This window comes from Canis lupus, chromosome 1 (assembly GCF_048164855.1).
Source record: "Canis lupus baileyi chromosome 1, mCanLup2.hap1, whole genome shotgun sequence".
NCBI lineage: Eukaryota > Metazoa > Chordata > Mammalia > Carnivora > Canidae > Canis > Canis lupus.
This window is the reverse complement of record NC_132838.1, coordinates 66,003,466-66,147,644: the sequence shown is the minus strand read 5'-3', so window position 1 is coordinate 66,147,644 and position 144,179 is coordinate 66,003,466. Positions and strand designations below refer to the sequence as shown.

The following is a 144,179-nucleotide window of genomic DNA, read 5'->3' as shown; positions in this document are numbered from 1 at the left end:
CCAGCCAAAAGCCTATCGGCTACTGCTCTTCAGTAAGATAAGGATTTGTTGTATCAATAAACTGATGACTTCAGGATTAAGCTCATTTCAGCTCTTGGGTCTTCTCAGGAAAGAGAAAGACAGAGAAAAGAAAGGAAAAGAGAAAACGGAGAAAGAGAACTTTGGAAAATTTAACTGTAGAAGGGAAAAAAATTATGTCTGGATTGGAATCCAAAAAATGTCACCCCTGAAGAGGAATTTGGACTGTTCTCTTCTGTCCCATACCTCTCATTTTTATTCACTATGGAAGACTCCAAGAATGAGGAGAATCCCACATGCGATTAGAATTGCAGGACACCTATACAATATTTATAAGTCATAAAACCTTTTGCCCAAGTTGTTCATGAAGTCGAACAAGCAGTAATTCAAAATACAGCCCTGTTAAATGTAATACTGATGACTCAAGGGTCAACATATATTGTCATATCCCTACAAATCTCTCTGGGATCTTTAATATAACTAAACAGACCCAGGAAATAAATAAAGAAAATATTAAATTAAGCATTTTTTTCCATTCCCCTATATCAAGTGCTGTGTGGTCCATAGGGATTGGGAATGAGATGTGTTCTCTTCATGTAATCAGAGTTCTAGGATCCTGGCTTAAAAGAGGCCTACAACCCTAATGATCTTTCTCTAAGTATTTGCTTTTGTTACAGAGTTCAAATAAACTTTAGAGTCATAAATATTGCTGTATAGCCACCATCCAGTCAAGTGATTCAACAAAATAATAGGAAAATGACTCCTCCAAAATGCAATACATAAGCCAACACCTCAAACAGTATTACAGATCTGGATCAGCCATGTCTCCAGATGGCAGTGGTCTATATCTTCCAGCTCAAGTTGAAAAATTACCACAAAGTGAGGAACTAAGAATTGAGTCTACCTGTGTGGTCTTAGTTCCCATCCCACAAATTATTTATGTTCTCATAGGTACAGACACTCACGTGTCCTAGTAAATCCTTCAAACATGTTTTGGGATTGTAGGAAAGGATCCAATACTTGTTCTATGAAGCTCTAAGTACCTAGGTCAAGAGGGAAAAAATGAGAGGTAATCTGGTATACTATACTAGCTAAATAAAAAGTCTAAGTCGTCCAAAACATTATATAGACTTTTAGAGCCACATATTCAAACATGTCATGATTGACTCAGCCCCTTGCTCTTCAAAAATTATTAATTAAATGAAACTCAATTTATCTCTGTGAGGTCCTCAAGATGAATCTCACAAAATAGAGTATTTTGAAAGGACATCAGACGTTGGAGAATATTTTTCATAGCCTTTCACTGAAAGTTTTTGAGACTGAATAGATGTTGGTAGACTAACAATCTAGGTTCTGCATATTATTCACCATGCTATAAAAAGTTTAAAAAAACATAAAGTCCAAAGGAATTTTCTCACTATGTAATTTCTTCCAAAAGTTAAACAAAAACTTTGATGTAATCTTTTATAGAACCTAATTTATTAGTTATTCAAGGTTAACAACTTTTAAATACATTTTAATAATATTTCTTCAAGGCCATAAAAAATACATTTGTCTTTTACTGATACCAACATTTTATCAGTATTCGCCATGTTTCATTACTTGGAAATTGCTATATTCCTAAAAGATAATATTTCACGTTACACAACACCACCACCCACCACTCATCCATCCTCCACCATTATAGACATTTTCCTATTGTTTACCTTTTATTTCAAGCAAAAACTATGTAAAACAAAGATGACTTTGATATGGTTTTCTTATTAAAATTATCTAGAACACATGGACGTGGATCTTAGTGTCTTACCTGAACGTCGTTCTACAGGACATTTAACAACACTTTTGTGTCTAGCTGCTCATTTCTGCACTCAAGAAGGATTCTATGAAGTGTCACCATGGGCACCAGCATGGCGCTTTTGATCAGGAATCAATTTTTTCCATATACTTTCCATTTCTGTAGAGAATGGAATAAAAGTAGAAGGGTGGGAGAATCAGTTTCAAAAACAAAAAAGATTGTTAAGACAACAACTACATTACAATGACTCATTTTCCATTATTTTCAGCTTAGAATTTCCAGCCTAGAAAGATCTTTATATACTTAAAAATGTACTTAGAGATGAAAGAAATTTCTATAGCCACTAGATGTCATTGTGATGTCATTCAAATATTGATAGACAACATACTCTGATAAACTTAAAAAGAAAGATTCATATTTTTTTCTGAAGAAAACATGAAATGTTGTCATTATCTTGAAAATAGTGACAAAACCATCAGGGAAAAGCTAAAGGTCCTATTATCTGCTGAAAAGAATTCTCCAAACCTTGGGAAAACAATTAATGGTTTATTTGACATCATTCTTGTTTTATTACTTCAGGAGATGCTGTTCATTCTACATGTATGTTTTAATTCTGAAATTTTCAGCTGCTACTGCTATTACTTTCCTGACTTTAAATGGAAGGAAAAATGGATGTGTGAAAGTTGAAGGTAAATTCAAGTGAAGAAGAAAAGGGAGAAAGATAAAGAGGTTCTTATCTCATAGTCTCTATGAGTTACAGTGAAGACAGGGTACATTTTTTAAAAGTGAAGGAAGAAATGGTGTATAACTGATTAACAAAGAGAGGTGAAGGTTTGATGTATCTTCTGTAGGTAATAGAAGAGGATTATGGACTATGTTACATGTAATACGCTTCCTAAAATTCATATGCTGAAGCCCTAACCCCTAGTGTGACTGTATTTGGAGATGGGGTCTTTGGAGAGGTAAATAAGGATAAATGAGGTTATATGGGTGGGGCCCTAACCCATTAGGACTAGTGTCCTTACAAGAAGATGGAGAAACAACCAAGGACATGTGTGCACAGAGAAAAGAGCATATAAGGACACAGTGAGGAGGTGGCCATCAGCAAACCAAGGAGAGAGATCTCAAGAGAAACCAAATTTGCCAACACCTTGATCTTGGATTTCTAGTCTTCAGACTGTGAGAAAACAAATTTCTATTGTTTAAGCCGCCCAGTTTGGTATTTTGGTACAGTAGCCCCAGAAGACTAATACAAAGAGGTATATAATTAGGTGAAAATAGAATGATTACCTGTGGAGTTAACATTAGAAAACATAATTTTCAATAATACTATGGCAGATAATGAAGTGACCTCAATATGTATTCTCCTCTTCCTCACTAGGAAATGTGATTTCATTCAGAGCAGCAGTGTGCTGGTTAAAGCATATGCTGGATACATATTGTTGGATTCATACATACATAGGTACAGACACTTTTTTCTGGTACTTCCTTTCTTTTCTCCTGCCTGTTCTTTGGATGTGAGGCTGAAGATGACACACTGCTTTTGGCCTTGAAGAAATCATGAGATTACTATGGGAATTAAAACCAAATGATAAGGAGAGCAGGACAGAAAGGAGTTCAGAATACTAATGGCATAGCAGAACTATTGTATCAGCCCTGGACTGTCAACCTCTGGATTTATTACTCTTATTAAAAGAATAATTGTCTTATTTGGTTAAGCCATTGTACTTGAGTTTCTGTGCCATGCACTCAACTGCAATCTTTGACTGACAGTGATGCCAACTTTGATGCCAACAGATTTACCCAAGACTGAAATTTTAGTAGGCATTATATTGTAGGAAGACTAAGAATAAATATGTTGAATTAATTGACCAGAGACAAGTAGAAGTTCAATCTAAATTATGTAGTATACAGAAATAGAAGGGAAAGTGTATAAGGAAGGCCTAGTTTAATTGGGAAAATTTAAAGGAAAAAGGAGGTCTTTAAAAAGATGGGGAATGGATGTGGAGCAAATAAGTAAATGAAATGACCAGAAAAACAAAAGTGTGATCAGAATGATATATTGGAGTTTAAGATTTTATAATGGATTTTACTCATACTATAATGGAAATCACTCATATGTGTAATTTAAGAAACAAAACAAATGAACAATGGAGGAAAAGGGAGCGATAAATAAAAAAAACAGACTCATAAATACAGAGAGCAAACTGGTGGTTGCCAGTTTGTGGGAAAGGATCCAAATAGAAGGGAAAGTGTATAAGGAAGGCCTAGTTTAATTGGGAAAATTAAAAAGAAATATGGGTGAAATAGAAACTAATATAAAACACTGTACATTAATTATAATTGAACTTGAAAAAAAAATATTTCACAATGAAATAGTTCCAGAGAGCAACAATTTTCATGATATGGCCATTAGTAAGAGTGGTCAAAGTGAAGAAATTAAAGATAGCATTGAGATCAAGGAGAGTGTCATCCACATAGACAATGATGATAGGCAGGAAATATGGCAGGATATGAGATAAAAAGGAAGATTACAAGCTTTATGCTGAAAGGTTTAATGAAATCTGTAAATGTTATCAATAGATGACAATGTGGAAAGTAGAGAGCAGTATAGCTAGATTATATAAATTTCAAGAACATAAACTTTTATGGGATGACAGAGCAACAAGCAGCTAAGAATACATATTTTCTTCCCAATCTCTCAGTATTTGGAAGTAGATTCCACTTCCCTCCCCAATTCTCTTTTAAACATATATCCACTAAATGTTTATTATATAAATAAAGAATGATTACTATCTCAATCCTAATTGCATTCAATCCCCTGCCAAGAAGCCCTCTGGATACTTGGAAGCAGCTAATGATAAATTCCTAATTTCCCATTTTCTTAAGAAACAGAGCAGTCGGCCATTTTAGAAAGGTTTAAGACTGGAAAAAAAAAAATGCACCTGGGCTTCAGCGATGGTGATGTGTCCCTACTGTAATGGAATTTTCATCAATTAAACATATTTACCATTTTAGGACCTATTTGACTGGATGTTCTTTCCTTCAAGTGGAAATAATCATACTTCCCAGTTAGGCCTTGAAGTGAAACCTTCCTTCAATGCTTCTTCCTAATGAGGAACTAGATTTCCAGTGTCACTATTTCTAACGTCAATCTCTTTCTTCTCAACTGACTCTTCAATGAATCTTTGTAAATGATTTGGTCTTGCTTTTGCAACTCTACCACAATCAACAGTTTTTATTTTCATTCGCTAATGCTATATTGTTTACCTAACACATCCTTTTAACTCTAATTATATAAAGCTTATTTTCAGTAACTATCATTTCTCCCTTGAAATGTGGTGAAAGTACCAGACGTAAAGGCACATATCTCTTTGCTTACCCTACTTTATGGAACCCTACATAATCTGCTTTTACCTACCTCTCCCATGTCTACTCATAGCACTTTCCGAGTAGGTAACTACAGCTCAGCACACTGACCTTTAGTTTCCTTAGCAGCCACACTTGTTTCTAATTTATTTTACCTGGAGTGCTCTACCCACCTTATCCTCCCAGGTTTGGTTCCTCCTTATTATGAGGACCTTAATGGAAATATCCCTGTTCAGAGACTTTCCTGACCACCTAAACAAGCAAGTCACCACTCTTTATAGTACCATGTAGCTCTTTGCATCTCATTTATCACCACCTGTGGTAGGTGGAATAATGGCCCTTCAAAGAAGTCAACATCCTCATCCCCATATCTGTGAACATGTTACCTTACAAGGCAAGTGAGTCTTTACATGTGATTAAGTGAAGAATCTTGAGATGGGGAGACTAGCCTGGACTAAACAGTTGGGCCCAATAAAATCACAAGGATCCTACCAGAAAGAAGCAGAAGGTTTAGGGTCAGAGAAAGGAGACATTATGATAAGAGTAGAAGTTTACATTGTGAAGATGGAGAAGGTGTCACAGGTCAAAGAATGAAGATAGGTAGGAGCTGGGTACTCTCCTAGTTACCCCAGAGGAAACAAAACTCAGCTGATACCGTGATCTCAGCCCAATGAAATCCGTTTCAGATTTCAATGAAATCCATTTCAGATTTCTGACTTACACAACTACAAGACAGTAAGTTTGTGCTATTTTAAGTCACTAGGTTTAAGGTAATTTCTTATACTGGCACTAGAAAAACTAATACCCTATATGACATTTTTCTTGTTTTATTCATTTATTTTTTAACACCTGTCTTCCTTTAAAACTCTATAACAAGAGCCTTGGTTTTTCTTTTGTTTTGTTGTTTTTTTTTTTCCAAGATTTTATTTATTGAATTGAGACAGAGAGAGAGAAAGCACACCAGGGTGATGGGCAGAGGGAGATGGAGAAGCAGATTCCCCCCTAAGCAGGGAGCCAGATGCTGGAATTAATCCTAGGACACTGAGATCATGACCTGAGCCAGGGGCAGACACTTAACCCACCGAGCCATCCAGGTGCCCCAAGAGCTTTGTTTTTTATATTTATTCCACATCTGAGAGCAGTGCCTAGAACGTAGGAAGCACTCATTAAAATTGAATTGAGTGAATAATTGCTTTTTGGTACATGAAATTTGTATTTTGTCTACCAAAAACTTTTATTCTTTCTCTAGACACAAAAATTTTATGCTTTCTAACTGTGAAAGGGAAAAAAATGTTTGGCAGAGATAAAAATCCATTAGCCATTCTAATCTGAATATTGGAGGACTGATACCTAAGAGTTTCCTATGTTAAGAATATGTTCCTTTTCATTCTGACTCACCTTCCTTATAAAAAGAATGTCATCTTGCCTTGGTATTTGTAACCCTTTGCCATGCATGTGCTGTTGGTTTTTAATCCGAGTCTCCAGATCTCCATGTAATCTATTAACCAAAGAATTGACATAATTACTTTTAGAGCTATGGAGTGTGGTGGAACTGCCATCAATTTATCCAGGGTTTATTTAGGATTGAAAAGTTCTTTTGCTACAGATGATTATTATAAGGATGTATCTGTATGTGAAAACTTCTGGAAATACTGATTTTAAAAGATTTTAACATTTGTAAGTTTCAGCATCTATGTAAAGGGATAATTTCGCTTCTACGTTTAGACTAAGAGACTTATAGACTAATGTACCATTTATGAACTTTCATGAGAGGGATTCATTAGACCATGTCAAAAACATTTCCAAGTTTTCTTACCCATTTACATAATTTCCCCTGGATCATATGTATCCAGAGCTTGGGCTGATGGGTTAGAGTTAAGAGGCTGATTTGGAGTGGACTCCAACTTTAAAGGTTATCTTTTTCCAACTAGATTTTTACCAGTTCTGTTCTCATAGATTCCTCTTATTTCTAATCAAAATCTTATTGTCAGTAACTGACCTCAGTCTTGTCTATATGCAATGTTTATAACCTTCAAAATCCTGGTCAAGGAAGGATTACAAAGAAACAAAAAAACTAGCCTTAATTAGACTGTGAATGAGATATTAAAATGGAACATAAAAAACGCTTTTCAGGAACTTATCAACCTTAAATATTATTAGAAACTTTATTCTGTTCCAAAAGCCTCAGTATAATCAATTCCTTTGGAAGTCTTTGGACTTAACCATAGGATCAATAGCAACAACATACTTGGAGGACATAATCATAAGTTATAACTGTATTTAAAAAGAAATAAGATTGTGAAACACAAATTTCAATCAATGACTATCAATACTAATTCTGATTTATCATCTCTATTATTTCAAATTTTGTAAACTCATCTATGGCCAGGATCCAGTTATTTTTCCTTTTTTTCCTACTTCTTATAGTTCAACTAAATACAAATCATAAATAAAAAACAAAGAGAAGATATTTTGCACCAGATTTTCCCAAAATCTGTTCAAATTCATTAACTCCAATAACTCCTGTAAGCCCAGGGCATAGTCATCCTGTATCAGTCCCATGTAGCACCTCTTTTGGTTCCTATTGACTCAGATAAGTACTTCAAACAGCATCTGCCACCCACCCTCTCCTAACCTTTTACTCTCATGATTCCTCCAATCTTCATCACTCTGGCTTCATATAAGGATGTTTTCCCTCTTTCATACTCACTGAACCTATGAACTAAGCCTGGCTCCTCTCTCTCTCTCTCTCTCTCTCTCTGTCTCTCGTTAATACTAGCTATATCTCAATAAAGCATTTACCAAAACAAACAAAAACACAGTACTAGTGTATAGATCATTGTTTTCTTCTCAGGTTGCAAATTTCAAGAACTCAGCAGGCTAATGCTACAGCTGATTTGTCTGGATAATCCCAAGAGATGTTCCCCTTCAAATCTCCCCGCAATCAATTTTCACTGTGAAGTTGATTCATTTATTTCAAAGAATGGTCAACTAATGACTTAAACTATCACAGTCATTCTCTTATGATTGAGAAACTTCCTGGCACATTATTTGATAACTTTTACATTCAAAATGCTTTCAAATCATACAGAGGGATTTTTCACTTGCAAGTGGATGTGATAAATTGGATTGGTTTTAAAAGAAAGTAAAGTGGGAAAGAGTGGAGTATACATAGGTTTTGCTGGAATTTATTCTGGATTTCCAGATAGTGGTAAGAACTAAAAGTGTCTGAAAGAAATCTTTAGCTTTTTTGGATACAATACAGACAAAAAAAAAAAAAATACTGCAGGCAGTTAACTACTTACCTTCTGTTACATTTTTTAATGGATTTATTGAGATATAATTCATATACCATAAAATTTAACCATTTAAAGTGTAACAATGTGTCTTATTTTTTAGTACATACAGAATTGTACAATCATCACCACAATCAATTTTAGAACATTTTCATCACTCCAAAAAGAAACCCTATGCTCATTAACAATCACTTCCTATTTCCTCCCAGCCACTCACCCCTCCTCCAAGCCGTGGCAAGCACCAATCTCGTTTCTGGCCCTCTACATTTGCCTATTCTGGAAATTTCATACAAGTGATATCCATTCAATATGCAAGGACCTTCATGACCAGCTACTTTAACTAAGAATAATGTTTTCAAGTCTCATTCGTGTTATAGCATGTATCATTACTTCATTCCTTTTCTTAGAAGTAAAAAAACTTTACATTTTTATAGGGATTTTAGTCTCATAAAAAAACTGAGTGGAAAGTACAGTGAGTTCTCATATAGTGTCTCTCATTCCCAGCACACAATTTTCCCTATTATTAACAACTTGTGTTAGTGTGGCACATTTGTTAAAATTGATAAATCATTTTAATACATTTTTATTAACTAAAGTTCATAAATTACACTAGGGTTCACATTTTGTATTGTACATTCTATGGGTCTTGACAGATGTATAATGACATATATCCACCATTCCATTATAATATAGAATAGTTTCATTGCCCTAAAAATTCCACACTATACTAGTTCATTCTTTCTTCTCACAAGCCTCTGACAAACACTGATATTTTTATTTTTATTTATTTTTATTAGATTTATCTTTTACTGGAAAAGATAAAACTATTTAGCTGAAAATACTCCATGGTATAAGGATATTTTCTTTTAGTATGACATACTGCATTTTATTAATTCATCAGTTGTTGTATGGACATTTATGTTTCCAATTTTGGCTATTATAAATAATACCACTATGAACAGTCATGTATAAGTATTGTTTGAACATATACTTCTATTTATCTTGACCAAAATGATGGTCACATGACAACTCTTTAATATTTCCAAAAACTAGTAATTTTTCAAAGTAAATGTACCATTTTACATTCCCATCAACAATATATGAGAGCATTACTTTCCTCACATCCTCCCCAATTCTTGACATTATCTTTTTTATTTTAGTCATCTTAATGGGTATAAAGTGTTATTCCATTTACTCTTCATTTGCATTTCCCCAGGGGCTAACATGTTGAGCATCTTTTCATAGCTTCTAGGTCATTTTTGTATCTTCTTTACAGAAATGTCAATTCAGATCCTTTGCCCACTGTTTACTTGGGCTATTCATCTTTATATTATTAAATTGTAGGTGTTCTTTATACATTCTTGATAAAAGCCCATTTCAGATATATGATTTGCAAATATTTTTTTCCCATTCTGAAGGTTGTCCTTTCACTTTCTTGATGGTGTCTCTTGAGGCATAAATATTTTTATTTTGATGATGTCCAGTTCATCTATTTTTTAAAGATTTATTTATTTATTTATTTATTTATTTATTTATTTATTTATTTTAGAGAGAAAGAGAGAGAGCACAAGTGGGAGAGGGAGAATCTCAAGCCGACTCCTCACTGAGCATGGAGCCTGAAGCGGGACTTGATCCCAAAACCCTGAGATCATGACCTGAGCTACAATCAGGAATGAGATGTTTAACTGGCCGTGCCACTCAGGTGCCCTTCATTCTTTTTTTTTTTAATTGGTTGTGCTTTTGGTAGTTAAAAGCCCAAAGTTTGGAGATAGACAAACCAATTTTTCAACCTAGGAACTTCACTTATGAAGTCTGTGAATGTGGGCATTTTGCTTAACTTCCACAAGCCTCATTATAATCCCCATCAAAATCCTAGCTGGTTATTTGGGGAAATAATTTGTCAGTACGAGAGACAATCTTTATGATTAATATGTATGCTTAGTACTTTTTGTTTTTGCTATTCAAAATTAAATGCACTTTTCTTTATTCATTGTTACATTGTAGAAGAACAACTTTGTTGATCTACATTTAGCACTAATAGAAGAATGTAGATATCATACAGATAGAACAAGATGGAAGGAGGAGAGAGCACAAAAAGGATAAATTAAGCAAAGGCCCTCAGATATAATTACTGTCATCCCATTTTTTTACCCTATAAAGTACTGGAAAATGTTTTTTAGGCTAGTTTATGGCACTCTCCTTCAGATCATAAATTGGAGATAATTATATAGTTGTAGAAGAAGTGAGTTTATTGTGTAATAGATTAAAATATTTTTATTTTTGGAGCAAAGAGAATTACTAAAGACCTGTTAGGAACCTTTAGAGTATCCTGGATGACTGTTTTCATATAGTAAACAAAGGATGATAACCAGTATGTTTCATCTCCATCAGGAAAAAATAGCACAATAAGAAAAGTATATTTTAAGAAAAAAAAGTTATTTTACATATTAAAAATAAATATGGACTACAAAATGATTAGAAATTAGAAAAAAGATAATATAAACGTTTTTAAGTATTTTCTAGTAAGGACTAGGATAAATAGAATCAGCTGTCTGTGGGTGACTTAGGTAGGGTGATAAGGCTCTGGCATCTTTTTCCATTGCTATGGTTCCTCAATCCATTCACATTGAAACCTTATCACAAGAAAAAAAAAAAAACCTTATCACTTTGGAAGCCAACTTTCAAATAGTGGTTATATTTTTGAAGTGCAATAGCAACCCCCAATTCAGTTACCAAGTTGTTATTACTAAATTTTAAAAAAAGCAATTACACACACAAAAGCCTATATATATGTCATTTTATTTTCCACATTCTGTAATCCATCTACATATAAAAAATATCCCTTATTGGGAAGTAGGTAAGAATAATTTTTTCATAATATATTTGTTAGCATTCCAAAATATTTTTAATATAGCAATTACTCCTGTGTCTAATGTGTTTAGTAATAGTAGCCATGGAAAAACCTCAAAAAGTCTTAGATTTTGCAAATTCAGCACATTTTAATTTTAGAATCAAAAAAGACAGCCAAGATCCTAATTTTTAACCATAGAATTTGGATCTGAACATAGCCTTTGGAGTTAAACAGCAGAAAAATCACTTCTCTAGAGTATGACTTCATAGCATTATGGTTTCATCCAGAAGAAAATAAACAATCTGTGTTATCTGATACTAATTGAATAGATGGTTATCTTAGCTGCATAATTATCCAAAGGAAAAATACAAGTTGATAGCCACTGAATCTTTATTGAGCTATTAAGCAATTTTAGTGCACATGACTATTAAGATGGTCATTATTGGGCCAAGCCATAATCTATCTTCATTTGCATAATGTTGAGAAGAATTAATTAAATTAAAATTTCAAACACAAAGTATTTTACCTGAAACATTAAGATAATTGATGAATGACCTTTTTTTTTTTCTCTTTAGATGAATTATCAGGATGTCCTCACACATATTTCATCTCAATAACATTAATGTCATTTCTGCTTGGATTTCAACATCCTTTTTAAAAAAATGGTAACACCTTTCATTTATAGTTACTTTTTCCCAATAATACTATATCATACTCAGAACCAGTGGGTTATAACTTGTAGTGCACTGTCTTTCTTTTCATTCTACACTATCTCCCTGGGAAAGGTAGGCCACCTACATTTTTCAATCTCCAACTTCCATGTTGCAGAGACTAACTGCCAAGCAGATGCAGCTGAAAAGACAAGAACTCCTGTTTTCCACCCAACTCCAATTCATAGGGTGGGGATTCCACTCCACACATGGCAGACTAATAATAGGTTTCAATAGCTTTCATCCAGATCGAGGTTCCATGCCAGCAGGGGCAAGACCAGAAAATCAGAAGCTACCACTCTTTCCCAGCACTCTGCTCTTAAAGCATGTTGGTGCGAGTATCTCCTCCCCTAGCTCCGAGTATTGTACAGAAATTTTGCCTGGCAAAATTATGGAGGCAGTCCATAAGAACAGAGAGCTCTAAAGATCTACCCAAAGAACTAACTTTATTCGAAACTGCGTAAAGAAGTTCAAGCTTAATGGCACTCTCAAAACAATGGTGACTTTGGTGATGAGCAATTTTTAGAAAGCTGGTAACTTCATGAAACTGGTAGCTTCATGAAGCTGGTAGCGTCATGAAAACAAGCTAAACTATAAGCGAAATACTTTACTCACACTGACACATTATAATCAAACTGTCAAAAATGAAAAAAAAACAGAATATTTTGAAATTGGCTAGAGAGAAGCAATATATCACATATAAGGAATCCTCAATAAGATTATCAACATATTTCTCATCAAAAACCTTAGAGGCTAGCCAGCAGTGGGTTGATATATTCAATGTATTGAAAGAAAATCAACTCTGAAGCAAAACTGTTCTTGCAAATGCAGGAGAAATTAAGGCATTCTCAGATCAACAAAAGCTGAGGGAGTTTGTTACCACTAGACCTAACCCCAAAGAAAATGTTAAAGAAATGACATCACATTGAAATGAAAGGAAAGTAGTCAATAACTCAAAACTGTGTAAAGAAATAAAGACTTTCAGTTAGGATAAATACATGGGCAATCATAAAAGCTAATGTTATTGAGATACTATTTTGTAACTCTAGTTTTAATTTTTGACATGTATTAAAAGACAAATTCATGAGTAAAGAAGTTATGAGTCAATGTTTTGGGGCACAAAATATATAAGGATGAATTCTGTGACATCAAAAATTTTTTAAAAAGGGAAAACATGGAACTATATAGAAACAGAGTTTTTATATGCCCTTGAAGTTAAGTTGGTATGAATTCAAAGGACATTGTTATAACTTTAGGATATTAAATGTAATCTTCATGATAACTAAAAAGAAAATATTTTTAAAATATACACAAAGGAAAGGGAATCAAAATATTTTGGCACAAAAAAATCAAACACAAAAGAAATCAGTAACAGAGGAAATGATGGACAAAAAAGCTATATGGCATATAGAAAACAACTAGCAAAATGGCAGAAGTAAGTCCCTTTTATTAGTAATTACTTTAAATGTAATTGATTAAACTCTGCATTCAAAAGACATATTGGCAGAATGGATTTAAAAAATATGATTCACCTTAAATGCTATCTATAAGAAACTTGTTTTAGATCCAAAGGCACAATATAAAAGAATGGAAAATATTCAATACAAATAGTAAAGAGTGTTGAGATGGCTATGCTAATATCAGACAAATTAGACTTTAAATTTTAAAAAGTTACAAAACAAAAAGAACATTATATATTAATGAAATTTTTAACACAAGATATAAACAATTACTTAATAAACATCAGAATACACAAAGCAAAGATTGACAGAGTTAAAGGGAGTAATACTTGTATAATAATAGTTAAAGACTTTAATATTCCACTTTCAATAGTGGATAGATCAACCAGACAGAAAATAAGTAAGGAAATAGGGGCTTTGAAAACCACAATAAGGGGGCAGTTGGGTGGGTCAGTTACTTAAGTACCTGCCTTTCGCTCAGGTATGACCCTGGAGTCTGGGATCTGGTCCCACAACGGGCTCCCTGCTCAGTGGGGAATTTGCTTCTCCCTCTGCCCCTCACCCTGCTCACGCTCTCTCTGTCTCGTTCTCTTTCTCAAATAAATAATTTTTTAATGTGTTTTTCTTTAAAAAAAAAAGAAAAAAGAAAACCGCAATAAGCCAACTAGACCAAACATACCTATACAGAACACCCGGCCCAACAACAACAGAATACACATACTTCTCAAGGACATATGTGTATATTCTCCTGAATAAACTATATTTAGACCCCCCAAAAAAAAAACCGAAACCAAAAACAACAACAAGAAAACAGTCTTAATAGATTTTAAAAGATACATGTTATACAAAGTATTTTCTCTGCCCACAAAGGGATGAAGTCAGAAATCAATAACAGAAGGAAAACTGAAAAATTCACAAAAATGTGGAAATTAAGGAACACATACTTAAACAATCAAAGAAGAAATTAGAAATACTTAGAGATGAATAAAAACAAAAACACATGCACTAAAACTTATGGGATATAGTGAAAGCAGTGCTCAGGGTATAATTTCTAGCTGTAAATGCCTATGTTATAAAACAAAGAAGGTATTAAAACAACAACCTAACTTTACAACTTAAGGAACTAGGAAAAAAATTAAAAAGAGCAAACTGAGCCCAAAGATAGCACAAGGAAGGAAACAAAACAGTACAAAAGGAGAGAGAGAGAGAGAGAGAATCAATTAAAACAAGAAGTTGGTTCTTCAGAGAGATCAACAAAATTGACAACCTTTAACTAGATAGACTATGAAAAGAAGATTCAAATTACAAAAATCAGAAATAAAAGTGAGGGCATTGTTATGAACTGTGTATAAATAAAAAGATTGTAAGAGAGTACTATGAATAATTGAATACAAAAAAATTGGAAAACCCAGATGAAATGGAGAAATTCCTAGACACATAAAAACTGCCAGGACTAAATCACAAAAATTAAAAAATCCAAATGGACTTACAACTAGTAAGAGGGTTGACTCAGTAAACTCTCCCAACAAATCAAAACCCTGGACCTAACGGTTTCACTGGTGAACTCTATACAACATTTAAGGAAGTACTAATGCCAATTATTACCAAACTTTTTCAAAATCTTAGAGGAGGAGGAGGAAATACTTTCTAACTCATCCTATGCGACCAACATTGCCCTGACACCAAAATCAAAGACACCACGAAAAAACTATGGATCAATATCCCTTATAAATATTGATGCAAAAATCCTTAACAACATATTACCAAACCAAATTCAGCAAAATATCTAAAGCGTTATTCACTATAGCCAAGTGGGATTTATTGCTGGAATCCAAGGATGATTCCACATATGAAAATCAATGCAATTCACTACATTAACAGAATGACAGGGGGAAAAGGATATTCTCAACTGATGATGAAAACACCTTTGATACAATTCAACAACCTTACATGACAAAACACTCAACAAACTGGAATAGAAGGAAAATACCTCAACATAATAAAAGCCATAAATGAAAAACCCATAATGAACATCATATAAGACAAGGATGGAAAAAAAGTTACAAGGATGCCTGCTTTTGCCATTCTATTCAACATAGTACTAGAAGTTCTAGCCAAAGAAATAAGGCAAGAAGAAGAAATAAAAAGCACACATACTGAAAAAGAAGTAAAATTGTCTTTACAGGTATGATCTTATATCCAGAAAATCCTAAAGATTTCACTCAAAACCTGTTAGAACTAGTAAATGAATTTAGAAAAATAGCAGAATACAGAGTCACACACAAAAATCAGTGACAATTCCTTACACTATCAATGAACAATCTGAAAAGAAAATTATAAAAACAATTTATAATTGCATTACAAGGCATAAAATGCTGACAGCTGAACTTGACCAAACAACTTGTGCAGTGAAAACTATAAAGCATTGCTGAAGGAAATTAAAATATAAATAAATGGAAACACATCTCACGTTTATAGATTGAAAGATCTAAAATTGATAAGATATCAATACTACACAATACAATTTACAGATTCAGTACAATCTCTATCAAAATCCCAGGGATGTTTTTTGCAGTAATAGGAAAACCCATCCTAAAATTCATACAGAATCTCAAGTGGCACCAAGTAGCCAAAAGGATATTGAAAAAGAACAAAGCTGGAAAGCTCACTCTTCCTAATTTCAAAACTTAACCCAAAGCTGAGAGAATCAAAACAGTGTGGTACTGATGTAAAGACAGACATATACACGGATAACATAGAATAGAGCCCAGAAATAAACTTTCTAATATGTGGTCAAATGATTTTTTTATGTTTAGTCTTTTTACTAGTATTTTCCTGTTTTCAATTCCAGTATAATTAACAGTGTTATATGACTTTCAGGTGTGAAATATCATGATTTGACAATTCCATAAATTATTCAGTGCTTATCATGATAAGTGTATTCTTAATCCCCTTCACCTATGCCACACATTCCCTCCACCCATCTCCTCTCTAGTAACCATCAGCTTGTTCTTTATAGTTAAGAGTCCATTTTTTGGTGTGTCTCATGGTCTTATGTCACTTACTATTAGATCCTTAGCTCCATCCTCCATCTTGCCATATTGTTGCAAATGGCAAGATTGTGCTCTTTTTATGGCTGAATAATGTTCCATTTTATATATATCACTTCTTTATCTATCAATGAACACTTGTGTTGCTTCCACAATTTGGCTATTGTTAATAACGCTACAATAAGGTGCATACAACTTTTAGAATGAGTATTTCTATATTTTTAGGGTAAATGGCAAGAAGCAGAATTACTGGATCATATGGATATTCTGTTTTTAAATTTTTGAGGAACTTCCACACCATTTTCCACAGTGGCTGCATCATTTTGATTCCTACCAACAGTGCACAAGGGTTCCTTTTGTCCCACATCCTCACCACACTTGTTTCTTGTGTGTGTGTGTGTTTTTTTTTTTTTATTTCTGACAGGTGTGAGGTGTGAGGTGATATGTCACTGTGGTTTTGATTTGCATTTTCCTGATGTTGAGCATCCTTTCATGTCTTCTTTAGAGAAATGTCTGTTCATGTCATCTGCTCATTTTTATATTGGATTATTTGGGGTTTTGTTTTTGTTTTGCTTTGAGTTATATAAGTACTTTACATATTTTGGATTCTAACCCTTTATCAGATATATCCAAATAAATTCTCCCATCCCATTCAGTAGGTTGTCTTTTAGTTTTGTTGATTGCTTCCTGTGCTATGCAGAAAGTTTTTATTTTGAAGTCATCACAATAGCTTATCTTTGCTTTTATTTCCCTTGCATCAGGAGACGTCTAGAAAAATGTTGTTACGGACAATGTCAGAAACATTATTGCTTGTGCTCTCATCTAGGATTTTTATGGTTAGGTCTCACATTTAGGTATTTTATCCAATTCAAGTTTATTTTTGTGTATGGTGTAAGAAAGTGGTCCAGTTTCATTCTTTTGCATGTACCCATCTAGTTTTCCCAATACCTGAAGAGATTGTCTTTTTCCCATTGCATATTCTTGACTCCTTCATCATAGATTAATTGACCACATAATCATGGGTCCATTTCTGGGCTCTCTATTCTGTTCCATTGATCTATGTATCTATTTTACAGATGGGTAAATAGGGTAGTTTGGGTAGTACAGACAGTTTAACAGTATTTGTTCTCCCAATTCCATGAGCATGGAATATCTTTCCATTTGTTTATGTCATCTTCAATTTCTTTCATCAATGCTTTATATTTTCCAGATTACAGGCCTTTCACTTCTGTGGTTAAGTTTATTCTTAGGTATTTTATTCTTTTTGGTACAATAAGTGGGATGAATTTTCTTAATTTTATTTATCACAATATATGTAGATCTATGCAGAGTATTGCTTTCTGCTATTTCTTTATTAATGTATAGAAATGCAATGGATTTCTGTATATTGATTTTGTATCCCATAACCTTAGTGAATTTATAAGTTCTAATAGTGTTTCGGTGGAATCTTTAGGATTTTCTATATATAGTATCCCGTCATCTGCCCATAGTAAAAGCTTTACTTCTTCCTTACTAATCTAGATGTCTTTTATTTCTTTTTCTTGTCTGATTGCTATGGCTAGGACTTCCAGTACTATGTTGAATAAAAATAGTAAGAGTGGATATCCTTGTCTTATTCTTGATCTTAGGAGAAAAGCTCTTGGGGGCACCTGAGTGGTACAGTTGGTTAAGCATCCAATTCTTGGTTTCAGCTCAGGTCATAATCTAAGGGTCGTGAGATTGAGCCTTGTGTCAGACTTCATGCTTAGTGTATTCTGCTTAAGATTTCTCTCCTTCTCCCTCTGCCCCTCCCCATCTCTCTCTCTCTCCCCACCCCCCCTTTCTCTAAAATAAATAAATCTTAAAAAAAAAAAAACCTCTCAGTTTTTCAAAATGGATGATGATATTACCTGTGGGTTTTTCATATATGGCCTTTATTATGTTGAAGTATGTTCCCTCTAAACTGACTTCATTCTTACCATGAATGGATGTTGCAGTTTGTCCAATGCTTTTTATGCATCTGTTGAAATGATCATATGGCTTTTATCCTTTCTCTAATTGATGTGATGTAGGATTTGATTGATTTGCAAATCTTGAACCACACTTGCACCTCAGGAATAAATTCCACTTGATCATGGTGAATGATTTTCTTTTTAGTTTTAAAACTAAAAAATTTTTAGTTTTAAAACTAAAAATTAAACTTTTATTTTAGTTTTAAACTAAAAATTAAACTTTTTAAACTAAAAAAGTTTTAGTTTTTGAATTCAATTGGTTAATATTCTCTTGAGGATTTTAGCATCTACGTTCATCAGAGAGGTTGGCCTGTAGTTCTCTTTTTTGTAGTGTCTTCATCTAGTTTTGGTATCAGGGTAACGCTGGCTTCATAAAATGATTTTGGAAGCTTTTCCTCCTCTTTTATTTTTTGGAATAGTTTGACAAGAATTAATATTAACTCTTCCTTAATTGTGTGGTAAAATTCATCTGTGAAGTCATCTGGTCCTGGACTTTTGTTGTTGGGAGACTTTTTTTTTATTATGGATTCAATTTTATTGCTGCTAAACAATCTGTTCAAATTTTCTAATTCTTCCTGTTTCAGTTTTGGGAGATGACATATCTAGGAACTTAACCAGTTCTTTTACGTTGTTTATTTGCACTTAGTTTCTCATAACATTCCTTTGTGATCCTTTGTATTTCTGTGGTGTCACTTGTTATTTCTCCTCTTTTATTTCAGATTTTGAGCTCTCCTTTTCTCTCTCTTTCTCTCCTCTCTGGGTCTGTCTAAAGGTTTATCAATTTTGTTCATCTTTCCTAAAGACAAGCTCCTGGTTTCATTGATCTGTTTCATTGTGGGGTTTTCTTTGTTGTTGTTGTTGTTGTTGTTGCTGCTGCTGTTTAGTTTCTATTCCATTTGTTTCTGATATAATTTTTATTTTTTTCTTCCTCCTACTGGTTTGGGGTTTTGTTTGTTCTTTTTCTAATTCCTTTATGTGTAAGTTTTGGTTTTTTGAGATTTTTCTTGCTTCTTGAGGCAGGACTATATTACTGTAAACTTTCCTTTTAGAACAGCTTTTGCTGCACCCCAAAGATTTTGGACTGTTGTGTTTTCATTTTCATTTGGTGTCTTTAGGTGTGAAATATGTCTCTTGTAGGAAGCAAAAAGATGGGTCTTGCTTTTCTATCCATTCCATCACCTTGTCTCTTGATTGGAGCATATAGTGCATTTACATTCAAAGTAATTATTGGTAGGTATGTACTTGTTGCCATTTTGTTACTTATTTTGTGGTTTTCATAGTTCTGTTTCTTTCTTCTTTTGTTCCTTTCTCTCACAGTTTGCTGCTTTCTTTAATGTTATACTTGGATTCCTTTCTCTTTATTTTTGCATATTTATTATTGGTTTTTTATTTGTGGTTACCATTAGGTTTATGTATAAATGTTATGTATATAGCAGTCTATATTAAATTGATGGTCACTACAGTTTGAACTCATTCTTTTCTCCACCACCCCTCATGTTTTAGGTATATGGTATCATACTTTACATCTTTTTATTTTGTGAATCAACTGACTGACTTTCATAGATATCCTTCAGTTTATTACTTTTGTGGTTCCTACTTTTCTTACTCCTACCTGTGGCCCTTTCTTTCCACTGAAAATGTCCCCTTTAACATTTCTTATAGTGCTGGCTTAATAGTCATGAATTCTTTTACCTTTTGTTTTTGTGGGAAGTTCTTTGCTCCTCTATTCTGAACAATAGCATTACTAAATAGAATATTCTTGGCTGCAGGTTTTTTTTTCCTTCAGCTCTTTGAATTCATCATATGACTGCCTTCTGGCCTCCAAAATTTCTGCTGAAAAATTAGCTGATAGTCTTATGAGGTTTCCCTTGTATGTAACTGTTTTTTTTTTTCTCTTCCTGCTTTTAAAATTCTCTATCACTGTTTTTTCCTCTTAATTACTATGTGCCTTGTTGTGGACTACTTGGGCTGATTTTGTTGGAGGCTATATGTGTCTCCTGGATCGGGATTTCTGTTTCCTTTCTCAGATTCAGGAAGTTTTCAGATACTCTTTCTTCAAATAAAATTTCTGCTCCCCTTTCTCTCTATTCTTCTCTTGGGATCCCTATAGTGTAAATGTTGTTACTCTTTAGAGTGTCACTGAATTCCCTGTGTTCATTTCTTATTTTTTTAATCTGTTCAGCTTGCGTGCTTTCTATTACTCTGTCCTCCATTGAGGAGGTCACTGAGCCATTCTTCTGCTTCCTCTAGTTGACTATTCTCTCCAGTGTATTTTTAATACACTAGTTGAGTTCTTCATGTCTAATTGGTTTATTTTTGTGATATCTCTTTGTTAAGGGTCTCACTGAGGTCCTGCACTCCTTAAGTCCAGTATCTTTATGATCATTACTATAAATTCTCTATGAATTATATAACTTATTCTTGTTTTCCTCAGCTCTCTTCTGTATGTCCTGTCCTTTCATTTGGTACATATTCCTCTGTCTCCTCATTTTGTCTAACTTTCTGTGTCCATTTCCATGTATTTGGAAAGTCAGTTATGTCTCCTACTCTTGAAAGTAGTAGCTTTATGAAGAAGAGGTCCTGTAGTGCCCTGAAGTGCAGTGTCCCCTCTTCACCAGAAACTGGCACTTCAGGAGTATCTCCTATGTGTGTTGCATGCACCCTTGTGTTGTGGCTGGAGCACATTTCTCTTTAGTCCAGTCATCTGAAATGGCTCTTTGCCTGTTGTAGGCAGGATTTGGTCCCTGTGTTGTTAGTAGGCCAGTCTGGGGCCACATTGGGCTTAAGTTGAGTCAGACAACATTTGCCAGAAATGCAATAGCACTAAACCACATGGCACTTTCTCTGCGTTGTCCCCTGAGAAGCTTGTGTTGGTGGGTGGGGGCTGCAGTCAGATCAGATGAATGCCCCCAGCCCACTATTGGGGCCACTGTAATGTGTGGTTATATTCCCCTCTTCCTGGGGCAGGAGTTACTTTGGAGTGGTGCTGGTCCATATTGGGCTGCTTGCACACTACCAGGCTTGTGGCATTTTGGATGGGCTCTAGCCAACAGGGTATTGGAAGGAGCAAGTCTGTAGGGGAACATGGAGATAGGGTGTGCAATACAGCAAGATCAGAGCTGGTTCTATGCAGGAGAGAACCAGTAGCTGGCTGGTAAAAGGGTCAAGGTGACTGGGTTGGAGGGAGTGGATCTACAGAAGCATGCCAGGTTGGGGCATAATGTTAGCAAGGTAGGTGGAGAGTGTGGGTGCTGTGCTGGTTCCTGCAGGTGTCCATATAACTAAGCCAGGCAAGGTAGGGGAGGAGGCTGGGGAGGGAAATATCTCCTGCCAGCTCTTTTTTTCTTAGCAAAGTCTCTCAAGACTTCCTGCCACTCCAGCACAAGCTCTGAGATTAGTAAATAGATCTTCCTATATACTCCAGGCATTTTTCAAACTGCTGAGTCTATGCTGTATATTAGTGGAGCTGTTGTGTTGTCTCTTTAAGGGCAAGGACTCCACCTTCTCAGATCTCCCAGAACCAAGCCTACTGATTTTTAAAGCTGCAGGTGTTAAGCCCCACTGATTGTTAGGCCTCTAAGGTTTTCAAAGTCAAATGTTATGGAGATTCATCTTCCTCATGTAGGTGCCTTATGTTTAGAGTACCTAGTGTGGGAGTCTGGTCCTCCCCCCTCTCTGCACCTGCCACGTACCTCCCTACTATGGACAATCCTGTGGGCCCATTTGGCTCCCAACAGCAACTCTGCCCCTTCTACCCTCTTTAATATGGCCTCTTTTCTACATGTAGCTGTGGAGAATCTGTTCTGCCAGTCTTTGGGTCATTTTCTGGGCTATTTAACTATGTGGGTATTATCTGGTTGTATTCATGGGATGAGGTAAGATTGGGATCCTCCTACTCTGCTATCTTCTCCTGGTTAAGTAATTTTTACAATGGTGCCAAGAGCATTCAATGGAAAAAAGACAGTCTTCTCAACCAATGGTGCTGAGAAAACTGGATCTCTACATGTAAAAAAATGAACTTGAACCCTTATTAACACTATATACAAAAATTAGTTTAAAATGGATCAAAGACTTAAATGTAAGACCTAAACTATAAAACTCAAAAGAAAACATAAGGCAAAACTTCACAACATTGAATTTGGATATAGTTTCTTGGATATGACACCAAAGGCCCAGTCAACAAGAGAAAAAAAAGCCAAATTAAACTTTATATATTTTTTAATCTGCATATCAAAAAACACTGTCAACAGAGTATAAGGACAACCCACAGAATTGGAGAAGATATTTGCAAATCACATCTCTGATAAGGCATTCATATCCAGAAAACTAAAACCCAACAACAATCCTATTTTTAAAATGAGCAAAAGATTTAAACATTTCTCTTAAGAAGATACACAAATGGTCAATAAGCACATTAAAGATGATCAACATCACTAATCATTAGGGAAGTGCAAATCAAAACTACAATGAGATACCATCTCACACCACGATGGCTACTACCAAAAAATCAGAAAATAACAAACATTCCAAGGATGTGGAGAAATTTAAACCCTGTATACTCTTGAAGGGATTGTAAAATGATATAGAAAAAAAGTATAGCAGTTCTCAAAAAATTAAAAAAAATAGGATAGCCATATGATCAAGCTTTGAGGCATATGCTCAAAAGAATTGAAAGCAAGGTCTCAAAGAGATGGCACAGCAGCATCATTCACAACTCAAGTATCTATCAATAGATGAATAAATAAGCAAAATGTGGAAAGTATATACACTGGAACACTATTCAACCTTAAAAAATAAGGAAATTCTGACATATGCTACAACATGGATGAAATTCAAGGACACTGCTAAGAGAAATAAGCCAGACAGAAAAAGGCAAATACTGTATAATATTACTTATGTGTGTGTGTGTGTGTGTGTGTGTGTGTGTGTGTTGTGGGGGGCAGGAAGACACATACTACACTTATAGAGTATGATTACACTTGTATAAGTACTTAGAATAGTCAAAATCATAAAGACAGAAAGTAGAATAGTGTTTCCTAGGGCTGGAAAGAGGGGGAATGGAGACATTGTTTAATGGTATAGAGTTTCAGTTTTACAATATGAAATAGTTATGAAGACGGATTGTGGTGTTGGTTGTAGAACATTATGAATGTGTTTAATACCACTGAACTATACATTTAAAAATTAAGGTGGTAAATTTTGTGTAATGTGTCTTTTATGATAAAGATAAATTGAAAAAAATAAGTGCTTAAAATGTTTTTAAAGAACAACTACCTACATTATAGACAGTGGCTCATAAGAATTCAAGAACATATGTGAGAAACCAGTTTTTATTTGCTAGAGTGGGGTGTTATGGAACTCAAAAAGCAGAGCCATGAAGATGACTGTCATAAGTGTGTGTGTGTGTGTGTGTGTGTATGTAATAATTATATATATAATTTTCATTGCCCTGACAATGTAAACTAGTTTGAGTATGTTGGATGAGGCTGAGTTTCAGAGAGGAAAAAGAAATGTACTCTCCTTTCTGGGGACTTAACTGGAGAGAGTAGCGGCAGACAAGAGAATTCCTAAAAGTGGTTTGGGGAAATCTGTGCCTGTTTCCTAAATGAAGCCTAAGATAAGTAAAAACCTCATGGTAAAGTCCCTCAATTTAAAAAGAGGGAAAAAAAGAATAAGAAAGAAACTACGGCTTCAGTAACATTTTAAAACTTAACCAGCCCCACCTGCATGGATAGATAGCAATTGTCTCCCATACAGTCCCATATCACTGTATCATGGCAGCAGTAGAGATGCCTGGAAATTACCCTGTGTTGGAAGGGAGATGGAGTCAGTATTGGCATCCATCAGTTAAGGAGTGATAGGTAAAATGTGGCCAATGCACACATGAAGAAACAGATCATTTTGAACAAAGAACAACAACTATGGATCTTAAAACAACAGAGCTTAGAGAAAAATTAGGAAACAGAATGAGATCTACAAACTGTTTGTGTTTTAGTTATCCTCTCCTCCCATAATTATCAAATCTACAGAAACTCTTTGAATGTTTGTTCTTCCATCTATTCATTCAACAAATATTTAAGTCTCTAATGTGTACCAGCCCCTGGGCTACATGCAGGCTATTAAGTGTTGAACAAGACATATTTTATACCTTCAAGAAGCTTAAAATCTAGTAGGAAAGACAGGAAAACATATAGGCAATCATAATTAAATTGAATAATTATTAGCATTATTTATTCTTACCCTTTTCATCTTTCTTCTAGGTGATATGTCAGCTTGGTAATTGATACAAAGACACACTTGGGAGGAACCACATTAGAGCCTAAGAACCCAAATGACTATAATGGCCTCAAGTATGTCAACCAAGTGAGCAATGTCTTATATACATTATCTCTTGGACAGCTGAAACTCATTAAATTTCTTGGGCAGTCCCATGAAATACGTCCTCCACCCAAACATGAACAACAGTAGGTCCTGACCCTAGTCAGAAAACAGACAACCAAATGTCCTGTGTGCTATCCATCTGTGGTATTCACTAGGACAACAAGAACCACTTCAAAAAAACAATATGCAGCATTTGATAAAATAGAAGGTGCTGGAGGGAAGAGGCCATCAGTGCGGTGAAATTAGATCCAGCTGTGAGCCACTCAGGCCAGGACTATCTGTAAATCGTTTTGTTTTTTGTTTTTTTTTTTTTCCTGCCCTGTACATTACATAGCAATCTACTACAGATCACAAGAGCACAGCCAAAAGCCATATGTCTGGCATCATGTGAACAGCATCTGGTATTTTTTAAGATACAACTAAAAATGTTGAAAATACAATAAAACAACTGTCATTCACTTAATGCTTATGCTTATATCTTAGCTCATGGATGGTTTTATGACAAATAAACAGTTGTATGGAGTCTCAGTTTAGTCACCTTCCTTTATACATTTCTTTCCTTGGTGAATTACATCTTCATCTCTCCTTTTGGCTTGGTCTGAGTGTAATTTGTATATGTGCATGTGTGCTACTGTAGATGGTGAAACATTGCTGTATAAGCCGAATGAAACTGTCTTTTAAGGTGGATTCAGCCAAGTAGTCTACAGTCATAAATATTATTTACACTCAATTCTGTTTACTAAAAGTCAGTAGGGGGTCTGGCTAACATGTTTCATAACGTCTAGAATTCAGGCTTATATTAAAGTAGTGAGGGGAAAATACATGTGGTTGGCACGTAGGAAAATGGACTCGGGAAGTTTTGCTGGCCCTTCTGAATTATATATGAACCATCATTCCAGATCAAATCTACTCATCTAGGCCTTTCGACAAGTCTATCTATTAATAACTGATAGCCCCAAAGCAGTTTATGTAAACCTTAGAGTAGTTGTAAATCTCTTAATTATTGGTTTAGGAAGATTCTTAACCCCTTGCTAAAACAAATTAATGATACTGACTTATTCACATCTTCTTTGCAGCTGTCCATACAATAGTGCGGTTAGCCTTAAAATTCTCAGGTAGGGAGATGTTTGCTTTTTCGATACTTATTTAGAGAAGGATAAGTACATTAATTGTCTTTAAAAACACGTATTATTTTATCTGGAGATAAAAAAATTATGATAGGTTTTTTAGGTAGAAAACCAAGGTAAAAAAAAATAGTAACACTCTTTTGTAGAACTTACATATAATTTCCAAAACCCAAGTACACTGGATATAAAATGCCAAATTTATATTTATATGATTCCTGCAATAACTTTTTCATACTTCAGAGTTCACTTTTTTTTTTCACTGTGATTTATTTGGAGTGGCTAGGATATGGTCTGGTCTGGGGATACAGAGATTTCATGTCTAAAAAAGACTGTAGTACAGTTCACTGGGAGCTAGTACAAAAAGAATAGATAGGTTCTCAATGGAAAGTAAAAAGAATTTATTTGTAAAGGAGAAAACCTAGAAAATCATTTTCTTAGTTATCTAACTCATAACTAAGATTAAGAATTCATAGTCTGGACTTACTCTTTCACCGGATACTAAATTCCTTAACTTAGTTCATTTCTAAATAAATCACTTAGTCATTTAAAAGGTTATAATTTATCTGTAAATTGTAATTATTTTAAAATAATGATTACATTTAATACTATTACTAAATAGACTAAATCCCAAAAAGTCTGCTCCATTCAATTGGAGAATGTAATTTTTAATCTTACTGCTTCCCACTTTTGTGCTCCCACAATTTATTTATATACAACCATAATACTTATCAATATAAAAGACAATTATTTCTGGGCTATGAGTTCTTCTAGTATCAAGGCCATCTTCTAGTATCAAGGCCATGTTTTATTCATCTTTGTACCCCTAGTGTCTACTTAGAAGTAGCTAAGTGGGAAAAAGAAATGTGTTGAATAAAAAGAAAAAAAATATTTTAAAACAAAAGGAAAAGCCAATTTGGAGACTTTTCTCTAATGTACACTAACTATTCAAGCAATTTAAAAACATAAACACTAATCTTTTTAAAGATCTTGCCTATCTGTGACTCACAGGCCCAGGAGTGTGCATACACTGATACAGCATTTTTACAATGTGCAGGAATGGATCCAAAAAACAGTGGAAATTGACTAATGGAATTGATGACATTATGTTCTGAAGACAGAGTCAAAATGGTCAAATAGTAAGGGCCTATGCTGCGTTAGCTCAAACAGCCACTGATAGTTTGAGGAGAGGATGGGGCACTGCAGTAGATTGACAACACTGACATCATTCACTTCATGGGGATTTTCTCCCTCCGATGGTATGCATGGGATGTTTATTTTATACCTGGGAGACAGTGAAACAGTGATTAAAGAAGATACCACAAGTAGGAAAGAAGAAAACCTTTGTTTCCTTTCTGACCACACAGACTGGATTTGAGCTCTTATTAGTAAAGGGTGTAATTAAGACCAAACAAAAATTAATTGAACTTAATGTAATCATGTATGTAGGAAAAAAAATCAAATTGTACAGAATGGTTTAAAATGATAAATTCTAACACTGAATCACACTCCCCAGGTACAATCACTTTTATATCTAATAAAACCCGATATTTCAAAAAACATGCACTTACAATGCAATTCCTTGACTTATGGATTTTAGGCATTACCAACTGAATTTTGGTTATAGGAAAGGTTAGCTTATCTACAAAACTATCTATTCTCCTCAATATGGAAAATAGGTGGAAGGGTCATTGGGGAGCTAGGAAGAATGGACTGGGAAGTTGTATGAGTGGAGGATATGAGGGAGATGGTAGCAAATGCAACGTTTTGAGGTGATGCCAAATTAAAAACTTGGCCAACGGCCTAAAGACAGCATAGATACAAAGGGTAAATCAGAGGAAAACCTCTTGGAGCAAAATCAACAGAATAGAGGCAGTCAAGAGAAAAGTTTAGACGCAGTGGTGGAGGAGGGGCAGAGAAGGACACAGTTTCTGCACTAGTGGTAACCCCGGGGCAACTCTTACAGAGCTCCTGCCACACAAATAGCCTGCAGAGACAGTCCCCTAAGTGGTGGCCATCAGAATTGGCAATTATGAAGCCAGCTAAAAAACTAAAGTAAGCCCTTAAAAGAGATTTGTTTAAATCATTTCAGTTTTGCAATAATTTGTAAAAAATAAAGTGTGGGAACATTGAAGTTCTATGATGAAGTCTATACCCATTAACAAGCCATCCTGGTAACCCCTAACATTTGAGAATCTGGAGACAAGAATACAAATAGAGGCCAACATACTATATTCTATATACTCAAAAGCTATAAATCAAGGCAACTTTTAAATAAAATATATTTTATCCTCCTACTCTGACAAATAATAGCTTCATTACAGAAAGATAAATGTATAAATCTATGCTTTTTTCATATAACAGAATCAAATTCAATAAGTATTATTGTTGTATAAGTGGTTTGTGAGTGGACTGAGTAATAAAATGATGTAACGCATAAACTTTTCTAGAAATTGTTTTTCTTACCTTCATTTCAGCAAAATACATTACTCTAAGATTTTTACAATCTGTGCTATTTTGAAAGTAATAACTTCATTAAGAACAAAATACAATCATAGGGACTCCTGGGTGGCTCAGAGGTTGAGCATCTGCCGTTGGCTCAGGGCCTGACCCCAGGGTCCTGGGATCGAGTCCCACGTCAGGCTCCCTGCAGAGAGGCTGCTTCTCCCTCTGCCTATGTCTCTGCCTCTCTCTCTCTCTGTGTCTCTCATGAATAAATAAATAAAATCTTTAAAAAAATACAGTCATAAAAGTACACAAAATATGGATTTTATAAAGATGTTAAGGTAATTGTAAACATCAAAACATTATCTTGCATGTATATTTTCAAAAAATATTCCTCTAGAGTATTCAACATCTACTGAAAATGAAGGACAAAGTACAAATTATAATTCATATCAAATTTTTAAATATATTTAAAGAGTGCCAAAAATTCATTGTTTGGAATAATTAAATGTACTCAATATTTTTATTAAATATTTTAACAAAAATGAAATGATTAGCAATTCTAACACTCAGCATCAATCTAATTCTATCTGATATCATGCTTTAGGCATATTACACATATACATATATGGAAATTTAAGTGTAATATAAATCATAAAATATTGCATAACATTCTTCAGCTGCCTCATGCACATGTTGTAAATACCATGCTAATAAGTGAGTATGCCCGGATTCAAAGTGGAACCCAAAAGCAGCCAAAACAATGGGTATGTTTTATACTCCTGGTAAATCTATGTATGTTATGTACTACTTACTGGTTAACAATAGCTGATTTCATCCATGCTAAGAAAGATTTAACAAGGGATCCCTGGGTGGCTCAGTGGTTGAGTGCCTGCCTTTGACCTAGGGCATGATCCTAGAGTCCCAGGATCAAGTTCCACATCGGACTCCCTGTATGGAGCCTGCTTTTTCCTCTGCCTGTGTCTCTGCCTCTCTCTGTCTCTCATGAATAAATAAATAAAATGTTTTAAAAAAGAAAGATTTAACAAGTTCACTTATCTAATTGCCTAAGTGCTTCTTCCACTTGAATGTGTGACAGAGGTATTATTACCTGACACTACAGTGATAACCCTAAGGGATAATCCTAATGCAATACTTAAGTTCGCCAAATCAATATGGTGTATACCTTGTACAATGTTATGTGTCAACTATATCTCAATAAAGTTGGGGAGAAAAAAAAATCTTTCCCACACACTGAAGCTTTATCCATCTCCAAAGGACAGCAATTCAATCCCCAAACCCACCACAAGTAGGTACAGTCACCTTTTGTTTCAAGAAGGGGGGTGGTGCGGGGAATAAGTAGGAAGGCATTTCCCTGGGCCCTGAAAGATGTTACTCTTGATTGTGGATGTTCAGGACGTTTAAGTGTCCTAAGGTTTCAGGTTCAGGGAAGTTTAAGCTCTATCGGGGCTGGACACTGGATCATGAGCGACGGAGAGGCTCACATGTGCTTTAGTAAACTGCACCGTGTGTTTGGGATGTCGTCAACTAGATCTCTACAGTGTGAGACCCCTCTGAAGGGTGGTTCTGCTAGCAATAGAAGTGACTTGGATGCCACTGAAACATTCTAAGATAATAGAGAGTTAATATCTCTACAAACAGTGACTCTTCAAGGTTTCCATGCTATTGATATCGTTATGTCAAAACAAACTAAAAAAAAAAAAATAGGTTTAGGAAATTAATAAATACAGCAAGCCCACACTTGAAATTCATGATACAGGTAGCACATCTGTGGAGGCTGCTATGATACACACCCGGTATTCCAGGTACACCAGTCTTGGTGTCTAACAGGAGCTTAATACTTATTAATGACATATTTGGTGCCTACTATGCATTATGTGAACAGGTAGGTTGAGGACCCGCCAAGGTCCTCAAGGAGACACCTGAGAAAAGAGTCACATGTCACAGGAGAATTTACCACCTTTTGCATCAGTTCTCTCCACGACTTTTGTGACAGTTGAGCCTAAAACAGAGGGAGTCCCTTCTGCCACCATTAGAGACAAACACAGTGGGGCCATTGCTCATCACCACGCTCACAGGTATGTTTCAGAATTAAATCAGCACCAGACCTGAGGTCTCATTACCTTCAATCCAATACACAACGTGAAAAAAGCCTAGTGAATTGGGGAGGATGTGTTTCAATCCTATGACAGCCTTATTCCAGCTTCAGCTTGGACGTGGGCTCCTTCTCTGCCTCTGTTCCCAAGCTTAAATCAACTGCCAGTCTCTTTTTCCAGATTGGACTAGTGCCACAAGCATTTCCCCTGGCAAATGAGTCACTACACCCATGACTTTAGGGGTTGGTGGCATAACCCATGAACTCAGCCTAAAGGGTGGATCATTTGGAAATGGTAATAAAACGAGGTTCAGTTCATCAGCTGCCAAGCTTTGATTGAAATATTTAAATACATCCATCCAAACTTTGGACAATTTATAGAGACTTTATAAAAAGAAACTGAAAAAAATTTAAAAGCTATAATAAAATGAAACACATTTTTGAAAAAGTCTGCTTTTATAACTGTCAAAGATTATAGTTTCACGGAATTATACTTTAATTCTTTTGATTTTTCTTTCTCCAGAATAATCACACTTAACCATATTTCCAGCCTAGGTAATTACATGAATATGTCGACCCATTTAATGACAGCATAGAGTTTTTACCAGTTATGAGTAAATAATGTATTTGTACAACTGGAAGTGATTTGCAACAAATTTGACTTATCAAGCAATACTGAGTTTAGCACTGATAAATATTAACAAAATGTTGGATGGAATTCAGACCACATTGGTTGGAATAAACCAGTGTAGGTTTCAGGGGAAGCAGAGCAGCATAATAAAAATCAAGAGCACTAAATTCACCTAACAGGCTAACCTGACAGCACTGGAGGCCAGTATCTTTATTTCCAAGACATGTATTATGTAGACCTCAGGTTCAAGTATTAGTAAAATCTCCTCAAGCATTATTCCAATAAACTTACCCATTTCTATGAAGGACCACCTTTATAAGAGAAAGGTAAAGTCTCCATCTTATAGTTTAAGATTTAATCTTAAAAATTTCCAACAAAAAACGGTCTCCTGGAATTATGGGAACCTGCACTGTTTCATGTACTTGGGGCTCCTTGGAGATGGGACAGACTGTCTCTTACTTGGATAATCCATGTTCTGCACAGAGGGGACTGGGTACAAAGCTGGTGCTCCATCTATGTTTGTTGAGGGAATTAATTACTGTAACTGATTCATTTTTCAGCATTAACTTTTATTTTTCAATCTCAATAAGAGGTTTTGTAAAAAATATTTCATATATTTATTCATGAGAGACCCAGAGAGAGGCAGAGATACAGGCAGAGGGAGAAGCAGGCTCCCTCCAGGAAGCCTGATGCGGGACTTGATCCCAGGACCCCGGGGTCACGCTCTGAACTGAAGGCAGACACTCAACTGCTGAGCCCCCCAGGCGTCCCTCAATAAGAATTAACACAGGATGTATAACCAGCATAAAAGAGTCAAGCACTAAAATGTCCATTATTTACCAAAAAAAAAAAAAAATCACTGATATAACAAAGTAATGCAAAATATTTCTTTCTTCTATATTTAATACAAAGTCAATTCTTTAAGTTTCTATATACAATGTATTTCCATTTACAGTGCTAGTAGCTAACCTTGCCTGCTTCTTTATTCAGACATATACCTGACCTTTTTCCATCAAGAATATGAAATGGCTTTCCTTGTCCTCTGAGTAACTGAGAATCAGGAATAATACTTCCTTTTTTTTTTTTTTTTTTTTTTTTTTTTTTTTTTTTGGGTGTCATTTCTTTATTCATTTAATGATCTTAGAAATGATTATTCAGCAATTAAATCATATGGCACATTGGTTTCCAAGTTAATAATAAGTCATGTTCTCTGAACTCAAAATTCTTGCAGTGGTAAAATACAGTCACTTGTCTTTTAACAGAAAAAGTACCATAATTTTAAACTATTTCTTAATGAAATATAAGGGTAGTAAGTATAGTATAGTGGGGTTCTCCTTCTTTTTTTTTTTTTTTTTTTTTTTTTTTGTATTTTCACGTGTTTATTGGACATTTACTTTTTCTGTGATTTGCCTGAATCTATTTTTTTTTTTTTATTTATTTTTTTTTTATTGGTGTTCAATTTACTAACATACAGAATAACACCCAGTGCCCGTCACCCATTCACTCCCACCCCCCGCCCTCCTCCCCTTCCACCACCCCCAGTTCGTTTCCCAGAGTTAGCAGTCTTTACATTCTGTCTCCCTTTCTGATATTTCCCACACATTTCTTCTCCCTTCCCTTATTTTCCCTTTCACTATTATTTATATTCCCCAAATGAATGAGAACATATAATGTTTGTCCTTCTCCGACTGACTTACTTCACTCAGCATAATACCCTCCAGTTCCATCCACGTTGAAGCAAATGGTGGGTATTTGTCATTTCTAATAGCTGAGTAATATTCCATTGTATACATAAACCACATCTTCTTTATCCATTCATCTTTCGTTGGACACCGAGGCTCCTTCCACAGTTTGGCTATCGTGGCCATTGCTGCTAGAAACATCGGGGTGCAGGTGTCCCGGCGTTTCATTGCATTTGTATCTTTGGGGTAAATCCCCAACAGTGCAATTGCTGGGTCGTAGGGCAGGTATATTTTTAACTGTTTGAGGAACCTCCACACAGTTTTCCAGAGTGGCTGCACCAGTTCACATTCCCACCAACAGTGTAGGAGGGTTCCCTTTTCTCCGCATCCTCTCCAACATTTGTTGTTTCCTGCCTTGTTAATTTTCCCCATTCTCACTGGTGTGAGGTGGTATCTCATTGTAGTTTTGATTTGTATTTCCCTGATGGCAAGTGATGCAGAGCATTTTCTCATATGCATGTTGGCCATGTCTATGTCTTCCTCTGTGAGATTTCTGTTCATGTCTTTTGCCCATTTCATGATTGGATTGTTTGTTTCTTTGGTGTTGAGTTTAATAAGTTCTTTATAGATCTTGGAAACTAGCCCTTTATCTGATATGTCATTTGCAAATATCTTCTCCCATTCTGTAGGTTGTCTTTGAGTTTTGTTGACTGTATCCTTTGCTGTGCAAAAGCTTCTTATCTTGATGAAGTCCCAATAGTTCATTTTTGCTTTTGTTTCTTTTGCCTTTGTGGATGTATCTTGCAAGAAGTTACTATGGCCGAGTTCAAAAAGGGTGTTGCCTGTGTTCTTCTCTAGGATTTTGATGGAATCTTGTCTCACATTTAGATCTTTCATCCATTTTGAGTTTATCTTTGTGTCTGGTGCAAGAGAGTGGTCTAGTTTCATTCTTCTGCATGTGGATGTCCAATTTTCCCAGCACCATTTATTGAAGAGACTGTCTTTCTTCCAATGGATAGTCTTTCCTCCTTTATCGAATATTAGTTGCCCATAAAGTTCAGGGTCCACTTCTGGATTCTCTATTCTGTTCCACTGATCTATGTGTCTGTTTTTGTGCCAGTACCACACTGTCTTGATGACCACAGCTTTGTAGTACAACCTGAAATCTGGCATTGTGATGCCCCCAGATATGGTTTTCTTTTTTAAAATTCCCCTGGCTATTCGGGGTCTTTTCTGATTCCACACAAATCTTAAAATAATTTGTTCTAACTCTCTGAAGAAAGTCCATGGTATTTTGATAGGGATTGCATTAAACGTGTATATTGCCCTGGGTAACATTGACATTTTCACAATATTAATTCTGCCAATCCATGAGCATGGAATATTTTTCCATCTCTTTGTGTCTTCCTCAATTTCTTTCAGAAGTGTTCTATAGTTTTGAGGGTATAGATCCTTTACATCTTTGGTGAGGTTTATTCCTAGGTATCTTATGCTTTTGGGTGCAATTGTAAATGGGATTGACTCCTTAATTTCTCTTTCTTCAGTCTCATTGTTAGTGTATAGAAATGCCACTGACTTCTGGGCATTGATTTTGTATCCTGCCACGCTACCGAATTGCTGTATGAGTTCTAGCAATCTTGGGGTGGAGACTTTTGGGTTTTCTATGTAGAGTATCATGTCATCGGCGAAGAGAGAGAGTTTGACTTCTTCTTTGCCAATTTGAATGCCTTTAATGTCTTTTTGTTGTCTGATTGCTGAGGCTAGGACTTCCAGTACTATGTTGAACAGCAGTGGTGAGAGTGGACATCCCTGTCTTGTTCCTGATCTTAGGGGAAAGGCTCCCAGTGCTTCCCCATTGAGAATGATATTTGCTGTGGGCTTTTCATAGATGGCTTTTAAGATGTCGAGGAATGTTCCCTCTATCCCTACACTCTGAAGAGTTTTAATCAGGAATGGATGCTGTATTTTGTCAAATGCTTTCTCTGCATCCAATGAGAGGATCATATGGTTCTTGGTTTTTCTCTTGCTGATATGATGAATCACATTGATTGTTTTACGGGTGTTGAACCAGCCTTGTGTCCCAGGGATAAATCCTACTTGGTCATGGTGAATAATTTTCTTAATGTACTGTTGGATCCTATTGGCCAGTATCTTGTTGAGAATTTTTGCATCCATGTTCATCAGGGATATTGGTCTGTAATTCTCCTTTTTGGCGGGGTCTTTGTCTGGCTTTGGAATTAAGGTGATGCTGGCTTCATAGAACGAATTTGGAAGTACTCCATCTCTTTCTATCTTTCCAAACAGCTTTAGGAGAATAGGTATGATTTCTTCTTTAAACGTTTGATAAAATTCTCCTGGGAAGCCATCTGGCCCTGGACTCTTGTGTCTTGGGAGGTTTTTGATGACTGCTTCAATTTCCTCCCTGGTTATTGGCCTGTTCAGGTTTTCTATTTCTTCCTGTTCCAGTTTTGGTAGTTTGTGGCTTTCCAGGAATGCATCCATTTCTTCTAGATTGCCTAATTTATTGGCGTATAGCTGTTCATAATATGTTTTTAAAATCGTTTGTATTTCCTTGGTGTTGGTAGTGATCTCTCCTTTCTCATTCATGATTTTATTAATTTGAGTCTTCTCTCTCTTCTTTTTAATAAGGCTGGCTAATGGTTTATCTATCTTATTAATTCTTTCAAAGAACCAACTCCTGGTTCTGTTGATCTGTTCCACAGTTCTTCTGGTCTCGATTTCGTTGAGTTCTGCTCGAATCTTTATTAACTCCCTTCTTCTCTTGGGTGTAGGATCTATTTGCTGTTTTTTCTCTAGCTCCTTTATGTGTAAGGTTAGCTTTTGTATTTGAGTTCTTTCCAGTTTTTGAATGGATGCTTGTATTGCGATGTATTTCCCCCTTAGGACTGCTTTTGCTGCATCCCAAAGATTTTGAACGGTTGTATCTTCATTCTCATTAGTTTCCATGAATCTTTTTAATTCTTCCTTAATTTCCTGGTTGACCCTTTTATCTTTTAGCAGGATGGTCCTTAACCTCCATGTGTTTGAGGTCCTTCCAAACTTCTTGTTGTGATTTAGTTCTAATTTCAGGGCATTATGGTCCGAGAATATGCAGGGGACAATCCCAGTCTTTTGGTATCGGTTCAGACCCGATTTGTGACCCAATATGTGGTCTATTCTGGAGAAAGTTCCATGTGCGCTTGAGAAGAATGTGTATTCAGTTGAGTTTGGATGTAAAGTTCTGTAGATATCTGTGAAATCCATCTGGTCCAGTGTATCATTTAAAGCTCTCGTTTCTTTGGAGATGTTTTGCTTAGAAGACCTATCGAGTATAGAAAGAGCTAGATTGAAGTCACCAAGTATAAGTGTATTATTATCTAAGTATTTCTTCACTTTGGTTAATAATTGATTTATATATTTGGCAGCTCCCACATTCGGAGCATATATATTGAGGATTGTTAAGTCCTCTTGTTGAATAGATCCTTTAAGTATGATATAGTGTCCCTCTTCATCTCTCACTACAGTCTTTGGGGTAAATTTTAGTTTATCTGATATAAGGATGGCTACCCCTGCTTTCTTTTGAGGACCATTCGAATGGTAAATGGTTCTCCAACCTTTTATTTTCAGGCTGTAGGTGTCCTTCTGTCTAAAATGAGTCTCTTGTAGACAGCAAATAGATGGGTCCTGCTTTTTTATCCAGTCTGAAACCCTGCGCCTTTTGATGGGGTCATTAAGCCCGTTCACATTCAGAGTTACTATTGAGAGATATGAGTTTAGTGTCATCATGATATCTATTCAGTCTTTGTTTTTGTGGACTGTTCCACTGAACTTCTTCTTAAAGGGGAATTTTAAGAGGCCCCCTTAAAATTTCTTGCAGAGCTGGTTTGGAGGTCACATATTCTTTTAGTTGCTGCCTGTCTTGGAAGCTCTTTATCTCTCCTTCCATTTTGAATGAGAGCCTTGCTGGATAAAGTATTCTTGGTTGCATGTTCTTCTCATTTAGGACCCTGAATATATCCTGCCAGCCCTTTCTGGCCTGCCAGGTCTCTGTGGAGAGGTCTGCTGTTACCCTAATACTCCTCCCCATAAAAGTCAGGGATTTCTTGTCTCTTGCTGCTTTAAGGATCTTCTCCTTATCTTTGGAATTTGCAAGCTTCACAATTAAATGTCGAGGTGTTGAACGGTTTTTATTGATTTTAGGGGGGGATCTCTCTATTTCCTGGATCTGAATGCCTGTTTCCCTTCCCAGATTAGGAAAGTTTTCAGCTAGAATTTGTTCAAATACATATTCTGGCCCTCTGTCCCTTTCGGCGCCCTCGGGAACCCCAATTAAACGTAGGTTTTTCTTCCTCAGGCTGTCGTTTATTTCCCTTAATCTATCTTCATGGTCTTTTAATTGTTTGTCTCTTTTTTCCTCAGTTTCCCTCTTTGCTATCAACTTGTCTTCTAGGTCACTCACTCGTTCTTCCACCTCGTTAACCCTCGTCGTTAGGACTTCTAGTTTGGATTGCATCTCATTCAATTGATTTTTAATTTCTGCCTGATTAGCTCTAAATTCTGCAGTCATGAAGTCTCTTGAGTCCTTTATACTTTTTTCTAGAGCCACCAGTAGCTGTATAATAGTGCTTCTGAATTGGCTTTCTGACATTGAATTGTAATCCAGATTTTGTAACTCTGTGGGAGAGAGGACTGTTTCTGATTCTTTCTTTTGAGGTGAGGTTTTCCTTCTAGTCATTTTGCTCAGTGCAGAGTGGCCAAAAGCAAGTTGTATTGGGAAAAAGAGAAAAAGAGAGGAGAGAAAGAAGGAAAGAAAAGAGAAAGAGAAAAAAAAAGGGAAGAAAAAGAAAAAAAAAAACGAAAAAAAGAAAAAAAAAAAAAAAAGAAGAAGAAAAAGAGAAAGAAAAAGAAAGGAGAAAAAAAGGGGGTGGGGGAAGGAAACAAATCAAAAAGCAAAACAAAACAAAAACAAAAACAAAAACAAACAAACAAAAAAAGAACCACCGGGGAGTATCTTCTGATTCTGTGTACTTTAAGTCCCTTGGCTTCTCCTGGAACTTGTCCGTCTAGCTGGTGTTCTGGGGGAGGGGCCTGCTGTGCTGATTTTCAGGTGTTAGCAGTTGGGGGAGCTGCTGTGCCCCTGCCTGGTGCAGGGCTCAGTGGGGGTTGTTTACCCCGTGAGGCCGCAGGAGGAACAGCCCCAGTGGCGGGGCAGCTCTGGAGCCCTGGATTCAGCTCCGGCAGGAACTCCGTCTGCAGGGCCTGGAGGCTCCGGGGCGGGGCCGCTGATCTGCTCAGCTGGGGCAGGAGCGTCCTCGCTGTCCTGGGCCCTCCCGGCCTCTGCCTGTCCCGGGGGAGGCGGGATCCTGGGCTGTGTCCCGGCGCCCTGTGCTCCGGGGCCTGCGCTGTTGGATTCGCGCTCCCGGGCCGCGCAACCCCCTCCGCGGAGCCGCCGCCCGAGCCCCTCCGAGCTGCTCCTGGAACCGCGCAGCCCCCTCCGCACGGAGCCTCTTCCTCTGCCCGAGCCCCTCCGAGCTGCTCCCGGGGCCGCGCAGCCCCCTCCGCGGAGCCGCCGCCCGAGCCCCTTCAGCTGCTCCGGGTCCCGCCGGGTCCCGCCGTGCAGCTGCAGCCCTTAGGGAGCTCGGCGCACTCTCCTGGGTGCGCAGTTGCTGTTACTGTCCCGGGGAGCCCGAGGGCATCCCCTTCCTTCTGGGTCCTGCTCCAACTCCCTGCGAGCCCCTTTCCGCCCGGGAAGGTCGGTGCAGCCCCTGCGTCTCCGGGACGGGGCTCTCCTGTCCTGGGGACACTCGCCCCGGCCTCAGCCCGGCTCCTCGCGGGGCCCCTCCCCCTCGGAGGCCTTTGTTCCTTTATTTCTTTTTCCCCGTCTTCCTACCTTGATAGAAGCGCGAACTCTTCTCACTGTCGCATTCCAGCTGGTCTCTCTTTAAATCTCAGGCCGAATTCATAGATTTTCAGGATAATTTGAAGGTTTTCTAGGTAGTTTGGTGGAGACCGGTGATTTGGACACCCTACTCTTCCGCCATCTTGCTCCTCCCCCCGGAATAATACTTCCAAATTGTCACATACATACATCTCACATTCCACGTTTTATGGATCTTGTGTACACACGGCTCTGATCTTCTCCTGGATTTTAGGTTCATATTTTCAATAATTGAGATTAATTACTATTCCCTGTTTTATGCATCCAATGTGCACTGGGCAATATATCGCAGCAAGAAGGAGTCCATAAACATTAAGATAAAATAGTTCATCATTATAGTTTTACTTTTTCCAGGCATAGTGTTGAAGACCAGTATGTCTTTTTGTTTTGTTTCCATCTGTAGTGACTGAAATAAACTTAATGTTAGAAAGAAACTCAAGGGACATTTCAACTTTAATGACCCTTGTATGTGGGATAATAGCTAAGTGTAAAATTACTAAAACGAAGTCAGTGTACCATGATTTTATGGCACTATAATGATGACTGTGAATCGCATCCATGCTAGAACGCTCCACAAGTGACTGATCATTGTGTGCTCTTCGGCAGGAAAGTACTAAAGAAATATATAAATAGTTGTATGTAGGCATGGAGTCACCAGCAGCCAGAGGACAAATGCTTACAAACCAAGCACAAAAGAAGCAGAAACACCACCACCTATCATCATTGCATACCTGTTCCAACCTTCATTCCAGTAGGTTAACGGTTAGATGCATTTTGGTGGAAAAGTTAAGTTTCTGTTTTCTTTGAACCAGAAGATGATATAATTCACAGTGCTCAGACCCTAAGGGTGCTGGGTACAGCCAACACTGTCGTTAATTTGGGGTTTCAAAGATGGGAGAGCGTCCCCTGGTTTCCATACCACTTCCCCTTTGAAAGGTTCTTAAGCAAATGTTTACCTTGTCATCATGTATAACTTGGGCAATATGTTCTGAGTATTATGGGGTTGTGTGCTCCCCGCTGTGGGCTATTCACAAAATTTCCTGAAGTGATTGTACAAAGCATGTTACTGTGAAGGTTCTCCAAGGTTCTGGTTGACTTATGTTTGGAATAAGTCTTTTGTTGTTATTTGCTTTCTGACAGAGGGACTGGAAATTGTCTAGACTTTGGAACTGACTTTGTGATGTTTGGATAGTGCTCTTAAAGTGAGTGGTGTGTTAGCATGTGGTTTGCTTATGCAAAAACAATTCAAAACTTAAAATACATCTCTTAAAAGTATAAGTGTTTTTGAGCAAAGTTCCTAGCAGTCCCAATTTTGTGGTACAACAGACTCACACAGGCTAAAGTATCTGGCAAGGTCCTTACCTGTCATCTTCAACCTGAATTTGGCAATGCTGCAGAAGCTATTACCAGGTCTGTTTCCTCTACCTTCCCCATCTCCACATGTTATGAAAGAATAGTTTATTAAGAGCCACATCTTAAAAATTAAGTAGACAGTGATAACACGTGCCCACCACTATGTTTTACCAAGGTTTAAAACAAGTTTTTTTTTGTTTTTTTTTTTTTTTTTTTAAGCAGCAATTCATAACTAGCTCAATACTGTAGGAACTAATGCTGGACTTTCTCCTTTACGATAGGAGGATAGGGATAAGATTAACTGATGAATATGTAAAGTAGTAAACAATTCATTGGGAATACATGGTCCCATAAAAGAACACCTGCTTTTCCTTAAATTGTATCTCTGTAACCATCTATAAAATTTTAGTTGAAAAGTAGCAGTATAGGGATCCCTGGGTGGCTTAGTGGTTTAGCACCTGCCTTTGGCCCAGGGCGCAATCCTGGAGACCGGGATTGAGTCCCACATGGGGCTCCCTGCATGGAGCCTGCTTCTCCCTCTGCCTGTGTCTCTGCCTCTCTCTCTCTCTCTCTCTCTATGTGTCTCTCATGAATAAATAAATAAAATCTTAAAAAAAAAAAGAAACGTAGCAGTATAAATGTGTAACTCTTTATGAACAGAAGTCTGGGTCAAAGGCTCTCCTACTCTCCCCAATTCACATAACCCCCTTTCTGCACATCCCTGGGGAAAAGACCCTGCGGCTTTTTTTCTTTTTTTTTTTCGGCTTTTATCTTAGTTCTCTCTTCAAATCCTAGAATCTAATGAGAAAATAAAATTTAAATAATTTAAATTTAAATGCAGAGTTCCTTCACCAACAAACATAGATCAGCCTCACCTTACCTATGTGTACACATAGGCTGAACTGTAAATATAGAATAATCAATTTAATGTGGGCTTTGTCAAGAGGAGAATGAGTGCACCAACCTGCAGCCCCATCCTAGACACAGAGGCACCAGGGTGCTCCCCTCAGGACAAGGCACTCTGTACTCCTCTCTTTTTCTCTGGCAGTGGCACTTCACTCACCATGTAAACACTCCCTGCTGCCAACTCCTATGATTAAGCAAAAGTATTACATGTCTTTCAGTTTGCCTTGAAAAATATTTAAGTATTTTAATAAAGCTAAAAAACATGATGTGTGTGATAGAATCAGCCACAGAAATTCTAACAGTAGACATTCCTAAGAAATGCCCAGTTCCAGGACTTGAGCTGCAGTATCTGCTGGTCTGCTTTCTTAGCTCTCACCAACCCCTGTGGTCAGCTCTAATATTATTAGTGGGAGTTCTGACTGGCTCCTGAGTCGCTACCTCTGAACATCGATGACAGGAACAAGAGGGGCCTACGATTACCAACATAGAAATAATACAAACATATAGATAATTGGAATCCCAAGTCCAGAATATGCTGACACTGAAAGAGGCTCATTTTGTCTCAGGAGCAAGGTGGGCTGCCTAGCACACTTGTCCGCCTAGGATGTAAAAGCCACTAAAAAGGTATAAATTTTTGTAGCTGTTATGTAGGGATAGATGGTTATCAGCTTGTATGAACCAGTAAAACTTTTCCTCTTCTGCACCAAGTTTTTATTTCCATTCATTCATTCATTCACTAATTTACTCACTCATTCCCTCTGCTGAGCCAGACAATTAAGCACAGACAAATCAAAACTAAGATCTCATCCAGTTCCAGGACATACATGTGTTTGTAGCTTCCTTTGATGAGTTACTACAGTGAGACCTTTCCAGTGCCAGTCAAGGATACAATGAGACCGGGTTCTACAGGCTCCTGTATAAGAAAGATAGACCAGATCAGAATATTTTAAATTTCCTACGCTGAGTAAATTAGGAAAAACAGGCCCCTACATATGTCTCCTCAAAGGAGTAGAGGATTAATTTATCAATGAATGGGACTAAGATGGCCTTTAAAAAGCCCATATATAGCAAAATGAAGAGTGAGAGAGAAAAGGGAAAAATCAGAAAGGAATGGTATGGGGGAAAAAAACAACTAGAGGAAAATAGCAAGAAACAAAAGAGGAAGTAAAGTAGGAAAGAAAAGAGAGCTTGAGGCAGAAGTGAAGAGCTGTGAGGCCCCAGAGAGGCACTCACCACCTGTTACACTGAAATGAGAAGAGAGGAGCAATATGTGGAGAACAAAGACGGGATGGACAAAACAGGTTTTGAGGTACAGAGAGGCACTCGACTTCTCGGCAATTTCACCCCTTTACCTAGTCCAGATCACCATCATCATCATGGGCTATTTCAATAGCTCTCTGGCCTCTTCCTGACACTTGTTCCTGTTTCTTCTCTACCCAGAATCAGAAATGATCCTCATAAAAGGTAAATTGTGGTCACATCACTTTCCTACTCAGAATGTTCCAATGTCCTCCCTTCCCACTCAGAATAAGTTTCAAAATCCTTACTATAGCTTCCAAGACTGCACATTATGTGACCTAACTCACATCTTCTTCAGCAATGTTCTAAGGCTGACTTACTTTTCTTTTCCTTGAATGCATTAGGTTTATTTCCTCTACAAGGCCTTTGTGCTTTATGCTGAAACTCTTACCAGATCTCCTCTAGGTTGACTCCTTTTCATATTATAGTTCAAAAGTCATTTTGGCTATGTCTAACTCATAGATAAAACTCAATAAATATCTGCTAAATGAATTAATGAAAGAATGAATTAAGATAATGAAAACTTCAGTGAAACATTAATAATCAAAGAATCTGGGGAGCAAAAAGATGTGGTCAGTGGGAATGCTTGTAGGATGCATGTAGGGGATGCTTGTGGGGATGATGTAGGAATATATTTTTTAAAATTTTTTTTTATTTATTTATGAGAGACACAGAGAGAGAGGGGGAGAGAGAATGAGAGAGAGGCAGAAACACAGGCAGAGGGAGAAGCAGGCTCCATGCTGGAAGCCCAACGTGGGACTCGATCGCAGGACTCCGAGATCACGCCCTGAGCCAAAGGCAGATGCTCAACCACTGAGCCACCAAGACGTCCCTGGATGATGTAGGAATATCTTACAGAAGACATTAGTATATATATTCATTTAGAACACAGAAATAGTGCCAATGCATGGGAGTAACAGGGATATAGGTTCCAGACTAATAAAAAACTTTCTAGAAATTAGGACACCGTTGAATTAAGCTAGTCACACAGCAGTGAATCCACAAAAGTGTTAAAGAAATGAATGATTATATACGTGGAGTTGATTTTTGTTATTTAAATTTCCAAGTGGGGTCAGCTGCAATGATTTGCTTTATTAAGAATTTATGCTCTCTTATTTCACAACATAACTATCTTAAGGTCAAGACTTATTTGTTCTCAGGAGATTCATACTATTTGCTCCCTGAGCTATCAGCTTTCACCTCAATGCTGATGGATATGATGAGCTCAGTTGCTATGAACCTGCATTCTATCAATCCGGATCATCCAGAAGCAAAACTCCCAAGCCATGTCCATATCTGCCTTTTCTTAGTTATCCTGTATTCAGGTAGCAATGCTTTATTAGTCTGGCATTGTCCAGCTACCTGAATAAAATCTCACATATGATGGAAACCAATGAAAAATTCTTCTAAATCAAATTTTACCATCTTATTTTTAAGCCCATTACTGGCTCAATTTTAAAGTCACTGGCCTTGCTGTTGTTCAGTGATATGCTCCCTATTTAGAATTGCATCAGCCTTTTAAAAACATCTACTTTCCATGCATTTTTACCAGTCCTTTCTACATTAATTGAAAGAGGCAAAGCTAGCTCTGATGACTATTACTTTGGGTCATATTCTTTTTGATTTACCTCTTATTAACCTAATCTCTTTGTTTTCCCACCAGTGTACTTTTGCATATGCTATTCTTCCTAGAGGATCCCATAATCTACTCCACTGCTTGCCATCCTACCCCAACCATCTCCTCTGTGCTCAGCCTTTTTGACTCAGGGAAAAGCTTTAGTAAATCTTTGAAAATGCTTCAGTCACCCAAACCCAGAGAGTCCTCTATTTCTTATAACTCCCACAGCAGTTATGGCCTAGACCACTAATCAGCCAATAAGGTAGCTTACCTCCAAAGATGACCTCCAAAAATGCCTCCACTACCTATCTGCTCTTCCTCACATCAAGCTTATTCTTCTGACTCTATCCTACCAGCACAAGCCAGTCTTGTGGCTGCCTTGACCAATAGAAAGGGTGAAAATGTATATTATGGTACTTCTGGTCACAGGACATAAAAGTACTAGACATGTCTACTTCCTGACTCTTGGAGACCTAATGCATGATATAAGGAAACAACACTGGAAAAAGATACCACATGAAGATGTTCTGGAGGATGAGACATTATGGGAACATCCCGGCCCAGCTATCATCTGACTGTAAGAGTTTGAGAGACTTCAAATGAAACCAAAAGAACTGCCCAGCTGAGCCCCAGCCAATCCATAGAATCATGAAAAATAATCAAATTAATGGCTGCTGTCTTAAGCCATTAAGTTTTAGAATGATTTGTTATGCAGCAGTAACCAAAATAGCCAGTCGTGTTAGCAGCATAGATTTTTATGACTAGACTGGCTTTAAATATTAATAAACTATCCTGTGTCATGAGTATTTCTGTTATTTGCTCAAATGATAATCTTCTTAAGGGCAAGAAATGTGTGTTTAATGGTTTTTATGTCCCTCACTCTCTAGCACAGTGTCCCAAAAATTATAGGTACTGATTATTATCTTGTCCACAGTCTAAGTACTTTAGAGGCCGATCTAATTTCTTTTGGCTCTTGGAAGTTTTAGAATAAAGTTAATTGTATTTCAAAATCATTTCCTTATATGTAAAAAACCTTTGAGAACTGTCTTAACAAGTTTTCAGAATCTAAAACATTATTTTGATATTATTTGTATCTTATACTTCTATCATTTTTCATATGTGAAGAAGCATTTTTACATAATTGTTCAACTATAAGAAGGAGGAAATATATATTGAGGCCTCCCTTAGAAACCGAAAAAAAAATTACTCAGCTGCATCTAGAAATAGAGTAATGTTTAAAATTCTAAATAACTAAGAGTAACGTTTTACTTTATTACCCAAGGGCATAGAATCTATATTACCCATGATGTCCCAAAGCACTTTAGAAGACTTTTGTGAGTAACAATGAAATGATTGCATTTCCAGAAAAGACATGTAACAAGCTTGTTGCTGGTTCTTTCTGTACTTCACTGATTCAATCTTTTGGCTATATGTTTGAACTTCTTTTGCATCTCTGGAGTCTTGTCCAAAATATATTTTAAACAACCATGTAGCTTCAGAACCGCATTCTTAAAACGTTCAAGAATATTTGGCCAAATCAGTGATCTCATTGGCTAAATATCTTTAGTTATACAATTTGCACATAAGTCATATATTATTTGGGGAACAAGTACTATGTATACCTAATAATCTGGCTACATTTATTTCATATTATAAAACTGTTATAAGTATACTGGTCACTTAACTTAAAGGCTTACCTTGACCTGGGACCACAGGTATTAGAAAGAGCATAAAATACACAATTTTGAAAATATAATTTAAGATGTTAAGCTTTAAAACTATAAACATAGAATATAAATGAAAATGAAAGATGTTTAAAACCACATATTAATGTAATATTCTTCATATTTATTTGTCCTTAGAATACCTGAATTTTCTACATTTTTCTCCCAGGTATAATCTGAGTTTCTTCTGGCCACACAGTCTGAGAAAGCGATAGGATCAAAAACAGTAACAAATGTCCTGAGTCAGTCAGTATTCAGATAACTGAAAGAACTACAGAACAATATGTTAAGGTTTTTAACTTTATGGCTTAATATAATTTTTTGTAGAATCAGTGGGCTATACAAAACGACTCTTCTGACACCTACATAGTATGTGCTTCTCCTTCTTTTAATGACAACCTTGACTGTGCTCTGAGAGATTAAGTGCCAAGAACAATAAAATACTTAGGAATAAAATTAACCAAGGAAGTGAAAAACCTGAACATTGAAAACTATAAAACACTGAAAGCCACTGAAGATACAAATAAAAAGGTATCCCATGTTCTTGGATTAGAAGAATATTATCAAATTGTCCATACCATCCAATGTGATCTATAGATTCAATGCAATCCCTATCAAGATCCCAATGGCATTTTTCACAGAAATACAATAAACTATCCTAAAATTTGCATGGAACCACAAGAGAGCCCAAATACCCAAAGCAACCTTAAGAAAGAAGAACAAAGCCGGAGGCATCATACTTCCTGATTTCAAGCTATATTAAACAAAACAGTACAGTACTGGCATAAAAACAGGCACACAAACCAGTGAAACAGAGAGAGAGCCCAGATATATGGTCAATTAATTTTTGACATGAGTGCCAAGAACACACAATAGGGAAAGAACAGTCTCTTCAATAAATGGTGCTAGGAAAACTGGATACCCACATGCAAAAGAATGAAACTGAATCTCTATCTTACATCATATAAAAATTAACTCAAAATGGATGAAAGACAAATTTAAGACCTAAAGCCATAAAACTCCTGGAAGAAAACATAGGAAAAAAGATCCTTGGCGTTGGTGGTCTTGGCAATGATTTCTTAGATAAGACACCAAAAAGCTAAAATAAACAGGTAGCACTACACCAAACTAAAGGGCTGCTGCACAGCAATAAAAGCCATAATAAACTGAAGAAACAACCTATAGAATGGGAAAAAATATTTGCAAATCGTGTCTGATATCCAAAATATACTTAAAGAACTCATACAAAAAAAAAAGTCATACAACTCAATAGCAAAAAAAAGCAAACAAACCAGTTTAAAAATGGGCAAAGGTCTTGAATAGACACTTTTTCCAAAGACGACATGCAAATGACCAATAGGTATATGAAAAGGTGCTTAATATCATTAGTCATCAGGAAAACACAAAACAAAACCACAACGAGATAGCACCTCACACCTGTTAGGATGGCTATTATCAACAAGACAAGAGATAACAAATGTCAGAGGAACATGTGGAAAAAAGGGAACCTTTATACACTGTAGGTGGAAACATAATTTGGTGCAGCCATTAAAGAAACAGTATGGTGGACCTTCCAAAAATTGAACTACCATATGACCCAGAATTCCTACTCCTAGGTATATATCTAAGGGAATTAAAATCATCTAAGGGAATTAAAATCAGTATCTCAAACAGATTATCTACACACACATGCTCCTTGCAGCATTATTTACAATACCCAAAATATGGAATCAGCCTAAATGTCCTTCAATGAATGAATGGATAAAATGTGTATGTGTACACCACAAATATTGTATGGTAACACTTATATATGGAATCTTAAAAAAAAAAAAAAAAAAAAAAAAAAACCTAAGCCGATTTATAGAAACAGAGAATATAATGGTGGTTACCAGGGAAGGGAGGGGGACAGGAGGAAATAGGGTGATACAGATCAAAGGGTACAGCTCTGATGATCCAGTGTACAGCACAGTGACTATGGTTAATAATACAGTATTATATCCTTGAAAGTTGCCTAAAGTAAATATTAAGCATTCTCACCCAAAGGGAAAAAAGAAGTTAACCTTGTGAGGTGATGGATGTTTTATCTTGATATTGGTAATCATCCCACAATATATATGTATCAAATGATATTCAAGTATATACAATTATTTTTGTCAATTATTTTTCAATAAAGTTAAAAAATCATTTCCTCCAGACTCCCCTGCAACAAGTAGTAGTTGTATGACATGTTTAAGTCAATAGAATGAAAAGCTTCTTCTCTTCAGATACAGGTACCAGACTTTCTGTCTCTTCCTTGTTCTCTGGTACAGAACACGAAAGTGATACACGGAGATGCAGTATCTATTTTGAAACAATGGCAATATAAAGGCCTTCACCCCGAAGATTGAGAGGAGGGAGATAGAGAGTCCAAGACCCTGATGAAATATTTAAGCCTTTGCAGTAGTCCTAAATTGCCACTCCCCCTTTTTGCCTAGGCTGCTATATTTGGGATTTCTGTAACCAATCTTAACTTCCCCAAAAGTCCTTTAGGTCATGGTTTAAATCACAAGTATACTTTATCAGTATCTTGAGAACTAGTTAAAATTAAAGATTGAAATGACTTAGACACTAACTAGAGGATTTTATATAATATTTTTTTCTTTTTGTGAGTTCTCCCAAATCTAGTATCTCCTATATATTTCAAAACTTTGAACCTTTTATGTAATTACTTCATATTTGAACATTGCAACAGCTTTCAAAGTAGTTTCACTGTTTCTATTATCTCTTAACCCACTCGTGGTTACTGGAATAATCCTTAAAAAAAAAAAAACAGAAACTTTACCTATAACCCCACTCAAAGAATCTCACTACCTCCTGTCCTCTGCACTAACTCTAAATTCCTGGTGGCTCACTTCTCCAACGATTTGGAAGTCTTCCATACAATCTCTTTAATCTCAACATATATGCCCCTGCACTCTAATCTTGAATTCTTATGGTTTCTTCCTTCCTCGTCTGTACCATTTCCTATGTGTTTTCTGCCAAATTTCAACCCTCCATTATCCTTTTCTACCAAGTATGAATTTGGTGTCCCCTCTCAAAAAAAAAAAACAAAGCAAAAACTTTTCTGATTCAGACCTTTACATTAATTTCTGTGATTACTATGATCTTGACTTACAAACATATATATACACATATACATACATACAAATATTTAAGCAAACTCTATAGTAAAAACCCTCACATAGTTACATGGTTGTTTTTTTTTTTTAATTTATTTGAGAGAGAAATACAAGCGAGGGGGAGAAGCAGGCTCCCCACTGAGTGGGGAGCCCCTCTCCCCCACCAATGGCAGGATCCCAGGACCCCGGGGTCATGACCTGAGCGGAAGGCAGATGCTCAACCCAGTGAGTCACTCAGGTACCCCTAATTAAATGGTATTTTTAAATGCAGGGATATTGTTCTTTCACTCTACATGAGTACTTAGCACATAGCAAGTACTAAATTAAATGAATATGCCCAACATGATTATTTGAGTGTATGGTATACATTTACAAATGATGTTTATAGGTATAGGATACTGAAAAACTATATGGCAATTTTAAAAATAGAAACTTTAATTGTTTAAGTTATAGCTAAAACTTCAATAAGTTTTCTAAAATAATTGAAAATGTTGCATAGTCTTGACAACTGCATTTTATTAGCGAAACTGTTTATGCAAGGAAATTACTGGAAGATATGTATTCTTTTTATATCATGGGCTTCATAACATAAAGAATAAATAATTTTTTGAAAATAACTGTGGAATAAAACTTTTATAAAAGAAAAAATTATTTTCAAGGCTCTAACTTCATCTTATAATACAAATCAAATGTAACTATACATTAGACTGCCTTTTTTCCCCTTCATAGTAAATAATAGCACATAAAATAATAGCACACTCAATCCCAACTTTATTTTCAAATTTGAATTTTTAGTATTTGTTTTATAACTGCAAAGTCTTAAAATTTAATGTCAGTAGGGATCAAAATGAATGTTTTCCTTATTTAAATCTTGGCAGGCTTAACTCTCAAAGTCCAGAGATAAAATTTGATTTACAAAGCCTACTAAGAACAATTGCTTAATCAGAAATCTGGACTTCACAATTAAGGAATTTCATCACCCACAAAATATGACGGGGGGGGGGGGACTCTTACGGCCACAAAACATAAAAATGCTCATTTTCACTTAACGCTTTGTGGATCAGAGTGAGGGAGAAATAAAAATAGGGATTTTTTTTCTTGCTTTACTAATTATTGAAATCCCTAAATGGTAGTTTTAGATCTTCATCATAAACATCTATTTTTATACACAGAGAATATTATTTTTCTTTACACTGTGATATCCTACTTGTAGTTTAATTCCAACTCACAAATTTCTGAAAATACTTAATTAGGTCACAATTCCATGTCTTTATGGACATTATGGAGATAAGCATAATCATCATTGACCCCTACATTTACTTTATAGGAGTAGGCCAGTTGATCTGAATTCATCATAATACTATTTTCCCCAGCAGTCTGTGGTTCTACTTGAAAATTAAGAAATATAAAAATTCTAGTCATTTCACAACCAGGTCTCAAGACTCATCAGGATCTTTTCCTTCAGCCTTTTTGTCTACATGAAAATTGCCTGCCACAGGCAATTTTGAGTATTGTGAGCATCAAGTTACTTCTCTCTGAATCTTAGTTTCCTGATTTGTAATTAAAGTGAATAATTGTAAATAACATCTATTTTACAGGCTTCTAGTAAAAACTAAATACCTTTGCTGTCATGCAGATGGGGTGTCTTCTGACTTGGTTTTATTCAGTCCTGGGTATTAAATTTACCTTATATATTCCATACTATTTCAGCAGTTCTCCTCCTTCATGTCTCTCAATCCTGAGTCAGTGGGTGAAAAAGACTTGGAGGGGAACAAGAAACAAATTTCCTTCATTCAAGCTTTCTTTGACATACAATAAGGTGAACAATTTTATTCACCCATTCACAAGAGCGGATTTTGAAGAGAAAAGAAACCTTGATTGGAAAATTACATTTAGAATGGATGGGGTGGGGACAGCACCACACACAGAGGGTCAAATGGTCACAAGAATTAGGATGTCTGCAAGTTCCGTGCAGGAAAAGAAGAGCTAGTAAACACTAAGGGGAAAAATGGTGGTGACACTACTCTGGAGGGTGAAAGCAGTAGAAATTTTTAGCAGATTTCAAAAATAGGAGAAGGAAAGTGCATCTCAAGAAAAATTTTAGAAGCTTTCTGGGTGAAATGCTATAGAAAAACCTGCACTATGCCTTTAAGAAAGACTAAAGTTACCATCTGCATTATCCTTTAAAACCTTTGAAAACAAAAAAATAAAAATAAAAATAAAAATAAAAATAAAAAAAATAAAACCTTTGAAAACAGATTTCTGTTTTTTAATGTGACACAACAAAGACCAGGCTAAGTGGTCAATTTTAAGTAACTTCCGTTACTCATCCATTCAACAAATGTAAAACTGAGTGCCCGACTGATGCAGCGACAGTAGTACATTTTTCAGGACTATCTCTAGAATTCAAATTTACTCTATCAGATGACTCTAAGAGGCACCTCAGAATTAAGTCTACAAAGTGCATTTTCACCATGCCTATCAAATTCTTAGGAGTCAGGATACAGTGGCTTAAATACAGGACAAATAACTGTGTGCCATTAGGGTTCCTGGTACAGCATTACAAAGGAAAGAGACATTATGGAGATGAGCACAATTTGAGAAATTTCCTTTTGGTGCTGAATATACAAAGAGGCAAATACTGTATAGCACTATTACCTGTGCAACATATATAGGAAGTCTAAGAAACTCCCTTAGGAAATTGTAAATTGGACATGAATTTCAATCCAACTTACACAGATACAAGAAATCTGAAACTTGAGTTACTTTTAGATGGGTGAGATATGGTTGATGGGGGAGATATGCTTGGATGAGTTTAAACACTTTGCCCTAATCTATTGCCAGAGACCAGATTCTTTAAGGACCTGGCTGCTACTCTTGGACTCAGAACAAGCTTTGGAGCCAATGATACAAGCTAATTGCTACCAGAAGCTTGAGAAAATTTTGGAAAATACCATGCTGAGAAAGAGAACATAACTGAGTCATGGCTAGGGCATGCCACTAAAATTGGCCAGCAATGTCAAGAAAAATACCAATTTTTAAGTTTTCAAATAGGTTGTGAACTCAAATACTTACATTGGTTCAGAGTTAACATAAATAAGTAAAGCAGGTCTGATTCAGCGGGGTGACAAAAGAATGTTGTCATCTAAAGAAGTCACTATTTAGACCCAATTGATTATGGATGTATTATGGCCATATTGTCCAATTTAAAAAAAAAAAAAACAGAGTTAAATCTGCAGGTGAGATTTAATTTTAAAATGTAATTAATTAAATTAAAAACACCAAAACTACGCGTGTCAAACAAAACTCTGCAGTCCAAATATAGCACTTGAACCACCTAGTTCATGGTCTCTGGTTATTACACCCCATTATAGATGGACAGCTGATGAAATCCCTCCAATATGAACATTAACACCTCCCTCAGCTGGTCTAGTTGTTATGAAGTCAACATACAAATCCCAAATACTCTTTACTTGGCAGTATACAGTTTGCAAGTAGTACTGCATTAAAGAAAGAGATCTCAGTGCCTGTGAGTCCACAAAGAATGCTAAGTTGAGACTTAACAGACATAAGCCATTTTTCTTTTAAAATATATTTCTATGTTAACTACAAAGGTTTTTATAATGAAATTTAAGTATACAGGCCAAAACCGGCCCAATCTCACTTTTGAGATATAACCTTGAAACAACATCTATCTTCTAACGATTTTCCTCTCCTCATTATATGTAGCTTTAGATAAATCAAGAAGAATGTGAATCTTAATTCTGAAAAGCTTGTTTTCAGTACAATTACTAAAGAAAATCACACGGGAAAAATTAGTAAGGAGAACATAGGAAAAACAACTAAACGCAACAGATTTAAGAAGTTATCAATAAAAAAGTTTCCCTCTTTTGAGCTTTTATGCAAATGAAATTAAAGAGATTAGGGAGCTCAGAAATGTTATAATTGTGGTGGTTCACGGATTTCAGACAACACGAGTTAAGGCTCTGATATATCCAAATAGAATATTCTCCACATTGGCTTTCTCAGAAGAAACCAGTCTGTCTGTCTGTCTATCTATCTATCTATCTATCTATATTTTTTAAAGAGTTAGAAGGAATGTTAGAAACTATTGAAGTCCTTAATTTTATAGAGGAAGAAACTTTCCTTAAGTGTAGTTAATGGCGGAATTGAGATAGTTATTTAGATTTCTTAAAACAAGGCAACCTGGGTGGCTCAGTGGTTTAGTGCCTGCCTTTGGCCCAGGGTGCGATCCTGGAGTCCCAGGATCGAGTCCCATGTTGGGCTCCCTGCATGGAGCCTGCTTCTCCCTCTGCCTCTCTCTGTGTGTCTCTCATGAATAAATTAAAAAAAAAAAATCTTTAGATTTCTTAAAACAAGCAGCAAAGTTCTATCCTTTGGATTAGTTTTGGGGTTCGGTAAGGTCACGGTATATATAAAGATGTGTATCTGGCCATATGTAATTGAAGCTACATCTCTATCAAGTCCTGCCCATTGAAAATTCAGTCCTTTTAGAAATTAAATAAAAATCTGTATATGGGCTTTGAGGAACTAAATAATTAGAAGCTCTTGCTCTAGAAGAACTTATATTCTATTTGGCAAAATCATAAATGAATATAAAATGACAATTAAAAATATAAACTGAAGTACACCTTTGGACAGCATGAGAACTATCAAAGGTAGGTATTTAATTGCCCAAAATTGTATCACATATGGGATATTCAATCAACCCTTTTAAAAAATTATACCTCCATTAATAAAAAACATCTGCCTCTGCAGCATTATTTAGTGGACAAATTTTAATTTTTAAAACTGTAAATATCAGTAAAACAAGATAGTGTCTACATGAAACAAGTTATTTCTTGAGGTTAGTAATAGAACTTTTTTGTCTCCAAGAGCACAGTGTTCTCACTTTTCTATGGTGCTTACTAGCTATGAAGCCCTCAGAGCACTGAGTTCAGTGCCTTAACACAGGATATACCATCCATATACCATGATTAGATGGTCTTTTATAGATTTCTAATAATTTCTAAACAATAATTATTTGCATTTTTCTAGAATACTCTTATGCATGAAAATACTGGCTATAACAATATTTTTAAAGATTTTATTTATTTATTCATGAGAGACAGAGAGAGAGAGAGGCAGAGACACAGGCAGAGGGAGAAGCAGGCTCCATGCCAGGAGCCTGATGTGGGACTTGATCCCGGGTCTCCAGGATCATGCCCTGGGCTGAAGGTGGCGCTAAACCGCTGAGCTACTGGGGCTGCCCCACAATTTTGAGGTAAATAACATACAACCTCAGTGTGAAAAGTAGTCTTTCTTGCTTGAGTTTTATTAAAAGTACCTTCCTATATATTAGTTTCATGCTAAATTAATTTTATTAACTTCTGTTTCTAGATGGCTTGGAATTAGGATGACCAACTGTCTCAGTTTGCCTTCAAATGAAGAGTTTCCTGGGATGGATGATCTACAGTGCTAAACTGGAACAGCTGGTCACCCTCACCGAAGTAACTTATGGCCAACCAGTGTTCCTTCTGAGAACAAAATAAACTACATAACATATAGAAACCATTTATATGAAGACAAATGAGATCTGATAAGGCAACAAGAAATATAAGGACTAAGACTCCAGAGGGCAGAACATGAAAAAAGGAAGCTAATATCTTTAGCAAATTTTACCTGGGAGGCATCTGACAGTTCTAACAAAGGAAGAAGTTTGAGACTCCAGGCAGCTATAGTGGAGCTCTTAATGGAGACCTAGAATGTTGGATTACTAGGTCAGTTTTTTCTTTAGGGCATTTAGACTTCTTAGGCCTATGTGGGAAAGACTGAAAAGTAAAGTAGAGTTTTTGGAATTCTCATGTGTCAAAGACTAGCCTTCAGGATATGCCAGAAGCAGAGCTACTAAAAAACATAATCAAGCTCTCAGTTAAAACACCTGAAAGGCCAAGCACACACAAGAGGTGAACTGAATCTCTTATAAACTACAACTTAGCCATGAGTTAGCAGTCACTGATTAAAGTGACCAGCCATCACTGTCTGCATAGTGTAGGAGAGAATGACCCTCGGTGGAGAATAACTTTTTTTAAAGAAAATATCCAGCATCTGAGCAAAATTTATTAGGCATGCCATGAGGCAAAACTACATGAAGAAACACCAAGAGAAAAAACAAAAAGGATATAAAAAAAAGACTCAGAAAAAAAAAAACCCTCAGACCTCAGATAACCCAAATATTGGAATTCACTGACAATTACCTTAAAATACAACTAATATGTCCAAAGACGTATTAAAAAAAAAAAAAGATCTGTAACTTAGAACTTACCAAATGTGTTTGTGAGCAGATGAAACAGAGCAGAAGTCAAAATTAGGAAACTCAAAGACAAGTGAACAGAAATATCCGAACTAAAGGACAAAGAAAGAAATTAATGTAAAAAACCTAAGAGTGTAAGAGATACCTTCAGAAGTCTTATATTAAGAGTGTAAAGGGGGGCGTATGGATATCTCAGTCGGTTAAGCCTCTGACCAGCTCAGGTCATGATATCAGGGTCCTGGGATCAAGCCCCATGGAACTCTGCACTCAGCAGGGAGTCTGCTTGTCCCTCTGCCCCTCCCTCTGCTTGTGTTCTCTTTCTCTCTCAAATAAATAAAATCTTTAGGAAAAAAAAAAAAGAATGTGAGAGATATCTACAGAGTTTAATAATACATAATTGGAATACCAGAAGAGGAAAAAGAAAATGGGCAGAATCGATATTTGAAAAAGTAATGACTAAGAACCTTCCAAAACTGATGAAAGGTACCACCCTATTTTCAGAAAATTCAGGAACTTCAAGCAAAATAAAAAGGAAAACAAACAAAACAATCCTAGGGCAATTAATCACAGTAACACTGCTGAAAACCAGAAAGGAAAACCTTTGCTAACAAGAGGGGTTGGGGTGGGGACACATATTGCTGTAAGCCTTATGAACTTCTCAGAAAATGATGGACGCTTGAAAATAGGGAATAACATTTTTAAAGTGTTTTAACGGCCAATCTAGAATTCTACACCTAATGAAAATATCTTTCAAATTTAAAGGTGAAATTTTTTTCACAGACAAAAACAGGGAACTTATTACCAAGATCTAGTCACTAATATTGAAGGGAGTTCTTCAGGTAATTTCAAAAAAACTCCAAAGAAAAAAAATGGAATTGTAGAAATGATCAAAGGGTAGATAGGAAGATAGGAAGATAGATATAAATAAACACTGAAAACTGGCAGTATCAAATAATAATAATTCTAGTGTGGTTTAACATATATAAAATAATAATCCTTATGTGGTTTAACATTTAAAATTAGTAATTCTTATGTGCTTTAACAATGTAAAATCAAAATAATCAAAGACAGAAGGTAAATGGAATTACAATGTTCTAAAGTTCTACAACTAGTCACAGATACATGTTACAATCTCTAATAAAAGAGTGCATAAATAGATTAACAAATAGCGTAATAAATCAATGAATACACACTATAATCTTTAGTGTAACAATGTAAAACTAGAGTAATAAAAAGTAAAATGAACCATGAAATTCAAAAAAACAAAAAACAAAAAAGAAAAAGTAATTTTAAAGTGCTGGATCACATAGAACACAATTAGTAAAATAGTAAATATGAACCCAAAAGTAGCAGGGTTGTATTAAATGTAAATAGATTACAAACTCCAATTACTAATATTATCATACTGGATAAAAGAATAAAAAGAATAAAAGCCAAGTATATGCTAATTGCCAGAGACACATTTTAAAGAATACAGAATGTTTGCAAAGTATGATGGAAAATACCTATCATACAAAAACTTACCAAAGAAAACTCATAGATGGTCAGACACAGGGAACTCCAAGACTCAAAAAGGAAAATTGCACACAGATGACAGTATCTTAAGAAAACAAGGCAAATGGTTTTACATGGGATAAGAGTATCTCAAAACTCTATCCCTAATTGGTAAAGTAAATTCAATGTAGCTGATATAAATAAGGAGGAAACTAACTGCAGCATGTCAATGGGCCCATCAAGTTTTATTGATAATATTTAGAAAAATTAGTTGGATACAAGATTTTGACTACATGCCTCAAGTAAGAGGAACGATTTAATTGACAAAGTAAGAAATATCTATCTCTAGAGCTGGGCAATTCATTTATCTACTTAATGGAAGTTCTAACAACCATTTCTTATGGTCTGGATTTTGCTTAAATATCCAGTCTAGCATATTGCCATGTGTTTGTTAAATGAACAAGGTGGGTAGATTTGAACTTTATGTATTTGGGCGACCGTAGAAGCACAGCTAGCAAGAAAAATAGCCTCTGGAGTAATCTGCCATTTGGCAACTTGTGTTTAAGCAATATAGCCAGATGAGGAAAAGAGTGATCTACAACAGGGGTCAAACTTTCTGTAAGGAGCCAGATAGTAAATATTTTAGGCTTGTAGAACATATAATATTTGTGGCAACTAATCAACTATACCATAATTTGTAGCATAAAAGCAGTCACAGATAATAGACACATGTGCATCTATATTCCAATAGAGCTTTATTTACAGAACTTGTGATCTAGAGCAATTTTTTCTCAAAAGTATAGTCCCTAGATGAGCAAAATTAACATCTCCTGGGGAATAGAAAAATTCTCAGCTCTATCCCAGATCTACTGAATTAGAAATTGGATGGGATTAGACCCAGCAATCTATACTTCAAGCCCTCAGGTGATTCTGAAGCTTAGTAAAGCTTGAAAATCTAGAGATTTTCTAGGAAATAGAGATAGCATCATGAAACTCATCTCCAGCCACCTCGATATTGAATGTCAAGATTCAATTACCAAGGAGAAGGTGAACTAAGCACCCATCCTTAGGTACTATATCCACTTCATGTTCAGCAATCAAGGCCTAAAAGTGTTCAAGAGAGAGAGTGAGAAGGAGAGTACAGGGCCAAAAACAAGTTACTATATTAGAGATGAGGAAATTGAGCCTCCATTTAAAGTACTTGTTCAAGGTCTCACAGGCCCTCCTCAACATACAGAACACTTGGTTTTTTCCCCCACCTCTGCTGGAACTCATATTCTAGATTCTCTTCATCTTTTCTAATTCAGGTGTAATGGGTGGCATACAACTACTCCAACATACAGAAGACAAGCCAGTGTCTCCTACTATTCTAACTTCATTGTGTCTTGCTTCTGGCTTTCTTCATCTCTAACTCTTGTGAACATGTTGGAGTTATAACTCCTTACCAACATAGTAAAATTTCTACCTATAACAAAAAACTTCCCAGAAAAGATACCAAGCCTACATTGACACTATGATTGCCTCTACTCTTAACTCTACCAATGCCCCCATCCCACCCCACCTCCCAGGCTGCACACATACTCCTCTTTTGGTCTGGTATTTTCCTGTTGGTTAGCAAAAGTATGGTCTGCAATGATGGGGGCAAAAACCTCCAAGCTTTTCCAAACATCCAAGTAGAATCCTATTTTGCCCTTCGATTGGAGAAGCTTAATCTTAGCCCCACTCTCCGAGTTTTCATACTTCAAGGTTAGGGTGAGGTAGGATAATTGCATATAGAAGCTGAATATGGAGAGAAGAATAAGTCCAGATTATCTGAAAGTCTTTTCAGGAAATGGTAGTGGGTCCAACTGCATTATGATGGTCATTAGTCACTACATAGGAAATAGAAAAGGTGGGAAAATCTCATTTTTTTAAATATGGAATGATTCATGAATTTGCATGTCACCCTTGAGTAGGGCATGGTAACCTCTGTATTGTGCCAATCTTAGTATATGTACTCCCAAAGCAAGCACAAGGGAAAACCTCATTTTAAAAATAACAAAAAAAATAATTCTGAATATATTATAGTTGTCCTGCATCCAAAATGCCCTAATCTAGCTCTTAAGGTGAAGTGAAAAGTTAAGATTTTGCTATTATGTGTATTTACAGAACCCTTCAGCATGAATTACATATTCTAGTATGTCTTTTCAAACTTACACATTCTAATGAAAAATCTTAATATTTGTCTAATTCTTTATATTAAACATGATCTTATGTTAAAAATGTGTATTTATATTGCAAATAAGATGCTGAAATATTGGCACATTAATGCTTTGGAAGTATTAACTTACTTTTATTTATGTTGAACTAAGAATTCATGAGGCTTTCTGCTCAAGACTGACCCCCCACCCCCCTACCCCCACCCCCCCCACACACACACATACTCTCTCTCTCTTTCCCTCCTTGGACTCCACTAAAATAATAAAGTATAAAAAAGTATAAACCAAAATTGAAGAGATAAGATATAGCCATTCAAGAGAGTTCAGGAAACTTCTTAGATGCAGAGTGACAAAGTAGAGCCAAAGAAATCATAGGTAACAATAGAAGATGCTGCAGCAGAAGCAGCTACCTGCCCAGGCAGCACTCTGGGGCCTCTCCTGAGTCCAGCCATGTACAATGGAAGAAGAGAGTAAGATAGGGCAATAACAAAATGATTAACTGACGATCTGTGTGTGGGACAGATCACACACAGTCCGTTCCCTAAAACCTTATCCCAGAAAAAAAAAAAAAAAATTGTGGGGGTAGAGATTTGTCTCTAAAGAAAATAATTACACAGAGAATTAGGCCACTAAGATGGATGTGCATAGCTCATGATAAAGTCCACCCACGTGGAAAAATATATATATACACACACACATATATAGGACTCTGAAAAGTAGAGAGAAAATAGCAGACTAGCTAGAAACTTGGGACCAAAAAAACAACCCCAAAAACCGGTGATGAGTACCCTGGGTTTTCTTTTTTCCCTTTCTATCCTAGATTGGATATTAGAGAAGGTGGCAACACAGAAACTCCAATAAGCACAGACAAGAGGCAGGAAACTGAACCCCCCCCCCCCAAAAAAAAACCTACTTTCTCTAATCAAAAGACAAGAAAAGGGATATCCTAGCAAAACAGAATTTTAGACAAGAACAATCTATTTCAGCCAAATACCACAGATAAAAACTGCAGTTTCCATTCCTCCTCCCCTATCCCTTCAGTAGACAACCTCGACTTTTATTTTTACTCTTGCCAGTATATTATGTAGCATTCTAAATATTGCCACCAGTGTGGTGTCGGAGATCAAGTGAGAAGCTAATAATTTCGTCCTGTGCCCAGAAATTCATCCATAACTAGCAGTAACAAGGAATCCCATCCTTTCCTTGTAGGTATCAGAAACCTCCGGGAGAGGCAGGTAAAGACTCAGCACTCAGCAGTAAAGACAGCACACCTTCACAATAGGTGAAGACCCCATAAATCTGATATTTTACCCTCATGCTATGGTAACCCAAAACTCTATCCCCTCCCCATTAGATGGTATCAGAGACTAGTCCAGTTGGGACTTCTCACCACTGGGTAACATGACTACCTTCCCAAAACATCAGTGGAATACAGACGGATGGTAGTAATAAGGAGTTTCTTCTTCTCCCAACCAAGATGTATCAGTAAAGGCCTAGTTGGGAACCTAAACTCCCACCTCAACCCAGGAGTAATGAGAGACAGCTCCTTCTTCACCACCACTGGCCATCTATAGAGGCTAAGAGGAGAACTTTGACTTCTATCCTCACCAGCAGTAACAAGGCAGTACCATGTTTTATCCACTAGAATAGTGCCAGCAAAGTCCTGTGATAGCATAAGATTTACATAAGATACAGTCTTGTAACATAATACCCACAATGTCCAAGTTTCAATATAAAAAAAAAATCACAAATACTAAAAATTAAGATTGCAAACTGAATAAAAAAACAAATGTCAACACCAAGATGGCACAAATGTTACAATTATCAAACAAGGATTTTGAAGCAGCCATCATAAAAGCTCTTGAATAATTACAAACATACTTAATAAAAAAAAAAGTAGGAAGTCTCAGCAAAAATATATAAGATATAAAGAAAAAAAACAAATGGAACTTTAACAACTAAAAAAATTAATAACTGGGGAAAAAAAAACCACAACAGTAGAATGGAGAAACAGAAGAAATAATCACTGAATTAGAAGACAGAACACAGAAATTACCCAATCTATGAGAAAACAGATACCTCCCCCAAAAGAAAGGCCTCAGAAATTTATGGAACTTAAAATAAAATCTTGCTTTTGTGTCATTAGAGATCCAGAAGAGAAGATAGATGGGGCTAAAAAGTATTCCAAAAAACAATGGTTGAAAATGTCCCAAGTTTGGCAAACAAACAAAAAAACCCCCACAGACTGACAAAGTACCTCCAAATAGGATATATGCGAAGATCCATGCCAAAGTACATCTTATCAATCTTCTAAACTAAGACAAGAGAAAAAACTTGAAAGTAGCCAGAGAAACAATGCACTAATTACAGTTTTTTTTTTTAATCAAAGACCATGGAAGCCAAAAGGAAAAGATACAATATTTTCCAAGTACAAAAGAACAGTCAAATCAGATTTCACATCCAGTGAAAAATGCATCGGGAATAATGGTGAAATCAAGACATTCTCAGATGAAGGAAATAAAATTTGTCGCCAGAAGCCCTACCCTAAAAGAATCAAAAAAGGAAGTTCTCTAAACAGAAAGGAAATAGATAAAAAGTACTCTACAAGACAATGATGAAGAAATCAAAGATGTAAATAAACAGACATTCCATATCCAGAGATTGGAAAACTCAATAGGATAAAGATGTCAATTCTCCCCAAATTGATACAGGTTTAATGAAATTCCTATCAAAATCCTGGCAAGATTATTAATTTTTTTAATAAATACAAACAAAATCATTCTAAAATTTATATGGAAAGGCAAAGGAACTATTAGAGCCAAAACATTTTTTTGTTGTTGTTTTTACCAGTTTTCAACAAGTATTCAAGTCTATCTCCAATAGCCATTTAAAAATACGAAATGCTTCATGAATCTGCTTGTCATCCTTGCAGAGGGGTCATGCTAATCTCTGTATCACTCCAATTTTTAAATTTAAATTAGCCAACATATAGTACATCATTAGTTTCATATGTAGTGTTCATCAGTTGCATATAACATCCGGTGCCCAACACCCAATTACCCCATCCTCCTACTCCCCTCCAGCAACCTTCAGTTTGTTTTCTATAGTTTCTCATGGTTTTCCGCTGATACTTCCCAGTTTTCCCTCCCTTCCCCTATGATCTTCTGCACTGTTTCTTATATTCTACATGAGCGAAACCATGTAACTTGTCTTTCTCTAATGGACTTAATTTGCTCAGCAGAACACCCTCCAGTTCCATCCACATCAATGTAAATGGCATTTATCCTTTTGGATGGCTGTATACACACACACACACACACACACACACACACACACACACACTTAACTTTCTCTCTATATATATATCCTTATCCATTCATCTGTTGGACATCGGGGACAGTCTGGCTATCGTGGACATTGCTGCTATAAAATTGGGGTGCAGGTGCTCCCTCAGATCATCACATTTGTATCTTTGGGGTAAATACCTAGTAGTGCAATTGCTGGGTTGTACGGTAGCTATATTTTTAACTTCTTGAGGACTCTCCATATTGTTTTCCATATATTGTTCCAATTTTAGGATATATGCTGCCGAAGCGAGCACAAGCCAAAACGATTCTGAACAAGAATCACGTGAGAGGAATCACTCTACCTGATTTCAAAACTGATTATGTAGGCACAGAACTAAAGACTATGTTTTATTGGTGGAGGGACTGAGACAATTAATGGGGCAAAGAACTCAGAAGACCCCATACAAGTATGACTAACAGATTTGTGACAAAAGTGCAAAAGATATTCAATGGAGGAAATGCAGTCTTTACAAACTAATGGTGCTAAAATAATATCGACAGTCAAAAAAATAAATCTTGACCTAAACCTCACACCTCATACAAAAATTAACTCAAAATAGACCAGAGACTTAAACGTAAAACAAATTATAAAACTTGTAAAAAATAGTAATTATAATATAGGAGAAAATCTTCAGGATCAAGGGCTTGGTTAAGAGTCCATGAACATTACACCAATACCATGAAAAGGATGGGAGGAAACCCAATTAAGATGGACTTCATCAAAATGAAAAACTGTTGATTTCCACAAGATTCTGTTAAGAGCATAAAAGGCAACAGAAAAGAAAATATTGCAAACCACGTATCTGACAAATAACCCATACCTAAAATAAACTACTCTTAGAATTCAACATTGTAAAAACAATCCAAATAGAAAATAACCAAAAGAAATGAGGAAATATTTTACCAAAGAGGAAATATGGATGAGAAATAAACATGAAAATATGTGCAACATCATTAGCCATTAGGGAAACGGAAAGAACCATGAGACACACTCCCATCAGAGCAGCTTAAAATAAAAATTAACACTACCATATGTTTATGAGGATGTGAAGAAACTGGATTTCTCATAAATTGCTGATGAGAATATAAAATGGTACAGCCATTCTGGAAAACAGTTTGGCCATTTCTTTTTTAAAAACTAAAGATAAACTTACCACTCAACACTCCCAGTCGTTTATCCCAGAGAAATGAAAACTCATCCGTGTAAAAACTTATACACATTGGTTCATAGCAGCTTTATTTATAATAGCCAAAAACTGGAAATAATCAAAATGCACTACAATGGGTAAATAGCTACACAAACCGTGGTACATAAATACCATGGAATATGACACAGTAATAAAAAGGAATTCCTACATGCAAAAACTTGAATGCATCTCAAGGAAGTTATGCAGGGATGGTGGGGGAGGGGGATAAATCCCCCAAAGTAATAACCTGTATGATTCCATTTAAAAAATGATAAAATTATAGAGATGGAGAAAAGATTAGTGATTGCCACGGTATAGGGATGGGGGGAGGTGAGGGTCAGTGTCCATAGAAGGCTAAGCGTTAATTTTAAAAGAACAGCACGATGGAGAACTTACTGGTGATGAAATAATTCTGTTATCTTGACTATAGTTGTGTTTACACAAATCTATACATAATAAAATTACACCCACACTATGCTAATATCAAATTCCTGGTTTGGGTATTATACTATAACTACTCAAAATGTAACCATCGGGGAATAAAAATAACTATCAGATACGAAATAAACTTCTTAAGGATTCCTTAGGGGGAAATGAAACACCCATCTATTAAACTTACTTAGAGATCAAGGTTTTGAAAGCACCTTGCGGATGTTTCTAGTTGAGAAATTTCATTTATTGCGTAAAGTAAAAATTGCATTGCTAATGTGAAGGCAATAATTAAAATCAGTATTAAAATGTACCTAGATTGACTGCACATAGTCTTTCTTCAGAAATTAAATTGTCTGTAGTTAATTGTAACTAAATCTAAATCCTTTATAAACAATTCTAACACATCTCTTCAAACTACTTCCTATAGCAAATGTCATTTGTTATGTAAAACATTTGTAATACCAACAAAATGGAAGTAAAAGGAGACCAATGAAAGTGAATGAAACAATTCCTCAAAAAAAAAAAAAAAAGTTATATAGTCCTATGTATGTGCTTGAGACATTCCAGTATCAGTAAAAAAATATACAAATACACACATCCCTCAAATAGTCAATATTTTAATACAAAATATTAAGTGATAAGTAAAAAGTGCCTTCACAGTCTGTTACCACCTAATATATAATTTTCAAAAATGTGTTCTTTGACTTCTAACCTCTGCTCTTCTTTAGAATTACCTGTGAGGGGGAAAAAAATGAAGATTCATATTATACCCAAGGCAAATAAAACAAAACTCAACAAAAAGTTAAATCATCTTATGTACATGATATGCAAGCCTGAGTTTATAAAACTCAATTTGGAAGGTGATTATGAATCATTTGCCTTATAAAAGATCCTAGACTTCCCTAAAATAATCCGCTTCTCTGAAAACATGGGATACATACAATTCTGAAAATCTGGCTTTATAGTCACTTCTGAATGTCAATTTCTTCAAATGTAAGCCCAAAGTACCCAGACTAATGGTTCCCAACTTGAGGTTCATAGACAATTCAGTAATCTAGGGAGTTAAAGAATGTTCCAAGCGTCAAAAATCCTATTATAAATCAAACATTAACAACTATAAAGCAATACAAATCCAATGCAACACACCAAATTTCTTATATTTGAGCTGTAATTATATGAATTTAGAGACCAAGACCTGTCAGCTTATGCTAAAACAACTCATTAGGTTGACAATTTTCAAAACATTTGGCCCATGAGAAAATAAAATCAGATTTTTGGCTATAAAAGACTGGAAGCATTAGATCAGAATATATCCAGAAAATTTTTTAAAGAACTTACCTATTTCTAGGTTAAGTACATCTATGATGAAAACAAACCCTAAATTTAAAATATACACATACACTCTTCAAGCTCTTAAGCTTTACTTTTACCTGCAGGAAAATAAATGCCTATATTGCTTTTAGTCTAGAAACCTATTAGAATATAAGCAAATTTAAAGCCCCTAAAAAAACTACCAGGGCATGCACACTTCTAGGCTTCCACAGAGATCATCGAATCAGTCTATATCCCAGTCCAATACTTGTAGTTCTCTGGTTTTACAAGGTACACGGGAGGGATGCCTGCATGGCTCAGCAGTTGAGCATCTGCCTTCGGCTCAGGGCGTGATCCCAGGGTCCTGGGATGGAGTCCCACATCAGGCTCCCTGCAGGAGAGGAAGGGACATTCTCCCTCCACCTGTGTCTCCACCTCTCTCTCTGCATTTCTCATGAATAAATAAAATCTTTAAATAAAAGGTACACGGGAACTCTATTATTTTTGCATCTTCTGTGAGCCTACAATTATTTCAAAATAAAAAAAAAATATTAAAAGTCTACAGTGACTGTCAAAAATAAGTCTCTTCCCCACATCATTCCCCCAGTCAACCACAGTTGCCAATTTCTTGAGTAACTAGAAATAACCTCTCTATATAACATTGTGACTATTCAAAGAAATACAGTATATCATCTAAATTTAACTGACTCCCAAAGCTTTTTATAGTATAGCATCTATTAAAATCAAACGAAAATAATGATCTTGGACACATATTTGCAAAGAACTATCCTATCATACTCTTAACACTATACAGAGACACCAGTAAGAAGCAATTTTCTCTGCTTATGTAAGTGATTTAAGTCACTCAAATCGCAAAGTTAGAAAAACAAATAAGTAATCAGAAAAACTCAAAATGATCAAGAAGTTTTCATAAATTTCAAGGTGACAAACTTTCTCAAATATATACAGCCTACTATAAATCATACGGATTAGGAGCCATTCATTTCCCTTAAGTAATGATAAAGCATGGCCATGAATACTTCATAGAAATATTCAGAAATCCGTAATATGGACATATTAAAAAAAAATCTCCCCAATTAAATTCATTAACATAGAAAGCCAAGCATCCCCCAACTGTCGACAGCTGCCTCGGTTGCTGTGTAACTAGGCAAGTGTTACACTGCTAGAACAGCAGCCGATAACTGGTTGGCATTCTGGGCCTAATTCATCCCGAATCTGTTAACTATACACCAGGATGCCTGCATAATTGGGGGAGGGGGGGCAAACATCAGTCAATAACCTGAATAAGGAATCCAAAACAGAAGTGATAAACTAGATATTTTTTAAGTTAATTCCTGCTCAAGAGAAGAAAGTCAGATTTTACCTTTGCTGCAGCCAGTACATGCTCTTTTTTAATGACTCCATCCTTATTCTCAAAAGCATTCATTCTGGACTCTTCTGCTAACCGATGAACAAACAGTAAACAATTCAGATGCACCTTTAAAAAGAAAATCAAAAGAATTTTTAAATTCAAACACTTATACTCTGAAATATTGATTTTTAAAAATAAGATTCCAAGATTTATTATAATATTTACTGGTGTGCTTAAGTGAATTTACTTTCTAAAGAATTCGATTTAATTTTTTTTATAAATTTATTTTTTATTGGTGTTCAATTTGCCAACATACAGAATAACACCCAGTGCTCATCCCGTCAAGTGCCCACCTCAGTGTCCGTCACCCAGTCACTCCCACCCCCCGCCCACCTCCCCTTCCACCACCCCTAGTTCGTTTCCCAGAGTTAGATAAATTCAACTTAAATTCCATACAAGAGACTTAGTTACTGCAATACATGAACCAAGGATATAATAAGGCTGACCAAAGGCCCTAGATGATAACATCATCTTAAAGAATAATTATAAAGCTTACGTAAGATTCTATTAAGTAGCAAATATTCTTGCTCCCAAGTCCAAATAAATTTAAATTTATAATGTAATTTCCCCAAAACTTAAAATCAACTTAACAACTATGTTTAAGGTTAATCATCTCTCATTCTACAATCCATGGATTTAACATTTTTTAACCCGATATTTAATTCAAAGTATCTATTCAAAAACATGTTAACTGAAATGTTAAGTTTACTGATGTAAAAAATACATGTATAAAGGTCAAGTTTACTTGTCATCCAACATATCAAAATAATCATATCTACTATTTATAATCTTTATTCAACTTTTTGAGAAATTAAAATAAACATTTAGGTACAATTAGACAATATCTTTAATATATTAGTCTTTTACATATTACTCTTTGCAGTCAAAACAATACTTGTCTAATATTCACTATGTGTGCTACATACAACCACTCCCTCACAGTTCATTAAATATTAATTAACTAGGTAATGTGGTGTTTTAAATTCAAATATTATGCAAAAATCTTTAGTGGATGGTTACAGATGTTTAAGAAAGTTTTAGTGATATGTGGAAAAAAATAGTTTGGGAATTTAAATTTAATAAGATAACCTATGGACGGAACCTTCCTTTGGTACTTTTTCATGCATGGTCTTCTTTAATTGTCACAAGAACTCTAGGGGAAAGCACTTAATTCTGATTATGTAATACCATGTTATTCAATTCTTTGTTAAACTTCTAATGACATCCCATTTCTATTGCAGCAAAAAACAATCTATAATATGGTACAATTTCCTGTTAATCTAGATTTCCTACTTCTAAGAGACATAGCTTCCAGATATGCCCAAAATAAATTCCTTAATACTAAATGACTAGGCTTTCCCAGTTTCCTCGTTCAACTTACAGCTCTACAGTAAGTCTTTTGAACTTCTTTCCGTATTCAAATAAAACCTTGCCTACAGGCATCCTAGTAGTTCCTAAACTTCTCTGAAAAGTCCAAATAAGGTTATGCACCCTGAACTTCCTACCACTGCACACACTATATACACCATGCAGCAATTTCTATCTTCCTCAATGAAATATAAAGGTAAGAACTATGTCTATCTTCCCCAACATTGTATCCTCAGTGATTTTAGTCCATAGCACAATATACAGTGGGTGGTCAATAATTATCACTGCAAGAAAAAAAATCCCTCCATATCTCCCCAAATTACACACACAAAAGTTTTAGTCACTCCCCAATAAACCACACTGTTTTAGAGAACTGACGGGTGTCACAGAAGAGAGGGGGGAATGGGCAAAATGGGTTTAGAAGTGTAGAAGACATAGGCTTCTAGTCATGGAATGAATAAGTCATGGGTATAAAAGGTACAGCTTAGGGAACACAGTCAATGTATTGCAATAGCACTGCACGGTAGTGGCAGCTACACTTGTGGTGAGCATAGAACACAAACTTGTTGAATCACTAAGTTGTACATAAACTATACTTCAAATTTGAAAAAATGAAAAGCAAAAATGCAAAGGGGGAAAAAAAACCCACACTGTTTTGAGAGTTGGTTCACCCTATTAACCTACAAGGAAACTCTTTTCCTCTTCATAAACATGAGCCATAGGTCCTGAGACAATATTGCTTTCTCGATTGTCACAGAATTTTTTTAAGCAAACTAATCCTAATCCTCTCTCATAAAATAGTTAATTGAGTGGTGCCACTCAAATGCACTAAGATTTTTTTTAAGACATTTGTTTTAGAGAGAAAGCTCATGCAAGGGAGAAGTAAAAGCAAAGGGAGAATCTCAAGCAGACTCCCTCCTGACCACGGAGCCCCATGCAGAGCTCGATTTCAGGACCCTGAAATTGATTTCAGAACCTGAGCGGAAGTCAAGAGATGGATGCTCAACCAACTGAGCCACCCAGGTACCTCTGTACTACAGTTTAAATTAAAATAGTCAAAACAAGGGACGCCTGGGTGGCTCAGTAGTTGAGCATCTCCTCTGCCTGCAGCCCAGGGTGTGATCCTGGAGACCCTGGATTGAGTCCCACGTCAGGATCTCTGCATGGAGCCTGCTTCTCCCTCTGCCTGTGTCTCTGCCTCTGTGTCTCTCATGAATAAATAAATATTTTTTTAAAAAGTTCTGGGATCCCTGGGTGGCGCAGCGGTTTGGCGCCTGCCTTTGGCCCAGGGCGCGATCCTGGAGACCCGGGATCGAATCCCACGTCGGGCTCCCGGTGCATGGAGCCTGCTTCTCCCTCTGCCTATGTCTCTGCCTCTCTCTCTCTCTCTCTGTGACTATCATAAATAAATAAAAATTAAAAAAAAAAATTAAAAAAAAGTTCTTGTGACAAATGCGAGGAGGTACCGCTCACGGTTTAAACCCTAGGGAAGGAGGGGACCCCTGGGTGGCTCAGCAGTTTAGCGCCTCCCTTTGGCCCAGGGTGTGATCCTGGGGTCTCAGGATCGAGTCCCAGTCAGGCTCCCTGCATGGAGCCTACTTCTCCTTCCTCCTGTGTCTCTGCCTCTCTATGTCTATAATACATAAATAAAATAAATCTTTAAAAAAAAAATAAAAATAAAAAATAAACCCTAGGGAAAGAGCGTTTGTCCTGCTGGAGAAACATATGCTCCGGGCGTTCGACATAGAAACTGCACATTTATCTCAAGACAGAAAATACAACGCGGTGGTTTGGTTCATCCGGCACTGCTGGCGGTGGGAGCCAGGAGTCGGTGGTTTGCCTTCAGTCGCCAACTAGCAGGTGCTCCGCTTTGTCCGGGGGAAGGAATTCACAGCTGAAAGCACACGACGTACAGGTGAGCCGGAGCCGGGGTTCCGCGGGGAGGAAGCTCGGGGACGGGACCGGGTGGCGGGGGCGGGGGTAAGATACAGGCTTGGTGGACAACGGAGGAAGCAGGAAAGGCAGGCAAGGAGGGACGCGCCTAAAAGGGCAGGTCAGCAATGCCCTTTACAGCAGTTGACGGAACCCGGGCAGAATTCCCAAATTAATTCTTTTCTTTTTAAAAGATTTTATTTATTTATTCATCAGAAACAGAGCGAGAGAGAGAGAGAGAGAGAGAGAGAGAGGGGCAGACACACAGGCAGAGGGAGAAGCAGGCTCCCTGCGGGGACTCGATCCGGGGTCACGCCCCGGGCCCAAAGCAGGTGCTAAACCGCTGAACCACCTAGGGATCCCCCCCCAAAATTAATTTTCTTTAAGATTTTATTTATTCATTTATTCATAAGACACAAAGGCAGACAGAGAAGCAGGCTCCATGCAGGGAGGCCCACGCGGGACTCGATCCCGGGACCCCGGGGTCACGCCCGGGCGGAAGGCAGGCGCTGAACCGCCGAGCCCCCAGGGGTCCCCCCCGCCCGCCCCGAATCAACTTCTTACCCCGTAGCCTTCCCGCCCTTCGCGGCGGCGGCCGGCCACGCCCGGGGGAAAGCGACCGCGCGGAGGCCGAGAGCAGGGGCCGAGAGCACCAACGGCCGGAAGCGCCCTGCGCGGCGGCGGAGTAGGGTAGGGGTGAGGGGGGTAAGGTAGGGGGGTGATGGGGTAGGGGGCGGGGTGCGGGGGAGATGGGAGTGAGGTGAGGGGGGAGGGGAGGGGGGTGATGGGGGAGGGCGGGGTGATGGGGGAGGGCGGGGTGCGGGGCGCCCGCCGGCGTTTACTCTCCACCCCCCGCCCCGGGGCCATCGGCTCACCAGGAGGTCGCCACCCGTCTCCAGACGTAGCCGCGGCTTCTGTCGCCGGAAGAGGCGCCTGAGGAAGGCCCGGGGCGCCTTCCGCCTTACGTGCGTCCTCTGGGACAGCACGCCCGAGACCGCCATGGCTCCCCGCCGCCGCGACACCCCGCCCGCAGCGTTTGAATCCCGCGCCGCAGGAGCGCGCCCGGCGCTCGGCAGTGACGTCAGCCCGGCGCCAGCCCCGCCCCCGGAGCCCGCGGCAGGTCGGGGGCGCCCTGAAGGACTCGGGCGGGATGCTCTGCCGGGAGCGGGAGCCCGCAAGTCCCGCCTTTACATGCTCGCGCTTGGTCTTGCTTGAGACCTTTTCGTGACCTTTTTCTTTTTTTTTTTTTTAATACTACTGCGTATTTTCATGGTAGGGCCCCTGCCCTTTACCTTTGCAATCACTTTACATGGCAGTTTTTTTTTTTTTAAGATTTTATTTATTTATTCATGAGAGACCCAGGCAGAGGGAGGAGCAGGCCTGCTGCAGGGAGCCCGACGCGGGACTCGATCCCGGGACCCGGGGTCACGCCCTGGTGACCTCCCCCCCCCCCGCCCCCGGCTGCCCCCTAGATGCAATTTAAATGCCACGCCGTTCAAACCCTCGCTGCGTCTCCCAACAATTTTTGCATCCCATGTTCTGTCTCCCTGATATTTCCCACTCATTTTTTCTCTTTCCCCTTTAGTCCCTTTCACTATGTTTTATATTCCCCAAATGAATGAGACCATATAATGTTTGTCCTTCTCCGATTCACTTATTTCACTCAGCATAATACCCTCCAGTTTGATCTATGCTGAAGCAAATGGTGGGTATTTGTCATTTCTAATGGCTGAGGAATATTCCATTGTATACATAGACCACATAACTCCGGGAAACGAACTAGGGGTGGTGGAAGGGGAGGGGGTGGGGGTGACTGGGTGACAGGCACTGAGGGGGGCACTTGACGGGATGAGCACTGGGTGTTATTCTATATGTTGGCAAATTGAACACCCATAAAAAATAAATTTATAAATAAATAAATAAATAAATGAATAAATAAATAAATTTTTGCATCCTCTGTGCTGCCAGTGCAAGTAGTTCCTAGACTTCATCGTGCTCCGCATGGAGCATGTGGGTGGGGGGGAGGTTCTGATTCCACGGACAGGGAGGGGCGTGAGCAAGTGGTCAGGTCACGTTGACCCTGTTAGTGTGCGCACACACGCAGGGTGTAATGCCCATGATCATTATCCCTAACAACTGGCAATTGGCGTGATAGCCACGTCCCCGCGTGGTCCCTCCCGCCTCCGCCCCCCACCCCCGTGTCAGCGACCCCCTCTCTGCCCGTGATAGCACCTTTCACCCTGTGGGCCGCTCTCCCTCGCAGTCACACCAGGGCTTGTCACCACGAAGTCCCACACCCTCCCATACCCTCAGTCTTCTCACTCTGCACCCTCCTCGGTGGGTTCAGCTCACTCCTCCTCCCAGTGTTCCCAATCCAGTGATGCTCACGTGCCACCTGGATGGGCTAGCAGGCTCTTCCTTTCTTTGCCCACAGGCCACCAACTCTTCTCTTCTGCTTATCCTCCCTCCTGCAGCCTGTTGGGCATTATTATAATATTTCCTTGTAGTTCTCAGCTCTCTAGCCATTCTCTTTCCTTCCCCTTATAGTCGCCTGACCAACCGCCGACCCGGCTTAAATTAACATCTCGGTCTGTTGGGTGCTTTCAACTGAGCCTTGATATTTTGTCTTAAGAAAATCACACAGACCGGCCTGGGTCTGGTCTCAGCTTAAATTTATGAGCATTCGAGTGGGCTTTACAGATTACCTGCAATCTTTTGCTATCTGCTAAGTTCTTCCATCCACCCATCCTTTTCCACAAACCTCCCTCCTTCACTCCTATCCCTTCCTCACTGACCTCAGTTGATGTCATTGCCTCCCTAACAAACTAGAAGCACCTCATAAAGACTTTCCGGATACTCCCACCACCACCTCTACCCATCAGGCTCCACTTGCTCCCTAAGCATCCTCTAAGATGTCCACTCCGCGTGTGCCCTAGATCCCAGTCCCCTCCCTTTCTTAAGGACCTTTAATTCTCTCTTCTTCTACTTTATGAATTTTCCTTTCTTGCTGTTTTTTTTTTTCCCCTCTGTACACATGTTGTAATGTCTACCCTTTTAAAGACTTTTTGGGAGACACCTGGGTGGCTCAGTCAGTTAAGCGTCTGCCTTCAGCTCAGGTCGTGATCCCAGGGTGCTGGGATCGAGCCCCACATCGGGTTCCCTGCCCCATGGGGGGGCCTGCTTCTCCCTCTCCCTGCTGCTCCCCCTGTTTGTGCTCTCTCCCTCCCCCCCCCGGTAAAATAAATAAATTTAAATTTTTTTTTAAAAATAACCTCTTTCTTGATCCCATCTTTGGTTACTGCCCTTTGACAAAAAAACTAGAAAGCATTGGCTAAATTTGATGTCTCCAGTTCCTTTACTTCCATTTTCCCCTGAAGCTACTGCAATCAGACTTTTGTTCTTATCTCTCAAAATTGTTGTATGTCAACATAAGTAAGAATACTTTTAACTCCAGTGGCCAATTCTCAGACTTCAGTTTATTTGACTAACAAGGAGTATCTGTTGGGTTTTATAATTCTTCCTTCCAGGAAACATTTTCTTTAATTTGATGCTATTCTCTTTTGGTTTTCTCCTACTTGACAACCATTCATTCTCCATTTCTGGTTTCTCCTTGTGTCCTTTATCTCTAGATACTGAAGTACCCCGGAGCTCAGTCATCAGATTTCTTCTCTATCTACACACTTCCTATGTGATCTCATCCATGACTTTAAGTACCAATTTTACATCTCCTGCTAATTCTCTTCCCTAATCAGACCTTTATATCCAATTCTCCACTAGGCTGGAATTTTAAGTCACCTAAATTTAACACATCCAAAATTAGGTCTTGATAATACCCTATATCCCAAACCTGCTCCTAACACCAACTTCTCTACCACAGCTGACGGCACTTCCATTTTTCCAATTACTCAAGCCAAAATCTTGGAATCATCCTTGGCTCCTCTCTTTCTCTCACCCCACACTCAATCTTTCAACACATTTTGTGAGCTCTGTTTGTAGTATCTGATCCCTTTTGGCCAAGTCACCTTCATCTCTCACTTGGATTATTGCAACACCCTCCTGACTGTGTCTCAGACTGTTTCTATTTATCCTGGACAGAAGAGCCAGGTTTAACTCAGATTATGTAACTCTTCTCCTCAAACCCCTTCCATTTCCATCAAAATAAAAGTTCTACAATGACTTTTCAGGTTTACCTGCCTGCCAAGTACAAACACACATACAAATGCAGAATGAACTCTTTGACCTTATCTCCCACAATTAAGCAACTCACTCTCCTCCGGCCGTATTAGCATCCCCGATAGCCTTCAGACACACCTGAAATCCATCATATACACCAACTACTCCCCCATCAGGTGTTTGCACTTATTATTCCCTCTGCCAAGAATGCTTTTTCCTCATTTACTCACAGAAGTGTCTCCATCACTTCCTTCAAGTCTCTGCTCTGACAAGGATCAGAGAGACCTATTTAAAATAGAAACTCCACACATGGATACACATATACACCTAGACGCACACATGTGCACATGCACAGACACAGGTCTGACAGTGTGCAAAAGCTGACTTATCTTCTTAGCACTGTGTTCAGTGACGTTATGTTGGTAGCCAAAAGTATTTACACCACTGGAATTGGAAAATGCACAAATCAGGGATTTTTTTATTGTGTCTTTTGGAAAAGAAATTCTTAAACGTTTACCAACATAACACTGCACATATCCCCGCTGATATAAATATCCTCTCTCTGTGGTTTACTTTTCTCTATAGCACTTTTCACCATCTAATATGGCTTCTGCATATAGAAAACTGTTATTGTAGTTTTATTTATGATATAATAATTGGAGACAGTTATTATTCATTAAGAGGGGAATGGAAATACCTATTGTTGTACATCTTAGTTTCCTAGCATTACTGTAACAAATTACCACCCATGTAATGGATTCAAACAGTGCAAACTTACCATCTTTCAGTATTGCAGGTCAGAAATCCTAAAATCAGTGTCAGCAGTCTGCCTTCCTTCTGGAGGCTCTGGGAGAGTGTCTGTTTGCTTGCCTTTTCTAACTTCTAGAGGCCATTTCCATTCTTTGGCTCAAAGCCCTTCCTCCACTTTCAAAACACATCACTTTACTTTCTGTTTTGATCACATCTTTTTCAGACTTTGATCTGCTCGACATCTTCTAAGAGCCCTTGCTATCGCTTTGGGCCTATCCAGATAATCCAGGATTATCTGGTCATCTCCAGATCCTTAACTTCATCACATCTGCAAAGTCTCTTTTGCCAAGCAAGGTAACATTTTCAGATTCTGGAGATTAGGACATAGATATCTTTAGGGGGAAGGGGAGCTTTGTTCTGCCTACTACATGCTCTCTTCCGGGGCTTCAGTGGTGGATATGGTTTATATCTGCTCTGTCCCATACAGTAGCAATATGTGGCCATTGAGTATTTGAAATATGGCTAGCATGATTAACGATATTAACTTTATTTAAATGTCATTTCCATTTACCAGCCACATGTCATTAGTAGCTACCATATTGGACGGTGCAGTTAGAGAAAACCAACAAGTAATTCCAACAAGTAATTCCCTCTTACACTTTTGTAGGTAGGTGGAACCCAAGGAATAGGATTCAAAGAGAACTTTCAATTTATCTGCATTTTTCATACTTTCTATAATGTGAGTACTTTTTTCTAATTTTTACACATTTAAAACAATATTTATGTAGGGTATAACAGTAATAATTGTATTTATCCCTCTAGTGAAGCATGTCCCTACATATTATAGTATTCAATCTAAACAAAAGTATGGTATTGGTATGGCTGTTATGGGTGTTACTATTTCTATTGTATGTGAAATTAAATGATCACAGAGCTTGAATGGCCCAGGTAAAAAAGTTTATGTGGAAAATTTAAGGCATTAACTCTGATGTTTTCATTTTCCAATATGTTACACTATCTTAAAATATAAGAGAAGTGTTCAAATTCTGCTCAATTGCTTTCCTTTAAAAAAAAAAAAAAAAACTTCTTATTTTTTTTTTTTTTACAGACTTTCACCTTCAACAGAGTAAAACATTGGAAAATTTCATCACAACCTGGATTTCCAAACATTCTTCTTTTCTTTTATGCTTTTTAGTAATTAAATTCCGTTGATTCAAAGGATGAAAAATAACAGAACAGCTATTGGAACCCTAGCCCACAAAACTAGAATTTTCCCCCAAAACTGAAAGTGTCTAGGGTGATGACAACCCTAAGTCCAAATCCAGGTAAAGTAAAAGGGAATCCAGGTAGAAAAAACGAGGTATGGACAGGAGTAGCATTGACACCAGAAGGATAAATACATCTCCCTTTTTTATCCCAACCAGGAGTCTTCTAATGTAAATTTGCCCTGATTTGAAAAGCACAAGGCCCCTTTGATGCTGTTGTTTACTCTGCTGTTTACAAAAATAAAATTTGTTCAAAGAAAATTACTGAGAGATTTTTCACCCCTTTAATGCTATTCTAAGGCATTGGTATGTATGAAAAACAATATAAATTTTGAGAATTTTTGCCATTTTTGTTAGTGATATCTATTGATGTCTAAGATTCTTTTAAAATAGGGATGAATTTTTTTTTCAGAATCTATCCTAAGAAAATAATCCTAATATAAAATCAGTCTTACGCACAGAGATTTTTTAAATATTTTAAAAACATATCTAATATGGAAATTGGGATACATACATTCAATTAACTATTATTGTGGTCATATTAAAAATGACATTTATGAAAGACTTAAGCCTAGAAGACAGTGATGTTAATCCCAAGTGGGAGAAAAATGCGTGTGTACCAAGTTAAATAGAATATGACCCCAAAAATATTGAAAAACATGATATGCATGCACATACACACAACACTGAGAAGAAATATACCATAATATGGACTTAATTTTTAGATAATGGGCATGTGGATGACATTTTTATTATTTTAAATGTCCAGTTTTCTACAATAAACATCCTTTAAAGAAGAAACGATGAGATATTTCATATTTTGCCTGATATTGTATATAGTTTAAAATGTTTACTAAATAAATTTCATTAATGTACTTCTAAGAAAGCTACATTAGAAAAACCTTAAAAAAATAATGGATAATGTTTTTTGGTATTTGACACAATCTTGGAAAATAATTTGATCTTGCTTTTTGTATAGTGTACTAATGCATACATATGGAATATGTTACTAGATAATGAATTCATGAGAATTAACATTTTTGGATCACTTTAAATGAAATGAATGACTTAGAAGATTGTTTCTGACTTGTGCTTTTGTGCTTGTTAGCAAAGCATTACAAAAAGTGTTAATAATAAACACTGTCTGATAGAATCTTATAGTTTGCAAAAAGTTTTGACATATTATTTTATTAGAACATTAAGAAAATTAGGTTGATTATAATAAGGACTAATCTTCAACAAAGCAGGAAAAAATATCCAATGGAAAAAAGACAATGTCTTCAACAAATGGTGTTGGAAAAACTGGACCATTTTCATATACCATACACAAAAATAATTCAAAATGGATGGAAGACCTAAATATAAGACAGAAAACCATCAAAATTCTAGAGAACACAGGCAGCAACCTCTTTGACCTCAGCTGTAGCAACTTCTTACTAGACACAATGCCAGAGGCAAGGGAAACAAAAGCAAAAATGAACTATTGGGACCTCATCAAGATAAAATGCTTCTGCACAGCAAAGGAAAGAGTTAACAAAACCAAAAGACAACAAAATGGGAGAAGATATTTGCAAATGACATATCAGATAAAGAATCTATAAAGAATTCATCAAACTCAACACCCACAAAATAAATAATCCAGTTAAGAAATTGGCAGAAGACATGAGCAGATATTTTTCCAAAGAAGACATACAGATGGCCAACAGACACATGAAAAGATGCTCAACATCACTCATCATCAGGTAAATGCAAATTAAAACCACAATAATATACCACCTCACACCAGTCAGAATGGCTAAAATTAACAACACAGGATACAACACATGTTCGCGAGGATGTGGAGAAAGGAGAACCCTCTTATACTGTTGGTGGGAATGCAAGCTGGTGTGGTCACTCTGGAAAACAGTGTGGAGCTTCCTAGGAATGTTAAAAATAGAACTGCCCTATGACCTAGCAATTGCACTACTAGGTATTTACCCAAGAGAAACAAAAATGCAGATTCAAAGGAGCACATGCACCCCAATGTTTATCACAGCATTATCAACAATAGCCTAAATGTCCATCAACAGATGAATGAATAAAGAAGATATGGTGTGTGTGTGTGTATGTATATGTATGTATATATATATATATATATATATGATGAAATATTACTCAGCCAACAAAAAGAATGAAATCTATTTGCAATGACATGGATAGAGCTAAACTGTATTATGCTAAGCAAAATAAGACTGTCAAAGAAAGACAAATACTATATGATTTCACTCATATGTGGAATTTAACAAAACAGATGAACATATGGGAAGGAAAAAAAGAGGGCGGTGGGAAGCAAACCAGAAGAGACTCTTAACAATGGGAAACAGAGGGTTGATGGAGGAAGTTGAGTGGGGAATGTGCTAGATGGGTGATGGGCATTAAGGAGGGCATTTGTTTTTTTTGTTTTTTTTTGTTTTTTTTTTTTTTTATTTATGATAGTCACAGAGAGAGAGAGAGAGAGGCAGAGACACAGGCAGAGGGAGAAGCAGGCTCCATGCACCGGGAGCCTGATGTGGGATTCGATCCCAGGTCTCCAGGATCGTGCCCTGGGCCAAAGGCAGGCGCCAAACCACTGCGCCACCCAGGGATCCCCAAGGAGGGCATTTGTGACAAGCACTGGGTGTTATATGTAAATGATGAATCACTAAATTATACACCTGAAACCAATTTTACTGTGTATGTTAACTAACTAGAATTTAAATAACTTGAATAAAAAAAATAAAATTTTAATCTGCCAGATATACCACTGTTGCCAAAAATTTTTATAACTTTAAAATACCTCTGTCGTAGCTCTTTCATCATTTGTGAAATACAAACATTTATAAAATTTTGGAACCTGCCATATTTCAGTTTTTCATCAACGCAGTGGTTTGTAAGAAATTATTCCAGAAACTGGAAAATTTCACCTACTTGTGCATCTCTTAATATTCATATTTCAAAAGTTTAGCTCAGCTAAGAGCATCTTTTCTAATCCTCTTCCCCTCACTGATTATCCCATGTTTCAGGTTGAATATGGAGTGGTTATAGGGACACAAATCTGTGTTTCAGTGTTGATGATAGATATGGGCTTTGAAATAAGTCCTTGTTAGGAGTCCCAAAAACTTTGGGCTTTTTGATGTGTTTTCCATGATTGAAAGATTGCTTTGAAATAGGACATAGTATTCCAAAACAAATGGACTTTGCTAAGAAATATTAAGTGGGACTAAAAATCGTAAGTTGGAGCAAAAGCTACATTGTTAACAATAATTCTTTCGTAACTTTTTTATGCTATAAAGAACAATTGCTACTAGAACATTATTTGGAACAGAACAGGGCAAAAGAGAAATACTGTAATTTTAAAATTTTACTCAGCTGGTAATAGGCCCACATAAAATCATCAGTATTTTTTTCTCTTAATTTAGGGACTCCAGGGAGTTTTCAAATTGGCATCGCTTTCCATAGATAAATTATTAAGGATTCTGTGAGAAATAAAATGACATCAATTGGCCAGTTGTCAAGAAAAAAGAATAAACTATTTCTTTCCAGGTAAAACTTCTTCTCTTCTGTCTCTAAAATAGCCACATTTTTCTGGGGGAGGGGAGATTTTTTTAAGCAAATGGAGAAAATTCCAAAATAATTTATTATTTAGCAACTTTTATTAGACAACAAGGAGAAGGGAGAGCTAGGATAAAGTGGAAAAAAAATACACCTCCCTTCCTTCCTCTTCAGGCACAAGGACTGGGAGAGAAAAGCTTTAAACTGGGTAAATGTTTAAAGTTTTTATTTATTTCCCTGGACTGAATTGTAATGATGGATAATTATGAGACTTGATTAAACTTTATTTCTCATCAGAATAGAGGGTTTTTGAGTTTATTACCAAGAGACAGTAAAATCCTGATATTTGCACCTAAAAAAAAGAAGGAGGGAGGAAGGGAGGGAGAAAGAATAAAGTTAATTTCCACCTATATTTCATCGTCTGGCTTCAATAATCTTAAGCCATTACAAAAAATATGATAAAAGTAACTATACTTTTGTGTTCAATAATCTTAAGCCATTACAAAAAATATGATAAAAGTAACTATACTTTTGTGAGTGTTTACTATATTTCATCGTCTGGCTTCAATAATCTTAAGCCATTACAAAAAATATGATAAAAGTAACTATACTTTTGTGTTCAATAATCTTAAGCCATTACAAAAAATATGATAAAAGTAACTATACTTTTGTGAGTGTTTACCATGTGTGCCCAGACTACTCTAGATATCAAGTACATGGGCACATCTAATCTTCTCTAGAACTCTAGAGGTACATACTATTACTATCCTCGTTTACAGAGAAGGTAAAGGAGATCCAGAAGTAACTTCTCAAAATTTACATCTTTAGTGGAGATGAGATGAGTTTTATCACAGCAAAACCTGGGAATAACATAAAATGTCTAGTTAAATAAACATAGTCTGTCCTTGCACTACCAGGCACTCACGTAAAGCAATGATTTTAACCACCAAGTGGAACTATGTAAAAATATAGCTTACTAATGGTAAATGAAAAAAAATCAAAATATTCTATCATTGGTGTTTTGGCTTATATGTCTTTTGTTAAAAATAAAGTTTATAAAAAACAGCTTGAAGAAAAATCACAAAATGTGAGTGAAAGGGTATTAATTTAATGGGTGTTTTCTTTTCTCTGTAATTTTCTGTTTATTTAATGTGGTAACATTGGACCTCTATTGGAAGAATAAATTAATACAGTGTAAAAAGTAATTCACTTGAACTTTTTTTATCAAAACCAGTCAAAGGGTTTACATTTTAAAAATTGACTTCAGCTAGGTTTTTAGTATTATGAGACTAGCAATGATGAAAACAAAACTGTCTTACTCCTTATTGAAAATTAATTTTCTAACATGGCCATATCCTTAAAACCAATCTTTTTTGAGCACATCTGGGTCCCAGGTAAACAAAGGAGGAATCAGAAGTTAAGTACATGCCCTTTTCTTTAAGGTCAGTTTCTGAAAACTACACATAGCACATTACTTCTATTTCTTTGAAAAGAACTCTCCTATATCATGAACCAAAATGTAAATCAGGGTAGAAAATGCTATTTGTATTTGGGCTACCATGTGCCCAGCTAAAAATCAAGGAATGTATAGTAACTGGGAGACTTTCATGCATGAGGTTTTACTGAGAGTCAATATAAATAGAGATTAGAAAGGATTTTGAAGTCAAATAAACTAGAATCTGAGTACAGGTCTATCACTTAGCTTTAAGACCTTACACAAGTGGCTAATCTCTCTAACCATGAATTACATGATCTGAAAAGGGGGAAATCCTAATATTATGACTAGAGTATACATTTGCCTATCTAGTATGTAACTATACAGTATAGTTTTGACTGCCTTACTATTTTGGCAGGAAATAATTATTGTGTGACTCCTGTAAAGCTGTCATCACACTACATGACATATAACAATTTTCTATTTTCATCAAGCACCCCTATTATAATTTGTTATTATGTTCTGTAAGATAGAATTTTTCAACCAAAAATTAATCATCAAATTCTACGATTAGTTCGATTATCATAATCACACACCAAACATAAAGATATGGGGTTTTTCATTTGCTCCACACCCAATTAAATGCTTGAACTCATGACACTGAATTCAAGAGTTGCATGCTCTACTGATCGAGCCAGCCAGGCACACCTATAAAGATGTATTTCAAAAGACAAATTTTGCATTTGACTACAGAGCAGGTGACAAAAACAATATTGTTGTAATATCCTCAAAAATCCAAGCTACTATTCTCTCTACCCATTTACCTCTGTACATACATTTCAAATGCAAAATTAGGGAGCATGTGAAAAAACCAACCAGCAGCAGCAAGCACAAGAGAAGTAATAGTCATCTAAAGTAGACCCTCAGAAACATCTGATAAAAAAAGATAGATTATAGTATATAAAAAAGTTTTAAAATTTTTTAAATTAGAAAGTAACTCATTATAAAAAATGAAGCCAGACATATTTTTAAAAAATAAAATGAATATTAATAAATTTTAACAGAATATTATTTAAAATTAAATAAGGCATGGAAGCAGCAAAATAGGAAAGTAGTGACTTGTAAACTGAGGAAACTACAAAGTGATGGAAAATATGAAATATAATTTTTTTAAATATGGAGGAAACAGGAATTCAGGAGGAGAGAATAGACAGAATGGAAAAAAAAAAGAGAGAGAAATATTCCAAACATAATGGCTAGGATTTTCCAGAACAGAATTTTTACTTTTGAGCAACATTATACATCTCAAGCAGGATAAATAAAACAAAATCTGCACCTAGAAACATGTTAGGAAAACTACCAGATACCATAGACAAAGGAAATATGGTAAATACCTCTCAAGATTAACCACAGCCTTAAAAAGAAGAAAAATAAACAGAGAGTATAATTTGCTATAGTATCAATAGAAGCCAAAAGATTGTGGAATAACAACCGTAAACTACTGCAGCTAATAAGATTCAACATAGAATTTTATAATCAATCTATCATTCCAAATTGAGGGCAATATAAAAGACATTTTTGGAAAAACAAAAAATGATCATTATGATCAATAGCTTTTATAGAGATATTGTCCAAAGAATGGAATAAAGAAATTAAATGAATAAACAATTAAATAAAGAATTAATAAAGAAATTAGGAATGAAGAAATTTAAACCAGAAAGAAGAATTTGGATGAATATACAAATGAGTAAATCTAAACAAACCGCGATCCTAAAGAGTAATAATAATATTCAATTTGGGAGAATTTAGTGGAAATTAAACCCTAGACAACAACGACATATGAGGTAGGAGGAAGAATAATCAGAGTGAAAATAGTGTGATATTTTCTTTGGGAGAAGAAAAGTAGAAATATTGTATAACTTTGCATTTTATTAAGTATGTATATTAAAATACTAAATGATTAAAAAATAGAAGATGTAGCTTCCACCCATACAAAAAAAAAATAAAAGAGAATTAGTCAAAGCCAAAAAGTATAAACAGCAGCATTATTATCCACAAGTATATGAGATTAAAGAACAAAACTTTAAAGAAGAACCAGTATTCTTAAAGTGATTGAACACATAAAAACTAAAGAGAGGATTTGGCCTCCTGGGTGGTTCAGCGGTTGAGCCTCTGCTTTCAGCTCAGGATGTGATCCTGGGGTCCCGGGATCGAGCTCCATGTCAGGTTCCCTGCATGGAGCCTGCTTCTCCCTCTGCCTGTGTCTCTGCCTCTCTCTCTCTCTGTCTCTCATGAATAAGTAAATTAAATCTTTATAAAAAAACTAAATAGAATATTACTAAACTCAAAAATAAGTCTAAGAAATTATCTACAAACTGGAACCAAGATATCAGAGAAATTACTAAAGAGAAGTTAAGAGATGTTGACGATAGAATGCGGATATCCAACATAAAAATGAATCCAGACAGAGGGAACAGAGGATAAAAGAGAGGCAATAGTTTTTGGAATGGCTTGGAATTTTCCAAAGTTGACAGAAGATACAAAATCTCAGATCCCTCAAGTACAAGCAGGAAAAAAAGAATTAATAGACAACAAATGCACTGTAGGGAAATTGCTGAAAACTTGAGAAATAGGTAAGATCCTAAGAGGAGCAAGATGAAAGGGAAGGTTCTTCCAATTTTTTGTGAAGAGAGTATAATTTTAACATAAAGACTATATAAAGACAATGAAAGAAAGAAAAATGAGGGGCTTATGAACTGGATGGAAAATTCTAAATAAAAAATCTTAGCCCAAAAAAAAAAAATTAGCAACCTATTAAGAAATAGATTGAACCCAGGAATGTAAGGTGATTAACTCTGTAACAGCTCCTGTCATGAGTGCACTATGATGGCCACACAGGAGTTGTGTCTTTCCACGGTGTCAGCTTTACTCAGTGATAGAGCAAGGCTAACATAATTAAAAGCAAGTTCAGGAATCCAAACCCAGTGACATTTCACCACGTGATTAGTTTGACTTCTTACAAGGCACACAAAGCAGAGCACAAGACAAGTCACAACCCAAACAAGATAACACAGGGAGTAGTAAGCGAAAGAACCCATGCAAAGTCAGTCTGGTGGGCGCACGGCTGAGATAAGGCCTGGGTCCAGTCCAGGTCAGCTCTGGGCACTTATGCTTGTTATGATCAAGCAACGAAGGACCTCAGTTCTGTTCAGAGATCAATCAGGCAAAGCCTCTGGCGGCAGCTGCCCTTTTGAAGTGGTCAGACATAGAGGGGTCAGTGTCTGAGGAGCCATAGTTTGCTGCGAAAATCCTCTTTTTAAAGGGATTTAATCAGTCTTGGGCTCCTGCAGACCTCCTCTGCTTCTACTTGTTATCAGCTCTGGGGTATGGTCAGCTGGTGCTGGTCTCCACGATATCTGGTAGCTGTGGTGCCCTTAACTGCTGGCGTCATTGCTTGACACAGGTCCCTGCTTGACATGAGTGACTCCATCTTGTTCTCTACAGCGACTAATGTAAATTCACCACAGTGACTTTAAAGGAAAAAAAAACATATAGATATTTCAACAAAAGTAAACAATTTTGATAAAATTCATCACATATGTGGAACTTAATAAAACTACTAGCAAACTAGGAACAGAAGGAAACTTCTCTCCCTAATGAGCGCTATCTACCAAAACCCACTGCAGATAACAAACTCAATTTCAAAACATGATAAGCAATCTAAACATGATAGACAATCCCTTATAATTCAGAAACATTTTAGTCAGCATTGCATTGGAAGATCTTGCCAGTTAAATAAGGTAAAGGAGTTATTAAAAAAAATAGGAAATAGAAGAAGCATTTGGAAATGAAAGAATACTGTCACTATTTCTTAAAAAAAAAGAAAAAGAAAAAGAAAAAGAAAACATTATTGTGAAAACCTACAGATAATTTCAGTGAATAAAAGACATTAGCAAGTTTTTTTTACATAAGCTCAGTATATAGAATCAGTAGTGGTCAATATACTTGAGTGACAAACAAAAAATGTATTTTAAAAAAGATATCATCTACAATAGTAACAAAACCCATAAATTTCCTGAGGATAAATCTGATAAATGAGGTATAATATTTACAGAAAATACAGTAAAGTATTATTCAGAGGCACGTAAAAGTCTTAATTAAGGGCTATAACATGTTTATGAATAGCAATCATGAATAATAAAAATATGACAGTTTCTCCCAAAATTAATCTATAAAATTAACGCAGTTTCAATCCACAGGACTTTTATGGAACCTAACAAGTAAATCCAAAAATGTATATGAAAAAGCAAAGGAACACGATAGAAACTGGAATTGAGAATATGCTTAAAATCATGGGAATATAAATGTAAGTAACGATAAAATACAATTTTAGAATCATCAGGTTGACATAAACTACTAGATTAGATAAGATCAAAGTTTTATGAGACGTGAGGAAATGCAAATCATTTATACATTCCTGGCGAGATTGTAAAAAAGCAAGACAATATGCATATACTCTAAACAGTAATTTTTTTTAATGATTTTTATTTATTTACTTGAGAGAGAGCGAGAGAGCACAGACGGAGAGGGAGAAGCAGACTCCTTGCTTAGCAGGGAGCCTGGCTTGGGGTTGGAGCTCAGTCCCAGGACCCCAAGATCATGACCTGAGTCGGAGGCAAACACTTAACCCACTGAGCCACCCAGGCGCCACTACAAAACAAATTATTTCTGGGTTTCTACCCTTGACAACTTCCACATACACATGCAAAGAAATGTGTACAGGATGGTCACTGAGCACTTTGCAACAACAAAACTTTGGAAAAATACAACCACCTCCAATAACTGGTTTACTTATGCAGTGGAATGATGTAGATAGTCGTTAAAAAGTTATTGAAGTAAATCTACAGGCATCAATATGGCTAAATCTCAAAAACATAATGTTGGGTAAAAATAGAAGCTGCAGAAACTTCCATGAGTATAACACTGATCTAAAAATGTTCAAATGTAAAGCAAGCAGTATAGGTTTATGCATATAGTAGCTATGTATAGCACATACTGGAATTGCACAGAGCAATTTCAGGGTAGTGGTTGCCTCTGGAAATGGAGGCACGGATAAAAGATGGGGCTGCAGCTGTTGCTGTTTCTTCAAACAAACAAACAAAATACTGATGAAGATTGAAACGAGTACGATAAGATATGAAAAGCTATCTTAGCTCAGTGGTGAGGACATATTTTTGTATGTTCAGAATTTTAAAAATACCCATACCTGTGGATAGAGCTGTGTGTACCTAGATTTTTATTGCAACATGGATTGTAATTACAAAAAAAAAAAAAAGGATCAATTGAATATCCTTAGATAGAAAAATAAGTAAATTACAATATATCATACCCAGGAATGCTGTTAATTGTAAACCTATAGGAATGTGTGTTTGATTGATTGATTGATGGCTCCAGTTCTTTATGCTTCCCATTCGAAGTCAGGGCATTCTTCCCCCACTCCTTGATGCCAGGCTCACCTACAGCACTTGCGCTGGCCAAAGGAACGTTATCAAACATGGCATAACCAGAGGTGAGAAAAAATTCTTATGCACTGTGACTTGCTCTCTTGCTCCTTACCAGAACCATGAGAACATGCCAGAGCCAGCTTGCTGAGGAAATGTGAGGAATACCAGGAGGACAGCTGAGTCAGCACTACGTTGACCATCCTGCACCAACCAGCCCCCTCAGAGCCTACAAATGACTAGAGAGAGATGTCTGAGAGAGTCCTGCTGAGATCAGGTAAGCTAACCCCAGATCAATAAAAATACCCAGGCAATCATAGAGCTGTGGGACAAAAATTACTTTTCACTCCCTTCACCAAAGAGGTAAGTGACAAGGAAAATTATGATTGGAAAGCGACGAAGATAGAATGTTTACAACATCATTTTTGTAATCAGAGTTTTCCCTGATAATTTATCGTTCGGGTAAAAGGATAGAAACAGCATTCTTCACCATTACTTCCCCTTAAATGTCTTCTTCCTTAACTGACTCTAAAGAGAAGTGATTGTGCATTCAGCACTCCGACTACAGCTGGTATCTACGAGTTTACATTTGTCGGTAGTTTACAGTTAGACAGCCTCAGTTTGCATCAGAAACAAATTTATGCAAGGACCAGTTGTTTCCAAAATATAATATTTTAACAAGCAGTTAAAGAGAATTACTAACAGGGTTTTAAAGCAAGTCTAAATGCAGTCTCTTCACATTAAAAATGTAAATGGATTTTACAATTGTAGAATTATAAAATTGGAAGGATCCATAAGAGATTGCTTGGTTCTGACACCTGGCAAATAAGTTAAAGTTTTAAATTAGCATTCATTTTAGGATATACATGAATATGTGCACCTTTATCTCTGCCCTTTATTTTATTAAAATACTATGCTATCCAGAGCAGAGTCGTGATTTGCTTGCCAAACTTTTGCAAAGCAGGTACTTTTTTTAGCAAACAAATAGCAGACATGTTTTTCTGTTTAGGTAAATGTTAATAATAACAGCTGGTTTGGTAATTCAGTTATTCGGCAAAGACACTGTAAACTACTTGAAAAGAAACCATCTGGTTTGCAGTTGTAAAACTGAAACCAATTAAAACATTTAAATGGCATTTTGTTTTTCATTTTAATCTGTAAAAATATATTTTCCAAGCTCTAATTAGTGGGTGATTTTTCTCTATTGCTTTTGTAATATGAATCTGACTCTCAAATAATTTCTAAGTTCAACAAAGGTGTTCCTATAATTGATATTGTACTGGGACATCAGACGAATTAAATGATAAAGAACACAAAAGGTACATGCACACAGACACAAATAATGCAGAAAACAGAATTTCTATATATCAAAGATGATAAAACAAAACGTCCACCACTTCACAAGAATTATTCGGCTAGGTATAGCCTAAGAACCTGATAATTCAGCTAAAGCACTTATATCTGCTTAAAAATGAAAAAGAAAAATTTAGCAAGCAAGCAAGAAAAAAAATAACTCAAAGATTATAATCAGAAATGCACTTTTCTTCCCCCATTTGTTCTCCTTTCAAAATTTATTCGGCGATAGGAACTCTTCACTTTGACTCTGGAATAAAACCCAAGTAGCCCCGTCACTGTTCTTCTCACTTACTTACGGATAATAAAAAGTACTATGATGACTCCAGGTTTCAAAGCTCAGAGTTGGTCTCAGAATGTCCAGGCCCATGTAATAGTCAAAGTATCCAACTTCACTGAAAATTAGAGCTACACCCCATCCTGACGTGGAGCATACAGGCCTGTTCTAAGAAGCCAATAAAGTGGTGAGAGGTACTCATTTGGTATCTCTTTCCCTCTTAACTCTTCTCCTTGGGCCGTCATTCCTACACCACTCTCTCACCAACTGTGGTTATTAAAGCTTCCCTCTAGAGAAGACATGAGAGGAAGGACAAGGGATGAGCTGGAGCAAGAACATTCTTATTTGACCACCATTGTCTTAGGTTGCCATCTATCTCTCAGGCACCGGCGGATGTTTAAAGCTAATACTTTCTCTTCTGGGGAACTTTTATATTTGTTTGGGATGCCCTACCCTCCAAACCTCCCTTTTGAGGCTTCTTTGCCTTCTTGCGGACCTTCCTGTATGCTATCTAATAAACATCTATGAAAAGTCTCTTTCTCAACCATATATGATGAGCACAAAGTGCTGAGGCATCCTTTTCCCCCTACTTGGAGTATAGCAGGACAATCTCAACAGAGGAGCTACATTTCCACTCCCATTGTAGCTAGCCGCTCCCTTGCCCTCCACATTTCTGTGACTCCCTAAGGGCAGGGCCATTGCCCAGTCTCTGAATCATCCTGTTAGAAATCCTCTCTTCATTGTAGATGAAGTGGGAATCCTAATTCTGTTCGAAAAATCCTTTTCACTAATCTCCACACCCTCTGCTCTTTGTTATTTATATTCCCAATGAGAGTAAGAGATTTTGAGCATCAAGAAGCCCTTGTACAGACATTTCCTTTGAAAATGTTCATCTTGGTTTGGCATCTCACTCTAGAATTTCATAGCTCATTACATTCTAATATTTCAATTAAAATTTCACTTTAACATCTGGCCTCAATAGTGGGTTTTTTTTGTTTTGTTTTAATAACCCTTAGCTAAAATAAAAAAGTAATAATCCCTACTTAGAGCAAATATTTAAATGCTATACAGATGAAATATTTCCACCTTCAAATTAATAGAACCATTACAGATATTTGACACCTACTGTAAATCTATTTTTCCATAATCTTGATGATGTTACAGAATAAGTCATAAAAAGTTAATGAAATAAAAATAATTGGGTTCTTTTTGTAGTTGCTATTGCCATTGTTGGCCTGGCATCCCCATCACCCTCCTTTAAAAACAAACAAACAAACAAACAAACAAACAAACAAACAAAACAATCCTATATCTTGACCAGAGAGCCCATCATGAGACCTAGACTGGATAACTCATAATTTGCTTTAATTTTGGCTACATGGATAGGTCCAGGGATGGCTATATGTGTTCAAGTAAGGCAGTCAGAGGTCTCCTCTGGGATTTTTCTGCTAGAGATGATGAGAATCTGTTTCCTTTCTGATCTTGATACTCCAATATAAAGACAACATCAGAATTTCCGGCATCCATGTCCCTAACACCTAGAAAGCACTGATTAGAGGCAGAGAGTTTCTGACATTTGGGGCTGTCTTAGTTCCTGTTACCTTCCTTTAGTGGTCCACCCTGGCATCTTTCCTATAAATCTCCTTTTTAATTTAAGCTGATTTGAGAGCTGCTTCTACCACTTTTAGCCAAACATGGGTAAGATTTTGATGGTTCATTTCTTAAAGTGAATATCATGTGTGGGACCTTAAAATTTTTAAACCCAAATTAAGAGAAGTAAGTGCATTGTAGGGGCAACTATAATACCATTGATATTAAAGTAACTCCAATGGCTGTAAAGCCATAAACAAAGACTAAAAGAAGATAATTTAACATTCAAGGGAATGAGTTGACAATAGCAATAGAAAATGACAAGCATATCTTTTCAATTTCGGGATCTTGTGATGCCTAAGTGGTTTATACTCCTCTTTTTTTTAGGTCCTTTGTGGAGACTAAAGCTAGGTATAGCAAGTTCGAACAGACTAATTAATGGTTAATAAGAGCATTGCTTTCAATTACAAAATATATATAATAGGAAGATAAATATATAAATTTCCCTATCCAACAAAAACAAAAGAGAACATATAGAACATTAATTGCCTAAATCCAAACATTTCTAAATGCATGTATTCGCTTTCCCCTGTTTATTACTCTCCTTATTAAAAAAAAAAAAAAAAAAAAAAAAGACTTGAAGTAACAAGAAACCACTTGGATTCCAAAATTCTAATGACTTGAACACCCCATTCCAAGTGTTTCCAAAATATTTAAGATACCTTGTGTTTATAGAATCTTCTTATGAATGATTTTTATTATTATTTGCTTCTGGCTTCACATACTTTTCATAGAAATTCATTTAATTCCCTCAGAATTTGGAAACACAATATAAGTAATATTGTTTCATTCTACTATTCAACACATTTTAGGTTATGGGCCTGGAAACAGGTTCATGTAGACTGAAGAAAGAGTGTATCAAATCAGTAACTTATCTGCAATCCAGGATTTCAAATTAAATTTTCTAAGTACTTTGAATTAATTAGTTACTCATCACATATTACTTGGGTATCTTAACTATCCCAGGTGATTGTCAAACCCAAGTGTACAATAAAAAGACATTTTCCATATCTTACAAAAGAGGTGCTCGGCCAAACTCATGGCATACATTAAAGTGTGATTGTGTCTCTAATGGAAGTGTGCATGTGTATCTACATAAGTAATAGGATTATAGAAGGAGGAAGACTTAAATTTAGAGTTGAGAAATTGAAGAGAATTTCATAGGGCAGGTACCATTTGACTTGAGAATTGAATTCAATTTTCAGTTTAGGCCTGAAAAATATATACTGGTGTAGAAGTGGCTTTGGTCACCATCCCCCTTTTCAGGGGTCAATATATGAATATTTACACAGTGGGACATAGATACTGGATCCACATTGGACAGGGAGAGTTGAATGCAGAAGGTATGAAACACAGACTGGGCATAAGGCAATTGCCTTTGGAACCAGCTAACGTCTATCTGGACTTTACAAAACACATGGGGCTTCTTAGTGGGAACCTGAAGGCATTGCTTATTTTTTTAATTATATTTTTATGTTAATTGTAAATGGGTATTCTTAAAGTGCCAATCTTTCTAAATCTCCTTCTTAAAAAGAAGACAATAGTTTACCAGAATCTTATCATCATAGTTTTGTTGTTAAATGGAAACAAGTCCACAAATCAATATAATAATTTATCTTTTTGGTTTATATTTTCTCTTTGTAGAGTAGAACATTCAGAACAGAAGAAACTTCGAACTCTATTGTCAAAAAAAAAAAAGTATCTATTACCTTTCACGTGTTTCTCATAATCCTTTTAACTATCCAGATGATTGTCAAAGCTATTTATACTTAATCAGGGTTTTTCCTTCCTCCCAGCTTGAGTTCTCCTGCTATTGGACCCTAAAGTGAAATGTAAATTTATGGCATCAAAATCCAATCTAGGGCAACCGACTTTTACTGTGGTGGGTCGTGACTTTATGGTGTCACTGTAGCAAATGAGAAAAATTGCAGCAAAAGGGAATATTTGTCCAAATTATTCAAACAGTAGTAAAAATGATCCTCACAGCAATAGAAAAATAAAAGCTAACATAGCTCCTCCTTTATTACACTCCTCGGCTTCTACATTTATAGAAGTATAAAGAAACCTCTTTTAAAAATTAGTACCATGACTTTTTTAAAGACCATGTTCTTAAATGCACACAAATATACACAGCTAGTATGAAAATCACCATGCAATGTCCCCGTTTGATCAGATTAAATATTAAAGTTTGTGAGGAACAGTGAGAGGCCAGAGAGGAGGTGAGTTGATCACATCTTCCAGGGCTTTGAAGCACATTTTTGGCATCTAAAACAAAGACAAACATATTATCCATTGCTGCAGTACTTTGGCACAAATGTGCTTTATGCACAAGGGTCATGTATTTGTATTTTTCTCTATTGTAATGGATTAAGGTTGAATCCCGTAGCGCTATAATATTTGTATTTACAAATAGAAACCATATTTATGCTGAATGCATTTGTAACTAAGTGTACAATTCACAGCTTTATCGCTTGTTTTATGAGTCCATTTGGCTTGGCACAGAAAAAAATAATTAATCAAGTCTGTAGATTTCAGGGCCTGGTCTTTATTTATGCAGAAACTGCTTATTTATTAACATTAACCATCTCCCATTTGGTCTCAAAGAGACGTATGGTTACATGGAAACAGAATAGCTTTCAGTAGATGATTGCACAACTACAGATGCTTTTTTCCGACACTGTCACAGCTGAGGAGGTCCAACCAAATGAAAAACAGCTCTGATGAAGTGAGAAACAGAGAAGCGGTACCATGCAAACGTTATGACATAATAAAATGCAGGCCAGCACACGTTTTTTTTTTTTTTTACTCTCTTTATTAAATTTATGTGAATCAAGAGGAATGGGTGAAAAGCATATTTACTGATGATAAAAGTGATTCTCTGGATAATTTCAGTCATCTCATTTAAAACTTCTTCTTAAAAAAAAAAAAAAAAAAAACTTCTTCTTTATAAGTTTCTAGTTTTCCCCATTTCCTTTTAGCTCTCTGTCATCTACTCTAAAGTTAGACTTTTTGGATTTAATAAAGAAATAGAATTTGCAGGTGGTATGTGCCTGAACAGACAGCCTAATATCAAGTGATATTACAAAACACTTAAATGAAAATTAGTAGGCTGTCCTCACTAATCCTATTCTGTAAAATATTTTCAGATGATTCATCTTAACTTGTTTCGACAGCCATGTTGGTGTGTGTCTTTCTTGCCCCACTGGGAACAATGCCAGGCAGATAATGCATGAAGTCACGGGACGTGTTATGATGCTATCCCTGAAAGATTTCCAGCCTAAGTTATACTCAACAGCATTATCCTACAGGGAGCCTAGAACCCCAGTGGATTCTTAAAGTACATGCAGATGTGTTTTCTGAATAAGCAGTGCTAGAAATATTGCTTACTCTTCTGGAATGTGCTAATATAGAAACAGATACAAATATTAGAATAAGGAATTGTAAAACATACATAGATGGATTAATCATATTCATTTCTTGCTACCTAAAGTGCTTTTCCCCCATTACTTTGTACATATGCATATATGTATCTGGGTTTGTGTGTCTATGTGTGCGCACGTGTACATATACACAATATATGTATGTCTATATAAAGTTTTGCTGTATGTTGAGTTGTTTTACTTAAAGTAATAATCTCGAAGCATATTTCCTCATATTTAATTAGTGTACCTATCCTGGAATGGAAAATGATTTTTGTTCTTTTCATTTTTGCTATCATTTATTGAACAATTATTTGCCAGGAATCTACGTTAAATGTCTAACACATATCATCTCATTTAATCCTTACAATGACCTTAAAAAATAAGTATTTTTCTGTCTGTTTTACCAAGGAGGAAATTATGCCTCTGAGGAATCAGGGCTTATGTGAGACAATTAGTTAATAAATGGGGAAACCAAAATTCAAATTTGGGCTCAACTCCAGAGCCACTGCTCTTAACCAGTATTTCTTTCAAGTCAGCAAACCAATAACTAACTCAATATATTAGTACAAAAGGGATATAAAAGTGATTCCAATTAAATATGCTTAATTGAAAGATCATAATAAATGAATAAAATATATTCATTCTAACTAAAAGCAGTAGGAGGGAATTTATTGCTCTGCTGTCTCTAGCCTTAAATGTCTCCTTGCTCCCTCACACCAACATCCAAAACTATTTGAGAAAAAAAAAACAAAAAACAAAACAAAACAAAACTATTTGAGAGGAATATAAATCTAACATTGGGTCTGAAATATTTTGACACTTTACATTTCTACACCATTTCTTAAAATACTGTTAATTATTTAAATTCTATCACATTGTCATTTGCTCAAGGTAAAGTCACACAAGAACGTTTTGCATACTGTTCTGTTCCTTCAAGAGATTTCATCACCCTTTTAGTTTCTGTACAGTGAGTTCTATTCTCCTGGCATATATCTCCCCTTCTGCCTTTTTTACTCTCTTCAGAGGTGCTTCCAAAGATAGAAATAATAGGAATAATAGAAATAATAGGAAAGAGCCTATCATCATAAATTTCAGAGACAGCAGGATAATATATTAACAAAGTGTGTTATTTTATTTGGATTTACTGGCCATCTAAAGTGTTATTTCCAGCATACATAACCATTTCTAGTTCTTTTACACAAGGAGTACAAGCTGGCATTTATTTTAATGTAATGAATAAATCCAGAGTCAGCCCTACATATAGGCAAGTAATATTTGAGGCCCCATCTACTGGATTTGTGAAAGTTCCTATCATACCGTTTCATGAGATAACAAAAGTAGGGATGGTATCCACCCAGGGTACATAAACAGTTCAGTAAAACATGCTTAGATGCCAACGCAATTGTTTTTGATAGAAGATAGAGCCAATCTCTTTTTCAAAATGTGGGAAATCAGTACTGAATTTTTCAGTCTTTTTCCTCCTTCTACTCCAAGTGAACTGTATAACCCTCTTCTCAGGGACAGAGAGAAATAGTGCAAAGAAGGAGTGTGGTGCAAAGAAAGATAGGAAGCTTAATTTTATAGCAGGTATTTTCTAGCCTAACTGGAGAGTAAAAATCTTTTTATGCTGTAATTCTGCATGTATGTTTTCTATAGTAATCTAGCAACACCAGCAGCATTAGTCACAAAAATACAACTGAATGTAACTGATATTGAGCTGAAGCAAGAGCAAAACAAAAGATTATGAATTCTTTACAGTCACTATAAAATCATGATAAATAGTGTAATCATTCTGACACAGCCTATTCTGAGATACATTGTTGACAACTAAAAGAGAAAAAGCACATGACTTGGAGCCAGAACAATAAATGAAGAACAGGATCTAGACAAGAGCAGGACAGAGTATTCCCATAACACATCTCAGCAAGAGTCTCATCCTTTCATAGTAGTGAGAAATAACAAGTTAATACAAATTTGTACTAACAAAATTACAAATGCATGTACCCTTTGAACTGGTTGCTAATTATGAGATTTGACATCCATACATGATTTATCCACTGCAGTGTTACTACAACAGCAAAAATTGGAAACAACCCAGATTTTAATCAAAGGGCACTAGTTTTCTAAATGATGCTATATCCTTGCAATAGAATACTATGTAGCTGTAACAGATAATAAGGTATCTCTCCACACATTGTCTTAGTCCACCCGGGCTGCTGTACCAAATTGCCATAGACTAAGCAGCTTAAATAACATAATTTATTTCTCACAGTTCTGGAGGCTGGGAAGGCCAAGACCAAGGTACCAGCAGGGATCCAGTTCTTGGCAAAGGTCCTCTTTGCCAATTCTGGCTTGTAGATAGTCACTTTTTAGCCAAATTCTTACATGATGGAAAGACAGAGAGCTCTGGTCTCATCCTCTTCTTGTAAGGACACAACCCATTATGGAGGCTCCACCCTCATGACCTCATCTAAACATAATTACAACCCAAAAGTCCCACCTTCAAATATCATCACATGGGATTTTAGGGGAAGTGGAGGGGAGACATAACATTCAGTCCATAACAGCACTAGACAAGAAAAGCTTTCTAAGGTCCATTAAGTAAAAAAAAGCACTTTGCAAAACCATTTCATAGAATGCTATGTGTTTAAAAGATGGAGCAAATTAGAATATATATTGATATTTTCTGTAAGTTATATTTTAAAAATTCAGAAATCTTATTATATTGGAAATTGATAAAAGTGTTCATCTGTGGGCAAAGAATGGAAACTCGGAAGATGAATGGAAGTAACTAGCACTTTTTAATATCTGAATAATATGACTGTATTAAGTAAATGCTTTAATTAAAGATCAAAGGGAAAGCCAGTATTGAAATTGGGCCTATGCTTTTGTCAAAAAAATTCAACACTCACTAATGACAAAACTCTAATAAACTGGAACTAAAATTAAAATTCCTTCACCAGATAAAGAACATCTAAAAAACCTTATAGTTATTATACACTTCATGGTGAAAAACAGAATTCTCCTCCCCCACTCCAAGATCAAGAGCAAACCAAGGATATCTTCTCTCATCCCTTCTATTAAACATTATACTGAAAGTCCTATCAAGGAAATCAGGCCAGAGAAAGAAATAAAAGGTATACAGATGTAAATGGAAGAGGCAAACTATCTTCATTCACAAATAAGATTATTGAGTACATATAAATTTATAATGAATCAGCAAAGAAAACTAGGAGAACTAATAAATGAATTTTGGAAGGCTGTAGGATACAATTCATGAAAATATATAAGAATATACAAAATCAACTTTATGAAGATATGCTATCAAAAAACAATTGGAAATTTAAAATCATAAAATACCATTTACAATAGTAGCATAACCATAAAATACCCAGGGATAAGGTTATCAAAAGATAGAAACTACCTGTACTTGAAAATGACAAAATACTGTTAAGAGAAATTAAAGAAGTGTGAAATAAATGGACCAGTATATCCCATTTATTGATAGGAAAGCTTACTATTGTTAAAACGTCAGTTCTGCCCAATTGGTCCATAGATTCCATGTTATTTCAACCAAAATATGGCAAGCTTTTTGTGAAAATTGACATACTGATTTTAAAATTCTCATGTAAGTATAAAGGAACAAGTAGAGCCAAAATAATTTTTAAAAGATGAACAAAGTTAGAAGATTTATACTACCTGATTTCTGTACTTACTATAAAACTGCAATAATACAGTTAGTGTGGTATTAATGTAAGAGCAGACATGTAGATCAAAGAAACAGAAGAATCTAGAAATAAACCCACATATATATGGTCAACTGATTTTTTACAAAAATGCCAAGGCAACACAATGCAGAAAGGGTAATCTTTTCAACAAACAGTAGTGAACAATAGAAGAGCCATATTTTTTTAAAAAAAAAACAACTTAGTTCTTGACTCATTTAATATATGAAATTAATCTGCAATGTGTCACAAGCCTAACATAAGAGCTGAAAGTATAAAACATTTAGTAGAAAACAGAAGAAAATCTGCTGTAACAGGATAGGCAAAGATTTCTTAGATTGCACACAAAAAGCAGAACTGTATGACTAAAAAATTGAAAATCAGACTTCATCAAAATTCTAAGTGACATTGCTAAAGGTAAATAAAAATGCAAACCACAGAATAGGAAAAATTCATAATACGTACATCTGATGAAGGGCGTATAACCGCAACACATAAAGACGTCTTCTAACTCAATAACAAGAAAACATATGGAAGTAAAACTGGACAATATGCTTGAACAAAAATTTCACAAAATAAGAAAAATAGCCAAAGTGCATATAAAACAATGCTAAGCATCTTTATTGATCACTGATTGCCTGAAGGCATGGCTGGGGGTATTGAATACAAAGAGGTAAGAGAGAACTGGGGGGAGAACTGGATACGATTTGTGACTTCCACTGGTCACAATTGAGGTGGTGGTTAAACAGGTGTATAAGTATTTGTCAGAACCACCCAACTGTACACTTAAAATCAGTACATTTATGTGAATTGTATCACAAAATTTGATTTTAAGAAACAGCATTACGAAGCAAGGAGGCCCGATGTGAGCAGAGGGAGAAAAAGCAGCCAAGGAGATAAGAAAAACTCCAAGAGAATGTATTAGATACCTCTTGAACACTACTTAAAATACTCTTGGCCACACGTCCAACCATAGCCACACAGCAGTGACCAGACCTGTGTGGTCTATGACCAGCTTTGCACACTTGCAGCCTGACAGCTTGTCCTGTCACCTCAGCCTGTGCTCTGGTTCCATCAGCTCTTGGCTCCTCTGGCATGCTGAACCAGCTCAATACTACGTTTCTCAACCTGAAAATACAGGGAAGTTAATGTTCATGTAGCTCTCCTGACCAACAGGGTAGCAGAGACAATGAACAAATGTAGTCAGTTTCCAAATGCCTTACGTAAACTCCCATAGATAGGACCTCATCTTGGCTTTTTCTCCTTCCTTGTTTCATTCTTCTAGTTCCTTACTGCTTCCTGGGATCATTTCACAATAAACCACTTTCATGCTAGCTTTATTTCAGGCTCTGCTTTCATGGGAACACAGAGTAGGGCATGGTAAGAAGGCAAATAATAATAAAATAATAGCGAAAAAGTATTATGTGTTTACTATGTGCTAGACACTACTTTAAGACTTTAAGATTTCTGCCTATATTATGTTACTTAACATAATATACATTGTACTTAACAGCAACCCAATTTATGTAAGAGAAGACAGAGGCAGGAAAAAAGGTAAGTGGTAGGCAGCAAAGTGGTCAACAATGACAAAGAGTACTAAAAAAATTATGAAATTCAATGAAATTTACAAGTAGGCTATTACTGATGACTTTCATACAAGTGACTTCAGCAAAGTAATGGGAGAAGCTAAATTTGAGGATACTTTTTTAAACCTTAACTGAACATCAATAGCTAATTGTGCAGAAATGTAAACAACACTTGGAGAAACAGTGAGGAATACTGTGCTGGATAAACTTAACAAAGCCTTTATACCCACTCAGATTCTAAATGTTTCTACATTTCTTCGACAGGGTGAATTTGATATCAACTTGAGGATATGAAGTCAAGGAATTTTTTCTGAGATTCTCAAATGTGTGGGTAACACACTGTAAAACAATAATGAACCACGTTGTTGATGTAAGAGAAGAAGTAGGATTGGATACAATAATGGTAAGAGGAAACCCAAATATATTCAAGGCCAACTCTGATGGCCTTTACCTATTTATCATGATGGAACTTTTATACCCCAGAGTGAATTCACCAAAATAATATATTTCATATTTTAGTTTTCTTTGTGCCAATACTGGATTGTATGCTATTATTTCTCCAGAAATGCTAAATAAAAAAGAAGACGAAAAGCATGAACATGAAGTCCAACCAAGGACTATTGATTTGAAAATCTAGCATTTGGGATCCCTGGGTGGCGCAGCAGTTTGGCGCCTGCCTTTGGCCCAGGGCGCGATCCTGGAGACCCGGGATCAAATCCCACATCGGGCTCCCGGTGCATGGAGCCTGCTTCTCCCTCTGCCTGTGCCTCTGCCTCTCTCTCTCTCACTGTGTGCCTATCATAAATAAATAAAAAAAAAAATTAAAAAAAAAAAAAAAAAAAAAAAAAAAAAAAAAAGAAAATCTAGCATTTGCCATACTTTTGCTATTCATAGGCCGTATTGTTGGTCATAAGTAAATTAAGACTTCAAATTTGGGGTAAATGAATGTGCATCATGTTTCTAATGAACTTTCAAGGTCATGAATGTTAATCACCTTTTCTCTGCTATGTTATTCAATACAGTGATAAGCCACCCAGTTCAATATGCAAGTTCTAAAAACCCAGCCTCAAAATCCTGGCCCCCTGTTTTGACTCTAATCAATGCAAAGTTCAGATTTGAAAGTTAGCCAGTATGTTCAAATATAAATCCCAATAAGTAAGGCAGTAGTTGATATTCTTAGTAGGCTCATGGCAATTGGTATCCATCTGCCGTCTCTGTTGGCATATCATCCCAGCTTAGTATTCTCAGTGCTGCATCAAGTGCTGTCATTTATCAGGTGTTCAGCACATTAAAGTGAAACTAAACTTGAAAAAATTGAAAGCAAAACTTCATAGGATGTCTGTGCACTCCAGCAATAAAAAGATGTGTTGCAGGAATAAATATGTGCTGGCAACACATCTCTTCTCATATTTCAAGGACAAAATTGGAACCATATTTCCAGGGGGTGCAAACATTGATTGCTATGTGTTCTTATAAACAGAGAACTACAAACAGTACTGTAGTATTCTCTTGATCCTCCTTCACTTTTATGTGAAGTCCAAAAATGTATCAGTTAAAGGAGCTTCTGAATTCAGTTCTGAAAAGAGGAATTCATATGTTAAGAATAGAGGCAGAGCATCCTCCAGGTAAGAGTAAAAACAAACAAAACCACAGTTGTAAAAAACAAAAACAAAACAAAACAAAACAAAAAAACCAAACAGTTGTGTTCAATTTGAAAGATTTAAAACTATTATTCACTAATGGTTATAAAATAAGTGAGCACAAATCAAGAATTATCTCAAAGCTTCATTTAATTGTAGGTTTTGTACTTTCATTTCTCTTCCTCCCTACACTAATGGTTAGCCATGGTCATTTATGTCCCATGCAAGCAAAACACTCAATCCCTCTCCACCTCATTCCATTCAGGAGATTTATCATCACTCACAAGGCATTGCATTATTTAGCTCCTACTATCCTTTGGAGCCTCATCTTTGCCTACTCTCTTTCTTTCTCTAATAAGCCCCAGTTACACTAAATTTCTTTCAGTTCCTCAAATCCACACCCCCCCCCCCAATATACACGTCTTTCTGCCTAAGACATTAGCACATGTTACTCTCTCTGCCTGAAAAACCACTTCCCATCAGGGTTCACATGACTAACTTGCATGCATTCCTCAGATTTCAAAGTTAGTGTTTACTCCAGGAAGATGACTGCACACCCCCATCCCATCAACATTGTCCCAAGACTCTAATCAAGTTCTTTCATTGCATCCTTGCTTCTTCTTAGCACTTACAATTAGAGCCAAATATTTAATTTTGAATCTATTTATTTAGTGTTTGGGAGTAGCTTCCTTTTATTTATTTATTTTTTGGGGGGGAGTAGCTTTCTTAAACACTGATCTTGTCTGTCTTGTGGGTCATCAGGTCCTAAATACTAAAATTAGTGCTCTAAATACTTAAGTATATGAATAGTTATTTGGGAGGGAAAGAAGGCAGGCAGACAAGGAGGGAGGGAGGAATAAAGAAATCAGGAAGGGGGAAGGAGAGAAATAGAAAGAGATAAAAAAAGGAAGGGAGGAAGAGAGGGAGAAAGAAATGGAGGAAAGACTAAGTACCTAATGGCTAAGTCCTGTTGTGTAAAACCAGAGGGCAACTCTCCAGTGCTATGTATAGGGATCCAATGGCCAAGTAGAAAATTATGTTTGAAACCTGTCTCAAGAAAGTGTCAAGTTTCAAAAAAAAAAAAAAAAAAAGAAAAGAAAAAGAAAAGAAAGAAAGTGTCAAGATTCAAGGGAAAAAAAAACAGGGAAGTGAACTCAAATAGCAGCAAGTGGAAGCATAGAGTGTGATGATGAATTTTATATGACAAATTGGCCAGGGAGATCTAGATTAAACATTATTTCTAGGTGTGTCTGTGAGAGTATTTCAGGATGAGATTGGCACTTAAATTGGTGGACTCAGTAAAGTAGATAGACCTTCCTAATGTGGATGGACATACCCAATCTGTTCAAGGGCCTGAATAGAAAAAGCATAGAAAAGAGGAACCTGCCCTTTTATTTCTTACTGCCTGCTTGCTTGAGTTTTGACATCTCATTTCATCTTGTCTGGCTTCAGACTGGGATATAAACCATTGGCTCCCCTGGTTCTCAAGCCTTTTAACTCAGACTAAATTACACCATTGACTTTCCTGGGTCTTTAGCTTGCAGACAGAAGACTCTGGCACTTCTCAGGATCTGTGATCACATAAGGCAATTCTTCAGAGTAAGTGAATGAATGAACAAATTAATGAATGAATACACACACACACACACACACAGTCATCTTATTGGTTTTGTTTCCCTGGAGAACCTTGACTAATGCATATAGGTATAATCCAGAGATGAGGAGATCAGGGACCAGGGACTGCAAAGAAGTTTTCATATACTGTGTCGGATTTTGTTTGTGTGATAAGCCTGGTCCCCATAAAGGGACCTGCATAAAGTAACTTGAGACCATTTGTTTCTACCAGGATTTTGATTCTGGCCAATACTGACAATTTGCTCAACATATACTTCTGTCGGATTGTCAAATATTAGGAATATGAAGTTTAACTTCTAGTAAAGAAAATAAGTTTTTAAATTAAATCCTATAGACCCAGCCTTAGGTTCAATGAGATCTTATTCCCTTAATTAACTAGGTGTTAAAAAAAAAAATTAACTAGGTGTTATACAGAGAATACTTGTGCTTGATTTTTTTTTAAAGTGAATTTAATTGAAATGTTATATTATTTCTGGCTACTTTGTATCGAATTAATACATATATTTAACATATATCCACCACTGTCTTCAAACCATTTCCTCCCAATCACCTAGTAGGATTTGAAAAATTCAAATATGAATATTCGAGATGGAAGAGTCAAAATAAACATTTTGACTTACTGGAAGTTAGTCACTATTATTACTAAAGAATATACTGAGAAAGCTCACAATCTTAGACCCCAAGCCAGGTTACATAAACAAACAGAAAGCCTTCTGAAGGCATTTGCTTTCCCTAATTTGTCTACTCTGGTTGCCAGAGAACTATCTGTGTTAAATCAGAAAGTCTACACAATCTCTTTGATCTATAAAACCTGAATATGTTTTGAAGTCATAGTTTTATGAAAACAAAGGATTTTTGAGGATGATTGCTCTCCATAGTTTCCAGTCTCCAAAGATACCTGCCATCAATTCTTTCCTTCCCTATTTGTACATGCCACTAAGGGGAGACAGAGTTTATTTCCCCTTCATTTGAATGTGGGCTGGCTATTTACTCCTCTGACCAACAGAATGCAATAGGGGTGATATTCTGGGACTCCTGACCTAAGGCTTTAAGAAGACTGGCAGCTTCTGCTTCCTTACTCTTGAAATTCTTGCTCCTGAGAAACACTCATCCCCCACCCCATTGACCCGAACACATGTGATGTGAAACCAACGACAGAAGGAAAAGCCATATTGAGGAGAATGGAGGCCCTCAGGTCAATAGTCCTAGATGAGTCTCCTCCTGACAGTCAACCTCCACAGCCAACCATTGAGTGAGCGTCCCGTATGTCCTAGCTCAGCTGAACTCTAAAATAACTACAACATCACTTAGAGCAGAACTGAGCCCAGTCAATCTACACAACAATGGAAGATAATAAAACGTTATTTTGAACAAGTTCGGGGATCATTGGTTCCACAGTAGTAGATAACCAAAGGCACACAACCGTGACATTTGTTTTACTCCACATAACCATCACAGAAATATATGCTACTAACTTTGACTATTGTATGAAAAGTTCTGACTTGCACTTGTAGTTCCTCTTAGTAACTTATAAATATCTTCAAAGATTGTGTTTGGGTTTATTGTGGATTTTACCTCATATATTCTTCAGGTTTTGCATTTCCTCTTCAATGTGGGCCATGCTTTTTTTCATACTAAAATGTCCACCCTAGGCTTTTTTAGTTACTTGGTCATACTATTTATAGGGTGTTTTTTTAGTATTTTCATAAGCCAAAGCTCAAAATTTGCCTTAAGTTCCAAATATTTTTCCAGGTAATGCACAAAAAAAAAAAAAAAAAAAAAAAAAAAAGGCGGGGGATGGCTTCCTTTAATACGTTCTCAAATTGATGTACTTAGTGAACACACTGTACTCAGTAGAAGACAAGCAAAAAGCAACTACATTTTTTCTTCAAACTTCCTGTTAAACTCACTTTGACAGATAGTTCTTCCCCTGCCCTTGAGTGAAATCTTGGAGGAATGCCTATGGTTTTAATAACAACTCATAAATAATTTATGGACATTCCCCTTTTCAAAGTAATTTAAAGTCCAGTCCAGTGTGATATTAGAACTCCAATCTAGCTTAAAACTTCTCCTTTCCTGCAGCTTGGAACTGCACTGGGCTTGGCAGAGTCACAGAAGTAAGGGAAGAAGGGAGTGGAGGGCAGGGTCAAAGTATTGTCATAGCATCCTGGCTCCATCCCCCACCCTCCTCACATGACTGGTGCATTTGAAATCTGGTGTTGGTGCATGCTAGGTACAGAGGTCCACATCCTCTCTCTTAGGAGGGACAATTGTGGGTTCGTGCATGGTCTGCCTGCTGGAGAACTCTGGCTTTATTTCCCTGATATAGGAAATGTCTCCTCTGGAGACCACGACTGAGTCTTCTCTCAGTGCTTGGTTTACAGTAATTCATTCTTTTATTAGAATACCTTCTCCCTTTATGCCTATCCAGTAGGGTCCCTAGAACGACTCCAAACCAGCTGTTTTGTGAGATCCACATTGGTTCTGGGAACATCCAATTTCCCTCGCCTTTGTTGTAAATGCACCTCACTCACAATATGGCCATCGCTTTGCTCTGCTGTCAGGCTGTTTGATCCAGCCCGTAAGCTTAATAGGCAAGAGTCACATATCAGTCATTACGTCCCTCTGACCACCTAATAGGGACATATGCTCTCCAATGATATTCCTGAAGTATCCCTTGGTTGGTTTGAACTGAAAAGAATATTCCCCATCATGTCCCCACCGCCAGGATAGGAGGAATACATAATAAACTACTAATACGCCCTCAAGAAATAAATTGATAACCACATCTTCATTCTCTAATGAACACTTGTACGCGGGCTAGGGTCAGATGATGAGTCGGTGGAAACTCACACCCTCCTCTAATGTTTGAAGGGCCAGCTCAGGATACAAATGGAGGCCCACCTAACATTCATATAAATATTTAGAAGTTCAAATCAAGCTAATAAACAGTTATATAAAATGCATCTTACCCTCCAACCTTGACAAATATACCTTTCTAAAAACAAAACTGAAAACCATGTGTGTAGCTCTGGTTTCCATGTGAATTAAAATGGATAGAAACAACTGAATTTAATTATTACTGGGTACTTCTGAGTATGCTATTTGCCAAGCTAGCAATATCTGGGTAAGTAATAAAATAAAGAAAATATTGCTTATGTATTTATGTCATAAAATGTACATTCAATTTAACAAAATCCTAATTATGCTGTTAGAATCAATCATTTTACACAATTGATGTCTTAATGAAAGTGATGCTAAATTAAGCAATTCTTCTTGAGCCAATGTAGTTCTTCATTATGATTTTATATAAATTGTAGTTTGTAGAAACTTTTTCCTCCTGAAGTAGTAGCAATAAAATTAATAAAATTATTTAAGAAATTCAAGGAATTGAAAATAAACCATAAATCTTACCTATTTTATTCAAACACTAAAATGGGATCAGAGATACCTGTAATCAAAAAAATGTGACAAAATATTTTAATTTCATTCAATAAATTACTGCTGCTTCACCAATCTTCCCATATCTTTTAAAGAAATAACTGGATGCACACAATAATGTAAACTCACTATCATACTTCACTCATGTCTATCATTATACATGGATTTAGGCATAATATAAATTATTTTATATTGCTGTTGTCATATTGCTAAATGTTCCTCAGTCACCAGGTACAATTATTACAAATAACTATTCAAATTTATGATTACTTTCAAAAACATAAACGGAGTTTATAAAGGAGGAAATAGACACTAAACATTAACATGACGCCATACTTCATTCTGTAAGACTCTTATGTTAGTGCTAAGACGAAGGATTTGACAAGCTAATTTGCCTTTTCTCTTACCCCCTAAGCCCTCTTGCTTCTCAACCCCTCCCTCTACTTAAAGGTTGAGTCCATCACCAATATTGGCAGTTGCATAACTGACAAATTTTCAAGATATTCAGAGGAGTTGCCTTTTGGTTCACAGAGGCAAGTCAAGAGATATGAAGAAGCATTTCCTTGGGGCTGAACAGTTTTAATCACAAGGGTGGACATTTAAGATTTTGGGGCTTTGGGGCTTTGGGGCTTACTGTGCCAGTGCTGAATGTTGGTCCCTTAAGTAAGAAAAACATCTAGTTGGCTTTTTAAAAATATTTACTTTTTGATTTATTTTTAAATGAAAATAAATACACTCCTTGTTAGCATAAACAACATTTTTTTAAGAAAAGTAACTTCATTTTCTTCTAAACAAAAAAATGTTACTGAGACAAATGGGGGTGTTTTATATTTTTGTAAATCTCATTTATGTCTGACTTAATGGAAGCCAAGTGAATATTTAAAGAAAACCCAGCCACATGCATATATGTAATGAGAAAACAAAGGGTTATTTTGATAACCTTTTCAGAAAATTCTGGAAATTCTTCTTTCATAGCACACCAAAACTCAACATATGGTAGTTTCTCAAAGGTTAGCCGGAACATCAATGACTTTTATGTACTCTGTGACATTACAGTCTATCAATCCCTCTGGTACTTTAAGTGAATCATTTATTCATATCCCATTTTGTTGCATTCTTATCAATTATTCAGAAAATACTGGTTCACTGAGTTTTACAGATCTTCTAAATGTTGACCTATTTTACTATATAATCTTTAAAAAATTATATTCAGTTTTAGAAATCATTTGGTTTATTTTGATAACATGTCCATCGAACACCTAAGTCTAAACAACCATTTGTATGTCAGCCATTCTTTCAAGTGCAGATGGTGTTCCATGAAAAAAAGTGGCCATTTCAGCTTACAACTGACACTCTCACATGACTGCAACTCTTATTGACAAACATACTTCTGTTTGCAGAAGATGTGTATTATGCAATATTAAAATTGAAAGAATATTAAAGGACATTTACTCAGTTAAGATTTAATTTAAAAATATTTTTTATTGCTCTTTCAAGGACATTCTCTTTTTTAAGAGATTTTATTCATTTATTTGAGAGAGAGAGAAAGAGAGAGAGAGAGAATGAGTGGGAGGGTGGGAGGCAGAGGTAGAGGGAGAAGCAGACTCCCCACTGAGCAGGGAGCCCAATGAGGGCTAGATCCCAGGACCCTCGGATCACGACCTGAGCCAAAGGCAGATGCATAACCGACTGAGCCACCCAGGGGCCCCTCAAGGACATTCTTGAATAAAACTGGTGCCTTCTTTTTTCTGCAAATGTGTAGTGGTGAAGAAATTGACAACTACTAATATGGTTTGGGGTCACAGCTTTGACTTGTGTTAACAGTTTTACTCACCAACTGCCCTTGCACCATCGGAACAAATGTCAACAGTTTTTTCAAAGAAAACCATATAGGTCAAAAGAAGATATTCAATCCTTTGAATATTTCAGCAGCATTTCTGTTGCTGCCAAGCATTCACATAAAGGACCTCTGATTATTCATTTGTGCTGATACTCAACAGCTGATGCTGGAATATAAGCAAAATGGCAAACCCAGCCATATCTGTAAGTATTTTCATTTTTAAGGAAAACGTACAGTTTTATAGAGAAAATATTGACTCGATCTTAATATTTTGTAGCTCAGTTTTTAATTCGATGAATTACTGTAGTTTTGGAAAGTGGCAGTTCCATGGTTTCTTTTACCAATTGTTTTTCATCCGGCAGGCATTCAGCAATGTCAACTGTAGAAGGCATACAGTGTGTGCTTCTCCAGGCAATGCAATATAACTTACCCTGCATGAGGATTCTGTGATAACTCTTTAGTTTTTAAGTTTCTAGTTTGAAAAACTGAAACAAATGAATTCTGTTTTAAAGAGTTCATCATTTCTACATTTAAAAAACAAATTACTTATTTAAAAAAATCAATGATTAATCTAAAAATGTCTTTGTAATATAACTGGCACCATGTTGCTATTCAAAATGTCCTATTGAATAAGAAACACTAAAGTAAATTATTAACATCTCCAACGCATTAAAAAGAACAGCTTTCACAATCTATGTGCTTTTTATTTATGGTTTCACACATTTTTTTTTCTTTTTATTAGCTTCCTCCTTTCCCCGAATCAAACTCTATGATATGTCATTTCTTCTTTTTTTTGGTAGCATCAGACGTAGGTGGAAGTAGTTGTGAACTGAGAAAGCAAGGCCTCTAATCTCTCTTTTAAAAGTCAAAGTTTAAGGGCATCTAGGTGGCTTAGTCAGTTGAGTGTCCAGCTTTTGGTTTCAGTTCAGGTCATGATCTCATGGTTGTGAGGTTGGACTCCCATCAGGCTTCACTTAGCATGAAGTCTGCTTGGGATTCTCTCTCTCTCCCTCTTTGCCCCTCATGCTTGTGTGTGTTTGCTCTCTTGCTCTCTCAAATATGAATGAATGAATAAGTAAATAAAATCTTTAAAAAAAATAAAGAGCCAAACTTTATCTTTCCAATATAGCGACTCAAAGATGTTACAAATGGGGAGCTGGAGTCCTGGTGCCACATCTGGCCACAGGCACATCACCAGGAACAGAGGAAAGGTCCTCATTTGTCAATATTTTTTTTCACTGGGGATAACTGGAATACACTAGAGTGTGGAACTTTGGGTCTAAGGCGAGGACACTCCTAGCAGGCCACCATAGATTGTCTAAAACGTTTTAAAAAATATTTATTTATATATTTCAGAGAGAGAGCACAAATGGAGGGGCAGAGGGAAAGGGAGAGAGTCTCAAACAGACTCCTTGCTGAGTGCAGAGTCCAGCCAGGGTTTATTCCCATAACTATGGGATCACGACCTGAGCCGAAACCAGGAGTCAGACACTATACCACCCAGGTACCCCCAGATAGTCTAAAACACTCTATATAACCCTTTCTGACAATCTGCTTGGCCAAGAATGCTGTCAGGGTTGATGGTGAACTGGGTTCATTATCATATAAACTTGAACCAAATTTATTTTTCTGAAGGAATTCAATTTATCAATCTCCCAATATATGGAGCTCTTATGGTCTTTTTATGCAATCAAGTCTTCAAGACGCCTATTAAAAACTGTCATTTTACTTAAAAAAAAAAAAGATAACAAAAAACAAAAATTCTTAAAACTCTGGGATGGGAATGCCTTAATTAGAAACCAAATATTTTTCCATTACAGTGAATTTCTATCTAGACCAATATCTCATTTGAACTTTATAATAACATCTATGTTCTGACTTAAGGAGGTTCCTATTCAGGTCTTTCCCAGGTTACAAGTCAATGCCAAATCAGGGTATGTATGGATGAACCATTCAACTCCCAAGTTCACAGATTCTTGGCCTTTGCAACATCAGTGAATCACCCTCTACTCCCCGCCAATAAACATCATTTCAACCATCCATACCCATAGCTACTCCTTGGACCCTGTGACCATTCAGAACTGCTCCATTCCTTAATTTTAAATTCCCATGTTTGTCTTTATTTTGTCTAGAGTTTAATTAGTGAGTGTAAGGTCTATGTCTATCTTCCTTACTATTATATCCTACACAATTTATCTTTCAGAGCCTTATTTCTTGATATTGTATTCTATATTCTATACTTATTTGTTTATCATTTCTCATTCTGCTTATACTATAAAATCCACGAGGGACTGAACTTTATTGTAATCACTGTTGTGTCCCCAGCACCTAGTATAAAACCCAACTCATCATATATGCTCAGTAAATATTGAATGAATAAATAAATGAGCACTATGTCAACACAGCACCCTGAACATGACACGTGGTTAACAAATATGCATTGCATAAGTGAATAATTAATAATAATAGCCAATACCTATTGAGTGTTTAAACTGTGCTGGGTAATTCTAATTGCTGTAAATAGATCAATCTCATTTTTCTTTTCAAAAGGCCCTGTGGACTATGTAGCATTATAATGCCATTTTACAGATGAATGGATTTAAACATGCAAATATACAAATAAGCCAAACTGTGTGTTAAATACTGTGTAATTTCATCTAAGGTATAAAGAAAAAATGGGAGAAGACCTGAAAATTCCCACAGTTTTCCACAACGTAGATTAAGGACTACATTGGACTATGTCTATGGAGGACAACGGGATTATGTGGGTATAGTGGACTATGTCTACCGAGGACAATGGGATATGGGTACCTTAATTCCATTCACAGCAAAATACTTCTGTGCCCCTATCTTTTAAAAATAATCTCATTGTAGTGTATCCAAGTTTTGTATGAGAAGCAGTTAAGACAAATGCAGTCTGTTGCCATGGCCAGATATCTTTAGCATGGTTGGATGCCACTCACAAAGCAGAAAGGAAAAAGATTTGCAATTCTGAGATGTCTATTCCCAAGTATTCTCTCCTCTAACCCATTCTCTTTCTCCAAAGCAGAAGTGCATATAATGCTTCAGGCCACCAGAACTAGTGAATTAGAACTAATGTCAACTAGTGAAACTTCTAAGCAGTGAACTATTTCTAAGATGATCAAGCCCTCTCCATCTAGTTCTGATAAGATTACATTTAACACTTTCTTTTTAAAGCATCTCATACTTCTTGAGAACAGAATCTTTGCCATCTACAGTAGTGCAGTTTTGATTCATATCGAGGATTTTTCCTAGGGCTTTCACTTTAGTATTTTGGTTGGGGATAGTTTACGCTAACGATAAAAGAGATGAAAAGTTCTGTTTGGCTTTTGTCTTCACTCCCACTGGAAAAGTAATCACTGACACTCAATAGCTTAGAGTAAAGTTAACCTTACTACTGAATTAAAGTTTATGATCTGTAAATTTTAATTAGGTGAGTTTTTCAATTGTTCCTATAACAAGCTAAGTTGTCAAATAAAAATTAACTGAATTGTGGAGAAAAGAATTGATGTCTAAGGTCTAATTAAAAAAAAAACAACAAAGTAAAACATGCTGTAGCTGGAATGATTAGGACTTCAGTGATCAACAGCACAAAAGTGGTAATGTATTTTGAAATTTTTATAGTTTAACTCATAAGAGTCATATAGACTTCAGTTTGTACAGGAAGAAGTTCAGGGAGAATAAAATGTCACTGCAGCGTGTAGTCAAATTTTATCTCTCTAAGACCACCCACCAAGAAGGAAATAAATCAGTTATAAGCCATACAAAAGTCAAAAACAAAATTTATTTAGGCATTTTGGAGATAAAACACACAGAAATGTCTCATTAACTTTTTAACTTCATAGAAAACATAAAGTTCTATTCAATAAGAAATAAAGTATATGCATCAACCCCATGCTATTGATTGGTGGGTGACAAGGACAAATTTATTTTTTTAATAATAAATTTATTTTTTATTGGTGTTCAATTTGCCAACATACAGAATAACACCCAGTGCTCATCCCGTCAAGTGCCCCCCTCAGTGCCCGTCATCCAGTCACCCCCACTGCCCACCCACCTCCCCTTCCACCACCCCTAGTTCACTTCCCAGAGTTAGGAGTCTTTATATTCTGTCTCCCTTTCTGATATTTGACAAGGACAAATTTAAAGAGATGCGTTACCTTATTTGACGAAGGCTCCTCCTTCCCTCACCATCTACTATCCTATTCTCCTATTTTGCTATTTGTTAGTAGATGCATTCGTTGACAGGTGTCTGCATAATTCATGGCTCCTTCTCTTCTAATTGCAAAAACAACAAAATCTAAAACAAAACCTTCCTTTGACAGTATGGCTCCCACTAGACAACATTCTAGCTCTGTCGTTTCCTTTTCAATCAAGCTTCTTGAAAATAAAACTCTCATTCTATCCTCAAAACACTATTATCCACCTCTATCCCTACAATCTCTCCCCAACTACTCTCCAAATACCACTCATGACTTCTGTCTGTAAACCCAAAGAACAAGTTTTAGTTCCCATCTCTTTGATTTCTTTTGCAACATTTGCTGTCATCTCCTACTCACCTCCCTAGGGGTTTCTGATAGACTGGTTTTCCATTCATATTTCTATCCCCTTCTCCTCCATCTCTTCCACTGACTCCTTTTCTTCCTCTATATACTGAAAAAGTCTGCAATTAAGGATTCCATCCTTTGGACTTTGAACCCTCTCTTATTGTCAAATCTTTACACCATAGGTCCCAGAAATCTATATCCAGCAGCCTGGTGAACATGACTCATGATTTTTCCATAGACTTTTAAACTTAGCATGTGTCAGAAGGAACTTATTGACACCCTCACAAATCTTTCCTCCTCCTACAACTCTACCTAAGTGAATGATCCTGCAGTGCACTCAGGTACCAGAGTCAGAAGTCTGGGAGGAGCCTGCTCCCTTATTGTATCTTCCATTGTCATGCCAGTTCAGCATGGCTTTTTTTTTTTTCTATATCTCATAAATATTCTTCAATATATTCCCTCATCTCAATACCTTCTACCTTAGTTTTGACTTCTATAACTTCCCTCTGGATTGTATCAATAGACTCTATATATGTCTTCCTGTCACCAGCTGTCTTTCTCCTGTCTATCATCTCTCTTCTTCCACATTGCTGTTTCTCACAAAGTAGATTTAAGCATTTCTTCCCCCATTTGAATTTCAGTAACATTTAAATATTTTTTCTTTAAGACCCAAAGATTTTACCAGAGTCTTGTAGACCGAGGTAAACAATTGGACTGTATTTTATGTGCAATGAGAGTCATTGAAAAGTTTCATGTAGGAAGGTGTAATAATTTGATTGACATCTTGATAAAATTACTCAAGCTGCAGGAGTGAATTGTAAGGTGGAAAGATAAGTGGGGATATCATTTAAGGAGGATAGCAGTCCAGGTGATGGTGGCATGCACTGATGTAACTGTAGACGTGGAGGGGTGAAAAATTCAAGGAATTATATAGGGAAAAAGGCACAGTCTTGCTTTGGGGTTTGATATACAGAATAAGAAAATTAGAAGACTCAGGAATGAATGGCTCCAAGTTTTATGCTAAAGCAAGTAGTCAGATAATTGTGCTGATTACTAAATCTGAGAAAAAAGACTGTAATGGGAAGTTTTGGTGGATGAGAATGTGGGGATTTGAGGAGGGAAGGTGATCTGTTTTAAGACATGTTAAAACTTGAAATTCCTATTAGACAAATCTATGGACTTCCACCCCATCCATATGGTGAAGGCTTAACTCCCTATATGACTATAGTAGAGATAGGGCCTTTAAGATGATAGGATTAAATGAAGTCATAAAAGTGGAGTGGCCTATAAAACTGGTGTCCTTTTACATTTTCTCTCTCTCCCTCCCTCCCTTATTCTCTCCTCCTCTCTCTCCCTTATTTTCTCCCTCATTCTGACAGCAAGGCCTCCTAAGGACAGCAAGCCAGAAAAAAAGTTCTCACCCGAAACTGAATCTTGACTTTGGACTTTCCAGCTTCCAGAACTGTAAGAAAATACATTTCTGTTGTTTACGCTACCTAGCCCATGGTATCTTGTTATAGCAGCCTGAGCTGACTCAAGAGACATCTTGGTGAGATAACAGTTTGATATATTTTCTGATGTTTACTTTCTCCCTTCCCAAGCTCTATTCAAACAGCCATGTTATTCTGTACTCAATTGAATTAAGGTAAGGATCTGGCTGTAGAATCCAGAGAAAAGAGGGAGACTTCCTGGCTTTGGATCCTTTTAAAACATGACAGGATTAAATGGATAAAATGATTGAGAGAGACTTAAGGCTGATCAGACCTTTGCTCTACCATGCCCTCACCCACCCCTGCAATCCTATTCCCTTTCCCATTAGCCAGAAAAGAAGAGATTCCCTGAGATGAAAAGGAACAATGAGATGGCAGTGATGGGAGTAGAGAGGTTGGTGGTACGGGTCAAGAGGGCTAGACCAAATGGGCCATGTGGACAGGAAAGGGCCATACTGAGGAGCATTGCTAAAACACCTAGGAACCATGTGGAAGTCATCATCTGATGAGTACCCTGGCCTATTTTTTATATAATCACTGTCCATCCCCTGTGCCCAGAGGTTATGCAAGCTGTTCTTTTCATCAATGTCTAATAAAGGCATCTCTTCAATAGCTTCTGGCATTTCTCCCAGCCACTGCTCAGCAGGAGTGACACCTGTTGGCGCTTCAGATTTTGCTTGACTCTTCTCTGACTTACCTCATATGGACAAGTACACAAATCATTTTTCAATATCCCAGCAACTCATAATATTGAGAAAGCCCTGGATAGTTAGTGGGGAGATGGTGGTCTGGAAGGGAGACTTCCCACACCTGTAGCGAGTGGAATAGAATGCCAAATGAGGCCACCTCATGATACTTCCCAAACTGAGTCAGTGATGAAATATTTTCAAGTGGGTAGTTGGATATGATTCTGAAGCTCAAAGGAGTCACAACACAACAGAGAAATATAAAACCATGGAAATGGATGAGATCACATAATGAGAAAGTTCAGCCAAATAAAAAGGGAGAGCCAAGTCCTGAAAAATAATAATCATTAGAAAGAGCACCAAAGAAGAATGAAAGAAGGAATGGCCCATGTGATAGGAAAATAATCAGGAGAACAGATAGAGAAGCCAAGGCCAGAGAGGGCTCGATAAGGGCCTACATGTCATATTATAGGTTGCTGACAGGTCTAGTAAAATGAGGACAGAAAAAGACTTTATTGGTTTTAATGGCATAAAGATCAGCATCAATGAAGATATGAAAACAGAGCCAGATTGGAGGAGATTGAAAAGTAAAGAAGAGTGAGGAGGGACAGGCAGAGTGTGTAGAGAGTTGTTTCAATAAATTTGGATGTGAGATGGGGCAAAGAAATGGGTTAGAAGTTAGAGTGCTTAAAAAACAAGTTTCCCTTCTTTTCTCCACCATCTTTTGATTTTTTTCAACATGGGAGATATTGGAAGATGTTCAACTGGTGGAAATGCCCCAGCAGAGACAGAGAGATTAACTGAGTAGAAGAGAGAAACACTAGTAGAGATATAAGGCAAAAGAGGGAGACACTGACCTTTGATTAAAGGAGGGACACTTCTTCCAACGTAGCAGGAAGAAGGAGGGCAAGGAGTACAGAGGCAGGTAGCCTGTCAGTTTGGTTGGTGGGAAGGTGAGGAAGTTACTAACAGATCTTCTATTTATTAAAAAAAAAAAAAAAAAAAAAAAAAAAAAAAAAAAAAAAAAGAATAAGATTAGCAACTAAGAGTGTATATTTAAAAGGTTTCCAAAGAAGGAGGTCTAAGGGAAGAAGATAAATTGGTAAGAATGGTCTTAAAGAATTCCAAACTGAGCCTTAAAAAAAAAAAAAAAAAGGCATAACAGAATTACTGAGTGTTGTTGAGACCTTATTCGGAGTACATAGTCACAAATTTTAAAGGGATCCGTTAGCCTAGTTGTGTGATCCACTACCTTCAATAGTGGTTTGGGTCCAGAAGAGATAAGAAAGGTGGATTTTTTTTTTTTCAGTTGTACAGTGGAGGAAGAAAGACAAAGAATCTGAGGGTATTTGACTATTCCTCTTCCAGGAGATAACACTGCTTCCTGTGCATACTATGATCATATTTATTATCACTCGGAACTGTGATTGTTGGTTATGTGCATGCTTTGTAATTAGACCAGGAGAACATTTTGAATAATCTATATCTCACCTCTATAGTTTCAAAAGTCAGTCAGCACTAAAATGTTTGCTGAAGGAGTTCATAGAAAAACCTTGGGATGGGAAATATCAGAAAGGGAGACAGAACATGAAAGACTCCTAACTCTGGGAAACGAAGTAGGGGTGGTGGAAGGGGAGGTGGGCAGGGTGTGGGGGTGACTGGGTGATGGGCACTGAGGTGGGCACTGATGGGATGAGCACTGGGTGTTATTCTATATGTTGGCAAATTGAACACAAATAAAAAATAAATTTACTTTAAAAAATAGAAGCCATTTAAGTTTATGCAAATGAAAAAAAGGAAAAGAAAAACCTTGGGAGATAGAAAAGCCATTATATTCTTCTAAATTTCAGGAAATACAGAGTGGACTTCAGCACATGGCTTCCCATGGATTTGGGAACCCCAAATCCTGAACCTGGAATGATCAAACCCTACATGAAGAAATGTCATCAGAGTAGAGAATGCTGAGAAAGTGTGAGGCCCGAGAAGAGCAGTGAGCCCTGAAGACTAGTACCTTCTTCAACAGGGGCGGAGATAATGTAGCATTGAGAAAACAATCCTCTGATGCTTCATGGCTGCATGATCTATTCCAGCATGCTAGGGTTTCAGGGCGAAGGAGAGTTTTACAACCATCAAAAGAAGCTCCTTGCTATAACACAAGTTAAAATATGCTGAGCACAGGGTTTTCATTACAAGGGGTCTTAATAACTCACTTGGCTTGACTGACCACAGGCAAAAGTAGCTTCAGGGAGTGTTATAGGAAATTGGCCATTGGAGCGGGGGTGGGGAGAGTGAATGACTACACGATAAAAGAAGGTCACTCCAGTAGATATTTGTTTAATACCTACTGTGTTCCAGGCACTGTATTCAATTATAAAACTTCAAAGTACACAGCTTATGTCAAGACAGCCTGCTCTACTTCATCAGGGGCAATGTGTTGTGTTTATTGGGTGCACCTCTGTGTATATAATAAATTATATTTACTTATATTCTATGTCAACTTTTCCCAGAAAATGTTCCTTAGAATACTAGAGTCCCATGAGATATTAATAAATGTTCTAGGGAGAGGAAAGTTTCCCAACACAAATAAGTTTTGGAAGTATTAGGTTAAACAATGGGTTTCTTTACGGGAGAAAATCTAGAAGACTTTAAAGAACTAATAAGTGTTAATGTTTTCTAGGAAAGGGGGAGTAACATAATAATTCGGCATTGCCAGACTTACTTGATTATGGTCTTTTTTCATGAAACAACTTTTAATGTCTCGGAGGATTTGTGTTTCATTTGCCTGTGGAATTCTAAATTGTCTAATGTATGTTTTATATTAAATATATAGAGAGTGTACCATATATTCACATGTGTTAATTATCTTCTTTCCCTATTCTAGGCCCAACTTTGAACAAGTTGTGCAGATATTTTATTCATCAACATGAACTATCAATTCATTTTAAAAAGATGTTTTCATCCTAATTAAATTTAGATAGTCTAATCAGCAGCCAAGAGCTATAATTATACATATTCTTAAGAAGTTCATGAAAAGGGCAATGGACTAAGAAGATACGAAACATTTTATCTCAAACTAGAGCACCAAGGAAACCTTCAAGTCCCAGGAAAGATAAATTTCGAAATATCAATTAATCCAAGTATTTTACAATATGCAAGAATGTTAAGATTATTTCAAAGCCTTGGACATTCAGTAAAATAATACTTGATGCCTTACTCAGAGACTTTTATCCAAAAATGTCATAGTATTCTAAAAATATATAAGTCCCTTTTACAAATAACTATCAAAATTCTTTATGCCCACAGAAACTCAGTTTGACCAACTGGACCTGTCCACATTTCTTTTTTTTTTTTTTGTCCACATTTCTTAATTTTAAGTTTTTATACTCCTAGGTAGTTCCATGTTTTGTGTGACTATTAACCATCTTCAGCTGTGTAGAGCCAGATGCAGTGACTGAAGGCCAAGTATGGAAATTACACAGTTAATATAAATGCATGACCCTCATACCGAATGATTCAGGAATATACATTACATTTCATGAGTGAGTTCTCTTCAGGGATTACATTAACCGTATCTTCGCTTTGGCACAATTGGCATGGACTTAAAGGCAGTTTATAATAGAAGTAATTTAGAGTCAGGAAAGGGTCAATGAGGCCCTGAAGAGTATAAAAATAGTGATACTCTGAGGACTCCAATAGCAAGCCATTTAAACAAAATTAAGGAAGGATATAAAAGAGATTATGTAGCATACATTTTAAATGCAGAGAGTTTTTAAAAATCATCACAGCGCTTAAATACCTTTAGTGATTCCTCATTATCTTCAGGATCAAGTCCAGACTTTCTCATGTGGCTAACAAAATCTTTCACCGTGTGTTTTTTTTCTTTTTTTTAAGATTTATTTATTTATTTTATAGAGAAAGAAAGGGAGAGAGAGTATGTGAGTAGAGGGAGGAGTAGAGGAAGAGGAAGAGGGAGAGGGAGAGAATCTCAAGAAGACTCCCTGCTGAGCATGGAGCCTGTCGCAGGGCTTGATCCCACCACCCTAAGATCATGAGCTGAGCTGAAATCAAGAGTCCGAGCCTCAAGTGACTAAGTAACCCAGCACCCGACCATGTATTTCTTTCATTTTTTTCCCTTACCATGCGATCCCACTCCTCACTTTTCCTATCCCCAGATGGCCAACTTTCTCGCTGCTCTTCAAAAACACTCATTCTTCCCATACTTTTGCCTGCTGTTCCTTTCTTCTGGGACTCTGAAGATTCAGGGCAGATCCTGCCTCTTCTCTGAAGATTTCCCTGACTTTCTTAAGCAGTTTCTTTCTTCTTTTTCACCCATGAAACTTCAAACATTTCTCATCTGAGGGACTATTTTTATTCCTACTAGACTGAATTTCTTCTTGGAAACTGGGACAAATGACTTACTCATCTTTGTACCTCTACCACCTGGCCCATAGAGGAAACTCGACAAATGTTTAACAAGCAAATATTAAATAAATGTTTAAATGAACAACTTGAACTAAAAAACAGTCCTGATACTTTGTATTATTTATCATTAATACTATGTAAATTGAGATATAAAAAAATATAAATTACCTGAGATCACATCACTTATTATTGATATGATTTTGTCAGGAGTATAAATATTTTCCTCTCCCCTCCCAAAAATTTCCTTTCCCTGCTTTAACTCTGTCTAAAATTTTATTTAATCAAAAGCCATAGAAAAGAATTTCAGCCAATTTTAGCTTTAAAGTTTCTACAATGTGTTGACCTATAAAAATTTCCAAATTCTGCATTAGCTCTCTGTAACGCAAAGAATATACAGATTTAAATTTTAGAGACTATAGTCAGCTTGAGCTGCTGCAACAAATATTCCATAGAATGGGTATTTTATAAATGACAAAAATTTATTTCTCACAATTCTGGAGGCTGTAAGTCCAAGATCAGGGTGCTAGCATAGTTGCCTTCTGGTAGGAGCCCTCTTATGGGTTACAAATTGCAGACTTCTCCTCATATCTGGACATAGCAGACAGAAGGCAAGCTACCTCCCTGGACTCTTCTTTAGAACACTAGTCCCACTGATGAGCTCCATCCTCATGACCTAATTACCTCCCAAAGGCCCTGCCTCCAAATACCATCATTTGGAGATTAAATTTCAACATATGCATTTTGAGAAGACACACACATTCAGTTCATAACAGAGACCACTGTCATTGATTTTGTTTAAATGATTCCTAACAATGGCAATGGCTAGGGGAGTCTTGCCCATCAGGGTTTCCTCAAATCAGAAATGTAAAGTCTAGAAGTACCTAGACAACTTACCTCCAGACCTTAATGTGAGTTTCCCTAATTCTAACTCTAAAGTTTTCTGATTCTTCACTTGGAACTTCAAAAGCCATCACATTAACTCTGAATTTTCCTGAAAGTTCACAGGACTTTTTATTTTAGGGGATGGTCACCACATTTTCAGTCCTACCCCATTAGTTACATAAGGTTACAGTGTACTTCCCCTAGTTTCAGTTCTGAAAAGCCTAAATAGTCTCAAACATTTATCTAGAATATTTAGTGAATACTTACTCTGGTAATGGCCTAATTTAAGAATTTAATATATTATTTAGAGTAATAAGCGGGAACAATACAATGGAACAGTTACGGCTATTGGCTATGGAGTCAGTATGTAAAACCCATAGTCTTAACTGCGATACTGCACAGATACTGTAAACCAAACTCACGCTATATGACCAGTTCTACTATGAGCCTGACATATGAATATATAAGAAGCATAGAAATAATGAGCCCAGAGGCAACAATGTTGTTGAAAACAATGATGATAAAGACAATCCTCTGAACAGAGAACTAAAATTCCATCACTAAAATTGCAAGTGCTTTCTCCATGGTGGGTATTTAATAAATTGTTGCTTTATTTAGACTTTCTTAGACGCACACTTCAATTGGGGGAAAACACAAATATTTGTGGAACATCCTGGAAGACATTTTATTATAAAGATTTTGAGAGGCAAATGAACTTTTCTACCTTATTTCAAACCGCAAAAGGTCAATGATGGTTCTGGACATACAGTCGTTGCGCAAGGACTAACGTTCATCAAATGTTGAGTAGTAAATACATGCCAAAATATTTTGCCCTAGTCCTAGTACATTTTGTCTTACATTTTCTTATATAATAGTCTTATATATTTGTGGAATTAACATTTTTTGATTTTCACAATTTGCCAGCAACTATATAATAATTTGATATTGGCTTAGGTACAAATACAACTGAATATACCATGGTTCACTAGATGTAAACTAACCTGCTAGGAACCACCCACACATTTTGATCATAAATAGGGAAACTTCTGAAATCATGATATTTGTTTCTTGAGAAAATATCCTTGTCAATAAATACAACTATGGGTTGAAGTTATTGCCCAAGCATGATATTGAGTAAAGCAGGTAGTTCTGAGGAACATATCCTAGAAAGACAGGAAGGAGTTCAGAATAGTGCTAGCAAGTTTTCTTCTACACACACACACACACACACACACACACACACACATACTTCACTGATTCCCTTTTGTTGCAGTATACTGTTAGTGATTAGGGAGGAAGTATACATTTTAGATAAATTACAAGAGCAAATAGCAAATTTGCTGATGACTCTATGATGTGAATGATCCTACCATATTTTCTATTAGAAATAAAAAATAATTTGTAAAATTATTTCAATAAGTGCTTTAGCCTGTGTAAAATGGTGAGTGAAAAAATGGTAAATATTGTAAAGATGTTAGAGTATAAGAATATGCCCCCAAAATGTGTGACTCTCAAATTTTATTTGGGAAAAGTCAAGAGCCTGTAGAAACATATCTCTAAAACTATAGTTGGCAAATTACTAGTTTAGATACAGAAATAATTTTTTATCATGCAGCAATTTTTTTTTAATTTGAAGGACCCTGTAACTTTACATAATGTGAAGCATACTGGAAAAGCAGCATCCTTAGACCATAACCTCATACATATGTTATCCTCCCAAGCTAAAGAAACACATAAAGAGGGTTAAGATAACATTCAGCCCCAAAGGAAACTGGTTGGAAGAAATTGCCTTGGTGAGCATACCCAATGGAGAGAAAGCACAAGTTTTCAGGTGGCCTAAACCAAAGTGACCTCAACTTTAGGGCCATGCAGTTGACAGGGTATTTAAGCTAGGCTTATCTACCATTCTACAAAATGTAGGGTACCGAGACGCCATATTTCCTTGGCAGACATATACGAATGTTTGGATCATGGTAGATCTCTTTTGAGACTGCTTTAATAAATGTTTTAGCTAAAAATATAAATATATATTGCTTCCCATAACTGTGAATTTAAAATCCTGCCAATAATATTCCAAATATGCACAAGCTCTTCCATTTTTATGATAAAGTGTCAGTTAATATGGTTTTCCTTTCCCCTAATATCATGACTCTCTCCCTGCCTTCCAAACCAAGGTATGATGACATAAATACCATGAAAAAAAATCCAAGCACCGATGTCAATGTTTGGAAGAAAGAAAATAGTTTTTTATTACCACATTGCCTGATGATTGATGAACATTAAGTCATTAGTGGGTGAGGTGAAATCTAAAAAGAGAATTTTTAAAAAAGCTATGTGGTTGGAGGTGGGGTTCCAGCCACAAATGATAGTGTGATGCCCATTATGAGAGTTGTATGGAAAGAGAGCAGGGAAAATTTTTGGACACCAATGTAGGTCATGAAGAGCTGGTTAAAAGGTGCAGAAAACCAGGGAACTGATTTCAGAATGGCAACTATTACAATAGTAAAGCAAACTGTTTGGGATCTTTGAAAATATACACTGAAGCTTTCTAATATGCAAACCCAAAGTGGCTAACACATAAGTTTATTAGTCATAATTAATAAGTATGTCCGCCACCTCCCAGGGAACACAAAAATAATTGCAAATGGCAAAATGATAATTGTCATTCATAATATTCCTTAATAACCTATCATTTCACAAGCTACCTACATCCTGGTGTTCTTCCATAAAGTGCTTTGCCATTTTCTACCTCCTACTCTCTATCACCTACTTCTCCTTAGGTACATGCTCCATTTGTATTTGGTTTGCTTTTTGAGATCCCTGCTGATGGTGGGTCACTGCACAGGGGGTGAAGTTTTTGGCAAGAGTGTGTGTTTGCTTCTCCTACCTGTCTCAGAGTGTGGTCCTTCGATCCTCTGTTGTGGATCAGCTGTCCAGCTGGTTCTCAGGTTCTCATCAAGAGGGACTTGCTCCAGATGTAGCTGTGTATTTATTGGGTCTGTGGATCTCCCTACACCACCATCTTGAACCACCTCTCCTAGGAAGTATTTTAACACCGGGCATCAATATAACTACAGCACCCTTAACTAAAATGTACATTTATCTACAGCATATTTATTCTGAATACTGATTAATCAGCATTGAAATTAAGACATTCAAAAATGTAATTCTCATTTGGAACGATGATCCGCTCCCATTTACATCCACAGTTGTTGGTCAGTTGTGTACATGAACTAAAGAACAGACAATGGCCTCATAAGTTTCTAAATACTTTGAGCTTCCAAAGGATTTTCCTTGAAGAATAAATTGTGTTGACATAAAATTATACAAAAAGTTTAAACTCTCAGTTTGATAGATATAAAAGCTTAATTTAGAAGAGTAGCTATTTTTGAGAACTTACCTTATGCCAGCCACAGATCTAAGTGCTATATATATATTATCTTCATTTAACCCCCTCAACAACCCATTTTGATCCTATTTTACAGATGAGAAAATGGGTACATAGAAGTGAAAAACCTTGACCAGGTCACAGTCAGTAGGAACAGAACCAGGAATGAAGGCTGTTTGACTGCTGAATCAGTACTACCTCACATGAATGTTGATTTCCAAGAATTGTTTAAAATAAAATCTGCTCCTGTAAATCGATCTATGGTACTATGTAATTACGTCCATGTCAAAACAGTATTTGACGTGGCTACAGCCAATATTAAAATATAACATAGTCATTTTTAAAGAATCTGATACTGAGCCAGTTATTAATACCTCTCTACTCTAGATTCACTCTTTTTGCTTGCTCTGTGAAAATGGATCTGGACCCTCTAGATATTTTTTTTTTCTTTGCCAGCTGACACTGAAGCTCTCCCAGTAGAGGAAGAGGAGAGGCATAGAAGGGAAAAAGTTCAATTTCCTGGTTTACACATTCTCAGTAGGCAGGCTCCCGTGGCAAGGGCAGCTCCTCAGTGCTAGGCTCCTGCAGTGCAGAGTGGTCAGCAGCCACCAGTTTTCCCCTGCACACCCCTCAGGTGACACTTCAGAGTATTTCTGATGAGAAAATTTCCTGTGAACAGCTTTCCCCAGCACACCACAGGGCAGATTTCTAGCACACTGCACCAGTGTGGCAATCATGGTGACTTTTTATTTTACCATCCAGTGAGCCATGTCTGTGCTCTAAGACCTGGATCTCAGCCTTAGGAGAATGGGGACTCTTCACTGGGTGTCCATCTCACACTTAGGAGTAGTGACTACTTCTCATGTCTGTTATTCATGTATTCATTAGAGTTCTCTTCACTTAACTAGCCAATCCCATACTTCACCACCAATGTTACATGGCTATGTTACATTAAACCTTCTCTGTTCAAATTACTGTGTAGTTTTTCTCTCCTAATGGAGCTCTGATGGCAACAGATACTTATCTCTAATGAGAAATTTTATTGAAAGTAATCTTGTGAGAAGTAATTACATGCATTTTATTAAACTAAAAAAATCAACTTACTAGGAAATACATGATATTGTTTACAAATAAAGGTGCATTTTATTTAAAATTATTAATTTACTTGAAAAGTTAAATGCAGTCATCAATTAATTCAAGTTAAAATCTGTTATACCTTCTGAAAAGGAAGTATTTTTGTCTATTGTTTTATTTCCTATTTGTTACAATATTTAATGGAGAGTGATCATGACTAAATATCATAAAGCATTTAAATACATAGTTATTTAAACTTATTCAAATAAAAACCCAAATTCACAAAATTTAGTAGACAGACGCTATAATCATCATCAGACTCTGCAGTCTAATATGTATTTAAATATATTTTTTAAATTTTGATCATTAAACATAGCCTGAGCCCATATTTCACAAATCCTTGGGAATGTGCAAGCCAAAAAAGAAAAAAAATATATATATATTAATTGAATTTAATTCTTTTCAGCCAGTTATGCCTAGGGAAATACATATTGGAATGTAGAAAGTCAGTTCTCATGTGTTTGAAGTGAAAAATTAATCAGAAAGTAGCAAGTTTGTGGAGCTTGGTAACATAGCTATTGGTAACTTCTTAAATCCATAAAAGTTAAATCTAAGGGAAAAATTGGCAGAGAGCAACTGACTTTCAAACACGATGAGTTCATCACAGGTCGAACCTCCTCAGTTACCATGACTGAAAGGCAAATGACCAGGAATGCTTACTGAGAGTTCACTGCCCATTGAAAACATATGACTCTTAAAACTTTTGTTTATGCATAGAAGTGTGATTTTAAGGATTGGAAAAATCTATTTTAACAAAAGCTAAAGTTTTCTGAAACTTAAGACCACCCTGTGCTGTGACTTTCTCAGTTCTCATAAAATAAACTAGGTCTTACTTGTCATTACTTAAAAGGAAGACCACCAAAGAAAATCCAAGGTGCGACTCCATGCAGTGACTCAATAAATAGCCCTTTCTGCGGAATCAACATTTAATATTGCCTTCAAAATGGTGTTCAAAGCTGTTGCAGCCACACACGTAGTCTACATGGATTGCTCTGGGTCCCTGATGTCCAATTCAGATACTGACCCCTTGGACGTTGTGGAGAAGTCAAGGATTAAAAGTGGAAATGCCGTAAGACTGATTCAACTTGAAGGTGCTGAAAAAGTAGTAGGCTTTGGCATACAATAACATATGTATTCAGATCAGAAATATATTCAGATCATTTTGGGGTGGAATCTGGGCTCCCTCCCTTGGTACTGTTAGCCTTAGACAATTCACTTAACATTTATGTTCCTTGGTTTCTTCATCTATAAAGTAGAAATAATAACTCCAACCTCATTGAGTCCCTCTATGGAATAAATAATTTATATAGTGTGTCCTGCGTACAGTAGATGTTAGCTTCCTTTCATCCCTGTTCCTAGGAACCTGTTTTTGCCAAACACCAGTTCAAATGGTCTGGCAAGAGTTAGGTAATGACAAAAAGGAGGAGGAAAGGAAGATATGGAAGTCACAAAAATTAGGACTAAAAAATGGAGAGGCAAGGTGAGAAAGTAGAGGGCAGTAGAGATAGTAAAACGAACTTGTTGCTGTTCTGCACAGATTATTTTTTTCCTTTTTCTGCTTTAAGCTTCCTGTCACTGAATCACTTGATATTCAATAACTTTCAAGGAAAAGCAAACAGAATGTACTTCACAACGCAATCAAAGCACAGTTTACCCAAGAAACCACAGGCTCCAGGTGTTGTATTTTATTTATAAATATGGGCACCTTCTAGGTTAATAGGCAAAGAAATTCCCATGTGATGTGAAAGATTCTAATTACTACAATGCCTTTATTCTGTTTTAAATTATATGCCATAAAACCAGTCACACTAACTTTCTGGCAACACACACACACACACATACTTTTCAACCTTAGTATTATCATTTGTATTGTTTCATTTATTCCTTTTTTTTAATGAAGCATTTAACCTTGAAAAGATTTCACTAGTCCATCATCAATAGATCATTTTAAGACAATAGACAATACCAAAAAAAAAAAAACTTTTCAAGTCAAGTCTTATGAAAACTATACTCAAAGAACAAGATACAGTATATAGAAAATGAAAGCAAGAAAGAAGGAAGGAAGGAAGGAAGGAAGGAAGGAAGGAAGGAAGGAAGGAAAAGAAAAGAGAAAAAAAGAAAGAAAGAAAGGAAAGAAAGAAAGAGAAAGAAAGAGAAAGAAAGAAAGAAAGAAAGAAAGAAAGAAAGAAAGAAAGAAAGAAAGAAAGAAAGAAAGAAGAAAGAAAAAATCCCTTTGAATATGGGATTCTGAGAAGGGGTCATTTACTTGGTTTGAGTTACTTTGGACACCAGAATTTTGTCTATAAACTGTGCTGTGCCCAGTCCAAGTATCTATATATAATATTTACATGGGCTTTTAAGTAGAAACTTTATGAGAATGACTAAAGGATTTATTTATTCATGACTAAACCCATATTCTATGATAAGAGTTATGTTTCTCTTTGGCAATTCCATATAAACTAACTATATAATAGTCAGCATTCTGATATTTATCTTTAGTTTTTCCTCAATAATGAACTGGTGATAACCCATATCCAGTGGTGGATCTGGAGATAGTCTTTGTCCCCTCCAGACCACCTTTTGTATACCTTGTGTTCCTGTCCAACTGAGTCTGGCCTTTCCTGATATTTCTCCTTTTTGGTTCTGGGTACCTAGCAGTGTTCACAGACAGACTTATTAATCCAGTCCTGTTTTTCTTTGCCTATCAGACAGCTGCCCTGAGATTGCATTCTCTCAGAGATCAGCATTCTACAGCTCTGCTCCTTATAACCTCTTGGGGATGTTTTCTTTGCTCCTTTTTTTAAGTTGCAAGACTTTGGTTGGAGAATTTTAAGCCCCTTTTGCTAGGTAAAATAAAATTATGACCTTCCTAGAGTCATAATTGAAAAGGGTCCTTCCATTACTCAAATCCTTGACATTTCATGTGCAATCCATTCTACACAACATTCTTTGACAACAGTGTCAGTCCCTAAAGGCCCAGTGTTGTAATGAATGACATATGTAAGATCTTAAGCCCAATATTTTGGTAAATGCCTATAAATTTTATTTTAGGAAGATTTTAATATGACATATTTTTACCATATTTATCAAAAATATATTTTTGGGGATCCCTGGGTGGCTCAGTGGTTAAGTGTCTGCCTTTGACTCAGGGCGTGATCCCGGAGCCCCGGGATCGAGTCCCACATCAGGCTCACTAGAGGGAGCCTGCTTCTCCCTCTACCTGTGTCTCTGCCTCTCTCTGTGTCTCTCATGAATAAATAAATAAATCTTTTTAAAAAGATAAAAAGCTTTAAAAATATTTTTTTTGCCTGCGATTCCTTTTGATGTATATTTTTAATGGCCATTAACATTCTATAAGAAGTTTCAAACATGGGTTATTTATATGTAAACCATTTGAGAAATAAGAAAACAAAATGATGGGAAGTAGAAATTATTAAAATAACATGTAGGTCAAGCTTTGCCTTCAAATTTCACTAAAAATGGCTGAAATCATGTCTCAGATCCAATCCATGTGATTTACTTTCTATCAACAAGAACTTACTCTATCTCTTGAAATATACGTCTGATGAAAGCAGGTTTGGAGCCAATTAAGAGACTACTTCTGAAACACTTGATTGATATGTATACAAAATTAAATAAACAAATATTTGAAAAATGCAACCATAAGAATCATAAGATGATAAGCACTGAAAAGTAAGAACATGTGACTACTTTACAAGTATTCACAAAATCATAGAGGGGTTAAAGGTTAGGAAACATGGGAGAAGAACATAGTTATATAATAATATATGGATGCATTTTATTTTTATTAGCAAATAAGATACCAAGGAATAGATTCAGAATGTTATAAATGACCTTTTCTTTGGTTTATTATTTTGAAATAATTCCAAACATACAAAGATGTTTAAAGTTAATTTGACAATACATCCTTTACCAATGCTTTAGTGTTTCACAAAATTTGTTTTATCATTTTCTCTCTGAGAATGTTTTTCCTAAGAACAAGAATATTTGCTTATGTAAGCACAGTACAATAATCAAATTCAGTAAGGGTAACATTGATAAAAATACTTTTATCTAATTCGATTTCATCTATAGTCCATATGCCAATTGTTCCAACATACTTTGTAATATTTCTTTTCCCTTCAATCCATTATCCAGTCTAGGATCAAGTATTGCATTTAGAAGTCATGTTCCTTTAGTCTTTTTTAATCTGGAAACATAGCCCTGCCTCTCTTTGTCATTCATGACATTGACATTTTTGGAAAAGACATATGTTAAAAACCACAAGGTCATTCTGATACTACCCATTGCCATCCAACCTCACAAGGGTCTTTCTTGACATCTCTGCTCCATATTTGTATCTCCCTTTCCCCACAGTGAAAACTGTGGCTCCCGCTGAGAACACACTTGCCCATTTGCCTGATCCTGTAATAACAACAGCTTTCAAATTCCTATATTCATACAGCTAGAAGGAAGAAAACTAAAGGAGTTTAAGTATAGAGTCAAAGTGCTATATTTGAAACATTTGGATTCATTGGTTATGTTATTTATTTGAAATACAACTACAGTTGACCCATAAATAACACAGGGGTTAGGGTAACAACCCCCGGTGTAGTAAAAAATCTGCATATAATTTCTGAGTCCCCAAAGCTTAACTACTAGACACTTACTGTTGACCAGAAGCTTTACTGGTAACATAGTCTATTAACACATATTTTATAAATTATGTATTACATACTGCAACCTTACAATAAAGTAAGATAAATAAAATATTATTAAGAAAATCATAGAAAAAATGCATTTACAGTACTGTGCTGTATTTATCAAAAAAAGTCCATGTATATAATTGGACCTGTGCAGTTCACACCCAGACTGTTCAAGGGTCAACTGTACCAGAAATACTGTTTGCAATCGGTTTGGTGGGGTTTTTCTTCTCTTTTTGATTTAATTTTTAAATATGTAGAATATTAATATGCTTTCAAATGCCAACACTGTACATAAAGTTCTACTCAGATACCTGTCTTCCCTCCTACGTCGCTTTTATCCCATTCCTTCCTTACAGGCAACCACTTTCAGTGTTTCCTGATTTATTCTTTTATGTTTTTTTTGAAAAGGTAAGTAGATATGTTTTTGTTTCTTCATACCCCCTATTTCTTATATAATAGTTAACATACAGATTTTTTTCATATTTTGCTTTTTTATCACTTAATAATGTATCCTAGAAATACTTCCTATCAGTTCATAGAGCTCCTCCTCTTCTGTTTTTTAACAGCTGGATAGTATTCCATTGTATGCATGCAGTTTTTTCAACCAATCCCCTATACTCTAGCATTTATAATAATCTGCAATGACAAGTAATGCAGTAATAAATAGCTTGTACTTATGTAATTGTGTACAGTTGGAAGTCCTCCTTCAGACTAAATTCCTAGAAGCAGAATTTCTGGGCCAAAAGGTCAGAGCATATATAGTTTTGATCAATTCCACTTTATCTGACATGAAGATCTAATCTTCCGATTTTTTTAAGCTGTTTTTATGTGCCTGCTGTATCTTTTCCCATATGTTTACTTCTAGCCTTTTTGACTCTCTTGTGTATTTGGCATGTGTCCTATAAATGTACAGAGCTGGGTTTTGCTTTTTTAACCAATTTGAAAATCTTTTTCTTTTAATAGATGATTTAGACCCATTCACAATTCACAATGACTTGTATGTCTCGTGCCAACTCTATCATATTATGTAATGTTAGAATTACTTGGTTTACTGTGGTATATTTGCCATTCTTCTTTCTCCTTGTGGGATGATTCCTTGCTATCTTCAGAATTTTTGTTTGGCTTAGGAAGGTTTGTATCTTGATCCTATACATTGCAACTTTGGGTTTCAAAATAAAAAGTTGATGGCTATAAATAACAAATAATTTGATTTAAGTAAAAATGTTCCAAACACTAACACTTTTATCACACATCACAAACTCCATTCACAGGGCTTGGGGGTATAGACCACTGCAGCAGAGTAGCTTAGCTGAGAAAGAAGGAGGCTCAAGTCTTGCCCAGAAGATTTAAACCATGACACACATGGAGCACATTCTTCTTGATTCTACCGAGCTCAGTTTGCAAATAAATGATCTTGAAGGATAAGGGTTCAAGACACTTGGCATAACCTGTTTGTCTAGGTAGGGTGGTGATGGCTACACTTCCTTATCCCAGCCTCTTCTTTGCTCCCACACTGTTATTTTGATACAGCTAAAAGTTCAACTCCCCAGCCCAGCTCCAGCCCCTCCTAATGAGGGAAGCGTAACACTATCCAGGCGTCTCCCAGCACGGTGATCCAAATGTCCTTGCTCCACACAGTCTGATTTATATCAGCTTGGTTAAAAATCACCCACATGTTGGAAACCCCCTGTGGAGAGGTGTGTACTGGCCCCAGGCCATACCTTGCTGCTTCTTATTTTCTTCTCCCTGCCCGAAATCTGTGGTTGGAGGGACCTGCTGTGTATTTGTGAAATTATCCTCTTAGGGACTCAGAGAAGAACTCTGGCCTCCTTGAAATAATTTACACCTAATTTAGTTAAAGGAGCATAAATGATGGGCCTGCTTTCTACCATCAATAAGAAGCATCACTTGCAAGATTTTTCATGCGAGGTTTGAGCACATGCAGCAAACACTTTCTATCGTCTGGGGCTAGAAAAATCTCTCAGAGTAAGAGATTATTTTTGACAATATGGTTCTAAATCCTTGGGAGGAAAAAAAAAAGTCAGGGCAGATGGCCTGGGGCCAGTCAGGAAACCCTTAATCACCCAGAAAAACAAGGAATGGGAGAGGTCATTATTCTTAGTGGGCCAGACTGTAAAACAATGTTTTTAAGTCTTCAGATTTATAGCAAAGCACCTTGAAATATCTCAGGCAATTATGAAGAACAAGATTGCTCCAAAAGGCATTATGCAAAATTTTCTTGCTCATTTTCCTTAAGCAAACACAACTGCCCTAACCATCTTCTAACCTTACTCCAGAGCTTTCGCTATTGTATCTATCACTGAATTTTTTCACCATGGTAGATTTAGCACAATGGCTAAATTAACCCTAAACACCATCATAATTTAATGGACTGAGAAGTTAATTGGGGGCAGGATGCACACACTTATTCCTTTTCAAGCATATAATCCGGATGTAATATCTTCCACCTGCAAAAAGACTATAAGAGATTGACTAGACGGCCTTCAGGTGGGTGGGCTATACTGGACCAGAGTCATAAATCCTGAAATGAAAGGCAGAAGTAGAGACTAAGAAGAAAATGAAATTAATGGTTGTTGAGCCTGCCATGTGCCAAGTTTTCTCCTAAAACCTTTTGTTATAATCATTATATTATATATGCTGTAAATAATTTAATATTTAGAACAAACAGCAAAACAAAAACTTATTATCAGTGTTTTTATAAATAAAGTAATTGTGACACCCACTGATTAAGAGACTTGCCCAACTTCACGCAGCAGGCATAGGGCAGAGTTAAAACCCATTCCCAAAATCCATGGTCATTCTAGATCCAAACTAGCAATGGGTAGGCCCATGTGGAAATGGGGCCTAAGACATGATATAACAAACTAAGCAATAGAAGTTTACCATACCAAAAATTAATAATAGTGACTATCCCCAAGTCACTCTTATTCCAGGACATTTTCACCAACACACTCATAATACTGTTTTGTCTGTGTAAAGGAAGGAGAGTGAAAAAAGAAAATCTATAATCTTAAACTGTCATCCTATGCTATCATGAATCTCAGGCTATCATGGATCTATCTCAGACTATAAAGAAACATGAAGGGAAGTCATTGTAGAACAGTTCCCTTCTCAAAATAGGTTGAAGCCAGGAAAAATTGTTGAAATTTCTAGAAATAGTTGACTACTATTGCAATAAAAATAAAATTTGATTCTGTTTGAGCTGATATTAACATGCACTTTAGAACAATTATAGAACACAATAGGAAGAAACCCTGCACCTTATTTTTATTACCACCTAGAAGATAAAAAGGAAAAGATGGATTTATAAAATCCATCCATATGGTTTTATAAAAAGTAAACCACACACAACGAATAGTCCTACAGTAAAAAAAAAATGATACCTAAAATAAGAACGGGATATAGGAGTTTTGCATCTAGCATAAAAATAGAGAATCCAAATTCATAATATCTTAAAATGCTTAAAACTACAAGAAAAGTGGCTACTAGCTGTTAAATTAGCTACTAAAGTAGCTGTTCAACACAATCCTTACAGTGAGCGCACCCAAGCACCTATGTTAGGAAGCTCTGACACTGAATAGGAACATAGCAACCGTTTATTATTCACATTCTAAGTGATCCAATTAGTCTTTCTGATTTTAGAATTTCTTCAGGCTTTTCTTTTTATATGAAAGGCAACATACTTCCTTGAAGAAATATAATGCACTTAGAAGTCAGGCAAACTGTGTGTTAGTCCAGTTGAGTCATCTAAGTGCGTCATTAACCTACCTGGGCCACAGTTTCTTCATCTATAAAATATAAAGAAATACTAACTAGATTATTATTTATACCAGATTATTATTATTATTAAATAAAAATTAGATTTGCGGTCATTTCAGATCATTTTCAAAGGTAAAATTCTGATTTTGAGCTATATTATGTCAATAAAGAATTTTTAAGAGTGGCTTATAATCCTAAATTCCTTAAACTCTTCTCCCTGAAAGGAAATCAGGCTAAGGGTTTATGGGAACATGGATGGGAGATCACATTTAGAGACAATCCCTACAAATTATAGACATATGTTCCTTTTGACCTTAATATTTACTAAGTTATGTCCTGTTGAAATGACTTAAAAAAGAATGATATATAGTGTGTCTAGAGCATATTTTTTTTCACAACTAACATACAAAGGTGAATATTATTGATGCTAAGATCAAGTTTCCTGGCTCTCAGCAAGAATCATTCCATTTGTGTTAATTAACCATTGGAAACCTGGTAAATGTTTGTCCAAATGAGTAAGTAGCTGCTGTTAAAAAGAAATAGGAGATTAAATGTATTAGGTAAAGTTACACATGAAAGTTAAAAGCTATAAATTATAAAACTATAAAGTGATATGGTAATTAAGATTACATGAGGAATTTAAATATAAAGCTTATAAATTTTTTGAAGAAACACACCAATCAATATGAAGAAGTATGCCTACAGATAAAATAGTGAAGATTTTTTAATGGAAATAATAAAAATATAGAAACTACAACCTAAATTATGCTGAAAGAATTAAGACCACATGTCTATGGATCAATAAATCAATCAATAGGGGATCAATTCCTATTTTAGAGGAAAAGCCTCTCATTTGAATCACAAAGTAAATCACTACTAAACATTATTTACAATACATATTTTAAAAGTTGATTCAGAAAGGTTAATAAAAATAGTCATATATGCAACATAAAAATGTACACAGATGGAGTGGTATGGTCACCAGAATTCCAGGATACCTCCCAAGATTTCATGCTCCCTGGTGTGCATGCCTTTAGATGAGGAATATGATGGATTTTACTCCCATGATTAAATTATGTTATATGACACAGTTGGTCCTAAGGAGGGAAATTATCTATCTAGGCAGTCCTAAAAATAATCATATGAGCTCTTTCAAAGCAAACAGTTTTCTCCAGCTGGTAGAAGAGAAATTCAGAGATCCAAAGCACTGAAAAGATTTAATGTACCGTTTATGGCTTAAAAATGTAGGGGGCCACTTGGCAGCCTGTATGTGCTGTGAGCAGCCCCCAGCTGACACCTCAACAGGAAAAAAGGACCTCGGACCTCGGTCTTAGAAACACAAGGAACAGCATCATGCCAACAAGAATAAACTTGAAAGCAGCTTCTTCTCCAGAGCCTCCAGACAAGAACTAACCCATATCTTGATTTCAGCCTCAAGAACCCAGCAACACTGTTTACATGACTGACATACAGACTGGTGAGTTAAAAAAAAAAAAAAAAATGAGTGGTTTTAAGCTGCTAAGCTTGTGATACTCATTAAGCAGCAACAGAAAACAAATACACAGAGAATAGTATTTTAAGATCTATTTAAGACTGAATTGGAGCCATAAGATATTAAACAAGACAAAAAAGCCATCTTATTAAACAAATGATGCAATTCACAGTGAATGTATAAAGCAAGTATGAACAGATAACCATAAAATAACCTGGCTCAACACTCACAGTGAGAAAACTATAGTAAATACAAAGATAAGTATTTACAAACACATTAGTGGAAGTAAACTTTAATTCACTTATTTCAGTCCATATTGGATCAAGTGAACAAAAATTAAATAATTTCAGGAGATAATCAGGAGACCTAATAACATAATTAGTGGAGTAGTCCTAATAGAAATATTTGAATTCAGGGCACCTGGGTGGTACAGTCAATTAAGTGCCAACTCTTGGTTTTGGCTCAAGTTGTGATCTCAGGGTAATGAGATCAAGCCCCCAGTCAGGCTTCATGCTCAGCACTTATCTTTTCTTGAGATTCTCTCTCCTTTACCTCTGCTGCTCATGCTTGTGCTCTTTCTTTGTACATGCTCTCTTTCTCTCAAATTAATAAATCATTTTTTTTAAAAAAAGAAATATTTAAACTCAATTTCCTAAAAAACATCAATATGACTTGCTTTTAAGTGATAGTAAATGTGGCTTCATTTTAATCTTTAGTTTTAACAAAGTGTTACCAAAAAATTTTATCTGTGGTTGAATAATATATGGCCAACTTTTTATCACAGTTCAAGAATATTCCGCCCTTTGTAAGTGTACAAATGTTAATTAAAGTTAAGAGTAGAGATAATCTACAAGGAATAGAAAATGAGAAAAGGATCTAGAGAGGTCTGTGAGGAGTCCCAGTATTTGAACAGAGGAAAAAAATGAGTGGGTAAGAAGGAATTTCCAGAGAGATAGAAGGAAAATTAAGAACTTAAATTTCTTACACATAGGAAAGTTTTCAGGAAGGAGATCACATGGACAATGTCAAGTGCTGCTTAAAGTTCAAAAAGGATAAGGAACAAAACAAGCTCTATTGGATTTGTTGACAAGGTTATTGATGACCTTGGCAGGGAACATTTCCATTTAGAATGCAAGGAAATGGATAAAGCATTTTTTCCCTAGAAATTTGATAATGAAGGATTGAAAGTAGCTGGAGGGGAGAGTGGTATTGATGAATTATTTTTAAATAGATGGAGAAGATCTGAGTATATTCAATGCTTTATGAGAAGGATCTGGCAACCAGAGAGAGAAAGAGAGACATGGAGAAGGAGAGGGAGATTCATGAGAGGGAAGGGCTAATGGTAGGATTTCTGGAGGTGGAACCAGGTTCACTCAAAGTTCCCTCAGTGTCTAGATGTGAAAGAAATAAATAAGGCAGAAGATTAGAACTAGTACTTATGGACAAAAAAAAAAAAAATCTTTGAAAGTGGTAGGTTCAGTTTATTTCAAAGGCCATTTGGGAACATATGAGCAGAGGGGTTTTTTTGTGGCATATTTTTCAGTGGTATCCCTATCCTTACCATGGTATAATTAGAAAACCCTAGATGTTAGTGATAAAGCTAACCAATAATAATAATACCATAGGGGGAAATATTACAATTATGCAGTGATAAGTATGGTGAAGTGAGTCTATCTTCATAAGATTAATTACATGTTGAGGACAAGATTCACCATTTTATTTTGTTTTTTGTTTTTTGTTTTTTTTTTTCATCATTCTCTTTAAGGATTTCCATAGCAAAAACTAAAACTTTGTAGCTTATATAAACAAGACCACATAACAGACATTCAATAACTATATACTGACACACATGCAGGTATACATGTGTATATATGAATGTAAATGTGATCAGCCACTATCTTGTATAATTTGTGTTCATTGCCCTAATTATCTAATCACAGATAGAAATTACCATCCACATTTTAGTTTTACTTATTTGTTTTTAAAGATATTGTTTTAAAGATTTTGTGTTAAGTAATCTCTATACCCAATGTAGGGCTCAAACTCACAACTCTGAGATCGAGAATCACACACTCTACCAACTGAGCCAGCCAGGTGCTCCTACCATCCACATTTTAAAGATGAGAATCCTGAGGTTCAGAAAGGCTCGTCCCTATTTTAAACCCTATTTTATTCCTAATTCTAAATTCTAAAATTCAGTTTTCTAATTAATCTTCTGCCTTACATATAGTTAGCATATAGTGGGCAATTAACAAATATTAGTATTCACCTATGTATTATATATGTTTAGCATCCCTCAATTGTAAAGAAATAAATGAATAAAACTAAAAATGGAACCAAAAATAATAGTGTTTTGAATATGTAAACCTCACAGAGTTTATAGAGCACAATGCAATAGAAAATATTTTATTCTTGTTTACTCTCTGTGCTTACAGAGGACTATATTTTATGGTGTTCCTACAACTTGATTTAAGGTTCCATTTGATGAGGTGCCCCAAACCACACCTAGGTATGTGTTAATGATCACTGGTCTGCTCTTTGCTATCCTGGAGCAATTCAAATTGCTGTCAAATTCTTGTGTCAGCAGAATTTCACTATTTTAAAAAATGTTTCAGTATATTTCCCAACCCAAAACAAAGAAATATTAATGACCTTTCATTGGGAAGATTAAAATAGAATTTTTAAAGGATGGCTGAATGTAGCCAGTTAAAATAGAAACTGTTCATAATCCTTGACCTTTACTCCAAATTTTACCAAAGTCTTTTTCTGAGGTTTGAGGAAGTTCAACATTTTCCCCCAATTATTCTTAATTTTTGCCTCTTTCTGCAGTTTTGTGTTCCAGCTGGAATCAAACATACCCAAATGCCCCAGATGAGCCTGTTCTCATAAGAGGTCCAGCCCAGTGTTTAAGACTTAAGAAGTTCAGATAGTGCAGATAAGGTTTGGGATTAGTAGCCAAGCATTTGGATACTTAACCAAACTGAATCTTCTAAGTTTTGCCCAACATTAACTCCTATAACTGGAGATAAATATTACTTCTAATAAGCTCTCCATGTCTTGGACACATCTGGATCTCACAGATCGTTAAGGTGTTACACGCTTGACATTTTGCATGTTTTTGTGGAGATTTTTGTTTTGTAATATTTTAATAAATTACAGTCAGCAGAGGAAATAAGCAAGCATTTGCTGAGTCATTTATATTTTTGCCAACTACAAATATTATTTAATACTTAAAGGTGTAGAAGTTTCAAGCTTAGACATAGGATCACCTAATTCTTTTTTTATTATGTATTTTATTTTATTTTATTTTATTATTTTATTTTGTTTTATTTTATTATTTTATTCAGAGAAGGGGATCACCTAATTCTATGACAGATGGGGCATACGGTACACAACTATGATTCGCTATGTTAGCCCCAACATAACCAGCATGAATAATAGGCAAATAGTTCAGAATCTAGATAGAAAACCAAGCACAGCAGATTCATTTTTATTTAAAGGAGAAAAAAAAAAAAGAAAAAACAGGGATAATGGCTCAAGATGGCTACTAAGCTGAATACAACTCTCCCCTCCTACTGGAGACCCCAATAAAGTGATAGTAAAGAATAAACCTTTGACAGTGAAGAGAACAGAAAAGGGATAATAGCAGGTAGGAGACTGTAAGAGATCCATGCAAATCAGAAATAAGATATAAGGTTGTCAATATGGCTAAAGAAGAGCAAGAAAGGGGCAGTCCACAATGCACAAGAGAGAATTACAGTAGAAGAAAGCCGATCTTTCACCCAAATACAAAATGGCTGTAAGTATGGATGAGCTAAGCCAGTGGTAAGAGTGAGAAGGAAGGCCAAAAATATGGGCCGAGTGAGTGTCATGATCTGCAGCAATTGTTGATTACATTATCAATTACCTCATTTCCTTTCAATGCATAACACACCCTAGATTATCCCTGTGAGTGTCCTTCCTCCAACTAATGTGTCTTATTCAACATTCAACATCTAGGCATGATTCTCCATTTGTGAGGAAAATCTCTGCCCCCTATTGTAGGAGGAGGGAATGGAAATGCAGTAGACCAAAATAAAGGCAGGAATGTAAATCTTGAGGAACATTTCATAGTTCAAGAGATGAGGAGCATTATCAAATGACTGAAGAAGAGATATAATCTTGTTTCTGGTAATGTCACTCTAATAGTTTTTGTAATTTATGAGACTTTCCTGAGAAACCTCCTGTCTCTTGAAGTTCTAAATGACCTAGAGTGGTGTGACTCAGTGAGGGACACAGGAGATAGTTTCTTGTTCTGAAGAAGTCAACTAACAAATTAATCTCATGCAGATGTCTCTGGGCCTGGCTGTCTTCATCTTTAAAATGGGGAAGAGGGATTGATAGGTGAGTTATGTCTCTAAGCATTCCATAGCTTTAACAATCAATTGTCCTGAGAACAATGAAAAACTAACATGTTTCTAAAATGAAGAGAAAAAAAATATTAGAAATTTAAGGCTATTGAGCTGTTAAAGGTTACTGAGCATGATTGTAAGACTGTTTCAGGAATCTGGCTCAAAAATCTGGCAAGACTAAAAGAGGGCTTGGAGGGGGAAAACATTCCACAGAGGCATATATAACCAAATAACTTAAATATAATATTTATTAAGTACCCAACATGTACATGTATTTTGTTAAGATTGGAAATACAGCAAAATCAAGGTATGTTCCCTACATTTACAATGTGTGCTAATAAATGTTTTTTTAAAAAAGGAAGACAAGACAAGACACAGATGTTATGTGATCAGGGCTGTGATAGGTTAGTGTGGGGTGCTTTGGAAGCATACAGGGAGAGTATCTAATCCAGGCTTAACGTGTCAGGAGAGCCTTCCCAGAGAAAATTCTGTGGAACGTGAAACAATAGAGGTTGGCTCATCAAATAGAAAACACTACTGGAAAAAAATGTTAAGACTGAGCAATTTCTTGTATGTTATCTCTGTACGACAGCCATCAGATATTACTTCACCTTTATTACAGAGAAGTATTAACCTGTAGCAACTCAAAATCGCTTTACTGCATGCTATAGACTAAAAGTTTGCTTCCCCAACAAAATTCATATGTTGAAAACTAACCCACAAGTGAAGTTATTTGGAAGTGAGTCTTTAGGGGGTAATTAGGAGTCTTTAGGGGGTGAAAGAGGAGACCTCATGAAGGGGATCAGTGCCCTTATAAATTATGAGACCCCAGAGAGCCCCCTTGCCCTTTCCGCCATGTGCAGAAACAGTGGGAAGGGGGCCATCTATGAACCAGGAAGTGAGGTTTCACCAGACACGGGATCTGCTAGCCTTCATCTTCCCAGCCTTCAGAACTATAAGAAATATAATAAATTTCTATTTCTTAGAAGCCACTCAGTCTATAATGTTTTGTTATAGCAGCTCACACTGACTAAGCCACACTGTAATATTACGGATGGTACTTTTTTACAAGTGAGTAAAACAACAATAGAGTGGAGAAGTGAAGGGGCAGAAAGAAATAGGTCAGAAATCAAATTCTTCTTGCTCTGTTAAAAATCAGATGAGTTTTCCAATAAGACAAAATATTTGATTACAAGCAATAGCAATACCTAAAAAGATCTGTTGAAGAAGAGACAAACTAAATTTAAAAAGGCCAAAATCTGAAAGCCAGGATTACATTCTGTCTATATATATATATATATAATATATATATATATAATATATATATAAATCTTGATATTTATAAAGCAAAAATTAGACCAATATAAAAATACCTAAGCCTTACAAAAAAATCTTTTAAAAGCAGTCAGAGATCACACCTGATCTCTGCCACAGCAAGAGGCTTTGAAGGTGGAAGAAAATCATACAGAAAAGAGTGCAAAAGCTGCAAACAGGCTTGCAGAGGGGGGTTACTCAATAGAAGGGAGAAATAGATGAAACAAGAAACACTGGCTAGGATTTAAAGACTATTAAGGACTTAATAGCCATGGAAGATTTCCCAGAGACATATCAAAAAAGCATTGACAAAAGAAAGATCAAAAGGGGTAAAGCGAGCTAGAAAACTCAAGAGTTAATTCAGGGCATGGGGAAAAATTAATACTGCGTTTAGAAGAAACTTCTGGAAATCTTTTCACTTCTTTGATGGTAAGAGAGGAATTGTCAATAAATGAACATAGGCAATATATGAAAAAGCCACATTGTATAAATAAGATATTTCAGAAGATAAACGGAGTAATAAATGTGAAAACATTTGGCAGTATATTAAGTATAACGCAGATGTAGAAGGCTGTCATTCGAATACAGGCTGTTGGATTCTTGGGTATTTATAATCTATAAGTAAAAACTTAACCATGTGCTGTGTGACAGCTCATGGTGGATAGAAATGAAAAAGAAGAAAAGAAAAAATATTGTAGCTTGTAAACCTCAATACAATGATCAATTATCAAATTACAGTCAAACAACACAGCACATCTGCAATCACTCAGAAAGCCAAGCTTCATCAGATTAACAGCTGTAAGATACTGCTGCTGGTAGTAAGACACTGACTCGTTTATTAAAATAAACCTTCCTTTCAAGGACTTTTTTTTTTTTTGGTAGCATAAAATCGTATTTAAGTTAAAGTCTAACCATTAGAAACTGTGTTAGTATAAAGCATAGTTATGGCATCTTTGTCTTTCTTCCCCATTCTACTTTTCCTAGCCTCCCCATATCAGACTATTTCCCTCCTACCCGAGAATAAAGACAGAGAGAGGGGATGGGGGAGTCATGCCATTTGATTCATTCAACTCTAATTAAGTTGCTAATTATGCCAAGCACTAGTCCTAGCTCAGGAGAAAGCAGTGACCATAAAAGGCAAGTCCCCTCTGTAGTGTATCACAGTCCTTCGTGGGAGAAATAATAAACGAAGATGGGAAGATAGGTAGGTAGGTAGATAGATAGATATAAATGAGAAGGATATTAGGGTAAATGCTCTGCAAAGAAAACAACCTGGTGACTATTTCAAACAGGGTAGTCGAGGAAAATCTGTGGAAAAGAGGCCACATCTAATGTGTAAGAAGGAGAAAATCTGGGAGAAATCAATTGAGGTAGAAAGAAAGGAGTTAGTGCACAGGCCCTAAGGTGGGAGCAAATGTAGCACTTTTGAGAAGTCCACAGGAGGACCGGGGTATTCCTAGAAGAATAACGGATGAGGAGGAAGATGGGATGTTTTGTAGGCATGTGGTTGCAGAAAGATCTTGAAGGATTTTGCAAGCCAGAGAAAGACATTTGGATTTTATTCTAAGAGTGATAGAAAGAATTGCTGAGTTTTTACCAAGTTTGATTTAAGTTTGAAAAAAATGAGCCGAGCTGCTCTGTGGGACAGAAGAGGAGTTTAGAAGACAAAGAAGGAGCCACTATGAGCATTCAGGTGAGAGACGGTAAGAGAGTTGGCTGTTGGTAGAGCAGAAGGAGAAAGGGGACAGATTGAGTTCTAAAAAAAAGTATTTATTTGAAAATATATCATTTAGTGTAATACATCAAATTGAGATACTCCAGAAAGGAAATAGTCTAGAACATGTTCCTATATCCTTTGCCCTTAGAGTTTACGGACACAGAGTATCTTGCAGCATTAGGGTTCAGCAGGGAACTAATAAAAAACCAGAGAAACTATTCCTTACCATCTAACTGACGTGTGGAACAACAGACCACATTTCCAATATTCGCACAATGTCAAGAATGATCTGATTTTGAAGATGTAATGTTTTAGATTGTCCTCCTGCATCCAATTTGGTTGCTCCAGGATCAGATACGTTAAATCATCCAAATCAGCACGTATAATGAAAGGAGGACTGATGTACATTCATGAGACCTGTCTTTGGCAGAGACTGTGTTCCGTTGTTTTTCCATGTGTTCCTAACAACAACTTTGGGAGGTATCTTGCCCCCCTCTAATAAGTGAGGCATAGGGAAGTTACCCAGATTGAGTCATCACTACTAACAGAGCCAAGATTTTAAGTTCTGTCTAAATCCAGAGGCCATCCTTTCCAACTGGGTTACCCTTTTTCTTCTTTTACCAGAAAGTATGCAACTTATATTAAACATTCCTAATAGTTTATGTCCACGATTCCAAAGTACTCAGTCCAAAGCAATAGGAATAATCTAGTACATTGTTTTTAAGTGTCAACGTCTTAACAATAAAAGCATATCAACCTAGTTCATATATTGTCAACCCATATTTTAATTACTATTTTTTTAATTTTCAAAGGTTTCAGTCTGATTAGTTAGCCAGTGCCTTAAGAATTGTCAGGATAAATGTTGGCCCAGTTGTTTTTCCCTCCTTTTCAGTCATAAAACCAATAGTCCATAAAATCCTCGCCTTTTCTCCCATATCCTCATCACCTTCCTTCCTTCATGAGCTCCCAAGCTGTGAAGCTAGAGGAAGCAGGATTTAAAGTCCCTTCCAGAGACAAGCCTATAGAAGTGGCCTTCTATGAGACATCCAGATGGCCAACAGACACATGAAAAGATTCTCAACACCACTGATCATCAGGGAAATACAAATCAAAACTACGATGAGATATTACCTTACACTTGCCAGAATGGCTAAAATCAATAATCCAAGAAACAATGAGTGTTGGCGAGGATGTGGAGAAGGGGGAACCCTCTTGCCCTGTTGATGGGGATGCAAACTGGTGCAGCCACTATGGGAGACAGTGTGGAGGTTCCTCAGAAAGTTAAAAATAGAACTACCCTACCCAGAAATTGTACTACTAGGTATTTACCCAAAGGATATAGAAACACTGGTTCCATAGGGTACATGCACCCTGATGTTTATAGCAGCATTACCAACAATAGCCAGATTATGGAAAGAGCCCAAATGTCCATTGACTAATAAATGGATAAAGAAGATGTGATATGGGCAGCCCAGGTGGCTCAGCGGTTTAGCGCCACCTTCAGCCCAGGGTGTGATCCTGGGGGCTTGGGATCGAGTCCCACGTTAGGCTCCCTGCATGGAGCCTGTTTCTCCCTCTGCCTCTCTCTCTCTCTCTCTCTGTCTCTCATGAATAAATAAATAAAATATTTTTTAAAAAAGGAAGATGTGATATATATATAATACATATATAATATATATAATGGAATATTACTGAGCCATAAAAAAGAAAGAAATCTTGCCATTTGCAGTGATATGGATGGAGCTAGAGAGTATTATACTAAGCAAAATAGAGAAAGACAAATACCATATTTTTTCACTCATATGTGGAATTAAAAAAAAACAAAACAAACAAAGGGGTGAGGAGAGACAAGGAGGTAACCCAAGAAATAGACTCTTAACTATGGAGAACAAACTGATGGTTACCAGGGGGAGGTGGGGAAGGGATGGATAAAACAGATGACAGATTCAACAGTTTCATACATCACCTGGTCCTCATCACAAGGAAGGCACTTGTGCCTTGTGCCAGGTGATGTATGAAACTGTTGAATCACTCTATTGCACACCTGAAACTACTATTACACTGTATGTTAACTGAAATTTAAATAAAAACTTTAAAAAGAAAAAAAAAAGAAGTGGCCTTCTATGAACCTAAAATATTTGCTCCTCAAATGGTTGCTCTGTCCTCCTTTAATATGATATCATGCCCACTTCAGCTAGGACTTCTAACCTTTGACAAATTAGGTACAGAGTAAAGATTCTCACTCAGGGCAAACATTGCTGTGGCTCTTGCCTGCATAAAGAACATAAAGTAATAAACAGCAGATAGTGAGAGGTAACTGCCTTTTTTTTTTTTTTTTTTTTTTTTTTTACTTTTCGTATTTGAAAGAGCCAACAGAGCTCCTGTGTACAAGAGACACTATGCAAATATTTACTTTTAAGAAAAAGCTGATGGAAACTTGTTAAAAATGTTTGTTCAAATTCAAATGTCTTGTTATGCTTCATTTTCTTAATCTATAAATATTTGAACCACATTTGTCTTCACTACTTGAATCATTTCCAAAACTTTTGCCTCTACATTTCTTTTTTACAAAATTTCTACCCGGTCAGACTGGGAGGCCAAAGGTTGAAGCTAACTATTTTTTCAAAGAAAAGGTTTAAAAAATAAACTCTTGATTTTATGCCCTCCCCTTTTCCAAACAAAAAGAAACAAAGAAAAATGACTGTTGCTCCTGGATTTTAAAAAACTACAAAAGAGGGCAGCCCCAGTGGCTCAGTGGTTTAGTGCTGCCTTCAGCCCAGGGCCTGATCCTGGAGACCCGGGATCGAGTCCCATGTTGGGCTCCCTGCAGGGAGCCTGCTTCTCCCTCTGCTGTGTCTCTGTGTCTCTCATGAATGAATAAATAAATAAATAAATAAATAAATAAATAAATAAAATCTTTTAAAAAAAATAATAAAAAATAAAATAAAAAATAGAAAACCACAAAAGATACTTGATAAGATTTGAATATAGACGGGATATTAGATATCAGCCAAGTA

The 144,179-nt window shown here is 36.3% G+C and overlaps 1 protein-coding gene, 3 long non-coding RNA genes, 1 other non-coding gene and 1 pseudogene across 8 annotated transcripts in view; 2 read left to right on the top strand and 4 right to left on the bottom strand.

Moving 5' to 3' along the window:
- The window catches only part of LOC140618301 (uncharacterized), a 23,157-nt gene extending 14,784 nt beyond the window's left edge, over positions 1-8,373 (bottom strand). For 3 of the 4 annotated variants that reach the window (XR_012018494.1, XR_012018517.1, XR_012018502.1), the window contains exons 1-3: positions 6,581-8,373; positions 1,826-1,972; positions 984-1,061 (exon numbers count right to left, since the gene is read on the bottom strand). This is a non-coding gene — a long non-coding RNA (uncharacterized lncRNA). The remainder of the gene's footprint in view (positions 1-983; positions 1,062-1,825; positions 1,973-6,580) is intronic. The other variant, XR_012018505.1, reaches the window with a different exon arrangement.
- Positions 8,374-58,632: 50,259 nt separating this feature from the next.
- LOC140608923 (U6 spliceosomal RNA) lies at positions 58,633-58,734 on the bottom strand. The gene has a single exon (XR_012010926.1). It is a non-coding gene; the product is annotated as a U6 spliceosomal RNA (small nuclear RNA).
- A 3,075-nt stretch (positions 58,735-61,809) lies between these two features.
- On the bottom strand, positions 61,810-61,910 carry LOC140608888 (U6 spliceosomal RNA; annotated as a pseudogene).
- Positions 61,911-64,487: 2,577 nt separating this feature from the next.
- Positions 64,488-71,020, bottom strand: CENPW (centromere protein W). The gene is made up of 3 exons (XM_072833205.1): positions 70,805-71,020; positions 66,582-66,695; positions 64,488-64,620 (listed from the first exon to the last, which is right to left on the bottom strand). The coding sequence occupies exons 1-3, from the start codon at positions 70,928-70,930 to the stop codon at positions 64,594-64,596; spliced, it is 267 nt and encodes an 88-aa protein (XP_072689306.1). The 5' UTR covers positions 70,931-71,020; the 3' UTR covers positions 64,488-64,593.
- A 3,783-nt stretch (positions 71,021-74,803) lies between these two features.
- Positions 74,804-78,211, top strand: LOC140637093 (uncharacterized). The gene is made up of 2 exons (XR_012034328.1): positions 74,804-75,591; positions 75,961-78,211. It is a non-coding gene; the product is annotated as an uncharacterized lncRNA (long non-coding RNA).
- Positions 78,212-78,971: 760 nt separating this feature from the next.
- LOC140637090 (uncharacterized) lies at positions 78,972-118,457 on the top strand. The gene is made up of 6 exons (XR_012034325.1): positions 78,972-79,678; positions 85,382-85,488; positions 86,742-86,900; positions 98,901-99,039; positions 113,140-113,224; positions 115,787-118,457. It is a non-coding gene; the product is annotated as an uncharacterized lncRNA (long non-coding RNA).
- Positions 118,458-144,179: the final 25,722 nt, after the last annotated feature.

Coding starts and splice junctions, on each gene's coding strand:
- CENPW (XM_072833205.1), bottom strand. CDS start 70,930: ATGGCGGTCTCGGGCGTGCTGTCCCAGAGGACGCACGTAAGGCGGAAG. Junction 66,696..70,804: donor AGACGGGTGGCGACCTCCTG/GTGAGCCGATGG, acceptor TTCTTTTTAAAG/GTGCATCTGAATTGTTTACT. Junction 64,621..66,581: donor ATGTACTGGCTGCAGCAAAG/GTAAAATCTGAC, acceptor TCCCCCTCACAG/GTAATTCTAAAGAAGAGCAG.